This window comes from Chrysemys picta, chromosome 1 (assembly GCF_011386835.1).
Source record: "Chrysemys picta bellii isolate R12L10 chromosome 1, ASM1138683v2, whole genome shotgun sequence".
NCBI classification, from domain to species: Eukaryota; Metazoa; Chordata; order Testudines; family Emydidae; genus Chrysemys; species Chrysemys picta.
Window position 1 is genome coordinate 136,425,576 of NC_088791.1, and position 142,300 is coordinate 136,567,875.

The 142,300-nt window shown below is 47.9% G+C and overlaps 6 protein-coding genes across 12 annotated transcripts; 3 read left to right on the plus strand and 3 right to left on the minus strand.

Annotated features, from left to right (window-relative positions):
* Positions 1 to 15,131: 15,131 nt before the first annotated feature.
* Positions 15,132 to 23,788, minus strand: NECAP1 (NECAP endocytosis associated 1). Of its 2 annotated transcripts, XM_065571409.1 has the most exons (9): positions 23,455 to 23,656; positions 21,578 to 21,609; positions 21,043 to 21,143; positions 20,783 to 20,887; positions 20,381 to 20,462; positions 19,818 to 19,926; positions 19,524 to 19,710; positions 18,783 to 18,888; positions 15,132 to 17,689 (listed from the first exon to the last, which is right to left on the minus strand). In XM_065571409.1, the coding sequence occupies exons 2-9, from the start codon at positions 21,580 to 21,582 to the stop codon at positions 17,641 to 17,643; spliced, it is 744 nt and encodes a 247-aa protein (XP_065427481.1). In that variant the 5' UTR covers positions 21,583 to 21,609; positions 23,455 to 23,656; the 3' UTR covers positions 15,132 to 17,640. The 2 variants fall into 2 exon arrangements, with proteins under 2 accessions (XP_065427481.1, XP_065427470.1); XM_065571398.1 differs by lacking the exon at positions 21,578 to 21,609 and having other exon boundaries at positions 23,455 to 23,788.
* A 19,848-nt stretch (positions 23,789 to 43,636) lies between these two features.
* Positions 43,637 to 44,987, plus strand: LOC112060313 (C3a anaphylatoxin chemotactic receptor-like). Its single transcript, XM_024110005.3, has one exon. It carries the CDS (start codon positions 43,992 to 43,994, stop codon positions 44,931 to 44,933), a length of 942 nt encoding a protein of 313 aa, XP_023965773.3. The 5' UTR covers positions 43,637 to 43,991; the 3' UTR covers positions 44,934 to 44,987.
* A 9,309-nt stretch (positions 44,988 to 54,296) lies between these two features.
* On the minus strand, positions 54,297 to 59,805 carry LOC135976337 (chromatin assembly factor 1 subunit A-like). Its single transcript, XM_065571478.1, has 2 exons — positions 56,041 to 59,805; positions 54,297 to 54,889 (listed from the first exon to the last, which is right to left on the minus strand). The coding sequence occupies exons 1-2, from the start codon at positions 56,600 to 56,602 to the stop codon at positions 54,297 to 54,299; spliced, it is 1,155 nt and encodes a 384-aa protein (XP_065427550.1). The 5' UTR covers positions 56,603 to 59,805.
* A 146-nt stretch (positions 59,806 to 59,951) lies between these two features.
* On the minus strand, positions 59,952 to 116,631 carry FOXJ2 (forkhead box J2). 6 transcript variants are annotated; one of them, XM_065571434.1, is made up of 12 exons: positions 115,192 to 116,630; positions 103,104 to 103,155; positions 96,393 to 96,745; positions 95,889 to 95,963; positions 94,034 to 94,102; positions 93,519 to 93,659; positions 92,846 to 93,044; positions 88,989 to 89,309; positions 87,325 to 87,426; positions 86,570 to 86,770; positions 85,627 to 85,725; positions 82,503 to 85,063 (listed from the first exon to the last, which is right to left on the minus strand). In XM_065571434.1, the coding sequence occupies exons 3-12, from the start codon at positions 96,723 to 96,725 to the stop codon at positions 84,975 to 84,977; spliced, it is 1,629 nt and encodes a 542-aa protein (XP_065427506.1). In that variant the 5' UTR covers positions 96,726 to 96,745; positions 103,104 to 103,155; positions 115,192 to 116,630; the 3' UTR covers positions 82,503 to 84,974. The 6 variants fall into 6 exon arrangements, with proteins under 6 accessions (XP_042696729.1, XP_065427506.1, XP_065427515.1 ...); XM_042840795.2 differs by lacking the exons at positions 82,503 to 85,063; positions 85,627 to 85,725; positions 103,104 to 103,155 and adding exons at positions 59,952 to 60,171; positions 60,772 to 60,870 and having other exon boundaries at positions 96,393 to 96,748; positions 115,192 to 116,631; XM_065571443.1 differs by lacking the exon at positions 103,104 to 103,155 and having other exon boundaries at positions 92,846 to 93,041; positions 96,393 to 96,748.
* Positions 62,670 to 68,579, plus strand: LOC101953854 (C3a anaphylatoxin chemotactic receptor-like). Its single transcript, XM_005307863.4, has 2 exons — positions 62,670 to 62,863; positions 65,571 to 68,579. The coding sequence occupies exon 2, from the start codon at positions 65,583 to 65,585 to the stop codon at positions 66,858 to 66,860; it is 1,278 nt and encodes a 425-aa protein (XP_005307920.1). The 5' UTR covers positions 62,670 to 62,863; positions 65,571 to 65,582; the 3' UTR covers positions 66,861 to 68,579.
* On the plus strand, positions 73,576 to 83,244 carry LOC101949699 (C3a anaphylatoxin chemotactic receptor-like). Its single transcript, XM_005307850.5, has 2 exons — positions 73,576 to 73,988; positions 76,914 to 83,244. The coding sequence occupies exon 2, from the start codon at positions 76,926 to 76,928 to the stop codon at positions 78,102 to 78,104; it is 1,179 nt and encodes a 392-aa protein (XP_005307907.1). The 5' UTR covers positions 73,576 to 73,988; positions 76,914 to 76,925; the 3' UTR covers positions 78,105 to 83,244.
* Positions 116,632 to 142,300: the final 25,669 nt, after the last annotated feature.

Consider the following 142,300-nt stretch of genomic DNA (forward strand, 5'->3'; position numbering starts at 1 on the left):
CTATGCTGGAGTGGAGCATAGTTTTGCAGGAGTATATAGAGATTAAACATATTGTGGGATTGGAGAACAAGGTAGCTGATGCCCTATCCAGAAAAGAGGGCACAGAGGTGAAGTTTACACCATGGCCAGTGGCCAAAACTCCAGCATCAAACTCACAGGGTGAGGGAGGTTGTGACAATAAGGATCCAGACACCCCAAGGGGAGAACAAGAGGTCTGAACCCCCCAAAATAAGCACTAGAATCAACTGGCAGCATACAATGTTATTGTGTATAAACATATGTCAGGCAAAGCCTTTTATGAATGTTTGTAATATTCTGAATTTGATGGTCATGTGGAGATATGTAGACAGGTTATGGTTATGAATGTATGCCTATACAATTGTAATTGTAACTGTGGTGCAACTACAGCAACAACTCACAACAGGGAGTGAAATAATTAGGCAGGGCTTACAGGAAACCAAATTCAAATACCCACCCTCCCCTTTGTCCTGCCAGGAAGACACAGTGGTGGATTATTAAAGTTAATGGAAAGACATTGAAACTGAAAAGGAAAGAAACTCCTAAAGCTGGTATATGCTGAAAACATTGGCCTAGCTATGTCTCTCAGGGGAGAGACGTAGCTATGGTGACTTAACTCCTGGTTAAGACAGCACTACGACTATGCTGTCTACACTACCACTTATGCCAGCAAAACTTGTGAAAGGGAAAGAACACTCATTTCCTTTCCAAGTACACACACACCAACTGTGGCTTTCATAAGTCAGCATATATGAAGCTGTGAATGTCTTTAATGTCCCCCAAGTGGAGTGGTGGGGGCAGTGCACCAACCCCTGATGCCACATGGAATGCTGAGGGGGGTATAGGGACGTCCCGATATTGAGTTCTCTCTGGGCAGCAGAGGGAGGCAAGCATGGGATTGTTGAACCTGCAGATCTACCAGAGTCTGCAGCATTTCTGTTTGCTGTTGAGAAGCACAAGCATCTCCTGTTGGGTGTGCTTCTCCTTTTCCTGCGCCTTTCTCCTCTCCACTTTATCCTTCTCATGCTGTCTGCAAGGGTCATCCTCCAGGCCTTGTGCCCATTCTCTGAGGCAGCAGAACACATCATTCCGAGTCCTCTTCTTTCCTCTCCTTGTCTGGTTCAGGCATTCTGCGGATGTGGAGGGGGACACCCTGAAGGCCACAATACCAGCAGCTGAAGATACAGCATGCAGAGGTACCATTGTCAGTGTATTCATGACGGAAAGCAAAACTTAAGATACTGAACTCACTCCCCTTGATCCTCCAAAGTTGTAATAACGACATTCTCATTTCTGGTAGGGACTGATGGAGCACAGCGCCAGTCACAGCACCAACCATGGTGAGTATGGTCCTGGGGGAGGAGGTTGGGGAAATGAGTGGGGAATAGCTAGCTGGCATGAGTCTAGTTGTATAGGGCAATGGAATTGAATACTGGCACCATTTTCCACAGACAGTGGTTATTTTAGCTGATAACTCACTGCTGAAGGTAACAGGAGCAGAGATAGCACAGCTGCTGTTGGCGTCCTGGTGCCGCTCAGGTCTGTTTGCTACTAGCCTGTGTACTGCAATGTACTGCTGAAGTAATCGCTGAGTAGCATGGGAAAATGCCCTACCGTGGTGGAAGAAATAAAGACGCCTGCCCCAGAACCCTTCAGCAAAGGATTGCAGAGTACCTCCATGAAAGTTTCATCGAGATCTCTAAGGAAGATTCACAGGACATCCTAGTGCACATAAACATACTGCTCCGTGCAGCCCCCTCTGCCTAACTCTAGAGGGGAATGAAAAGCAGATAGCAACTCTACCTCTCTTGGTTGTTCCACTCCCTCTTCTAGCATAAGTACAAAAGAGTAAATCAACTCATGTGTCCTGCTACTTTGGGGGTTCCATCCCTCTAATCTCAAAACAAACTGCATATTTACCAGAGGTTCCTTCCCCTGCCTCATGCTCTACTGTCATGACTGGCTGGACTCCTCTTCTTCCTCGTCCACCTCCTCCTCGCTGTTCATGGCAGGGGCCTGTGACTCAGTGTGACAGTCTGTACCCCCATGTTCACCCCTCTCATAGAATTGGTACAAATTCTTATGAGGTATCATTTGAAAATTTGTGATTTGCTGATCATCATTGTCCTGGTAAAATATGTGTGGCACCATTATATGTACAGTTATGACATTCCACTGTGTGATGTTCCCCAGACATGTTACAACATGTTCTGGAGGGCAGCCACAAACCAGTTCCCCAGAGACAAAAGGCTAGCCAATGCCTCAGTCAGGTGTCAACGGTATCAAGTGGACTATCAGCTGGTTCAGTGGCCACTCTTCAGCAGGAGAGAGGGGGTGGGCAAAAATCTACATCTTGGACAAAGAAACAGATTGAAGTTCTTGTCCACGCAGACTTTTTGTCTCCTGGACGTCAGCTTCAGATGATTCTAGCACAAGAGAAAGGGCTATAAGAGGAGAGGGCAGATGTCTCAAATTATCTCTCCCTTTCTCTCTCCCAACGGCATCAACAACACTTGAAGAAGAAAGGAAGCAGCATTGAACTGGGGAGAGATCCCGACTGAAGGATTAAGCCAGTAGACTGTTGGAACTTGTGGGGAGCGAGACCTTTGCTTTGAATTCACTTAGCTTGTTAACGCAGGGATTACCTCTGTTTTACCTTTTATTTTCTTGTAACCAATTCTGATTTTGTATGATATTACTTGTAATCACTTAAGATCTATCGTTCTACAGTTAATAAATTCGTTTTATCTATACCAGTGTGTTGGGATTGAAGTGTTTGGGAAACTTCATTTGGGATAACAAGAGACATGCATATAATTTTTTATTAATAAAATAACAGACTTTATGTGAGTGTGTATTCTCCAGAAGGGAGCTGGGCAGTATGAGATGCACATTTATGGGAGAAAGCCTGGGACTGGTGTCACTCTGCAGTGTAATTCATGAATGGATGGCTATTGCACTTATACAGTATAAGTGGGAGTGATTTACATGCTGTAGGCTGAAGATACAGCGTGCATGTGTGAGCAGGCCAAGAGTGGTTGCTCTCACAGTAAAGAAGTGTAAAAGGCACCCCAGGCTGGAGAATTGAGGGGACACGGCTGTCCAACAGTCTAGATTGTACCCTTGGGAAAGTCAAACTCGGGCTCCTTGGAAGTATCCAGGGTTCTCTTGGGGGGCGGAGGGGTCTCCACCAAGGATGGCACATAGCTCTTTGAAAACACAGCAGGCCTGCGGTTCAACACTAGATCGACTGTTGGCCTCCCTGGCCTTCTGGTACTCCTGCTGCAGCTCCTTGGCTTTCATGCAGCACTGCCGATGGTCCTTGTTGTACTCCTTCTCCTGCATCCCCCGAGCAGTCTGCTTGTAGATGTCCACATTTCTATGGCTGGTTCAGAGCTGTTCCTGCACAGCCACTTCTCTCCACAGGCCCAAGAGATCCACCACCTCCTGTCTATTCCAGGCTGGAGCACATCTGCAGCGTGTAGCCATCATGATCATCATGCACACAACAATGGAGAGCCCCACCCCAGATCCCACACCCCTAGCCGGAGCCCTCACCCCCCCCATTCCCCAACCCCCTGCCCTGGCCCTGATCCCCCTCCAAACCCCTCGGTCCCAGCCTAGAGCAACTTCCTGCACCCCAACCCCCTCATCCCCAGCCCCACCCCAGAGTCCACACCCCCAGCCGCAGCTCTCACCCCCTTCCCGCACCCCATCCCCCTGTCCCAGATCAGTGAAAATGAGCGAGTGAGTAAGGGTGGGGAGAGTGTGCAACAGAGGGAGGGGGAATGCAGTGAGCGGGGGCAGGGCCTCAGAGAAGGGGTGGGGGCAGAGCCTCGGGGGAGGAGTGGGTGTGGTAAGGGTGTTTGGTTTTGTGCAAGTAGAAAGTTGGCACAGTTCAGCTGATCAGCTCCACCATCTCCTCCTGCTGTGCTGGGACAGTGCAACTGATGGGGACAGGGACCAAGGCTGCATGTCCACAGGCTCCTAGCAATATCAGGGAAGGATGCAGGAGGAGAGTGCCTTTATGGGAGCAGCCATGCCAAGAGTGGACAACCCCATGGCATGGCAGCAGAGCGGCTGCCAGACCTGACTACAAGCACCACAGACTTGGTGGTGAACAGAAGGAGACATCAGGGTACAAAAATAAGCATTCCTGGGTGAAGGGAGAGAGGAAAGCGAGACTTGGAGGGAAAAGGGGAATGGGCAGGAAAGGAATAAATGCTAAGGGAGAAATTGAATGGAGAGGGAGAAAGAAGGGTTAGAGCAAAGGGTGGGAGGGAGAGAAAGGGCCTTTTATTCTAGGCTGGCTTCAGTGAGTCATGACCCAGACTCCTCAGGGGCAGATGTCTCACTGCAGCCAGTTTGGAATTAGACCCAGTGCTCACTGTTCTTACCACAGCCACCCAGAACTATATTCTTGATCCTCTGCCCTGACCAACAGCATACATGGTGCACTCCTGGGTGTTATGTTCCCAGCGTTCACAGAGAAGTTAGATAAAAACACACCCTTGTCAGAAGGTTTCAAAGTAACTATTAGTCTATAGGCCTGTTTTTTGGCTTGAGATAGAATTTGGGGTTTGATTTTTGATACTTTTACATCCTTACTAATATGTGTGAACAAAAAGAAAGACACTGGGTGTTACAGCTGCCCACAAGCAGATCGGGTGAAAAGAGATAAGAGATAGAGCTAAAGTATTGCTGGGTAGAGTGGGAGTTTAATATATGAGAGCATACTTGAAGGACAGTCCTGCCTCAGCTCCTCTCCCGAGATAAGGTCAAGCAACCAGTCGAGAGGGGCAAGGGGGATTGGGGAAGGTATAAGAAACATAGGCGCCGACTCCGTGGAAAAATTGGTGGGGGCAGAGCAGCCAAGCTCCCCGCCCCGCCCCCCCTGCCCCAGCTCACCTCCACCTCCTCCCCTGAGCGCGCTGCGTTCCCGCTTCTCCTCTCAGCACTTGCCACCGCAAAACAGTTGTTTCGTGGCGTAACAAGCTGTGGGAGGGAGCGGAGAGGAGCAGGAACGTGGCGTGTTCAGGGGAGGAGGCGGGAAAGAGGCGGGGCCGGGGTGGAGATTTGGGGAAGGAGTCCAATAGGGGTAGGGAGGGGGCGGAGTTGGGGCAGGAACTTTGGGGAAGGGGTTGGAATGGGGGCGGGAGGAGGCGGGGCAGGGGTGGAGTCAGGCTGGGGGTCAGGGGGGTTGAGCACCCACCGGTGCCAGGAGAAGTTGGCGCCTATGATAAGAAACACTAAGGCCAAAGAAATGCCTGTCCCTGACCGAAGCATAACCTCACTCCTTACCCCTCCCATGGGATACAGATGCCCCCAGATTCACAACCCTCCAAAACAGAAGATAACCATAAATTGTAAGGGGTGGGATCAAGGGTGTGCTAAGCTAATTATGCCTGCTAAGGAAGGGAAACGAGGACACTGGGAAGGCTATGGGAGGGGGGGTCAGAGCTATGGATATGCTTGCTTGATTAACCCCAATAAATATTGCATTGCCTGCACTTTGGACTTCTGGTCTTCTGCTTTCTGTCTGCATGACAAGAACCAGGGGAGGGAGAAGGGAAACCCCTTAACAGTTACACTACTTCATTTCTTAGGATTCAGAACAATAACACACAAGAACCAAAAACAGAGAGAGACAAAGCAGGCTGCTCCCTAAAATAGGTAGCCACAACTCCATCCACCTTACTCTAAGTTGACTGGCTGCAGTTTGACTCTGATCACTTGCTTCCCTGCAGAGCCCCCTAGCTTGCAAGCCGGACCAGGAAAACCCCAGTGAATTTAAAGTTTAAAATTTAGCAGTTTCGGCAAAGCCTTTGTAGTATAGACTAGCCTTATGTCACAAAGCCTAGTGAGCTACAAGTTGCACAGAAACCAACCTGCCAGTGTACAAGGTGGAGCTAAGAGTGTGTGGGGTTCAAACTTGTTCTTTGCATGGTGGAGCTCAAATAATGTGACCATCTGTGGGGACAGGGCCCTTAAAATCCACAAGGCACAAAGAACTGCAGAAAGGCAGCTGGGCTTGAGGAAAGAAGGAGAGAGGAGGAAGGAGAAGAGGTCCAAATAGTCCAGGGAAAACTTCAAACTAATAGGGGAAGGAAGGTTGTAAACCGCAGCTCTGTCCATTTATCTCATCTGTTTACTAGGGACTATTTTCCACAGAAGCAGGCTACATTTCATTAACCTTCCCAATCATAATTAAATTATACCCCAAAGTCAATAGTCCGCACTATAGGGTGCACTAGTCAGTCATTGTTTGCCTTCAGTCCAAACGTCACAGCTCACCCCCCTGTCTAATGGCCAGAAACTCCCACCTTGCCAAAGGTCCGTTCCAACCATCATGGTTGCCCGCCCCCCACCCCTCCTTCCTTGAGCCAAATCCATACCCTGGCTCAGAGCTTTCAGTCAGTTACAGTGACAGGGGCAGGCTGCGAAGTTTGGATCTATAGAGGAAAAATGTGACATTTGTGGAAGTGAGTTGGGGGGATGCAGTTCACGGAAGCCCAAATTAAACAATGTCCTGCTAGAGCTATAATCCTTGGCATTTCATCAGCACTTCCCATCCAAGGATTGTACAATGCTTTATAAATGTTAATTCATTTAGACTCAGTCTCCCCCCTGTGAGGGAAGTAAGTATCATTACCCCATTTTATAGGTAGGAAAAGGGAGAGAGGGGAAGTGACTAAACCAAGCAAGTTAATGGTAGATCTAGGAATAGAAGCCAGATCTCTGGATTCCCAGTCCTGGGTTCTGACCACACAGCCACTCCTCCTCTTTATGGGCTTATAGGAGTTCAAACTGCACTAGTAAGTGTTCTCCTGTCTTCAGGGCATTCTCTGTTGCTACCAGGCTGAATACAGGCACAGTGGCCCAGATCCTCAAAAGTATTTAAGCACCTAACTCCCATTGCTTTTTAGGCACCTTAAATACCTTTGAGGATCTGGGCCAGCAATACCAAGGGATTAATATTTGTAGGCAAGCTGCACCTGTTATAGTTACCCACCAGATGGCACTGCAAGAACAACATCTCAGAGGCTTTATGTGCATTTACTTGGCACTGGTATTAAATGGTTCACTGTTGCCAAGATTAATCACAATGATTATAAATGTTCTGCACCGATCCTTCTCTTCTGCCCCAGCTGTATAGCTGAGTAGGCTGTATGCACATTCACTCTTTCCCTTCTGAATCCTCCTGTATTTTCCCCCTATACTCTGGGCAGAGCATGTGCCACTATCCCCAGTTGCCGATTTTCTTAGGCAAATGTAGCTGCCTCCACGTGTTACAGCTGACAGTGGTGCTACACAACAGTTCAGGACAGGAAGTGAAGAAGAAAGCCATCTCCAGTTACAATGGAAATGGGGGACTGAAGTAAACTAAAGTCTGGAATTTCCCATGCAGCCAAGGTTAACACCCCACCTTTTATTAAACACGCTGTGGGACTTTTCATGACAAGGGGTCAGCTCCCCAGTTTTAGATTTCATCCAGAATATGTCACCTCCAAACCACAGTGCCCCCCATGCCACACTGGGGCACTGAGGTTAGTATTGACACAAAGGGAAACGCACACCCCTCACTACAGCATAGCCCCCCTCCTGCCATGCTTGAACGTTGGGCTCAGTACTGGCACAGAGAGCAGAACATCAAACCCTGCAGAACAGCGCTCCCTGGCACCAGCCCTAGGCATTGGGGGTCAGTGCTGACACAGCCAGAAGAGCACCTTCTCCTGAGTCATCCTCACCACGCCCTGCAGCCCAGCCCTTCCTGACATTGACCTTGGGCATCGGGGGCAGTGATGACTCAGAGGGTAAAGTGCCCCCTTGTGAGTCACTCACACCACTCCCTGCAGCACGTAGGCTTATTTGTATTAGACTAGGCCTCCAATGACACTTTAATTTGTTTTTAAAGTAACAGCAGGCTGTCCCCTTCCACTCTGCTGGTTAGTTCCTAGCAGAAGGGTAGAATCAGCAGAGACACTGGTAGAAACTGTTTCTCTGTTGAATATATTGCTTGTTACATTTCTCTAGCTGGCTTTATTTCCCCTTTTGCCTACAGAAAGTCTCTCTTGGGCAGGTGCCTATCAACTTCTAGCCTCTTGGCAGGGGGTTAGACTAGGTGACCATGCGGCCCCTTCTAGCTCTATGGTTCGGTGATTCTAAGGTTTTCAGAAACACTCAAGTTCCATTTCCAGACATGACTAAGGCCTGGTCAGCACCCACATTTTACACCAGCATAAGTATTTCAGTTCAGGGTGCAATTTTGTAACCTCAATAGTTTAGTTTAGTTTAGCCTAGCCTTAACCGCATTAGCTTTCAAGGATACTTAAGTATCTAAGGGCTTGTCTACAGCCAAGAGTTATACTGCCTTAACTATACCAATCTAGTTAAGGTGATACAACTGTGCTACCACTAGGGGGGGTTGTATCAGTATCATTTATGCCCTTTCCAACATGGGAATTAGGCTTACGGATATAAACACCTTTCTATTGCTCCAACTGGGGGTGTTTGTAGTGCTTTAACTATACCACTATAGCTAAAGCACTGCAACTTGAGTATAAACAGGTACTAAGGAGTCCAAGCATCACTGACTCATCAGTGGGAATTACGCAGGTTAGGTACCTGGGCACTTTTTTTTTTGTAAACCCTGATAGGTACCTATTTGCACCTTTAGGCACCTAAATACCTTTGAAAATCTGGCCCTAAATCAATTCTATCATTTAGGCTCTTGGTCAGTTAAGCATTTTGGCAATTACCCTTATTGCAGTCATCAGATTGTTGGAAGATAGTGTGGAGGTGTGGCACTCGGTACCTCAAAGTAGCACTCTGGAACCCCTATAGTCACCACTGTGATATCATGATATGTTTTGTACAAAGTATGCCTTGTGAGGTATCATTTTAAAAGTCTTGAGCTGTTGAACATTAATATTCTCCTGGATTGGATATGCTATCATTGTATGGGAAGTTATGAAGTATTGTTATGTGTGTGTGTTACTGAAATATGTTGTGAGGTTGGGAAAGGGGATGGGATAGCTCAGTGGTTTGAGCATTGGCCTGCTAAACCCAAGGTTGTGAGCCCCCTCCTTGAGGGGGCCATTTAGGGATCTGGGGGAAAAATCTGTCTGGGGATTGGTCCTGCTTTGAGCAGGGGGTTGGACTAGATGACCTCTTGAGTTCCCTTCCAACCCTGATATTCTATGATATGCCCACAGCTGGCCTTTCAGTAGGGACAAAAGAGCAGCTGTCACTGGCCAGAAAGGCATTGATGGCTGATCCAGCAGAATCCCATCTCCCAGAGACTCCTTAGAGAGGGCATGTATGCAATGGGGACTGCCTGACCCCCAAGTCAGGGCAAGGATCTTTCTACTAGCTGGAAGAAAGTATAAATGAGGAACTGTGACATCATCACTTGGCCTCTTTCTCCTCCCCGCTGCCAACACATTTCAACACCTGGAAGATCCTCTGGAAGACAAAGACTTTGAACTGGGGAGATTGGTCCCAGGCTGGAAGGAAGTTCCGTTTGAATATTGAGAACTATGAACTGCCTTCCTCTTCTCGTCCTTCAGAAATTCTATTCGGTGCAGGCCCAAGACCTTGTCCTGCACCAGAAAATTCATGCCTGTAATTCACAGCCGATGCCACACTATTAATGGCATCAACCACAGAAGCTGTGGTGGAACCAGGGCTTGGGTATTTTTGCTCAGCCTGCCCAAAGCAGGGTTAGATGACATAATGGGAAAAATGCCCAGCTACACTACAGTTACCATCAGCGGAGCTGAACCATTTTCAGATTATAGGTCCTAGTTTTGCCCAGGTGTCAAACTTTCCCCCACCATCTTTCAGACCCTATGTTCGTGGTGGTAGCGTTCTCTTCTCATTCAGCCAACGCAACGGCTCACCTCCCACCCAGCTTCTCCACTCACTGCTATGGGCCTAGAAGCAGCTATTCCCAGCAGACCAAGTAAGCCTGCTGGTTCATTCTGCAGTACAAAATAAATACCGTTACTTGGGAGATGATCAGGAGATCAAATCACAGACTTATACTCAAAGGCCTAGCCTTAATCCTTCATCTGGAGAGAGCTGTTGTGTATAACATCATGTGTAGGAGGAGGTCTTAACAGCCAGCCCTTTGCTTAGGCTGGGTTAGAAGAAAGCATTTGCAATGCAAGGTGTGGGAGAGGAGGAATGGGAGGTGCGGACATAGGGTCACTGCACCAATAACCTAATGCCAGAACCAAACCCTCTTCACTGCAAACAGAGAAGAGGAGCTGTCTCCCTGTCTTGCTCATAATGTGTGTGTGTGGGGGGGCAGATTTATAGGATGTTATCAAGATGATGCAATTCAAACCTGTTCCCTTACTAGTTCCTACTAGACACATCATGCTGCTGTATATGCAAAGCCAAGATCAAAGCTACCAAAGCAGTAGGATCTCCCTTCCTCTTCCCTACACTCCTCCTTCTTACACATTCCCATACTGCTCTGTCCAGCCCTCTTCTTTCTCCCCCTTTCTAGTACCTCCCCACATTGTTACTTCCATGCGGATTTGACTCTGGTGGAAGGAGCTGCTGCACATAATCCTCCATTTACTCAGAGAACAGGCAGGACTACATTACCAGCCACCTAATACCATGCTTCACACCAAGACTGTAGGAGTGCTTAGCCTCCAGGGCCAATCCTTAGCCTCTCTGCTATGCCTAACACTAGGAAAATAAGCATTTTGTGGTATGGGACACATCTCCCCCCCGGTAACCGAAAGCTATCAAATACCTTTCACATCAGCCACCACAGAAAATTGTTCCCAGCCGCTCCTATCTATACTGATCTGGGTTGAAGTTACTGGTGACTAAGGCCTGGTCTACACTACGACTTTAATTCGGATTTAGCAGCTTTAATTCGAATTAACCCTGCACCCGTCCACACAACGACGCCATTTAATTAGAAATAAAGGGCTCTTTAAATCGATTTCTGTACTCCACCCAGACGAGCGGAGTAGCGCCAAAATCGATTTTAGCATTTCGAATTAGGGTTAGCGTGGCCGCAATTCGATGGTATTGGCCTCTGGGAGCTATCCCACAGTGCACCATTGTGACCGCTCTGGACAGCAATCTGAACTCTGATGCACTGGCCAGGTAGACAGGAAAAGCCCAGGGAATATTTGAATTTCATTTCCTGTTTGCCCAGCGTGGAGAGCACAGGTGACCACAGATAGCTCATCAGCACAGGTAACCATGCAGGCCGATAATCGACAAAGAGCACCAGTATGGACCGTACGGGAGGTACTGGATCTGATCGCTATATGGGGAGAGGATTCAGTGCTAGCAGAATTCATTCTAAAAGATGAAATGCCAAAACTTTTGAAAAAATCTCCAAGGGCATGATGGAGAGAGGCCACAATAGGGACTCAGATCAGTGCTGCGTGAAAGTCAAGGAGCTCAGACAAGCCTATCAAAAAACAAAAGAGGCAAACGGTCGCTCCGGGTCAGAGCCGCGGACATGCCGCTTCTACGCCGAGCTGCATTCAATTCTAGGTGGGGCCGCCACCACTACCCCACCTGTGACCGTGGATTCTGGGTCGGGTATAGTCTCATCAGCTACACCTGAGGATTCTGCGGATGGGGAAGAGGAGGAGGAGGAGGAAGAGGACGAGCTTGCAGAGAGCACCCAGCACTCCGCTCTCCCCAACAGCCAGGATCTTTTTCTCAGCCTGACTGAAGTACCCTCCCAAGCCAGTATCCAAGACCATGACCCCATGGAAGGGACCTCAGGTGAGTTTACCTTTTAAAATATAAAACTTGTTTTAAAAGCAAGCGTCTTTTAATGATTACTTTGCCCTGAGGACTTGGGATGCATTCGCGGCCAGTTCAGCTACTGGAAAAGTCTGTTAACGTGTCTGGGGATGGAGCGGAAATCCTCCAGGGACATCTCCATGAAGCTCTCCTGGAGGTACCCCAAAAGCCTTGCCACAAGGTTTCTGGGCAGTGCAGCCTTATTCCGTCCTCCATGGTAGGACACTTGACCACGCCATGCTTGCAGCAAGTAATCTGGTATCATTGCCTGACAAAGCCTGGCAGCGTATGGTCCCGGTGTTTGCTGGCATTCAAGCAACATCCGTTCTTTATCTTGCTGTGTAATCCTCAGGAGAGTGATATCGCTCATGGTAACCTGGTTGAAATACGGGAACTTAATTAAGGGGACAGAGGTGGCCGTTCCTACTGGGCTGTTTGCCTGTGGCTGAAAAGAAATCCTTCCCTGCAGTTAGCCAAGCGCAGGGGGGGAAATTGGCCCTGAACTTTTCGCGTTTGGCTAGCAGGGATCTTCCCTGTTACCAGCCATGCGGTGGGGGGAGGGGTACAGCGATCATCCCAGAGAATTCATGGCAGGAGGGGGGAAGGCGGGGGGGTTAGTTTGGTTCCTGCAGGGATCTTCCCTGATACCAGCCACGCAGTGGGGGGAGGGGTACAGCGATTATCCCAGAGAATTCATGGCGGGAGGGGGGGCGGGGGGGGTTAGTTTGGTTCCTGCAGGGATCTTCCCTGATACCAGCCACGCGGTGGGGGGAGGGATAAAGCGATCATCCAGAGAATTGGATGGGGGGGGGGGTTAGTTTGTTTTCTGCTGCTGCTGAATGTTAACAGAAAAACCACAGCACTCAACGGGCTTTGCTTGGTATGTGGGAAAGGAGGGCGCAGAAGCCGAAAGACAATGGCTTATCATGGCCGCATGCAAGCCGAATTCTGTTGCCCGGACCTGTGATCACTAGCAGCAAAGCCACAGGCACTCAGTATTAAGAGGCAAAATGTGACCTTGCACAGAAATCACATGTGCTATGTAATGTGAATAGTGTTGGCTGTGTGAAATTGGCTGGCAGGCGAGTTGCCTCAACCTCATCCCCCGCCATAAACGTCTCCCCCTTCCTCTCTCAGATATTGTGGAGCACACAGCAAGCAGCAATTACAATTGGGAATATTGGTTGTGCTGAGATCTAACCGAGTCAGTAAACTGCACCAGTGCCCTTTCAAACGTGCAAAAGCACATTCTACCACCATTCTGCACTTGCTCAGCCTATAGTTGAATTGCTCCTTACTACTGTCCAGGATGTCTGTGTATGGCTTCATGAGCCATGGCATTAAGGGGTAGGCTGGGTACCTGAGGATAACTATAGGCATTTCAACATCCCCAACAGTAATTTTCTGGTCTGGGAAGTAAGTCCCTTCCTGCAGCTGTTCAAACAGATCAGAGTTCCTGAAGATGCGAGCGTCATGCACCTTTCCCGGCCATCCCACGTTGATGTCGGTGAAACATCCCTTGTGATCCACCAGTGCTTGCAGCACCATGGAAAAGTACCCCTTGCAGTTTATGTACTAGCCGTCCCGGTGTGCCAGGGCCAAGATAGGGATATGGGTCCCATCTATCGCCCCATCACAGTTTGGGAATCCCATTGCAGCAAAGCCATCCACTATGACCTGCACGTTTCCCAGAGTCACTACCCTTGATATCAGCAGGTCTTTGATTGCGTTGGCTACTTGGATCACAGCAGCCCCCACAGTAGATTTGCCCACTCCAAACTGATTCCCGACTGACCGGTAGCTGTTTGGCGTTGCAAGCTTCCACATGCTATGGCCACTCGCTTCTCAACTGTGAGGGATGCTGTCATTTTGGTGTCTTTGCGCTTCAGGGCAGGGGACAGCAAGTCACAAAGTTCCATGAAAGTGGCCTTACGCATACGAAAGTTTCGCAGCCACTGGGAATTGTCCCACACCTGCAACTCTATGCGGTCCCACCAGTCTGTGCTTGTTTCCTGGGCCCAGAATCGGCGTTCCATGGCATGAACCTGGCCCAATGCCACCATGATCTCCCAATTGCCATATGCTGTGCTTCTAGGAACATCTGTGTCCATGTCCTCATCAGTATAGTAATTGCACTGTCGTCGCTTCCTCACCTGGTTTTGCAGGTACTGCACATACTACTGGATAATGCGCGAGGTATTTACAATGGTCAAAACTGCAGCGGAGATCTGAGTGGGCTCCATGCTTGCCGCGCTATGGCGCCTGCACGGTTAATCCTGGAAAAAGGGCGCGAAACGTAGGAGAGCTGTTCGGTTCAAGATGGCTGATAAAAGGTGGTAAATGGTTGTCTTCTGTAGCTTTCACGGAGTCGGGAAGCTCGCTAGAGCTGCAAGAGCGGGAGAGCAGAGTTTGCAGCGGAAGCGTGAGCAGAATTCGCGGTGGAAGCTGTGCTGCTTGGTTCACGGTAGCCGCAAAAAGGCGGGAAATGGTTAGATAAAAGAGTAGAGAGAAAGATGAGAGGACATGTGAGGTGGATTCATAGTACCAGGAGACAGGGGGTGCACCATACTGCACCGTCTGCTGGCAGTATGGTGTCTGCCATAGCTTTCACGGAGGGAGGAGCAGCGAGTGACGGCACACACCCAGAAACACCCACGAGAATGTTTTTGCCCCATCATGCACTGGGAGCTTAACCCACAATTCCAATGGGTGGCAGAGACTGCAGGAACTGTGGGATAGCTACCACAGTGCAACGCTCCGCCATTTGATGCTAGCCTCTGTACTGTGGATGCACTCCGCCGAATTCACACGCTTTAGTGGGGACACACAACACCAAATGTATAAAATCGCTTCCAAAAATTCGAGTAGAATAAGTTTGAATTAATTTCGTACTGTAGACGTACCCTTAAACACAACGCACAATTAACCTGTGAAACTCATTGCCAGGGGACGTTGTGATGACCAAAGGTATAATCAGATTCAAAAAAGAACTTCATGAATTCATGGAAGATAGGTCCGTCAATGCTTATTAGGCAAGATACTGAGAGAGACAACCCCATGCTTGGATGACCCCAAACTTCTGACAGCCAGAAGGCCTGTATGGGGGGGGGGGAGGGGAGAGGAGGCAGGGTATGAGGTGGATCACCCAACTGCCCTGCTCTGTACACTCCCCATAAAGCTCTGGTACTGTCCATTGTCAGAGACAGGATGCTGGACTTGATGAACCATTAGTGTGACGCAGTATGGCAGTTCTTAGGTACAAACAGAGGCCTTTAGTCAATAGGGCAGCTGCCCCAGCACAAAATTCACTTAATTTAAGAGAGTTCATTTTCCCAATTTTTTCTTGTTTTTAATTACCATTATTGCACCAGTACATTTTATGCTTTATATACATACATCTTTAATTTTTGCTTCTTCAGCTTTGCAAATACATAATATATTATCTCCAGAATACTAGCTAAGAGACATTACACAGAGGGAGAGGCTCCTGGTTAGTTGCTAATTGATGCTGTGAACTTCCTTAGTTTTGGAAACTGATATATAATTGAAATGACTGGACCTGCCACTGATATGGAAGATTTGAGCCAACAGCCAGGGCATATGGCCTGGTGTAGAGAACACCAGGAGAGGAAGGGGTTAATGATTTACACCCATCCATGTAACACATTCATAGGAGAAAGGGAAGCCTCGGAGACAGGGAGCTAAACCAACAGTGAGATTCAGGAGCAAATATCAAGAGGGGAAAATACATCTGGGGATCAGGAATAGGTGGCTATTTAAAATACATCTATCCATCCAAGCCTGCAATCTGGTCCCCACTTCCACAAGTGGAACTGCAGCAGCTTTACAGAGACATGGCACTCCCACAAGTCTCTTCAAAATAGTTTTTGCTTCCTAGAGAGATGCTCCAAGTGCAAATTGGCCTCTCAATGCCCTCAGTACTAGCGAGCCTGCAGAGAGGTAGTCTACAATCGCAACAGTGGAGAAGAGAGAAAAAGGGTTGGAGACCAATTGGAAGGACAAAAGTGCCCAATTAGCTGCTCCCCTTTTAGAACTCTAGCCCTGCGATTTTAGAGGTGGAGGGCAGAAATTAAGTGAGCAAAGTTTTAATGATTCTACAGTACATCTGAGGATAAACGTGTTGCCACTAGTTGAGTGTCACAAACAAGAAGACACCTGCCTGCAAAGCCCATGTCTAGTGTTCTAGAAAGCAGATCCCAGCTACAGGAGGTTTGGGGAGACTGGCTGTTCTGCTAGGGACTCCACTGAAGCCAATAGGGTGGAAGTGGGTAGGAGGCCAGGCTTCCCTGTAAAATGACCCAGATTAGGAAGCGGACTTGCATGGCTATTTGGGAACAGGGTGGGGGGGAATGAAAAGCAAAGGGCTTTAAGAGTCTTCCCAACAGAACAAGGAATGAGGTACAAGACCTCTTTGCCTCAGAGACTTTGTATGCCCTTAAGAAGGGCTTGAGGGACAGGGGGATTCAGGCCCACAAGTGGAAAATGTGTGTGAGTGTGAGTGTGAAAGGAGAGGACACCCAGCTCCAAAATGGCCTGTCATAGCCCACATGTCATGCAAGACCAGACCCTAGTCAGGGTTCAGCCACCTTCCCACCTGCAATCAATCCCTCCCCAAATAGAGTCGGTGTGGGGGGTGTCCTATGGGATCTGTCCCTTCCTCACCCTCCCTCAGAGCAGCTTGAGCTATCTATGGGCACAGGGAAACTGTTGTAATGCAAGTGATTTCGGCATAGCACTGCCCAGATGCAGGTGTCTCACCAGGACGTATCCCAGCAGAGGCTAGGGAGATGAAGTGCTGATGGAGGTGGGATAATCCAGTCACTAACCAGCCACACCACTAGCATGGCTGTTCAATTATAAAAACAGGCATTTTTACACACTTCCAGTTAAAACAGCTCAATGGCATGTTGAGATCTCAGTGGGGGAGGAGGGAAACAGGAGAGTGCTTTGGAAGGGCAGGGAGGGAAGCAGCACCAAGATCAGCTTCTAAAAGAACAAACCAAGTAAGAGAAAGTCATGATCATGAAGTGCCAGGTCTGTGGCCTGGAGACAGGTCGGTCTATACATGGACCTGTGTCTCCTCCCGCAAAGCCACAGGGAACACCCATCACAGGGAAGATCTGCATATCAGACCAAGGAGAGAGAACAAGGGGGTGGTTATGGCTCAGTCTGGACAGACATGCCATGATTAAGGATTAATGCACAAGATCATGTTCCATAGGAGAGAGAAGGCAGACTGCTCCAATCTCCTAGCTGTTCCTATGTTAGGGCCATAGCTAATCCATCAATACAAACTAGTGCCCCAAACACGGCTGCATGAAACCCTAACAGCCCTCAGACCTGCAAGCCAAGCTGTAGTGATTTGGGTCTTTACTGTAGAATACCTGTGAAAGGTTTTTTAACAGTGGGAGGGAGCTGGCCCTCGCCAGACGGAGAGCTTAAAAACACAAAAGCCTCAGACAACTTCAAACCCTCTTCATGGGCCTCACATTACGGATTCTTGATTTCCCTGTATGGATAGCTCAGAAACAAGAAACAGGATGCATCTCTCAATAGCCAGGTGGATAGTGGAGATACAACTCCCTTCCTCTCCCTGGCTATCATATGGCGGAATTTTGAGATGTTCCCTCAGGGTTTGGCAGTTTTACTGTGAGATCAAAAATCAGTCTCAATTGAAGTGGAAACTTTAGAAGGAAAGATTGTCCAGAATTTTTGATTGAAGTCTTGAGAGGTTTGGATCCCTCCCATCCCACTTGATGCCCCTAGAGCCTCTTGGTCATCGGTCTGTTCCCACTCCACTGCCTTTGCCATTCAGAACTGGACCCAGTTAGACTGCTGAGGACCCTGATTGGGAACAGCGCTGAAAGGACAAAAAGACTGTCAGAGGGCCCAGTTCCAGTCTTGGGATTGCTGTCCCACCTATACAGCTCTGCCAATGCCACTTAGTCCTGCTCTGCAGCCCCCCCCCCCTCCCCCCCCCGCCATTCCAGTGCTGGGCTCCCCACAGAGCCCAGCCAATGCCCTACAAACCTGCCCTGCAGCCCCCCCATTCCAGTCCTGGGCTCCCCACACAGCCCTGCCAATGCCCCTCAATCCTGCCCTGCAGTGCTCCCTTTCTTCTCATAGACTTTAAGGTCAGAAGGGACCATTATGATAATCTAGTCTGACCTCCTGCACAACGCAGGCCACAGAATCTCACCCACCCACTCCTGTAACAAACCCCTAACCAATGCCTGAGTTATTGAAGTCCTCAAATTGTGGTTTAAAGACCTCAAGATGCAGAGAATCCTCCAGCAAGTGACCCATGCCCCACGCTGCAGAGGAAGGCGAAAAACCTCCAGGGCCTCTGCAGCGGTCTGCCCTGGAGGAAAATTCCTTCCCGACCCCAAATATGGCGATCAGTTAAACTCTGAGCATGTGGGCGAGATTCACCAGCCAGACTCCTAGGAAAGAATTCTCTGTAGTAACTCAGATCCCAACCCATCTAACATCCCATCACAGACCATTGGGCATATTTACCTGCTAATAATCAAAGATCAATTAATTGCTAAAATTAGGCTATCCCATCATACCATCCCCTCCATAAACTTATCAAGCTTAGTCTTGAAGCCAGATATGTCTTTTGCCTCCACTACTCCCCTTGGAATGCTGTTCCAGAACTTCACTCCTCTAATGGTTAGAAACCTTCATCTAATTTCAAGTCTAAACTTCCTAATGTCCAGTTTATATCCATTTGTTCTTGTCTCCACATTGGTACTAAGCTTAAATAATTCCTGCCCCTCCCTGATATTTATCCCTCTGATATATTTATAAAGAGCAATCAATCATCTCCCCTCAGCCTTCTTTTGGTTAAGCTAAACAAGCCAAGCTCTTTGAGTCTCCTTTCATAAAACAGGTTTTCCATTCCTCAGATCATGTAGTCTCTGTCTTCTGTCCCCTTCCCTGCTAGTTACCTGGATGCAGTGCTGAAGTCTCCCCAGAGGTCTGTGGTGGCTGGAACAGCAGCAAGTGCTGGTGCCTTAGAGATGGATGCAGGAGAGTCCAAATCCAACAGGATATCTGAGGGAAGGAAGAAATACATACACACTCAAAATTGTCGATAAAACGGACTCACAGCCCTGGAGTGTTTAAATACCATCATCCTACAGGATATTTCCTCCCTGCAAGGTCACTGCTATTGAAATACACTGATCACCTGTAGAGACAACCCTGCCTTCAGGAGAAGTGATGTGAAGGTTCCAGGACTATATCACTAGCTCTTCTTGGCTATTCTTGCTGGGTCTCCACCATGCTTCCAGCTGTTTTGCTGCAACCACCTCAGGGATGCGCAACATCCTCATGACCCAATCAATCCTTTTCCACCATTACAACTAGCAGCCTCATAATTTGCGTCATGAACACTAGCTCCAAAAAGACAGAGGACTGAGACCACCAACTCATTTCACACAAGCCACTGAACAGATAGGAACTACTTTAGATTAGTACTGATCAGGGCTGAACGCAAATGAGTGACCAAACGGGCAATTGATAGGGCTTGAGAGATTCACAGATTTCAAGGTCAGAATGGAGCACAGATCATCTAGCCCGCCCTCCTATCTAACAAAGGCCACAGAACTTCCCCCAAATAATTCCAGTTTGAACTACAATAAGTTGCCCTGTGCTGGTGACCCCTCCCATCCATACTCAGCACTTACCAGCATTGCCCATGTTGCTGGATTTCAGCACTGGTGGCGGCGTCACATGGTTGGAAATGGCTGTTGAAGATGGGGGAGGGATTGGAGGGGCTGTGATTTTGCCACCTGGAGGGGGTGGGAGCAGGTTCAGCCCCCCCAATCCAGCTGCACGGGGTTTGGGTGCCCCTCCTTTCTTTGTTGGCATGTTCTGTAAAGACACCGAAATGGATTTGAAGAGGATTCTCTAGTGGAATACAGCTGTGAGCCTGGAAATGGCACTTGGCTCAGAGTTGGCTAGGCTGGGGAGATCCTTACCCCAATGTTTAGTTTGATGGTCTGTCCTTCCTTGAACCCTAGGTCCAGTTTGGGGCGTGTGTCAGTTTCCTGTGACTCCTTGGAGATTTCGGTCTCCTGTTTCACCCACCTGGATTCAAAGAAGGAAGAAAGGGAGAAGCAGTTGAGAGCTCTTGACAAATGGAGGCCCCAAAGGGACCATTTTCTCCTGGGGAGCACATTGTCTGGCTTTATTCCTAGTACTTGCAGGGTCAGCACTAGCGACAGACAGCAGAGAGTTCAAGCTACCATGTCCCCAGAAGGACAGTCCCTTTAACATTACAATACATTCCAACCACCCCATCCTGCCCTGCAGTGGCACCAATTGGGAGACTGCCACGTCAGAGGCAAGAGCAACTCCGTGACCCAGGTTAACTTTGAGCCCATACCTTGGGTGACAGTGTCCTCAAGTGCTACTGCTGAAACTGCACAGCTGGGCTGCACCAGGGCCCAAAGGAATCCTGCCCCCATGGTGCCATGGGTGAGCACCCACCATATGCTGCATACCGGCAGAGGAACAATGCCCTAGGGGAGATGGGACTCACTTGAAGTGATCCTGCAGGGAGACATTGAAGTCAAAGGCGTCACCCCGATCTGAAAAGCCGATGCCAATGAAAGCGCTTCGCCCTGGTGGGAAACAGATGTCAGCATGGGAGGGGAAGCCTTGCAGATTCCTTATCAGCCCAATGTATCAACCCACTCCTCGCCCAGATGTCACATACACTCACTCGCCAATCCACCAGCCCTGCTCAGCCTACTGCAATCCCCCCCAGCAGTCCCAGCCACCTCACCATTCCAAACATACACCAGCACTCAAGAGGGCAGCTAGCATCTATGTAACTCAGCCAACAAGCTATGGCCGGATCTCCTTTGCCCTGGCCTGAATGCACCTCATTTCCATGGCACACTCCCTGCTGCACCACATAGCATCTTCCCTTTCTACTCACCATTCCCATCCTGAATTCGGAGGACAAAGTACCGGCTGGAATCTGTCACAGTCTCCACTGCAAGGCCAGGGAACTGGTCTATGGGAGCCTGAGCAAAGAGCTCTCCTGGGGGATAAAGGGCAGGGAGTTAAGGAAAGGAATCCCATGCATTCTTTCCCACAAAGAAAACTGCTACACTGAGCTATTAACTAGGGTGTCCCCCCTAGGGTGAGTCAGAGGTAGCAGCCATAAAACAACCTTACACCCTCACCCTGCCTTACCTGAAACTTTATCCTCTAGCTTTATATATGCAATTTTGCCTTTTGACGTGACACGGAGACGCCCTGTCCAGTCCGGCTGGTCCAGTTTCCAGTCAGATGCCCTGGGCGGGGAAATGAACAGCAAGGTATGTTCACTGACAGCACCTCAGGCCTGCCCTGCAGCCTCTTCCTGTCCTGCGCTTCCCACACAGCTCAGCTAATGCATCTCAGTTCTGACCTGCAGCACCCACTGCTCCCTTATTTCACATCTCTTCTGAAATTAAGTACAAGTCTCAGAATCTCAACCCTCTCTCAGCTGTTACCAGCTCCACACAGGAGACTCTGATGGCCCATCTTTCTGTATTTACTCCCCTGTGCAGGCAGAAATAGAAATAACCCCGAGAAAGGCATCCAAAGTTATTAGAGATACAGACAGGGGAAAAGGCTTCAGTCCAGGGAAATGTTCAGAGTACAAGGCTGCTGAGTTGAAACAGGGAAGGCCTGTAAAAATGATTAATGGCCTAGAGAAGGAAACCACACTGTTATTGCTATTTACCCCATTCTGTTCCAGGAAAACAATGAGATGCTCTGAAATTAAACAGAGTGTGTTTAAAATGGATTAAAAAGGAAGTTACACTTTCACACATCCACATGCCATATCATTAACCACGGAACTCTCTGTTGCAGGATGTTACTTAAGCAAAGCAATTAAGGGATTTCGGAGACCAGATTATATATGTATATGACCGGGAATAGTATCTGCAGTGACACTTCAGATAAAAATTACTAGGGCTAGCGACACTTGCACTTCAAGGTGTAAGTCAGTCACACCAGCGACTTTGTAAGGATGGCATTGTAGAGTTTGATAATCATGTCCTGCAATTCCAGATGACATATGGTCCATCTATAGGCAAGGAGAAAGATTTGCTAACTGCTGGCCCTGCAAACTCATCCCGGGATTTGAGGGTCAAGATGAATTCCTTCTGGCTCATACATCACTATGAAGTGATGTTGTATAAGGTAAGCTCAACTTTTAGTTAAGCCCATTCACTCTTGGTGTCTGACAAAGTAGACAGGTGTAACTGAGGACATAAGTTAGCCTTGGAATTTGGCTAAATATTTTATTTTTATAATCAAAACAATTGCTATAAGATCAACTAGTTAATCCCCAAACCTCTGCAACATGGAAAGAATGTTTTCCATCCATAAAATGAAGAGCATGAGACTGATTTTGTTTCTGATTTTCAAAAGAGCTGAGCAACCACTACTTCAGCTGAAGCCAGTGAAGTTGCAGATGCTCAACACCTCAAAGTCAGGCCCCAGTTGACTTGCTCAAGGCCAGAGAGGATCAGTGGTAGGCCAGGTATTAGTAAGAAAAAGCATCTGCCCTCCAACCCTCTGCTTATTCATGCAGAACAAGTCCTGCTGACTCCAGTCAAATCTGTGACTGTGCAAGAGCCAGAACAGAATCCAGCTCACTCTTCCGTAGCTGTCCTGGATCTGCAGGGATAATGGGAGGTAAAACATATTTGTCACTGAAGAGAGCAGGTATTGTATGACTCAGAGCACACACAGGGAGCAGAACTGTTGAGTAAGGTGCCATTTTTATAGAGAGTCATTTTTCCTTCCCTTGCAGTGTCAGAAAATCGAACACCACACCGCCTATGACACAAGCATTAGGAAGTGAAACCGATTGGCATTAGGACAGTGAAACTAACCAGTCAGATGGGGGAAAATAAACATCTACAAATGGCAAAGAGGTAGTTGGCTTTATTTGTATCCCTCATTTTAACAATCGGGGAGGGGGGAGAGAAATAGCTCGGAGGATTCCCCCTCCCTACTAGTCTGCCTGTGCATTTTAGCACTGCTGAAGACTGCCAGACAGGCAACCGCTGGAGACAAGAAGGCTCCATTTATCCGGAGAACAAGTGCAGCAAACACAGGGGCAGCACAAGCGTCTCTCAAAGGCGACCCCCCTGCCCGTGCGCCCCAGCCCTGCCCCGGGGAGAGCCCGCTGGGGGGGAGAGAGCTCACTTGCCCCGGCGCTGCCAGCAGAGGGGCCTGAGCAGCCCAGTCCTGGGGGGCTGAGCGACCCCAGACCGAGTGCCCCCCTCCGTGCCCGCAGCCGGACCGGCCCAAGGCTCCGCAGCCCAGTCTCCTGGCTCCCCACCCCGGGCTTTCGGGGAGCGGAGCCCCCGGGACGAGACAAGCGCGGGACAGTCCCGCTGGGCGCCGGCGGGCAGAGCGGGGGGCACGGCCGGGGGTCGGCAGCGCGACGCCGGGACCACGGGCCGGGCCGGGCCTTGCCCCCGCGACGGGGGGCAGCAAGCGGGCCAGGGGAGGAGGGTGAAGCTGCCCCCGGGGGCAGGACGGGACACGCCGGCCCCGCTCACCCGGGGCGGGGCGGGGCAGGGCAGGATGCGGCCCCGCTACCTGTATCCCCGGTTGGAGGCCCGCGGCGGGATGCGGTAGACGCTGACATCGGGCTTCACACACAGGATGGACTCGTACTCCGCCTCGGCCGCCGCCATCTCGGATCTGAGACCCCAGCGGGAGGGGCGGGGGGTCCTAGTAACCGGGGATGCTTCCGACCGCCATTTTTGTTAAGGGCAAAGGCTGCTCCGTGGGAGATGGCGGCCATGTTGAAATCAGGCCCGTTGAAGTTGTGGTGAGAGCCATTTTGGATCCTGGTAGCTTCACACTGGCAGAGGGCAGCCATATTGGCAGTCGGTCATGTCAAGCGGTGACGGGCGCCATTTTGGATCCTGGCAGCTTTGTCGCTGCTTTGGGTGGCCATGGTGGAAGCGGACTGATGAAGGTATGGCGGTCGCCATCTTTAATCCTGGCACCTTCTCGGCCTTTCGTTTTCAGTCGCCATTTTGGAAACGGGCAGCGTGAAGCAACCATAGAAGGCCATCTTGGTTCCTGGCAGATCAGGCCCTGGCCCTGTGGTTCCCCAGAGGGGCATCCCAAGTGTGATGGTGGTGGCTTGTGCTGGCTCAGGGGCTAAAGGGCCCTGGGAGATTTTGAGGGGGCAGGTGTTGAGGTGGGGTGTGTCGATAGAGATGAGGGGTGCAGGGCAGCATAGGGGCATGTTTCAAGGCTGTGGTGGTTCAGGAGGGAGGCTGAACTGCCAGTGCCCTAACGTGGCATGGGCAATTGGCTCCCACAGGGCATCAGCGGCTCCTTGCCCCAGTGCCCAGGGTAGGGCTAAAATGAGCACCGTTAAACCATGGACATACCGACAAGAAGAGCGCAGCGCAACCACTGCTGACCCGAGCGTTCCAAAAATTGAATCAGGCCCCAGAAATCAGGAGATTTTTCTTTTTTAAAATGATCCTTATGGGATTCTTTGTCTGCTGGTTTCTGCACCGTTAGCGTGCACTTGCTTCCTGTTTCCAAGCTTTTTTCTGTAACCGCAAGGGCTAGAAACGGTTGTTTTAAATTAAAGCTAGAATTCTACTGTAATCACATTAATCTAGGAGCTGAGTCTTTAAGAAAAACACCAAGTACTGCAAGACTCATGGTAAAAATTGAAAGATTTAGCAACACTGACCAATCACAAAGTACCTGAGGGGAAATGGCCCACTTCTCCTCCTTGCCACCTGTCACTATGATGAAGACGATGCCCCCCAAAATGAACAACAAATCCAAACCATTCCTGCCACACAAATCTCTGCTAAAAAAACCACCCCGATACCTCCATACAATGTGACTAACAGCTGCAAATGCAAATGAGGGGCAACTGAATATGCAAACAAGGCAAATGAATATGCAAGTGAGGAACACTTGACTATGCAAAGGAGCCATCTTGGTTTGTTTTCAGGGTTCTCTGAAAGGCCAAGCGGCCTTCTAAACAACTTCCACGGGCCCAGCTCTTGGGAACATCCCCTGCAAAGCACTGAGTGGCATCCGTAGGGAGGTCATCTCTGCTGCTGTGTGCCACAGAAACCCAACTGAACATGGCTTCCTGGTCTTAGCATTCCCATCCTGGGCAGCAGACAGAAATGCTGGTTAACTCCATGCTGAAGTCGGCTCTGGGATTCCCCACTCTTCTTGGGAATGCTCAATGATGACCACCCCCACTTAAAAAAATTACAACAACAAAAACCAGTACCCCCCGTCCCTCAAATCCGAGATTGTCCATCTTCCTGACAAAGATCCAATTGGTTTATCTCAACAGCAAATTATATAGCGATGCTAAATTATCTCCCCCACCCTTGGGATGTTGAGTCCCCATGATGGTTTGCTTCCAACTTGGTTCCCCTCACCGATAAACAGGGGGTAGGGGGTTATAAAACAGAAAGAGGAAACATGAGGTTTGACAGAACAGAACCACGCTAGAAACAGGGGGACAACTGGGGGACACAGCTGGGGGAAGGGCAGCTCAACACTCATTCCTGCTTCAACAGCTCTTCTTCCTGCTTTGCAAGTGCTCACACGGTATGTCTACACTACGAAATTAGGTCGAATTTATAGAAGCCGGTTTTATAGAAATCGGTTTTATACAGTCGATTGTGTGTGTCCCCACATAAAATGCTCTAAGTGCATTAAGTCGGCGGACCGCGTCCACAGTACCGAGGCTAGCGTCGACTTCCGGAGCATTGCACTGTGGGTAGCTATCCCACAGTTCCCGCAGTCTCCGCCGCCCATTGGAATTCTGGGTTGAGATCCCAATGCCTGATGATGCAAAAACAGTGTCGCGGGGGGTTCTGGGTACATGTCGTCAGGCCCCTCCCCCTCCGTCAGAGCAACGGCAGACAATCGATTCGCACCTTTTTACCTGGGTTACCTGTGCAGACAACATACCACGGCAAGCATGGAGCCCGCTCAGCTCAGCTCACCGTCACCATATGTCATCTGGGTGCCGGCAGACGTGGTACTGCATTGCTACACAGCAGCAGCTAATTGCCTTTTGGCAGTAGACGGTGCAGTATGACTGGTAGCCATCATTGGCTATCTGGGTGCTGGCAGACGTGGGGCTGCATTGCTATACAGCAGCAGCTCCTTGCCTTTTGGCAGTGGATGGTGTATTACGACTGGTATCCATCGTCGTTGTACTCCTCAGTGAGTTCGGTCAGAGGCACCTGGGCAGACATGTTTTGTCTCCTGGAGACTCAGTCCTGCCGGCAGTCCTATTGAACCGTCTTGACAATGATGGCTAGCAGTCGTAATACAGCATTTTCTGCCAAGAACCCAGAAGATGCTGATGGCTATCAGTCATGCTGCACTGTCTGCTGCCAGCTTAAGATGTAAAAAATAGATGGACCAGATTTGTTCTGTATTCATTTGCTTCCCCCACCCTCCGTGAAATCAACGGCCTGCTAAACCCAGGGTTTTGAGTTCAATCTTTAGGGGGCCCATTCTGTGTGACAGTTGTTTGTGTTTCTCCCTGATGCACAGCCACCTTTGTTGATTTTAATTCCCTGTAAGCCATGTCGTCACTCGCCCCTCCCTCCCTCCTTCCCTCCCTCCGTCAGACAATAGTTTTGCGCCTTTTTTCAGCCCAGACGCCATAGCACTGGGATCGTGGAGCCCGCTCCGATCACCGCGGCAATTATGAGCACTATGAATAGGGTGACCAGACAGCAAGTGTGAAAAATCGGGACGGGGGTGGGGGGTAATAGGAGCCTATATAAGGAAAAGACCCAAAAATCGGGACTGTCCCTATAAAATCGGGACATCTGGTCACCCTAACTATGAACACCACGCGCATTGTCCTGAAGTATATGCAGAGCCAGAACATGCCAAAGCAAAACCAGGCGAGGAGCCGATTACAGCGATTGCAGCGCGGCGACGAGACCGATGAGGAAATTGACATGGACATAGATCTCTCACAAAGTACAAGCCCCAGCAATGTGCAAATCATGGTGTTACTGGGGCAAGTTCATGGCGTGGAACGCCAATTCTGGGCCTGGGAAACAAGCACAGACTGGTGGGACTGCATCATGTTGCAGGTGTGGGATGATTCCCAGTGGCTGAGAAACTTTTGCATGCGTAAGGGCACTTTCATGGAACTTTGTGACTTGCTTTTCCCTGCCCTGAAGCACCAGAATACCAGGATGAGAGCAGCCCTCACAGTTGAGAAGCGAGTGGCGATAGCCCTGTGGAATCTTGCAATGCCAGACAGCTACCGGTCAGTCGGGAATCAATTTGGAGTGAGCAAATCTACTGTGGGGGCTGCTGTGATCCAAGTAGCCAACGCAATCAAAGACCTGCTGATATCAAGGATAGTGACTCTGGGAAACGTGCAGGTCATAGTGGATGGCTTTGCTGCAGTGGGATTCCCAAACTGTGGTGGGGCGATAGACGGAACCCATATCTCTATCTTGGCACCGGAGCACCAAGCCACCGAGTACATAAACCGCAAGGAGTACTTTTCAATGCTGCTGCAAGCCCTGGTGGATCACAAGGGATGTTTCACTAACATCAACGTGGGATGGCCGGGAAAAGTACATGATGCTCGCGTCTTCAGGAACTCTGGTCTGTTTCAAAAGCTGGAGGAAGGGACTTTCTTCCAGGACCAGAAAATAACCGTTGGGGATGTTGAAATGCCTATCGTTATCCTTGGGGACCCAGCCTACCCCTTAATGCCATGGCTCATGAAGCCGTACACAGGCAGCCTGGACAGTAGTCAGGACCTGTTCAACTATAGGCTGAGCAAGTGCCGAATGGTGGTAGAATGTACATTTGGATGTTTAAAAGCACGCTGGCGCAGTTTACTGACTCGGATAGACCTCAGCGAAGCCAATATTCCAATTGTTATTGCTGCTTGCTGTGCGCTCCACAATATCTGTGAGAGTAAGGGGGAGACATTTATGGCAGGGTGGGAGGTTGAGGAAAATCACCTGGCCGCTGATTACGCGCAGCCAGACACCAGGGCGGTTAGAAGAGTACAACAGAGTGCGGTGCGCATCAAAGAAGCTTTGAAAACAAGTTTTGTGACTGGCCAGGCTACGGTGTGAAACCTCTGTTTGTTTCTCCTTGATGAACCCTTCCTCCTCCCCACGGTTCACTCTACTTCCCTATAAACTAACCACCCTCCCCTCCCCTCCCCACTTCTAGCACCGCTTGCAGAGGCAATAAAGTCATTGTTACTTCACATTCATGCATTCTTTATTAATTAATCACACAACTAGGGGGATAACTGCCAAGGTAGCCCGGGAGGGGTGGGGAAGGAGGGAAGGAAAAGGACACACTGCAGTTTAAAACTTTAACACTTATTGAAGGCCAGCCTTCTGATGCTTGGGCAATCATCTGGGGTGGACTGGCTGGGTGGACGGAGGCTCCCACACTGTATTCTTGGGCGTCTGGGTGAGGAGGCTATGGAACTTGGGGAGGAGGGCTGTTGGTTACACAGGGGCTGTAGCGGCGGTCTCTGCTCCTGCTGCCTTTCCTGCAGCTCAACCATACGCTGGAGCATTTCAGTTTGATGCTCCAGCAGCCGGAGCATCGACTCTTGCCTTCTGTCAGCAAGCTGACGCCACCTATCATCTTCAGCCCACCACTTGCTCTCTTCAGCCTGCGATTCAGCCCGCCACCTCTCCTCTCGTTCATATTGTGCTTTTTTGCACTCTGACATTGACTGCCTCCACGCATTCTGCTGTGCTCTGTCAGCGTGGGAGGACATCTGGCGCTCTGAGAACATATAATCCTGAGTCCGCCGTTTTCTCCTTCTAATCTTCACTGACCTCTGCAAAGGAGAAACATTTGCAGCTGGTGGAGGAGAAGGGAGAGGTGGGTAAAAAAGACACATTTTAGAGAACAATGGGTACACTCTTTCAAGTTAAATTTTGCTGTTCACATTACACAGCACATGTGCTTTCGTTACAAGGTCGCATTTTTCCTCTTATATTGAGGGCCTGCCGGTTTGGTGTGAGAGATCACTCACTCAGTGCCAGGCAACAGAATTCGGCTTGCAGGCAGCCATGGTAAGCCACAGTCTTTTGGCTTTTTTAACCTTCATAACATGTGGGAATGGTTTCAAAGAGCAGCGCCCTCATTTCCCATATCAAGCACCCGTTGGGTAAGCCATTTAAAATGGGTTTGCAATGCAAAAGGAGGGGCTGCGGTTTCTGGGTTAACATGCAGCACAAACCCAACTACCCCCCCCACACACACACCCAATTCTCTGGGATGATCACTTCACCTCTCCCCCCGCAACGCGTGGCTAACAGCGGGGAACATTTCTGTTCAGCCGAGCAGGAACGGGCACCTCTGAATGTCCCCTTAATAAAATCACCCCATTTCAATCAGGTGACCGTGAATGATATCACTCTCCTGAGGATAACAAAGAGAGATAAGGAATGGATGTTGTCTGCATGCCAGCAAACACCGGGACCATACGCTGCCATGCTTTGTTATGCAATGATTCCAGACTACGTGCTACTGGCCTGGCGTGGTAAAGTGTCCTACCATGGCAGACGGGATAAGGCAGCCCTCCCCAGAAACCTTTTGCAAAGGCTTTGGGAGTACATGAAGGCGAGCTTTCTGGAGATGTCCCTGGAGGATTTCCGCTCCATCCCCATACACGTTAACAGACTTTTCCAGTAGCTGTACTGGCCGCGATTGCCAGGGCAAATTAATCATTAAACATGCTTGCTTTTAGACCATGTGTGATATTTACAAAGGTACACTCACCAGAGGTCCCTTGTGTGCCCTCGGGGTCTGGGAGCACGCCTTGGGTGAGTTCGGGGGTTACTGGTTCCAGGTCCAGGGTGATAAACATATGCTGGCTGTTGGGGAAACCGGTTTCTCCGCTTCCTTGCTGTGAGCTATCTTCATTGTCTTCATCATCATCTTCCTCGTACCCCGAACCCGCTTCCCTGTTGTGTGATTCTCCATTGATGGAGTCAAAGCACACAGTTGGGGTAGTGGTGGTTGCACCCCCTAGTATGGCATGCAGCTCCGTGTAGAAGCGGCATGTTTGCGGCTCTGCCCCAGACCTTCCGTTTGCCTCTCTGGCTTTGTGGTAGGCTTGCCTTAGCTCCTTAATTTTCACGTGGCACTGCTGTGCGTCCCTGTTATGGCCTCTGTCCTTCATGACCTTTGAGACTTTTTCTAATATTTTGCCATTTCGTTTACTGCTACGGAGTTCAGCTAGCACTGATTCGTCTCCCCATATGGCGAGCAGATCCCATACCTCCCGTTCAGTCCATGCTGGAGCTCTTTTGCGATCCTGGGACTCCATCATGGTTACCTGTGCTGATGAGCTCTGCGTGGTCACCTGTGCGCTCCACGCTGGGCAAACAGGAAATGAAATTCAAAAGTTCACGGGGCTTTTCCTGTCTACCTGCTCAGTGCATCTGAGTTGAGAGTGCTGTCCAGAACAGTCACAATGAAGCACTGTGGGATAGCTCCCGGAGGCCAATAACGTCGAATTCCATCCACACGACCCGCAAAGGCCGATTTCAGCGCTAATCCCCTTGTTGGAGGTGGAGTAAAGAAACTGGTTTAAAGGGCCCTTTAAGTCGAAAAAAGGGCTTCGTCGTGTGGACTTGTCCAGGCTTAATTCGATTTAACGCTGCTAAATTCCACCTAAACTCATAGTGTAGACCAGGCCATAGAGTCTGGATTTTGGGCTGTGCCAACTCTTTACCCTCTCTCTCCAGCTGACTTGTGAGGGGTCTGACCCATCCTCCCCATTCCTCCCTTTGGCTGTGCAGTTTAAATATCTGCCCCATACCTCCTGTCCTGTCATCGGTGTTTCTGAAACATAACAACTGCGAAGCCTCACACCTCTTCAACTGGGGGGAGGGGGACGGGATTCCAATCTCTAACCTACAAGTTCCCAAATCTCCCTCAACTCTGAGCAGTGGCTTCTTCTTTCCATCCTTGGTTCACTCCCCAAATGGGAACCACTGACTGGGTATTTATTCAGACAAGGCTCCCTTTGCTTGCATCCTTACACCACAGGCAAGGACAGTCTCCAAAGAAATTAATGGGGGAAATAACTAACTGAACAAGAACTGAGGGGTTGGGGGAGTGCTTCCTAATTTGCATGTGTCTTCTTTGGAGATGCAAATAAAAGCCTCACTGCATATTTGTAGGGACGGTGATGGGGGGAAAAATGGTGACGCTAAAAGGGAATTCTATTTGATGCGCTATTCCCAATCCCCCCAATGCTGGTGCAAAATACACCTTCTGAGCTTCCCCTACTTGACGGGTGGGCTTCACATTCCCAGAGACTGCAAAACAGGTCGTGCAAGGGGAGGAGTAGCACTATATGTGAAAGAAAATGTAGAATCAAATGAAGTAAAAATCTTAAGTGAATCCACATGTTCCATAGAATCTCTATGGATAGAAATTTCATGCTCTAATAAGAATATAACATTAGGGATCTATTATAGACCACCTGACCAGGACAGTGATAGTGATGATGAAATGCTAAGGGAAATTAGAGAGGCTATCAAAATTAAGAACCCAATAATAGTGGGGGATTTCAATTATCCCCATATTGACTGGGAACATTTCACTTCAGGATGAAATGCAGAGATAAAATTTCTCTATACTTTAAATGACTGCTTCATGGAGCAGCTGGTACGGGAACCCACAAGTGGAGAGGCAACTCTAGATTTAGTCCTGAGTGGAGCGCAGGAGCTGATCCAAGAGGTAACTATAACAGGACCGCTTGGAAATAATGACCATAATACAATAGCATTCAACATCCCTGTGATGGGAAGAACATCTCAACAGCCCAACACTGTGGCATTTAATTTCAAAAGGGGGAACTATGCAAAAATGAGGGGGTTAGTTAAACAGAAGTTAAAAAGTACAGTGACTAAAGTGAAATCCTTGCAAGCTGCATGGGTGCTTTTTAAAGACACCATAATAGAGGCCCAACTTCAATGTATACCCCAAATTAAGAAACACAGTAAAAGAACTAAAAAAGAGCCACTGTGGCTTAACAACCATGTAAAAGAAGCAGTGAGAGATAAAAAGTCTTCCTTTAAAAAGTGGAAGTTAAATCCTAGTGAGGCAAATAGAAAGGAGCATAAACGCTGCCAGATTAAGTGCAAGGATGTAATAAGAAAGGCCAAAGACGAGTTTGAAGAATGGCTAGCCAAACACTCCAAAGGTAATAACAAAATGTTTTTAAGTACATCAGAAGCAGGAAGCCTGCTAAACAACCAGTGGGGCCCCTTGATGATCGAGATACAAAAGGAGCACTTAAAGACAATAAAGTCATTGCGGAGAAACTAAATGGATTCTTTGCTTCAGTCTTCACGGCTGAGGATGTTAGGGAGATTCCCAAACCTGAGCCGGATTTTTTAGGTGACAAATCTGAGGAACTGTCACAGATTGAAGTGTCACTAGAGGAGGTTTTGGAATTAATTGATAAATTTAACATTAACAAGTCACCGGGACCAGATGGCATTCACCCAAGAGTTCTGAAAGAACTCAAATGTGAAGTTGCGGAACTATTAACTAAGGTTTGTAACCTGTCCTTTAAATTGGCTTCTGTACCCAATGACTGGAAGTTAGCTAATGTAACGCCAATATTTAAAAAGGGCTCTAGAGGTGATCCCGGCAATTACAGACCAGTAAGTCTAACGTCGGTACCGGGCAAATTAGTCGAAACAATAGTTAAGAATAAAATTGTCAGACACATAGAAAAACATAAACTGTTGAGCAATAGTCAACGTGGTTTCTGTAAAGGGAAATCGTGTCTTACTAATCTATTAGAGTTCTTTGAAGGGGTCAACAAACATGTGGACAAGGGGGATCCAGAGGACATAGTGTACTTAGATTTCCAGAAAGCCTTTGACAAGGTCCCTCACCAAAGGCTCTTATGTAAATTAAGTTGTCAAGGGATAAAAGGGAAGGTCCTTTCATGGATTGGGAACTGGTTAAAAGACCGGGAACAAAGGATAGGAATGAATGGTAAATTCTCAGAATGGAGAGGGGTAACTAGTGGTGTTCCCCAAGGGTCAGTCCTCGGACCAATCCTATTCAATTTATTTACAAATGATCTGGAGAAAGGGGTAAACAGTGAGGTGGCAAAGTTTGCAGATGATACTAAACTGCTCAAGATAGTTAAGACCAAAGCAGACTGTGATGAACTTCAAAAAGATCTCACAAAACTAAGTGATTGGGCAACAAAATGGAAAATGAAATTTAATGTGGATATATGTAAAGTAATGCACATTGGAAAAAATAACCCCAACTATACATACAATATGATGGGGGCTAATTTAGCTACAATGAGCCGAGGCCTGCTGCGGGGACCCAGCAGCGCCCACGCTGCGCCCAGCCCCTGGCCAGTCGCGTCTGGGCTGCTGCCCAGCTGGTACTATCCCGCGGCGGCCCCGGGGCGGAGGCATCGGCAGCCCAGCCCCGTTCGTTCCCCTGCGGGACCCGAGCGGGACGGGGGGCCTGGGGCCAGCTGCCCCCACTCCGGGGCCGCCGCGGGATTGCACCAGCTGGGCAGCAGCCCAGACGCGACTGGCCAGGGGCTGGGCGCGCGCAGCATGCGCGCTGCTGGGTTCCTGCAGCAGGCCCCGGCTCGGGGGGTTCGGGGGCGCCAGAGCCGCAGCCGCCAAGCGCCATGGCCGCTTCCTCCCCCGCGGCAGTGGGAGCTGCAGCAGCGGCTGCTCCCGAGTCCCGCTGCCCAGGGGGAGAACAACAGCCGCCGCCCGGCCCCGCGGGCCGCCCCCCTCCTCTCCCAACCACCCAACTGAGTCCTGCCTGCTCGGGGCCAGGCCGGACTCTTACTCACCCTGGCCCCGTGCTCCCTCTGAGTCTCCCGGGCCTCCCTCCAGCGCTTGCGGAGGAAGGTTTTTGGTTTTTTTGCCCCCCCCCCCCCCCCCAGCGTCCCGATATTTGACTTGGGTGATCTGGTCACTCTAGGCGCCTGGAGGAGAGACTGGAGGCCGGGGGATTAGATAGTGAGCTGAGTGGAGGAGGAAGAGGGAGAGAAGGGGAAAGAGATGGTTAGAGGAGAAGTCAAGCTCTGTCCTACTGGGTTCTTGGGAACAATAAAAGGGGAAGGACTCAGGTGGCATGAACTTCCCCACAGCAGTGACCTGCCGGGACACATTCCCCCTCAGGCAGCAGACATTGCCACCCCAAGGCAATGTCCTATCGTTGTCCCGATTGGCAGCAGGGGGTCAGGTGGTCTAAGGGTAACTGCAGCAATGGGAGCTTCCCCATGAGCTGCCCTCAACAGTGTTCAGTCAGCATCTAACTAAGGCCTAAGGAGTCTGTCAACATGAGCTCCCTCACAGCAGTGCCCAGGGAGAACCCAGCTATGGGAAAGTGGTGTGAATTGGCAACGAGGTGCGGGGGGGGGGTCAGAGGAGTCGGGCAACAGAATTTGCTCTCCTCAATGCTGTGGCAGTGTCCTGCTGGGGGACCTCCTGCAGTCTAGGCTCCCTCAGCCCTACTCCCACTCTCTGACAGCAGAGGGGAAAGGCTCTGCCAGCATGTGCTGCTGGACAGCTGAGACAGCTGGGGTCGGAGTCGTAATAACATGTCATCGTTTCACCCCTTACCTGGGCGATTATACCCTGGATTGTCCTGGGTGGAAATCTGGTACATAGGAGATGGCCCGGAGAAGAGATGGGGAGGCTGAGGCTGACCATAAAAGTTCACTGCCAAACGAAAGGGAAAAGAACCATGAGTGATCCCCTCACCCAGCTCGCCTGGCACTGACTGGGCGTCGCAGCTCAGCCACAGAACAGACTGACTGACACTCGCCAGGGAGAATCAGGAAGTGTTCAATGGACAGGCCCTGACAGTGCATTACAGCTCAGCCACGGTACCAAAACTATCTTGTTATTCTACTGGGTTAAAGTGGGGAATTTTGGCCCATTGCCCCCTTCCTAGACATATCCCAAGTCAGGTCAAAATCAAGCTGCTGCAAGGCCACGATCTCTCCGCACTGCCTTTGTCTGCTCCTCATAGAGCATCATCCAAACCACAGAGCTTTGTAAAGGGTACAGAGCTTTGTAAAGCTCATTATATTTTTCTTTTCTCTTTTAGGTAATTTATTTATGGTGATGAGGAGGGAGCTGTTACGAAACAGCACATTTATATCCACAAAGGGGGAAATGAAGGGGCAGTGTGGTGATATGGGGAGACCCCCTCATTTTCCCCAAGATATGCGCTGAGGCATGTGTTTCACTTCCGCTTGGCTGCAAATCAGGGATCTGGTCTGGCTTGAGTGAAAGTCACTGGAAGGTACTAAAGGTATTTTTCATGTGCTGGCCATTGTCATTAGAATCTCATATTCCATCGAGTTACAGACAGACAGAGAAACAGAAATGGCACTTAGTTGAGTGTAAGGTTTTAAACAGACAAACAGAAATACTGTCGAGTTGAATGTAAGGCCCCACTGTGCTTGGCCAATTAATCTGTGTAACTTCTCACTGCATGATATTATTGAGGTAAAAAGTGGAGTAAAAGTAACAAGATTTGACACCTACATGAATCGAAAGCTGTAGTATTGTCAGTGATGCTACCTATGGTAAAAATGGCTGAGGCTAATAGTCCTCATGCTTCAGAGTGAAATCTGATCATCAGCTGGTGGTTGGGAAGAAATTTCCTTGAGGTGCATTATAGGGTTTTGTGTCTTCTTTTTGAGGCATCTGGCATTAGCCTCTGTTGGACATGGTATTCCAGATTAGATGGACCAGGTTAACAGGAGTTGGGATATAAGATTAGATGGATCCAATATACAGGAGACAGGATACACGACCAGATGGATCAATGTTCTGATCTGGTACACCAGACAAAATAGACCAGTAATGTGATGTGGTCCAGCAGGCTCTGGGATGCTGAACTAGATGGAGCAATGATCTATGTTAGCTTGGCAAGAGGCAAGAGACAAAATCTATTGCTTTGACCTCATGCGGTGAGTCCAATTTTCTTATGAAAACTTTGATTTCCTATAGGTATATCTATGCTCCCTAATAACTTCTAGGTCTGCTTACTCTTCCATTCCTTCTTGTCGTAAGCACCATACTTGCCCACATGCCACTGTTGCATTAGCTCAACAGCATCAGGCCAGATGTTTTGCAGCTCATGTTTTCTGATTACAAAAGTGACTCATTCTTGCCCTTCTGCTTGGGTCCAAAACATTTTAAGATAACCGGCTTAAAAAAAAAGTCAGTTCCTAAACTGACCATAGAAGTTGTTCTCTGGTGACTCCAGAGCCAGTGCTTAAGACAAGAGCTACGATCAGAGTGGTTCTTGCTCTCCAGTGAATTGAGGAGTTGGCTGTACCAGGGTATGTACAGAAGACAGACAGCATTCTGATCTATAATTTCTCCGTATTGCTCTTTCCCTCCATCTGTCACTCTTAAAGCATCTCTCTCTCCCTATCTTTGTAGTCGTTTCTTTCTTCCTCCATTCCTTCTTAAAGCATCTCTCTTGGGGGGGGGGCGGGGGGGGAGGAAGAGGAGGGATAGCTCAGTGGGTTGAGCATTGGCCTGCTAAACCCAGGGTTGTGCATTCAGTCTTTGAGGGGACCATTTAGGGATCTGGGAAAAAATCTGTCAGGGACAGTACTTGGTCCTGTTGTGAAGGCAGGGGCCTGGACTCAATGACCTTTCAAGGTCCCTTACAGTTCTATGAGATAGGTGTATTTCTCTCTCCCTTTTAGGGATCTAGAAAACATTGCTCTTTCCCTCCATCTGTCACTCTTAAAGTGTCTCTCTCTCCCTATCTTTGTAGTCATTTGTTACTTCCTCCATGCCTCTCTCTTTTAGGGATCTAGAAAACATTGGGTGGGAGCATGTGACAAGACCCTCTAGATGGATTCATCCAGCTCCCTGTCTTGGAGCAGGATTGATTTCAGTTTGTATAAAGCATCTTCTTTTGACTAGCAACTGTATGCAGTCTGAGAGGCAGCTTGGTGCAGTGGCCAGGGCACTGTTCTGTCTTGGCTCTGTGTGTGTATCAGCAAAGGAGGTTCTCCATAGCAGCACCCCCTCAGGAAGGATAAGGGACCTGCTAGTACAATAAACAGGACAGGGGTGATCTTTAGCTGGAATAATAATGGCCTGTGATTTGGAGTTGAAGGAGCAGGCGTTTAGCCTCAGCCCTCCAAGGGGTGTGTGGTTTATACAGTAACTTTGCCTCCTGCCTGCAGAACTGGGATTTATTACACTTGATGAGGGATAGTGAGACCTGGATTCTAGTCCACCTGTGTCAATGACTCCATGAGAGATCCTGGGGATGTCATTTAAAGTACATTTCTGCTCTGAAAAGCAGCATTGTGAGTCCCATATTGACCATCTCTCTAAAGGATTTATGTATGTACGTATCAAATGCAATCTGGTAACAAGTAAAACAATGTCCTTTTGCTCTAACTCCCAGCCCAAGAAACTTGGGGCTTGTCTTCACATACAGTGCTAAAGGGACGCAGTAGCACTGGTGCAGCTGTGCCACTGCAGTGCTTATTGAGGATGCTCCTATGCCAACGGGAGAGCTTCTCCCACCTGCGTAGTAAATCCATCTCCCCAGGAGGCAGCAGGTGTGTTGGTGGGAGAAGCTCTCCTATCGATGTAGCGCAGTCCACATGGGCGACTAGGTCAATGTAACTACGTCGCTCAGGCTGTGGATTTTTCACACCCCGGAGCGATGCAGTTATACAGATATAGGTCTGTAGCGTAGACCTGGCCTTGTTCTGGGATCTTGGAATGCACACCTCAAATCAATTCCAAATGCTACTCTTCCTCAGTGGTCTCTCTGAGCACGTCACCCCCACACCCACCACCCCTTTGTTTCCCTCATTGGCTCTCCCATCTTCGCTGTATCGAATACAAACTACTAATCTTTACTTTGAAGGCAGCTTAGCCCTCCCTTACCAAGCCTTTATTGGCCATTTTCCTCAAGCACCTTCATGCTTTCAGCTATGCTGCCCCCTAACTTGGGAGCAGCTCCCGCATCACAATCCATACTTCTGCAACCTGATTCTCTTTATGGGTCTGGCATCAGTCTAACTGCCTGGAACTTGTAAATAATTCTGTTAATGCACAGGAAGAACTAGAATCAAGCTCCCTCTCACTGAGCTATCTTGGCTCTGCTAGGGGAACATGAATAAAAAGCAGTCAAAATTATTTTAATCATTCAAGTGAGTAAATCTGGCTCTGAACACATCCAAGGGCTGAGGGAGAGGTGTTGTTTTTACATTGCCGCTTTTCAGAGTAAAACTGTACTTTCATCTCTCCATGCCTCTTTCTTCATCTGGAGATAATCATAGGGCATGTCTACACTACGAGAGTAGTTCTATTTTACTTAAATCAAATTTGTGGAACCAATATTAAAAAGTCGAACGTGTGTATCCACACTAAGGACAGTAATTCGACTTTGTGAGTCCACACTAACGGGGCAAGCGTCGACATTGGAAGCGGTGCACTGTGGGCAGCTATCCCACAGTTCCCGCAGTCCCCGCTGCCCATTGGAATTCTGGGTCGAGCCCCCAATGCCTGCTGGGGCAAAAAATGTGTCGAGGGTGGTTTTGGGTAACTGTCGACATTCAACCGTCACTCCCGCCCTCCCTCCCTGAAAACGCCGGCGGGAAATCACTTCGCGCACTTTTCTGGTGAGTGACAGCACGGACGCCACAGCACTGGGAGCATGGAGCCCGCTGCGACCATCGCTGCAGTTATGGCCGTTGTCAACACCTCGCACCTTATCATCCACCTTTTTCAGAGTCAGATGCTGAGAAATCGGACGAGGAGGCTACAGCAGTGCGGTGAGGACATTAAATCTGAGAGGGGCACAGATCTCTCACAAAGCACGGGACCCCGCACCATGAACATCATGGTGGCAATGGGTCATGTTGATGCTGTGGAACGGTGATTCTGGGCCTGGGAAACAAGCACGGACTGGTGGGACTGCATTGTGCTGCAGGTCTGGGATGAATCACAGTGGCTGTGAAACTTTCGCATGCGGAAGGGAACTTTCCTGGAACTTTGTGAGTTGCTGTCCCCTGCCCTGAAGCGCAAGGACACCCGGATGCGAGCAGCCCTGACTGTCCAGAAGCGAGTGCTCATAGCCCTCTGGAAGCTTGCAACGCCAGACAGCTACCGGTCAGTCGCGAACCACTTTGGCGTAGGCAAATCTACCGTGGGGGTTGCTGTGATGCAAGTAGCCAACGCAATCGTTGAGCTACTGCTGTCAAAGGTAGTGACCCTGGGAAACGTGCAGGTCATCATAGATGGCTTCACTGCGATGGGATTCCCAAACTGCGGTGGGGCTATAGATGGAACTCACATCCCTATCCTGGGACCGGACCACCAGGCCAGCCAGTACATTAACAGAAAGGACTACTTTTCAATGGTGCTGCAAGCACTGGTGGACCATAGGGGACGTTTTACAAACATCAACGTTGGATGGCCGGGCAAGGTTCATGACGCTCGTGTTTTCAGGAACTCTGGTCTGTTTAGACGGCTGCAGGAAGGTATTTACTTCCTGGACCACAAAATAACTGTTGGGGATGTGGAGATGCCTATAGTGATCCTCGGGGACCCTGCCTACCCGCTAATGCCCTGGCTCATGAAGCCCTATACAAGTGCCCTGGACACTGAAAAAGAACTCTTCAACTACCGTCTGAGCAAGTGCAGAATGGTGGTGAAGTGTGCTTTTGGACGTCTCAAAGGGAGATGGAGAAGCTTACTGACTTGCTCTGATCTCAGCGAAACCAATATCCCCATTGTTATTGCAGCTTGCTGTGTGCTCCACAATCTCTGTGAGAGCAAGGGGGAGACCTTTATGGCGGGATGGAAGGTTGAGGCAAATAGCCTGGCTGCTGATTACGCCCAGCCAGACAGCCGTGCAATTAGAAGAGCCCAGCGGGACACGCTGTGCATCCGGGAGGCTTTGAAAGCTAGATTCCACAGTGAGCAGGGTAACCTGTGACTATTAAGTTTGTTTAAAGAGAAGCTGAACCTGCACCCGTTTCTTTACCCACTTAATGTTGACTATCCTCTCCAGTTACATACCCCCTTCACCCCGTTCCCCCCCCTTCCAACACACGTTCAAAAATAAAATAAATGGAACTTTGTTCATTAACACTGTTTTCTTTATTACGGATTTCACGGTAAAATGTTGAAACTGGGACGCAGACTGTGGTGGGGAGCGGGCGTAGTGATGGAAAGAACGCTTCTAAACTTGAGGAATGACAGGCTCCTGCTCCTAGAGCAGTCCGCAGTGGTGGACTGGTTGTTTCAACGGACCCTGCCACCCCTCCTTTTCGGGACTCTGTGTGTAGGGGCTATGTGACTTTGTGCCGGGGGAGGACGGTTACAGATCCCTGCTGCGTGGCTCTGTGATCCAGGCTAAGGACCACTGCATAAGATCTCTAACTGCCCTCCCCCGCCACAAAGTCACATAGCGCCCCCCCCACACACACACAGAACATGAAAACCACCTCCCAGACTGACCAGGGTGCCTAGTGACTGTAATGTGTGTGTGACCTTCTGCTAAACCTGCCCCCGTGTCTGTATGCTGGTAAAGGTGACTGTCCTCTCGAATGACCAAACCCCTTCCCCCCCTTCAAACACACTCTCCTCTAAAAGAACATGACGGAAACAGTAATTAACAGAAACGTATTTTTTATTAGCAACTACACAGTTAGGGGATGAAACTGGGACGGGGGCTTGGGTGAGGCGGGAAGGAAAGGACTTTTCAAATTTTGGGGAATGAGAACCTTCTGGTACTTGAGCGGTCTGCAGGGGTCGAGTGACAGTTTTCACGGACTCTGCCGCCCCTCCTTCTTGGGACTTTGGGTGAGGGGGGTATGGGACTTTGTGGCGGGGGACGGCGTTTAGAGATAGACTGCAGCGGGGCTCTGTCCTCCTGCCTCCGGTCCTGCAGAACATCCACAAGGTGCCGGAGCGTGTCCGTTTGCTCCCTCATTAGTGCAAGCAGCGTTTGAGTCGCCTGCTGGTCTTCCTGCTGCCACCTCTCCTCCTGTTCGCTGTGTGATCACTGGTATTGCGACATGTTCTCCCTCCACTGGATCTGCTGGACCGCCTCGGCTCGGGATCAGCCCATAAGTTCTGAGAACATGTCGTCCTGTGTCCTTTTCTTTCTCCACCTAATCTGCGCCTGCCTCTGGGAGGGGATGCCGGGGTAGGTCGGGAGACATTCGAAGCTGTGGGATGAGAAAAAGGGAGTGAATTCCTCATAAAGATACATTTTTGTGAACAATGATCATAGTCTTTCTCTGTGAACAAGACCATGCACAGCACCTATCACATGCGCACTCAGGACAAGGTCGAATTTTTGGCCTTCGCATTCATTGCCTGGGGTCTTGCAGTGGAGATCAGACAAGCAGAGCAGGACAGCGGAATTCAGGTAGCAGGCTGACATGGTAAGCCGTAGACTTTTGGCTGCTTAAAACTTAATTTATAGCAGTGCCCTCCTTTCATGTTCAAAGCAATGCTCCTAGCGTTGGCCAGTTCCTGCTGCCTGCAATCCGGCAAGCATGAACTCTGCCCCTGTCCCACCCCGTCACGGCTGTCCCCGGGAAAGATCCCTGTATGCTGCCCCTCTTCCGCCTCCACCGCGTGGCTGTAAACCGCCGGTTACAGTTATGTAAAGGAACAGGCAAGCAGTCCTAATACTAACATTCCCCTAATTCAAAGCAGGTGACCATGAGCGACATCACTCTGCTGAGAGTTCCGGAGACAGAGAAAGACCGCATGCTGCGTGAAAGCCAGCAAAAACCAGGGCCGTATGCCGCCATGCTCTGCAAGGCAATGATCCCAGAGTACTTGATGATAGCCTGGCGCGGAAAAGTTTCCTACCACGGAGGACACAATAAGGCCGCTCTCCCCAGGAACCTCATGCAAAGGCTTTCCAATTACCTCCAGGAGAGCTTCGTGGAGATGTCCCATGAGGATTTCAGCTCTATCCCCGGACATATAGACCTTCTTTTCCAGTAGCTGCACTGGCAGGGTCTAAAAAGTGGAGCGCATAGGGCAAACTAATCATGATAAACCGGACATTGTTAGATTCTTTTGCAGTAGTTGCACTGCCAAGGACTAAAACGTTAAGCGCCTAGGGCAAACTAATCATGAAAAACCCATTGTTAATATTCCTCTTCTGTTCAAAATAAATGTTTACATGTTTAAAACACTTACCGACTGATCTTTCCCCTGATTCAGGGTCCGGGTTAATGCCTGGGGAGGGTTGGTAGGGGATCTGCGTGAGGGTGATGAAGAGATCCTGGCTGTCGGGGAAATCAGCGTTGTAAGCGCTGTCGACTGCCTCGTCCTCCTCATCTCCTTCCTCATCTTCCCCATCCGCTAACATCTCCGAGGAAGCGGCCGTCGACAATATCCCATCCTCAGAGTCCACGGTCAGTGGTGGGGTAGTGGTGGCGGCCACACCTAGAATGCAATGCAGTGCCTCATAGAAACAGGGCTGGGATCCGGAGCGTCCGTTTGACTCTTTGGTCTTCTGGTTCGCTTGTCTCAGCTCCTTGATTTTCACGCGGCACTGCGTTGCATCCCGGCTGTATCTTCTCTCCGTCATGGCTTTGGAGATCTTCTCGTAGATCTTCGCATTCCGTTTTTTCGATCGCAGCTCCAAAAGCACGGACTCATCTCCCCACACAGCGATCAGATCCAAGACTTCCCGATCAGTACATGCTGGGGCCCTCTTTCTATTCTGAGATTGCATGGTCACCTCTGCTGGAGAGCTCTGCATCGTTGCCAGTGCTGCTGAGCTTGCCACGATGTCCAAACAGGAAATGAGATTGAAACTGGCCAGACAGGAAAAGGAATTCAAATTTTCCCGGTGCTTTTCCTGTGTTGCTGGTCAGAGCATCCAAGCTCGGACTGCTGTCCAGAGCGTCAACAGAGTAGTGCACTGTGGGATAGCTCCCGGAGCTACTAGCGTCGATTTCCATCCACACCTACCCTAATTCGACATGGCCATGTCGAATGTAGCGCTACTCCCCTCGTTGGGGAGGAGTACAGAAATTGATTTAAAGAGACCTCTATGTCCAACTAAATAGCTTCGTTGTGTGGACGGGTGCAGGGTTTATTCAATTTAACGCTGCTAAATTCGACATAACCTCCTAGTGTAGACCAGGCCATAGAGTCATAGGACTGGAAGGGACTTCGAGAGGTCATCTAGTCCAGTCCCCTACAATCACAGCAGGACTAAGTGCTTTCTAATGACACTTTCTGACTTACATAGAGGTCTTTGAGATAAGAAGTACCAAGTATTGTTATTACTCCATATTCCAATTTCTCTTCTTCTCTCAATAGACCTCTTTATTTACCTTTCATTTTTCTATTCATCTATTTCTTACTCTTCATCCTGTGTCGCTCCTTCCTTGGAATAGTGGGGGTTGGGGAATGCTCAGGATTAAGCTTCATTGGGTAGGAAAGCAGGGGAGAAGGAAGGTTTACACAAGACTTTTGCTGGAAATGTCCCCTTCTGTATGGAATCGCTGACTCCACCGTTCTAGTTGTTACATCATGGAAACAGTTGCAAATCAGAGGCTCATGGAATACAAAAATTGCTTTCAAGGCATAAACCTCACCACCCAAGAGAGAGGAAACCACTTCTATTTTAAAAGAACTAAGACTGAGTTTTTGCAGAAATGAGAGAATTATATATATTTTATAGAGAGTTAAAAGGAGATGAGGAGGAACAGCTGGAATTAGGGTAACCGAGAGTGTAAATAAAGGATAATCTCTACTAAGGATAGTGCTGGCATTAAAGGTGATTTTGGACATAGGAGAACCTGAGTACACCAACACTTACACTGTGGCACTATGACCACTTCTAGTGGCTAGACCACATAGAGATGTATGATTTTGCTACAGCCTTTGCACTAGTACAGCCAGGTCTTCCTGCTCAGGCAGTAGGGGGGACTTGTGCTTTCATATTGATAGCTTCTAGGTTCAATCCCGACTGCTGACAACGCACACAAGGATGTTCTGATACATACAGAAAGTGTAATCTTGGGGTTGGGCACATACAGCTGGCAGTGGGGTGTGTTAATGGGGTTAATAGCAAATGATCTTCTATTTTTTTCCCACCAGTATCTAAAGACTATGTCTCTGCTCCTGAGGAGTAACAGCACATACAAGCCAGATGATGGTGCCACACTACATTATGAGCCAGAAATCATTGGTTCCTTAATTATCTTCATTCTCACTGTTATCCTGGGCCTCCTGGGCAATTGCTTGGTGATCTGGGTGGCTGGCCTGAAAATGAAGCGGACCGTGAACACTGTGTTGTTCCTGCACCTTGCCATTGCTGACTTCCTGTGCTGCATGTCTCTGCCATTCTCCATCATTCACCTGATCCTCCAAGAGTACTGGCCATATGGCCGCTTCCTCTGCAAGGTTATCCCATCAGCCATCATCCTCAACATGTTTGCCAGCATCTTCCTCCTCACTTCCATCAGCATTGACCGGTGCCTGATGGTGATGAAGCCAGTTTGGTGTCAGAACCACCGTACCATGAAACTTGCATCAGTGATGTGCGGTTGTATCTGGCTCGTGGCTTTCATTATGTGTTGTCCTGCCTTCCTCTACTGTGAGACCTTCAAAGGCAAAACTGTTTGTAGTTATCAATTTGGAGATGATAGGGATTATGGAGATTATATGGATTATGGGAATGATTCAGCCATGAGTTCTGGCATATCCCCAGATGAATATCCTGGTGGTTTCTCCAGCGCTGATATTCCTGGCAGCCTTGACAATGATATTATCTTACTGGGGAACTTTAATGATTACTTCTCCAACAGCAGTCAGCCAACCACCCCACTGACCATCAGTATTACCAGGATTGTCTTTGGCTTCCTCCTTCCCTTTATCATAATGGCAGCTTGCTACATCCTTATAGTCGTCAAGATGCATGGAGCCCAATTTACCAAACCCTGTGGTAAGACCATGCGAGTGATCCTGGTTGTGGTGGTAGCATTCTTTATATTTTGAGCTCTGTTCCATGCAGTTGGGGCACTGTCTCTCCTAGCTATGCGAGCAGCGGCACCGGAGGCAGCAAACAGGGCGGCTAACAGGGGAGTTTGAGAGGGAGTTTGCAGGGGGAGGTAAGGGGGGAGGCAGGAGGGCGCGGTGTGGTGTGTGCTCTGAGTCCACAGGTGCGGTGGGCAGAGATTGCAGCAGCCATGAGCCAAGCAGCAGCAGCAGACAGAATGCAGATGGCTGCATGTGGAAGCTGTGGTATGTATATGGTCCTAGCAGGGGAGCTGGAACACAGGTATGTGTGTATGAAGTGTCGCCTGATAGTGTTACTGGAGGAAAAGATTAAGGGGCTGGAGATGCAGGTAGATACCCTGGTGGAGTTTAGGCGGGGGTTTGAGAAGCTGATGGAGGACAGGCAAGGGGAGGCTGAAGGAGAATGCCCTGTGGTGCAGGTAGAGGCAGAGGTAGAGGACGGTGAGAGGGGAATGGAAGGGAGAGAACATGGGAGGTGGAAGCATGTGACTGTGAGAAGTAGGCCAAGGAAAAGAAGGGCCAGTGAGGGGGGAATAGAACTCAGGAATAGGTTCGAGTGTTTGGATAGCGAGGTGGAGGGGCAGCAGGTGGCGACTGAAGGTGGGAGGGTGAGAAAGAAGAGAAGAACAGCTAGTCCAAGAGAGAGAGGGGAGGAGTTGATGGAGATAGCACCAATTCTGGGCCCCGGGAGGATTCAGGAAGGCATAAGGGGGAGCATAAGGGAAGATAGGAACAGGCACAGGTCAGGACTAGAGGGATCAGAGACTAGATTACTAGATCGCACTGTTGCCAGGCAACGGCAGGTGTATGTAATTGGAGACTCTTTACTGAGGAGATTGGACAGGCCTGTGACCAGGGCAGACCCGGAGAACAGAAGGGTGTGCTGTCTACTGGGCGCAAAGATACGCGATGTGGACCTGCGGTTGAAAAGGATCCTAAAAGGAGCAGGTAAGAACCCCTTGATAATCCTTCATGTAGGAACGAATGACACGGCTAGGTTCTCGTTAGAGAGGATCAAGGGAGATTATGCCAGGCTGGGGAAGACGCTCAAGGAGATAGAGGCTCAGATTATCTTTAGTGGGATTCTGCCCGTTCCGAGGGAAGGGCAGCAAAGGGCTGATAGAATTGTGAGAATAAATAGTTGGCTAAGGGAGTGGTGCTATAAGGAGGGCTTTGGGATGTATGGCCACTGGGAGGCTTTCGGGGACAGACACCTGTTCTCGCGGGATGGGCTTCACCTGAGTAGGGAAGGAAATAGACTTCTGGGAGGGAGGCTGGCTCATCTTATCAAAAGAGCTTTAAACTAGGAAGTTTGGGGAGACGGTTGGGAGATGCACAGTTAATCTCCACGCCAGATTCCAGTATGGAAAAGGTGAGTAAAATGAGAGGAGACATAGCCGGGGAGATGAGATTGGACATAGGAAGGACAGGGGAGACGGACACAAGGAGGCCCACAACATATAGTGCTACTAATGGGAGACAGGCTAAACAACATACATTAGGGTGTTTATACACCAATGCCAGAAGCCTAGGTAATAAAATGGAGGAATTGGAGCTCTTGGTCCAAGAGCTGAAACCAGATATCGTAGGAATAACGGAAACGTGGTGGAATGGCAGTCACGACTGGAACACAGGTATGGAGGGGTATGCGCTGTTTAGGAAAGACCGGAACAAAGGTAAAGGTGGGGGGGTGGCATTGTATGTCAATAGTGAAATAAGCTGTAAAGAAATAATAGTTGATGGATTAGATAACACAGAGTCCATCTGGGCAATACTCACACTGGGTAATAGGACTACTAGAGCCTCTCCGGGGATAGTGCTTGGAGTGTGCTATAGACCGCCGGGATCGACCCAGGATATGGATAAGGAACTATTTAATGTGTTTAGAGAAGTAATTACTAATAGAAACTGTGTAATTATGGGGGACTTTAACTTCCCGGATATAGATTGGGGAACAAACGCTAGTAGCAATAATAGGGCTCAGATGTTCCTAGATGTGCTTGCTGATCAATTCCTCCATCAAGTGGTAGCTGAACCGACGAGGGGGGAGGCCATTTTAGATTTGATTCTGGTAAGTAGTGAGGACCTCGTTGAGGAAGTAGTAGTAGGGGACAATTTGGGCTCCAGTGATCATGAGCTAATTCGGTTTAAAATACATGGAAGGAGTAACAGAATTAAGTCAAAGACTAGGGTTTATAATTTTAAAAAGGCCAATTTTAACAAATTAAGGGGACTGGTAAGGGAAGTGGATTGGGCAAACATATTAATGGACTTAAAGGCAGAAGAAGCCTGGGATTACTTTAAGTTAAAGATGCATGAGCTGTCAGAGGCCTGTATTCCAAAAAAGGGAAAAAGATTACTAAGCAAGAGATTTAGACCGAGCTGGATGAGCGACTGACTCAAAGGGGCGATTAGGAAAAAACAGAAAGCGTACAAAGAGTGGAAGAGGGGAGGGATCAGTAAGGAAATGTACCTAAGTGAAGTCAGAGAATGTAGAGATAGAGTGAGAAAGGCCAAAGGCCGTGTAGAGTTGGACCTAGCGAGGGGAATTAAAAGCAATAGTAAGAGGTTTTACAGCCACATAAATAGGAAGAAAGCAAAGAAAGAAGAAGTGGGACCGCTGAAGACTATTGCCGGAGAGGAGATTAAAGACAATCTAGGCATGGCGCAATATCTCAATGAATATTTTGCATCAGTGTTTAATGAGGCCAATGAAGGTATTAGGGATACTAGCACCACTACAGAGGGGCATTCAGGATGGGGGATTACCGTATCCGAGGTAGAAACAAAACTTGAACACCTTAATGGGGCTAAGTCGGGAGGACCGGACGATCTTCATCCGAGAATATTGAAGGAATTGGTGCGGGAAATAGCAGGCCCGTTAGCGATAATATTTAATGAATCTGTAAACTCGGGGGTGGTCCCGTTAGACTGGAGAATGGCTAATGTGGTTCCTATTTTCAAGAAAGGGAAAAAAAGTGATCCGGGTAACTACAGGCCTGTTAGTTTAACATCTGTAGTGTGCAAGGTGTTGGAGAAAATTCTGAAAGAGAAACTAGTTGAGGACCTGGAGATTAGTGGCAATTGCGATAAATTACAACATGGTTTTACGAAGGGCAGATCGTGCCAAACGAATCTGATCTCCTTCTTTGAGAAAGTAACGGATTTATTAGATAAGGGAAATGCGGTGGACCTAATATACCTGGATTTCAGTAAAGCGTTTGATACTGTACCCCATGAGGAATTATTGGTTAAACTGAAAAACATGGGGATCGATATGAAAATCCAGAGGTGGATAATGAATTGGTTAATGGGGAGAATGCAGCGGGTCGTATTAAAGGGTGAACTGTCAGGTTGGAGGGAGGTTACTAGTGGAGTGCCTCAAGGTTCGGTTTTGGGACCCATTTTATTTAATCTATTTATAACTGACCTCGGAACCGATTGCAGGAGTGGGCTGATAAAGTTTGCGGATGATACGAAGATGGGAGGCGTTGTAAATTCGGAAGAGGATAGGGATATCCTGCAGGGAGACTTGAATGAGCTTGTGAATTGGAGTATCAGAAATAGGATGAAATTTAATAGTGAAAAGTGTAAGGTGATGCATTTGGGGATGACTAATAACAATTTTAGTTACAAGATGGGGACGCATTGGTTAGAAGTAACGGAAGAGGAGAAGGACCTAGGGGTTCTTGTAGACCGCAGGATGACTATGAGTCGACAATGTGACGTGGCGGTGAAAAAAGCCAATGCTGTCTTGGGATGCATTAGGCGAGGTATATCTAGTAGGGATAAGGAGGTCCTGCTTCCGTTGTACAAGGCGCTGGTGAGACCTCATTTGGAGTACTGTGTGCAGTTCTGGTCTCCCATGTTTAAAAAAGATGAACTCAAACTGGAACGGGTGCAGAGAAGGGCCACTAGGATGATCAGAGGAATGGAAAACCTGTCGTATGAAAGGAGACTAGAGGAGCTTGGGTTGTTTAGTCTGACAAAGCGAAGGCTGAGAGGGGATATGATTGCTATCTTTAAATATATTAGAGGGATTAATACAAGGGAGGGAGAAGAATTATTCCAGCTTAGTACTAACGTGGATACAAGAACGAATGGATATAAACTGGCCGGGGGGAAGTTCAGGCTTGAAATTAGACGAAGGTTTCTGACCGTCAGAGGGGTGAAATATTGGAACGGCCTTCCGAGGGAAACGGTGGGGGCGAGGGACCTGTCTGGTTTTAAGATTAAGTTAGATAAGTTTATGGAGGGAATGGTTTAATGGTAAAACATAGTAGTCAAGGAAAACCAAGCAATGGTAGGTAAATAGTATAATGGCTAACAGGGGTCAGGATGGAGACTCTTGCCTATATGCTCGGGGTCTTACTGATTGCCATATTTGGGGTCGGGAAGGAATTTTCCTCCAGGGCAGATTGGCTGAGCCTCTGGAGGTTTTTCGCCTTCCTCCGCAGCATGGGGCAGGGATCTCTAGCAGGAGGGTCTCTGCCGATTGAAGTCACTAATAACAGGATTGGGGACTTCAGCAGCAGAGTCCAGGGAAGGGGTAGGGACGGTTTTATGGCCTGCAGCATGCAGGGGGTCAGACCAGATGATCATAATGGTCCCTTCTGACCTTAAAGTCTATGAGTCTATGAGTCTATGAGTCTATATTTTGAGCTCTGTTCCATGCAGTTGGGGCACTGTCTCTCCTAGCTATGCCGGGCACTGGATTTAGGGAGGCAGTAGCACTGTGGGACCATCTCTCTATAGCACTAGCTATGCCAACAGCTGCATCAACCCTTTGCTCTATGTATTTGTGGGGTGGGACTTCAGGCAGAAGGCACGCCAATCGGTGCAGGGCATCTTGGAGGGTGCCTTCAGCGAGGAAGTTACACGCTCCACTTCCTACTCACAGGACAGAACCAAGACTTCAGCATACAGGGATATCAGCAGCAACACCCTCTAAAATGGGGCTTCCAGACAGCATTGCCAGGGCGGAGGGGGACGGGGTGGGGGGGGGGACGGACGACACATTTGCACTTTCCATGGCTGTGACTTTTTGCTTTAGGACAGCAGAGCCAGAACAATGAGTTTGACAATAATCTGTATGGGATGCCCTTGGGTAGGGTTACCATCCGTCCGTATTTCCCCGGACATGTCCGGCTTTTGCGTCTCTAAATAGCCGTCCGGGAGGAATTGGTAACAAGGTTAAAATGTCCGGGGTTTTTTTCTCCCTCGCCTCCCTCCCTCCCTTCCATGCAGAGTGTGGCTGCTGATTGGGCGGCTAGGCCGATTGACCCACTCCCATTGGCCTCCAGCAGCCAGAGCCCTCCCCTGCTTCCCCCTCCCTCTCTCTGTAGTCCTCTGTAACACACAAACGGACCCACGTGGAGCCAGAATGGTAAGAGGAGTGGGGGGGGCAGTCAGGGAGTGGGGGAGTGTTGGATGGGTCCCCAGCCTCCACCTGCCACCCCCCCTCCGTGCATCCCCCCCTCGGTGGGTCCCCCATTCCTGTCTGCCTCTCCCTTGTCTACATGTGCTGGCTCTGACAGTACACGCAGACAACTGCTGTCTGCTGCCCCCGGGTCCTAGTGCCCCCATCCACTAATGGGAAGACAGGCTGCCCTTACCCTGCCCTTCCACCCTAGCCCTGAGCCTCTCCAACACCCCAAACCCCCCAGCCTTCATCCCCACACACCCTAATCCTCTGCTCCATCCCTGAGCCCCCTCCTGCATCATGAACCCCTCATCCCCAGACCCACAGCCCTCACCCCTGCATCCCCTCCTATCCCCAAACTCCCTCCCAATCCCCCTCCCTCTTCCCACACACCCCCTCCTGCCCTCAAACTTCCTCCTAAAGCCTGCACCCCCTCCCTTTGCACCGCCTCTCACCCCCAAACTCCATCCCAGAGCCTGCACCCCTCACCCCCTCCTGCACACCCACCCCCTGCCCCAGCCCGGAGCCTGCACCCAGCACCCAAACTCTATCCCAGAACCTGCACCCCTCCTGCACCCTAATCCCCAGCCCAGGACCTGCACCCCAGACCTCCTCCCCCCACCCAACCCCCCTCCCAGAGCCTTAGGCAGGTGGGGTGGGGGGTTCTGGGAACCACCAAAATTTCTACAACCCTGCCACCCATGCGAGTGGATAAGGGTCAGGGCAGTCAGGGGACAGGTAGGGTCCTGGGGGGGGGGCAGTTAGGGTAGGGGGTTCTCAGCAGGGGACAGTCAGGGGACAAGAAGCAGGGGGGGTTGGGGTTCTGAGGGGAGCAGTCAGGGGGTGGGAAGTGGGAGGGAGTGGATGGGGCGGGGCTAGGGCGGGGCTTCCCCCCCCCCCAGTGTCCTCTTTTTTGTTTGTGGAAATATGGTAACCCTACCCTTGGGGACTGAGGCAGTTCAGAACAGGCCAACCTCCCCTTTAATAGCCTCCTGAAGAGAGGGGAGGTGGACATGCCAGATAAGGAATCTTCTGATGAGACACACAAGGGAGGCAGAAAGACCCCTATTTGAGAGAGAGAAATGCACTTGCTAGAAGATGTGTGGTGGGATTATGTATTTACTCCTTGACATTTAGTATAAAATGTTAGTAATGCCCCTCAAGTGAAAATGATTGCAAAAGTATAGGTTGTGTATAAAAGACTTGGTCCCTATTACATTGTAAACACTAAATTATTCTCTATATTAAATTTGGGTTACTAAAAACAAGAGAAATGTGAAAATGAACAAAAACTTTATTATATTAACTAACTTAAGAACAAAGACACCAGAAGATATCACACCACCAAGACACCAGAAGATGATATCTGTATACAGTGAAGAAACCCCCAAGCATCAAGAAAAGAAAAATGAAGTGCTGTATAAATAAGAGACTGGTCAAATACACCTCTATCTACCATATATGGACAATATCCAAAATATCCAAAAGGTGAGACTTGGTAGCAATGGGGGATTTTAACTACCCAGATATTTGTTAGGAAAGTGACACAGCAAACCACAAAATTCCCGTGAGTCTTGGAATGTATTGGGGCATCTTTTCGTTTCAGAAGGTGGAACAAGTAACAAGTGGGGCAGCTATTTTAGCCTTGATTCTGACGAACAGGGAGGAAATTGTTGCAAATCTGAAGGTAGAAGGCAAACTGGGTGAAAGTGATCATGATACGCGAGATTTAATGATTCAAAGGAAAGGAAGGAGTGAAGCAATGGACTTCCAAAAAGCAGCCTTTAACTAACTCAGAGAACTGGTAGGTAGGGTCGCCTGGGAAGAAAATCTAAGGGAAAAAGGAGTTCAGCAGAGTTGGCAATTTCTTAGAGAGACAATATTAAAGATACAACTGCAAATTATCCTGACGGAAGGAAATATAGGAAGAATAGTAAGAGGCCAATATAGCTCCATCAGGAGCTCTTTAATGATGTGGAAACCAAAAAAGAATCCTACAAAGAGTGGAAATGTGGATAAATAGCTAAGGATGAATGCAAAAGAATAGCACAAGCATGTAGGAACCAAATCAAAAAAGCTAAGGCACAAAATTAATTACTCCCAGGGTATGTCTACACTACGGGATTAATCCGAATTTAGATAATTCGGATTTGAAAAACAGGTTGTATAAAGTCGAAATGAATGCGGCCACACTAAGCACATTACTTCGGTGGTGTGCGTCCAAGTACCGGGGCTAGCGTCGATTTCTGCACCGTTGCACTGTGGGTAGCAATTCCATAGCTATCCCATAGTTCCCGCAGTCTCCCGCGCCCATTGGGATTGTGGGTTAAGATCCCAGTGCCTGATGGGACAAAAAACATCGTCGCAGGTGGTTCTGGGTACAGCCTCACCTCCTCCCTCCCTCCCTGCATGAAAGCAACGGACGGCAGACAACCATTTTCGCGCCTTTTTTCCTGGGTGGGTGAACACTGCAGACTCCATACCACGGCAAGCATGGAGCCCGCTGAGCTCAAGACAGCAGTCATGAATATTGTAAACACCTCGCGCGTTCTCGTGGAGTTTATGCTCAGCCAGGACCAGAAAAACGAGGCGAGGAGGCAGCGGCGGCGGCAGCGCAGCGACAAGCATGATGAGGACATGGACACGGACACGGATACAGAATTCAGTGAAACCACAGGCGCCGGTGCTTTGGAGATCATGTTGTTAATGGGGCAGATTCTATCCATGGAACGCCGATTCTGGGCAAGGGAAACAAGCACAGACTGGTGGGACCGCATAGTGTTGCAGGTCTGGGACGATTCCCAGTGGCTGCGGAACTTTCGCATGCGTAAGGGCACTTTCATGGAACTTTGTGACTTGCTGTCCCCTGCCCTGAAACGCCAGAATACCAAGATGAGAGCAGCCCTCACAGTTGAGAAGCGCGTGGCGATAGCCCTGTGGAAGCTTGCAACGCCAGACAGCTACCGGTCAGTCGGGAATCAATTTGGAGTGGGAAAATCTACTGTGGGGGCTGCTGTGATGCAAGTAGCCAAAGCAATCACTCAGGTGCTGCTACGAAAGTTTGTGACTCTGGGAAATGTGCAGGCTATAGTGGATGGTTTTGCTGCAATGGGATTCCCTAACTGTGGTGGGGCGATAGACGGAACCCATATCCCTATCTTGGCACCGGAGCACCAAGCCACCGAGTACATAAACCGCAAGGGGTACTTTTCAATGGTGCTGCAAGCACTTATGGATCACAAGGGACGTTTCACCAACATCAACACGGGCTGGGCGGGAAGGGTTCATGACGCTCGCGTCTTCAGGAACACTACTCTGTTTAAAGGGCTGCAGCAAGGGACTTACTTTCCGGACCAGAAAATAACCGTTGGGGATGTTGAAATGCCAATAGTTATTCTTGGGGACCCAGCCTACCCCTTAATGCCATGGCTTATGAAGCCATACACAGGCAGCCTGGACAGGAGTCAAGAGCTGTTTAACTACAGGCTAAGCAAGTGCAGAATGGTGGTAGAATGTGCATTTGGCCGTTTAAAAGGTCGCTGGAGATCATTATTGACTCGCTCTGACCTCAGCCAAAGAAATCTCCCCATTGTTATTTCTGCTTGCTGTGTGCTCCACAATCTCTGTGAAAGTAAGGGGGAGACCTTTATGGCGGGGTGGGAGGCTGAGGCAAATCGCCTGGCTGCTGATTATGCGCAGCCAGACACCAGGGCGATTAGAAGAGCACACCAGGAAGCGCTGTGCATCAGAGAAGCTTTAAAAACCAGTTTCATGGCTGGCCAGGCTACAGTGTGAAATATCTGTTTGTTTCTCCTTCATGAAAACCCGCCCCCTTTATTGACTGATTTTCTGTAAGGAACCCACCCTGCCCCTTCCCCCAGCTTTCTTTCAAACCAAATAAAGTCACTATCATTTAAAAATCATTTATTCTTTATTAATAGATTAGAAAAAGAGGGAGGGAACCCGGGTGGTATTTGGGAGGAGGATTGCTGGGAAGGAAAAAGCCACAAAGAAAAGGTTAAAAAAATGACAGCCTTTTGCTTGGGCTGTCTACTGGGGTGGAATGGGAAGGAGTACGGAGCCTCCCCCCCCCGCGTTCTTACACGTCTGGGTGAGGAGGATACGGAACATGGGGAGGGGGGAGGGTGGAACAGGGGCTGAAGCGGCAGTCTGTTTTCCAGCAGCCGTTCCTGAACCTCCACCAGACGCCGGAGCAGCCCCAGCGTTGCATCCTTCATCCTCTGGTCTTCCTGCCGCCACCTCTCATCTCGAGCGTCTCTCCTCTCCTCACGTTGGTCCCTCCTCTCCTCACGTTGGTCCCTCCTGTCCTCACGTTCACTGACTTCTTTCCTATACTTTGAAACTGTTTCCTTCCACTCATTCACATGAGCTCTGTCACTGCGGCTGGATTCCATAATTTCCGAAAACATCTCGTCTCGCGTTCTCTTCTTACGACGCCTTATCTGTGATAACCTTTGGGATGGAGGAGGGAGGCTTGAGGAATTTGCAGCTGCTGTAGGGAGGGGAAAAAAGAGAGAATTGTTTTAAAAGCTACATTTTGCAGAACAATGCTTATACTCTTTCACGGTGACCAACACTGTTCACATTACATAGCACATGTGATTTCTGTGCAAGGTCGCATTTTGCCTCTTAATGCTGAGTGCCTGTGGCTTTGCTGCTAGAGATCACAGGTCTGGGCAACAGAATTCGGCTTGCATGCGGCCATGGTAAGCTTCTGCGCCCTCCTTTCCCACATACCAAGCATAGCTTGTAGAGTGCTGCAGAAGCCTGGCCAATCTCAGCCAGTTGGGGGGGGGGGGCAGTGGGGAGGGGCTTGTCTGGGCCCCTTCTGGCAAGTAGAGTGCTGCGGTTTTTCTGTTAACATTCAGCAGCACCAGAAAACAAACTAACCACCCCCCCCTCTCACCATGAATTCTCTGGGATGATCGCTGTACCCCTCCCCCCCACCGCGTGGCTGGTATCAGGGAAGATCCCTGCAGGCACCAAACTAACCCCCCACCCCCGCCGCCGCCCCCCTCCCGCCATGAATTCTCTGGGATGATCACGGTACCCCTCCCCCCACCGCGTGGCTGGTAACAGGGAAGATCCCTGCTAGCCAAACGCGAAAAACTCAGGGCCAATTTCCCATCTGCGCTTGGCTAACTGCAGGGAAGGATTTATTTTCCGCCACAGGCAAACAGCCCAGTAGGAACGGCCACCTCTGTCCCCTTAATTAAGTTCCCGTATTTCAACCAGGTTACCAGGAGTGATATCACTCTCCTGAGGATTACACAACAAGATAAAGAACGGATGTTGCTTGAATGCCAGCAAACACTGGGACCATACGCTGCCAGGCTTTGTCAGGCAATGATACCAGATTACTTGCTGCAAGCATGGCGTGGTCAAGTGTCCTACCATGGAGGAGGGAATAAGGATGCACTGACCAGAAACCTTCTGGCAAGGCTTTCGGAGTACCTCCAGGAGAGCTTCATGGAGATGTCCCTGGAGGATTTCCGCTCCATCCCCATACACGTTAACAGACTTTTCCAGTAGCCACAGACTTTTCCAGTAGCTGAACTGACCACGAATGCAAAGTCAGGCAAAGTAATCATTAAAAACCGTTTGCTTTTAAAACAAGTTTTATATTTTAAAAGGTAAACTCACCTGAGGTCCCTTCCATGGGGTCAGAGTCTTGGGTACTGGCTTGGGAGGCTTGGGAGGGTACTTCAGTCAGGGTGATAAAAAGATCCTGGCTGTTGGGGAGAATGGAGTGCTGTGTGCTCTCTGCAAGCTCATCCTCCTCCTCCTCCTCCTCCTCCTCCTCCTCCTCCTCTACCCCATCGGCAGAATCCTCAGGCGTCGCTGATGAGACTATCCCCGACCCAGAATCCACGAACACAGGTGGGGTAGTGGTGGCAGCCCCCCCTAGAATTGCATGCAGCTTGGCGTAGAAGCGGCATGTCCGCGGCTCTGACCCGGAGCGACCGTTTGCCTCCTTTGTTTTTTGATAGGCTTGTCTGAGCTCCTTGACTTTCACGCGGCACTGATCTGAGTCCCTATTGTGGCCTCTCTCCATCATGCCCTTGGAGATTTTTTCAAAAGTTTTTGCATTTCGTCTTTTAGAACGAAGTTCTGCAAGCACTGAATCCTCTCCCCATACAGCGATCAGATCCAGTACCTCCCTCACGGTCCATGCTGGTGCTCTTTTTCGATTATCAGCCTGCATGGTTACCTGTGCTGATGAGCTATCTGTGGTCACCTGTGCTCTCCACGCTGGGCAAACAGGAAATGGAATTCAAATGTTCGCGGGGCTTTTCCTGTCTACCTGGCCAGTGCATCTGAGTTTAGATTGCTGTCCAGAGCGGTCACAATGATGCACTGTGGGATAGCTCCCGGAGGCCAATACCATCGAATTGCGGCCACACTAACCCTAATTCGAATTGCTAAAATCGATTTTGGCACTACTCCGCTCGTCGTGGTGGAGTACAGAAATCGATTTAAAGGGCCCTTTACATCGAAATAAATAGCGTCGTTGTGTGGACGGTTGCAGGGTTAATTCGAATTAAAGCTGATAAATCCGAATTAAAGTCGTAGTGTAGACCAGGCCCCAGCAAGGGACATAAAAGGCAATAAGAAAAGGAACCAGAAATGTATTAGGAGCAAGGGAAAGGAGAAGGAAAATGTAAGGCCACTACTTAGTGGAGAAGGTGAGCTAATAACTGAGACATAGAGAAGGGCAGAGGTGTTCAATGCCTATTTTACTTCAATCTTCACTAATAAGGTTAATCGTAAGACAATGTTTAAGACAATTAATATTAACAACAAGGGGCAAAGAACACAAGACAGAATAGGGAAGAACACATTAAAGATTATTTAGGTAAGTTAGCTGTATTCAAGTCAGAAGGGCCTCACAAAATTCAAGTTAGGATATTTAAGGAACTAGTTGAGGTAATCTCTGAACTGCTAGCAATTATCTTTGAGAACTCATGGAGGGCAGGTGAGGTCCCAGAGAGCTGGAGAAGGGCAAACTTAGTACTTATATTTAAAAAGAGGAACAAAAAGGACTCAGGAGATTATAGACCAGTTAGCCTAACTTCAATATCTGGAAAGATACTGAAACAGATTATTAAACAATAAATTTGTAAGCATCTAGTGAATAATAGAGTGGTAAGTAACAACCAACATGGATTTGCCAAGAACAAATTATGCCAAACCAACCTAGTTTCCTTCTTTGACACTGTTGCTAGCGTAGTGAATGGGGAGCAAGGGAGGGATAGCAGTAGACGTGCTATATCTTGACTTTAGTATGGTTTTGACACGTGTCATATGACATTCTCATTAGCAAACTAGGGAAATGTGGTCTAGATTAAGTTACTATAAAATGGATGCACAAGTGGTTGAAACACTGTACTCACTCAAGGAATTATCAATGGTTTGCTGTCAAAATGGTGAAGCGGGGGAGAATATCTCATGGGTACCCACTGGAGTCAGTCTTGGGTCTGGTACTATTCAATATTTTCATTAATGGCTTGGATAATAGAGTGAAGAGTGTGCTTATGAATTTTGCAGATGACATCATGCTGGGAGGGGTTGCAAAGACTTTAGAGGACAGGAGTAGAATCTAAAATGAGCGTAACAAATTGTAAAATTGGTCTGAATTCAAAAAATGAAATTCAATCAGCCAAATGCAAAGTACTTAATTTAAGAAAGAAAAATCCAATGCACACCTACAAAAATGGCAATAACTGGCTACATGGTAGTACTGTAGAAAAGGATCTGGGGTTATACTGGATCACAAACTGAATACAAGCCAACAATGTGAAGGTTAATGTTCTAGCGTGTATTAACATGAGTGTCGTATTTAAGACACAGGAGGTAACTGTCCCATTCTACTCAGCCCTAGTAAGGTCTCACGTGGAGTACTGTGTTCAGTTTGGGGCACCACGGTTTAACTACTAACTGTGGTATGTAACCTACTGCTTAAATCAGCCTCTGTACCAGATAACTGGAGGAAATCTAATATGATGCCAATTTTTTAAAAAGGCCTTAAGAGGTGATCCTGAACATTACAGGCCGGTAAGCCTAACTTCAGTACCAGGCAAACTGGTTGAAACGATAGTAAAGAACAGAATTATCAAACACAGAGATGAACGTGATATGTTGGGGAAGAGCCCACATGGCGTTTGCAAAGAGAAATCATGCCTCACCAATCTACTAGAATTCTTGGAGGTGTCAACAAGAACATGGTCAAGGTTGATCCAGTGGCTATAGTTTACGTGGGCTTTTAGAAAGCCTTTGATAAAGTCCCACACCAAAGTCTCTTAAGCAAAGTAAGTAGTCATGGGATAAGAGGGAAGGTCCTCTCATGGATCAGTAACTGGTTAAAAGACAGGAAACAGTGTAGGAATAAATGATCAGTTTTCACAGTGGAGAAAGGTAAATAGTGGACTCCCCCCAGCATCTCTGGTGGGACCAGTTCTGTTCAACATATTCATAAATGGTCTGGAAAAGGAGTAAACAGTAAGATGGCAAAGTTTGCAGGCAATACAAAAATCATTCAAGATAGTTAATTCCAAAGCTGACTGCAAAGGGTTACAAAGGGGTCTCATAAAACTGGGTGACTGGGCAACAAAAGGGCCCAGTGTTGAAATTCAGTGTTAATAAATTCAAAGTTATGCACTGTAGTGACAGGCATATAATTAAAAACACAAACATTTCCCATTACATTTGGGGTAGTTCCATGCTGCCTTTCTGCTGTGCATCATGCAATGGACAGAATGAACAGGCTAAAAGACTGACTGATCTATATGAAGTGAAAAGGTTCAACGGTGCAGCTCTTTCACTAGCTCCTAGGGCTGTCTTCCCTACAGAGGGTCTTGATTTCATAACTGACTTTGGTGCAGGCAGCTCCTCCTCTCTCTCCAGGTTACGCAGGTAGGAGCCAAACCCTAACAATAAAGTTGAAAAATCTTGTGTTTCACCTGAGCAGCTGCCACTGAAAAATAACTCAACACCAGCACCAAAAGGGTTAAACCATAAACATTCACTTTTTGTTTTCATTAAGAAAGCATGCACAAAAATAAACTTGTGAGGCCACACCCCCTCTCCTATCTTCTTGACACAAAACATCATGGGCCACACCACTGTGGAAGCAGAGAAAGAACTGACAGGAAGGAAATGCAATGCATGACAGTTCGTTAGCAAGAGTCAGGCTAACTGTAACCCTAATAATGCGAGATTTGTAGAAGCGAGAATTGTGTGAGGCGAGTGGGAAAGAACTGTGTGAGAAATTGTTGCGACCTTGTGTAGATAATGTGTAGAAAATATTGTATGTAGACGAGAGTCAAAACAAGTGAGAAAAATAAGATATCAAGATGGCCTATGTACAAACAAAATGCAGCTGTTGCTTATTATTGTCTGTAATGAAAGGTATAAAGGTTTGCTGTAATTGTTTACCTGTAGAGAGACCTGTTTAGCTCTCTCTGTCTACGCAATTGTTAGAGAAAATAAAGTATCTGACTTGCTGTACCCAAACAAAAACTGAGAACTGTTATTCTCCAACACCACAGTGCAATGGTGTGCAAGGGACTCCTCTCACTTGCAGGAAGGCAGGGAGGCATGGGCAGCTGGACCTGCGACCTTTCACCCCATCCCCCCTTCCCTCCCAAGTCCCTCACAAGGGACGGGCTCTCGAGTCTGTAACACGCTAGGTGATCAAGTCCCAGTCGAAATCGTCGGGGATTTCCTCATTGGCACCTGGAGGAGAGACTGGAGGCCGGGGAACCAGATGGTGAGCTGAGAGGAGGGGTTAGAGGGAGAGAAGGGGAAAGAGATGTTAGAGGAGAAGTCAAGCTCTGTCCTATTTAGTTCTTGGGAACAATAAAAGGGGAAGGACTCAGGCGGTGTGAACTTCCCCACAGCAGTGACCTGCTGGGACACATTTCCCCTGAGGCAGCACATGTTGCCACCCCAAGGCAATGTCCTATCAGTGTCCAGATTGGTAGCAGGGGGTCAGGTGGTCTAAGGGTAACTGCAGCAATGGGAGCTTCCCCATGAACTGCCCTCAACAGTGTTCAATCAGCATCTAACTATGGCCCAATAAGTCTGTCAACATGAGCTCCCTCACAGCAGTGCCCAGGGAGAACCCAGCTATGGGAAAGTGGTGTGAATGGGCAACGAGGTGGGGGGGGAGGGTGAGAAGAGTCGGGCAACAGAATTTGCTCTCCTCAATGCTGTGGCAGTGTCCTGCTGGGGGACCTCCTGCAGTCTAGGCTCCCTCAGCCCTACTCCCACTCTCTGACAGCAGAGGGGAAAGGCCCTGCCAGCATGTGCTGCTGGACGGCTGAGACAGCTGGGGTGGGAGTCGTAATAACACGTCATCGTTTCACCCCTTACCTGGGCGATTATACCCTGGATTGTCCTGGGTGGAAATCTGGTACATAGGAGATGGCCCGGAGAAGAGATGGGGAGGCTGAGGCTGACCATAAGAATTCACTGCCAAACGAAAGGGAAAAGAACCATGAGTGATCCCCTCACTCAGCTCGCCTGGCACTGACTGGGCGTCGCAGCTCAGCCACAGAACAGACTGACTGACACTCGCCAGGGAGAATCAGGAAGTGTTCAATGGACAGGCCCTGACAGTGCATTACAGCTCAGCCACGGTACCAAAACTATCTTGTTATTCTACTGGGTTAAAGTGGGGAATTTTGGCCCATCGCCCCCTTCCTAGACATGTCCAAAGTCGGGTCAAAATCAAGCTGCTGCAAGGCCATGATCTCTCCGCGCTGCCCTTGTCCGCTCCTCATAGAACATCATCCAAACCATTCCTGCCCCACCAATCTCTGCTACAAAAATCACCCCAACACCTCCACACAATGTGACTAACAGCTGCCTCTCATACTACAATCCTCCTCTTCCTCACCCGCACCCTCAGTCAGGGCTCATCTAATGCCCCTTAGTCCTTCCCTGTAATCCCCCTGCTATTCCAGTCCTGGGCTCCCCACCTAGCTCTGCCAATGCCCCTCAGTCCTGCCCTGCAGCCCCTCTGCTTCTTCATGACTGGCCCCCTCACATGTAAGGAAATAAAGAGTTCAAATCCATTTCCTCTGATTGCTTCAGAACAGAAAACAACATCACTGAAAAGAGATGCAAATTCATTTCCTTACAGTTCTGCTGGGGAAAGGGTACAGAGTTTTGTGAAGCTCATTATATTTTTCTTTCCTCTTTTATGTAATTTATTTATGGTGATGAGGAGGGAGCTGTTACGAAACAGCACATTTATATCCACAAAGGGGGAAATGAGGGTGCAGTGTGGTGATATGCGGAGACCCCTCTCATTTTTCCCACGATATGCACTAAGGCATGTGTTTCACTTCCGCTTGGCTGCAAATCAAGGATCTGGTCTGGCTTGAGTGAAAGTCACTGGAAGGTACTAAAGGTATTTTTCATGTGCTGGCCATTGTCATTAGAATCTCATATTCCATCGAGTTACAGACAGACAGAGAAACAGAAATGGCACTTAGTTGAGTGTAAGGTTTTAAACAGACAAACAGAAATACTGTCGAGTTGAATGTAAGGCCCCACTGTGCTTGGCCAATTAATCTGTGTAACTTCTCACTGCATGATATTATTGAGGTAAAAAGTGGAGTAAAAGTAACAAGATTTGACACCTACATGAATCGAAAGCTGTAGTATTTTCAGTGATGCTACCTACGGTAAAAATGGCTGAGGCTAATAGTCCTCATGCTTCAGAGTGAAATCTGATCATCAGCTGGTGGTTGGGAAGAAATTTCCTTGCAGTGAGGTGCATTATAGGGTTTTGTGTCTTCTTTTTGAGGCAGCTGGCATTGGCCTCTGTTGAACATGGTATTCCAAATTAGATGGACCAGGTTAACAGGAGTTGGGATATAAGATTAGATGGATCCAATATACAGGAGACAGGATACATGACCAGATGGATCAATGTTCTGATCGGGTACACCAGGAAGTGGGATACTAGACAAAATAGACCAGTAATGTGATGTGGTCCAGCAGGCTATCGAATGCTGAACTAGATGGAGCAATAATATGTGTTAGCTTGGCAAGAGACAAGAGACAAAATCTACTGCTTTAATCTCATGCGGTGAGTCCAATTTTCTTATGAAAACTTTGATTTCCAATCTATGCTCCCTAATAACTTCTAGGTCTGCTTACTTTTCCATTCCTTCTTATTGTAAGCACCATACTTGCCCACATGCCACTGTTGCATTATCTCAGCAGCATCAGGCCAGATGTTTTGCAGCTCATGTTTTCTGATTACAGAAGTGACTCATTCTTGCCGTTCCGCTTGGGTGCAAAAAATTTTAAGATAACCGGCTTAAAAAAAAGTCAGTTCCTAAACTTACCATATAAGTTGTTCTCTGGTGACTCCAGAGCCAGTGCTTAAGACAAGAGCTATGATCAGAGTGGTTCTTGCTCTCCAGTGAATTGAGGAGTCGGCTGTACCAGGGTATGTACAGAAGACAGACAGCATTCTGTCTTTCTGTTCTGCAATTTCTCCGTATTGCTCTTTCCCTCCATCTGTCACTCTTAAAGCGTCTCTCTTTCCCTACCTTTGTAGTCATTTGTTACTTCCTCCATGCATCTCTCTTTTAGAGATCTAGAAAACATTGGGTGGGAGAGTGTGACAGGACCTCTAGATAGATTCATCCAGCTCCCTGTCTTGGAGCAGAATTGATTTCAGTTTGTATAAAGCATCTTCTTTTGACTATTCACTGTATATAGTCTGAGAGGCAGCTTGGTGCAGTGGCGAAGGCAGCGTTCTGTCTTGGCTCTGTGTGTGTATCAGCAAAGGGGGTTCTCCATAGCAGCATTTCTGCTCTGAAAAGTGGCATTGACCATCTCTCTCAAGGATTTATGTATGTACGTATCAAATGCAATCTGGTGACAAGTAAAACAATGTCCTTTTGCTCTAACTCCCAGCCCAACATACTTGGGGCTTGTCTTCACATACGGTGATACAGGGCCGCAGTAGCACCAGTGCAGTGTTTATTGAGGATGCTCCTATGCCAACGGGAGAGCTTCTCCCACCTGAGTAGTAAATCCATCTCCCCGGGAGGCAGCAGGTGTGTTGGTGGGAGAAGCTCTCCTATCGATGTAGTGCAGTCCAGACAGGGGACTAGGTCGATGTAACTACGTCACTCAGGCCTGTGGATTTTCCACACCCCTGAATGATGCAGTTATACAGATATACGTCTGTAGCGTAGACCTGGCCTTGTTCTGGGATCTTGGAATGCACACCTCAAATCAATTCAAAATGCTACTCTTCCTCAGTAGTCTCTCTGAGCACGTCACCCCCACACCCACCACCCCTTTGTTTCCCTCATTGGCTCTCCCATCTTCACTGTATCGAATACAAACTACTAGTCTTTACTTTGAAGGCAGCTTAGCCCTCCCTTACCAAGCCTTTATTGGCCATTTTCCTCAAGCACCTTCATGCTTTCAGCTATGCTGCCCCCTAACTGGGGAGCAGCTCCCGCATCACAATCCATAGTGTCCCTTCTTAAAACTCACCTCTGCTGTGATGCCTAAATCTCTTGACAATGGGTAGGCAGCTGATGTGGTAAGACTGCTGCTGATTATGTTAATCATTATTGTTTCATTGTTTACCTTGTCCTCCCCTCCTTTGTGTCTCATCCATCTTTTGTCTCATCGTATGTTACAGACTGTAAACTCTTTGGGGCAGGGCCTGTTTCATTTTTATTATGTGTGTTCAGTGCCTGATTGGAGCCTAGTTGCTAGTGTAACAGAAATTTATAATAATAAATAATAATAATAATAATAACAGAATCACGCTGGGTTCTGTCCTTCTCATGCTTCACCAGCAATAATGAAGATGTTGCATGCTGAATTAGACCCTTGGTGACCCCTGTGCAATTTCACTATATTCCTATCATGCCCTGAGTGATACTTCTGCAACCTGATTCTCTTTATGGGTCTGGCATCGGTCTACCTGCCTGGAACTTGTAAATAATTCTGTTAATGCACAGGACTAAATAGAATCAAGCTCCCTCTCACTGAGCTATCTTGGCTCTGCTAGGGGAACACGAGTGAAAAGCAGTCAAAACTATTTTAGTCATTCACGTGAGTAAATCTGGCTCTGAACACATCCAAGGGCTGAGGGAGAGGTGTTGTTTTTACATTGCCTCTTTTCAGAGTAAAACTGTACTTTCATCTTTCCGTGCCTGTTTCTTCATCTGGAGATAATCACAGATTCATAGGACTGGAAGGGTCCTCGAGAGGTCATCTAATCCAGTCCCCTGCACTCATGGCAGGACTAAGTGCTACATAATCACACTTTCTTACGTATGTAGAGGTCTTTGAGATCTATTAAGTACTGTTATTACGCCATATTCCAATTTCTCTTCTTCTCTCAATAGACCTCTTTATTTACCTTTCCTTTTTCGATCCATCTATTTCTTACGCTTCATACTGTGTCGCTCCTTCCTTGGAATAGTGGGGGTTGGGGAATGCTCAGGATTAAGCTGCATTGGGTAGGAAAGCAGGGGAGAAGGAAGGTTTACACAAGACTTTTGCTGGAAATGTCCCCTTCTGTATGGAATCGCTGACTCCACCGTTCTAGTTGTTACATCATGGAAACAGTTGCAAATCAGAGGCTCCTGGGAATAAAAAAATTGCTTTCAAGGCATAAACCTCACCACCCAAGAGAGAGGAAACCACTTCTATTTTAAAGGAACTAAGACTGAGTTCTTGCAGAAAAGGAGAGAATTATATATCTTTTATAGAGAGTTAAAAGGAGATGAGGAGGGACAGCTGGAATTAGGGTAACCGGGAGTGTAAATAAAGGATAATCTCTACTAAGGATAGTGCTGGCATTAAAGGCGATTTTGGACATAGGAGAACACCAACCCTTACACTGTGGCACTATGACCACTTCTAGTGGCTAGACCACATAGAGATGTATGATTTTGCTACAGCCTTTGCACTAGTACAGCCAGGTCTTCCTGCTCAGGCAGTAGGGGGGACTTGTGCTCTCATATTGATAGCTTCTAGGTTCAATCCTGACTGCTGACAACCCACACAAGGTTGTTCTGATACATACAGACAGTGTGATCTTGGGGTTGGGCACATACAGCTAGCAGTGGGGTGTGTTAATGGTGTTAATAGCAAATGATCTTCTATTTTTTCCCCACCAGTATCTAAAGACTATGTCTCTGCTCCTGAGTAGTAACAGCACATACAAGCCAGATGATGGTGCCACACTACATTACGAGCCAGAAATCATTGGTTCCTTAATTATCTTCATTCTCACCTTTATCCTGGGCCTCCTGGGCAATGGCTTAGTGATCTGGGTGGCTGGCCTGAAAATGAAGCGGACCGTGAACACTGTGTGGTTCCTGCACCTTGCCATCGCTGACTTCCTGTGCTGCATGTCTCTGCCATTCTCCATCATTCACCTGATCCTCCAAGAGTACTGGCCATATGGCCGCTTCCTCTGCAAGGTTATCCCATCAGCCATCATCCTCAACATGTTTGCCAGCGTCTTCCTCCTCACTGCCATCAGCATTGACCGGTGCCTGATGGTGAGGAAGCCAGTTTGGTGTCAAAACCACCGTACTGTGAGGCTTGCAACAGTGATGTGTGGTTGCATATGGCTCCTGGCCTCCTTTATGTGTAGTCCTGCCTTCCTCTACCGTGAGACCGTCAAAGATGAATTTGGGAAAACTGTGTGCTGTTATCAGTTTGGAGATTATAGGGATTATGGAGATTCTATGGATTATGGCAACGATTCAGCCATGAGCTCTGGCTTATCCCAAGATGAATATCCTGCGGAAGACACAACTGATTCTGAGTTAACCGAGTCTGCTGCCAGCTCGCCTAATGGTGGCATATTTCGAAAGTCCAGTGTTCTCCCTTCAGAGTTATCTGACACTCCTGGTGGTTTCTCCAGTGCTAATATTCCTGGCAGCCTTTACCATGATACTGACTTACTGGGGAACTTCTGTAGTCAGGCAACCACCCCACTGACCATCAGTATTACCAGGATTGTCTTTGGCTTCCTCCTTCCCTTTATCATAATGGCAGCTTGCTACATCCTTATAGTCGTCAAGATGCATGGAGCCCAATTTACCAAACCCCGTGGTAAGACCCTGCGAGTGATCCTGGTTGTGGTGGTTGCATTCTTTATCTCTTGGGCTCCGTTCCATGCAGTTGGGGCACTGTCTCTCCTAGCTATGCCGGGCACTGGATTTAGGGAGGCAGTAGCACTGTGGGACCATCTCTCTATAGCACTAGCCTATGCCAACAGCTGCATCAACCCTTTGCTCTATGTATTTGTGGGGCAGGACTTCAGGCAGAAGGCACGCCAATCGGTGCAGGGCATCTTGGAGGGCGCCTTCAGCGAGGAAGTTACACGCTCCACTTCCTACTCACGGGACAGGACCAAGACTTCAGCATACAGGGATATCAGCAGCAACACCCTCTAAAATGGGGCTTCCAGACAGCACTGCCAGGGCAGGGGGAAGACATTTGCACCTTCCATGGCTGTGACTTTTTGCTTTAGGACAGCAGAGCCAGAACAATGAGTTTGACAATGATCTGTATGGGATGCCCATGGGGACTGGGGCAATTCAGAACAGGCCAACCTCCTCTTTAATAGCCTCCTGAAGAGACGGAGAGTTAGACATGCCAAAAAAAGGAATCTTCTGATGAGACATACGAGGGAGGCAGAGAGCCCCCATTTGAGAGAGAGAAATGCACTTGTGGGAAGATGTGTGGTGGGATTATGTAGTTACTCCTTGACATTACTAAATAAGAATGTGGTTGCAGAATATCTATGTTCTACATTTATTAAGCATGTATCACATCATCTGTACCTGCAAAATTACAGGCAGAAGTTACTTCGACATTTCTCCTTGGAATTTGTCATTATACCTTTCCCCACCCTTAACTTTCCCCACCTTTAACTCTGCTTCAGCTGGGACCCTGAACTTTTTTCACAGCAGTGCCCAGCAGGAGTGTACTCTGGGAATTCTCACAACAGTGCGCTCTAGCCAGGGCCGGCGCAACCCATTAGGCGACCTAGGCGATTGCCTAGGGTGCTACAATTTGGGGGGCGGCGACCGCGGCGGTATTTTGGCGGTGGGACCTACTTGCTCATCAGCATCGGAAGCTGCCTTTCAGGCCAGTATTCCTAGGGTCTTTCAGTTTCAGTTAACCATGGCCATCCACCCTACTATTCCTGTCCCCAAAGGGCCATTTCTCTTATTTTCATGGCAGCTCAAGGAGAGTTTCTACATCGCAGCTAATACATCACTGCACAGAATCAGTAACTGGGGCATAAGGGGCAATTTTCTGAAAAACAAGCCTCATGCTGTGGACATGGGTTCATTAGAAATAGGACCCTCCTTTATGGCTTTAGAAGGTTCCCTTGATATTACAGCCTGAGATACAGTGATGATGCAATTGAGGTAGGTCCCACCAATCATGTAGATGTCCCTACTGCATCTAAAGCAGCTGGATACCCAAGTAATCAGAGCAGCGACTGCCATCCAGCAAGTAACCCTGAGCAGGCTGGAGCTGAGTGACCCCTTCTGTAAAATTTCAGAAGTGAGATGGCTCGGAAGGTGGTGTGCCTGAATTCAAACTGTATGCTTCTATTAGACACGAGAAAGGACTGAGAGATATGGAAGGAAGTGGCAACACAAAAACACACAGAGCTGTAAATACTCATGCATACAAACAGCCTGTTGTTTCCTTCAGTGCAAAATCTTAGAGATAGGCCAAAGCCACAGTTCTGATCAGATATAAACTTCCCCAATGCTTTGAGTATTCCAAATCTAAAATTTGGAAATCATGGCTTCCTGGTCTTATCTAATATTCAAGCGTGTATTAACAGTGTGGGAATAAGTGGCTACATGGTAGTACTGTAGAAAAGGATCTGGGGTTATAGTGGATCACAAATTGAATACGAGCCAACAATGTGAAGGCTAATGTTCTAGTGTGTATTAACATGAGTGTTGTATTTAACACACAGGAAGTAACTGTCCCATTCTACTTAGCCCTAGTAAGGTCTCACGTGGAGTACTGTGTTCAGTTTTGGGCACCACAGTTTAACTACTAACTGTGGTATGTAACCTATTGCTTAAATCAGTCTCTGTACCAGATAACTGGAGGAAATCTAATATGATGCCAATTTTTTAAAAGGGCTTAAGAGGTGATCCTGAACATTACGGGCCGGTAAGCCTAACTTCAGTACCAGGAAAACTTGTTGAAACGATAGTAAAGAACAGAATTATCAAACACACAGATGAACGTGATATGTTGGGGAAGAGCCCACATGGCGTTTGCACAGAGAAATCATGCCTCATCAATCTACTAGAATTCTTGGAGGTGTGAACAAGCACATGGACAAGGGTGATCCAGTGGCTATAGTTTACTTGGACATTCAGAAAGCCTTTGATAAAGTCCCACACCAAAGTCTCTTAAGCAAAGTAAGTAGTCATGGGATAAGAGGGAAGGTCCTCTCATGGATCAGTAACTGGTTAAAAGACAGGAAACAGTGTAGGAATAAATGATCAGTTTTCACAGTGGAGAGAGGTAAATAGTGGGGTCCCCCCAGCATCTCTGGTCGGACTAGTTCTGTTCAACATATTCATAAATGATCTGGAAAAAGGAGTAAACAGTAAGATGGCAAAGTTTGCAGGCGATACAAAAATCACTCAAGACAGTTAATTCCAAAGCTGACTGCAAAGGGTTACAAAGGGATCTCATAAAACTGGGTGACTTGGCAACAAAAGGTGAAATTCAGTGTTAATAAATGCAAAGTTATGCACTGCAGTGACAGGCAGATAATTAAAAACACAAACATTTCCCATTACATTTGGGGTAGTTACATGCTGCCTTTCTGCTGTGCATCATGCAATGGACAGAATGAAGAGGCTGAAAGACTGACTGATCTATATGAAGTGAAAAGGTTCAACAGTGCAGCTCTTTCACTAGCTCCTAGGGCTGTCTTCCCTACAGAGGGTCTTGATTTCATATCTGACTTTCGTGCAGGCAGCTCCTCCTCTCTCTCCAGGCTATACAGGTAGGAGCCAAACCCTACCAATAAAGTTGATAAATCTTGTGTTTCACCTGAGCAGCTGCCACTGAAAAATAACTCAACACCAGCACCAAAAGGGTTAAACCATAAACATTCACTTTTTGTTTTTATTAAGAAAGCATGAACAAAAATAAACTCGTGAGGCCACACCCCCTCTCCTCTCTCTTTGACACAAAGCATCATGGGCCACACCACAGTGCAAGGGTGTGCAAGGGACTCCTCTCACTTGCAGGCTGATCTCCATTGACTGCATCCCTTCACTCCTGACAGTCTATGTCACCAGCTTGCAGTGCAGTTCCAGTGCGAAGCCCTTTGACCCCATGTGTCCAATCCGATGCCATCTTGCCCACAAATGATGCACGGTATTTCAGGGGTGGGGGGTGAGGCTAATTTGCACACTGACCGGCATATATTTACATATGCAAATGAGGTGCAACTGAATATGCAAACAAGGCAAATGAATATGCAAGTGAGGAGCACTTGACTACACAAAGGAGCCATCTTGGTTTGTTTTCAGGGTTTGTTTTCAGGGTTCGCTGAAAGGCCAAGCGGCCTTCTGAACAACTTCCATGGGCCCGGCTCTTGGGAACATCCCCTGCAAAGCACTGAGTGGCACCTGGAGCGAGGTCATCTCTGCTGCTGTGTGCCACAGAAACCCAACTGAACATGGCTTCGTGGTCTTATCAGTCGCATCCTGGGCAGCAGACAGAACCGCTGGCTAACTCTATGCTGAAGTCGGCTCTGGAATTCCCCACTCCTCTTGGGAATGCTCAATGATGACCACCCCCACTTAAAAAAATTACAACAACAAAAACCAGTACCCCCTACCGTCCCTCAAATCCGAGATTGTCCATCTTCATGACAAAGATCCGGTTGGTTTATCTCAACAGCAAATTCTAAAGCGATGCTAAATTATCTCCCCCACCCTTGGGATGTTGAGTCCCCATGATGGTTTGCTTCCAACTTGGTTGCCCTCACCGAGGGGCTAGGAGGTTACAAAACAGAAAGAGGAAACATGAGGTTTGACAGAACAGAACCACGCTAGAAACAGGGGGACAGCCGGGAGACACAGCTGGGGGAAGCGCAACTCAACCCTCATTCCTGCTTCAACAGCTCTTCTTCCTGCTTTGAAAGTGCTCACACAGAGTCTGGATTTTGGGATGTGCCAACTCTTCACCCTCTCTCTCCAGTGACCTGTGAGGGGTCTGAACCATCCTCCCCATTCCTCCCTTTGGCTGTGCAGTTTAAATATCTGCCCCACACCTCCTGTCCTGTCATCGGTGCTTCTCAAACATAACAACTGTGAAGGCTCACACCTCTTCAACTGGGGGGAGGGGGACGACTCCAATCTCTAACCTACAAGTCCCCAAATCTCCCTCAACTCTGAGCAGTGGCTTCTTCTTTCCATTCTTGGTTCACTCCCCAAATGGGACCCACCGACCGGGTATTTATTCAGACAAGACTCCCTTTGCTTGCATCCTTACACCACAGGCAAGGACAGTCTCCAAAGAAATTAATGGGGGGAATAACTAACTGAACAAGAAGTGAGGGGGTAGGGGGAGTGCTTCCTAATTTGCATGTGTCTTCTTTGGAGATGCAAATAAAAGCCTCACTGCATATTTGTAGGGACGGTGATGGGGGGAGAAATGGTGACGTTAAAAGCCCCAGGGAATTCTATTTGATGTGCTGTACCCGATCCCCCCCAAATGCTTGTGCAAAATACACCTGCTGAATTTCCCCTACTTGACAGGTGGGCTTCACATTCCCAGAGACTGCAAAAGTCAGCATAGAAAACAGGTCAGGATTCCCTCTGATCGCCTTACAAATGGCAGTGTTCTCTGAATCCCAAATGCATCTGTGCTAGAAATTCTCCTTTTTCTGCACTCAGGGCCTCCCTCTCCCAGCTCTGCCCAAATCCCAGCTGTATCTCACCCCCGCAGAGATTCTGCTTTCTTTATCTTCAGGGTCTTCCCTCCTCCTCTTGCCATCCCTTGCTGGCGTGAGAACGATCACAAAGCTCAAATCACCCCTCCAATGTCCCTTTGAGCCCCTGACCTTTACAACATTTACGAAACAACATAATTACAAGCTCCCAGGGTCCACTAGGCTCTCTCACTCCGGTAGCCAATACAACAGATTCACTGGAAAAGAGGGATTGTTAAACACAAAATGAGGGAGGCAGAGAAAGATGCTCTTGAGGTTTCGGCCTTCCGAGGTCTTGTCATGGCACCAGGGAGCCATCTCTCCACCCTCCGCCCCACGCAGGGCACCACGCAATGTGGGGGAGCCGATCTGATGTGTCCGAGGCCAGTGGGGGAGGGCCGTGCTCGATTACTGATAATAATAATGAACAAAAGAAAAAAAGAAGGTAAAACAGGACGCAAGGAAGGATTATCTTCGGCAGCATCTTGCGGTGTCTTCTCTGGCGCAGAGAGAGAATATATATCTATATACAGGCAAGGCAGGGAGGCATGGGCAGCTGGACCTGCGACCTTTCACCCCATGCCCCCCTTCCCTCCCAAGTCCCTCACAAGGGACGGGCTCTCGAGTGTGTAACCCGCTAGGTGATCAAGTCCCAGTCGAAATCGTCGGGGATTTCCTTATTGGCGCCTGGAGGAGGGACTGGAGGCCAGGGGACCAGATGGTGAGTTGAGTGGAGGGGGAAGAGGGAGAGAAGGGGAAAGAGATGGTTAGAGGAGAAGTCAAGCTCTGTCCTACTTGGTTCTTACAAACAATAAAAGGGGAAGGACTAAGGTGGTGTGAACTTCCCCACAAGTGACCTGCTGGGACACATTCCCCCTCAGGCAGCACACGTTGCCACCCCAAGGCAATGTCCTATCAGTGTCCAGATTGGGAGTAGGGGGTCAGGTGGTCTAAGGGTAACTGCAGCAATGGGAGCTTCCCCATGAGCTGCCCTCAACAGTGTTCAGTCAGCATGTAACTAAGGCCTAAGGAGTCTGTCAACATGAGCTTCCTCACAGCAGTGCCCAGGGAGCACCCAACTATGGGAAAGTGGTGTGAAAGGGCAATGAGATGCGGGGGGGTGAGAGGAGTCGGGCAACAGAACTTGCTCTCCCCAGTGCTGTGGCAGTGTCCTGCTGGGGGACCTTCTGCAGTCTAGGCTCCCAAAGCCCTACTCCTGCTCTCTAACAGCAGTTCTGGGCTCTCCACACAGTTCTGCCAATGGCCCTCAGACCTGCCCTGCAGCCCCCCTGCTTCTTCATGACTGGCCCCCTGCCATATAAGGAAATAAAGAGTTCAAATCCATTTCCTCTGTTTGCTTCAGAACAGAAAACAACATCACTGAAAAGAGATGCAAATTCATTTCCTTACAGTTCTGCTGGGGAAAGGGTACAGAGCTTTGTGAAGCTCATTATATTTTTCTTTCCTCTTTTATGTAATTTATTTATGGTGATGTGGTCTGGCTTGAGTGAAAGTCACTGGAAGGTACTAAAGGTATTTTTCATGTGCTGGCCATTGTCATTAGAACCTCATCTACCATTGAGTTACAGACAGACAGAGAAACAGAAATGGCACTTTAGTTGAGTGTAAGGTTTTACACAGACAAATAGAAACACTGTCGAGTTGAATGTAAGGCCCCACTGTGCTTGGCCAATTAATCTGTGTAACTTCTCACTGCATGATATTATTGAGGTAAAAAGTGGAGTAAAAGTAACAAGATTTGACACCTACATGAATCGAAAGCTGTAGTATTTTCAGTGATGCTACCTACGGTAAAAAATGGCTGAGGCTAATAGTCCTCATGCTTCAGAGTAAAATCTGATCATCAGCTGGTGGTTGGGAAGAAATTTCCTTGCAGTGAGGTGCATTATAGGGTTTTGTGTCTTCTTTTTGAGGCATCTGGCACTCGCCTCTGTTGGACATGATATTCCAAATTAGATGGACCAGGTTAACAGGAGTTAGAATATAAGATTAGATGGATCCAATATACAGGAGACAGGATACACGACCAGATGGATCAATGTTCTGATCTGGTACACCAAGAAGTGGGATACTAGACAAAATAGACCAGTAATGTGATGTGGTCCAGCAGGCTAGTTCAGGGATACTGAACTAGATGGAGCAATGATCTGTGTTAGCTTGGCAAGAGGCAAGAGACAAAATCTACAGCTTTGACCTCATGTGGTGAGTCCAATTTTCTTATGAAAACTTTGATTTCCTATAGGTATATCTATGCTCCCTAATAATTTCTAGGTCTGCTTACTCTTCCATTCCTTCTTGTCGTAAGCACCATACTTGCCCACATGCCACTGTTTCAGCATCAGGCCAGATATTTCGCAGCTCATGTTATTTGATTACAGAAGTGACTCATTCTTGTCCTTCCGCTTGGGTGCAAAAAATCTTAAGATAACGGGCTTAAAAAAAAAGTCAGTTCCTAAACTGACCATATATGTTGTTCTCTGATGACTCCAGAGCCAGTGCTTAAGACAAGACCTATGATCACAGTGGTTCTTGCTCCCCAGTCCATTGAGGAATCTGCTCTACCGGGGTATGTACAAAAGACAGACAGCATTCTGTCTTTCTGTTCTGCAATTTCTCTATCACTCTTAAAGCATCTCTCTCTCCCTATGCCTCTCTCTTTTAGGGATCTAGAAAACATTGGGTGGGAGAGTGTGACAGGACCCTCTAGATGGATTCATCCAGCTCCCTGTCTTGGAACAGGATTGATTTCAGTTGGTATAAAGCATCTTCTTTTGACTAGCCACTATATATATTCTGAGAGGCAGCTTGGTCCAGTGGCCAGGGCAGCGTTCTCTCTTGGCTCTGTGTGTGTATCAGCGAAGGAGGTTCTCCAGAGCAGCACCCCCACAGGAAGGATAAGGGACCTGCTAGTACAGTAGCAGGACAGGGGTGATCTCTAGCTGGAATAATAATGGCCTGTGATTTGGAGTTGAAGGAGCAGGCGTTTAGCCTCAGCCCTCCAAGGGGTGTGTGGTTTATACAGTAACTTTGCCTCCTGCCTGCAGAACTGGGATTTATTACACTTGATGAGGAATAGTGAGACCTGGGTTCAAGTCCATCTGTGTCACTGACTCCATGAGGGGATATCATTTAAAGTGCATTTCTGCTCTGAAAAGCAGCATTGACCATCTCTCTCAAGGATTTATGTCTGTACGTATCAAATGCAATCTGGTGACAAGTAAAACAATGTCCTTTTGGTCTAACTCCCAGCCCAACAAACTTGGGGCTTGTCTTCACAAACGGTGATACAGGGCCGCAGTAGCACCAGTGCAGTGCTTATTGAGGAAGCTCCTATGCCAACGGGAGAGCTTCTCCCACCTGAGTAGTAAATCCATCTCCCCGGGAGGCAGCAGGTGTGTTGGTGGGAGAAGCTCTCCTATTGATGTAGCGCAGTCCAGACAGGGGACTAGGTCAATGTAACTATGTCGCTCAGGCCTGTGGATTTTTCACACCCTGGAGCGATGCAGTTATACAGATATAGGTCTGTAGCGTAGACTTGGCCTTGTTCTGGGATCTTGGAATGCACACCTCAAATAAATTCCAAATGCTACTTTTCCTCAGTGGTCTCTATGACCACGTCACCCCCTCACCCACCACCCCTTTGTTTCCCTCATTGGGTCTCCCATCTTCACTGTATCGAATACAAACTACTAGTCTTTACTTTGAAGGCAGCTTAGCCCTCCCTTACCAAGCCTTTATCGGCCATTTTCCTCAAGCACCTTCATGCTTTCAGCTATGCTGCCCCTTATCTTGGGAGCAGCTCCCGCATCACAATCCATAGCGTCCCTACTTAAAACTCACCTCTGCTGTGATGCCTAAATCTCTTGACAATGGGTAGGCAGCTGATGTGGTAAGACTGCTGCTTATTATGTTAATCATTATTGTTTCATTGTTTACCTTGTCCTCCCCTCCTTTCTGTTTCATCCATCTTCTGTCTCATCGTATGTTACAGACTGTAAACTCTTTGGGGCAGGGCCTGTTTGATTTTTATTGTATATGTTCAGTGCCTGATTGGAGCCCAGTTGCTAGTGTAACAGAAATGTATAATGATGATAATAATCATAACAGAATCACGCTGGGTTCTGTCCTTCTAATGCTTCACCAGCAATACTGAAGATGTTGCATGCTGAATTAGACCCTTGGTGACCCCTGTGCAACTTCACTTTATTCCTATCATACCCTGAGTGATACTTCTGCAACCTGATTCTCTTTATGGGTCTGGCATCGGTCTACCTGCCTGGAACTTGTAAACAATTCTGTTAATGCACAGGAAGAAATAGAATCAAGCTCCCTCTCACTGAGCTATCTTGGCTCTGCTAGGGGAACACGAGTGGAAAGCAGTCAAAACTATTTTAGTCAATCACGTGAGTAAATCTGGCTCTGAACACATCCAAGGGCTGAGGGAGAGGTGTTGTTTTTACACTGCCACTTTTCAGAGTAAAACTGTACTTTAATCTCTCTGTGCCTCTTTCTTCATCTGGAGATAATCACAGACTCATAGGACTGGAAGGGACCTCGAGAAGTCATCTAGTCCAGTCCCCTGCACTCATGGCAGGACTAAGTGCTACATAATCACACTTTCTGATTTATGTAGATGTCTTTGAGATCTATTAAGTACTGTTATTACTCCATATTCCAATTTCTCCTCTTCTCTCAATAGACCTCTTTATTTACCTTTCCTTTTTCGATCCATCTATTTCTTACTCTTCATGCTGTGTCGCTCCTTCCTTGGAATAGTGGGGGTTGGGAGATGCTCAGGTTTAAGCTGCATTGGGTAGGAAAGCAGGGGAGAAGGAAGGTTTCACAAGACTTTTGCTGGAAATGTCCCCTTCTGTATGGAATCGCTGACTCCACCGTTCTAGTTGTTACATCATGGAAACAGTTGCAAATCAGAGGCTCCTGGGAATAAAAAAATTGCTTTCAAGGCATAAACCTCACCACCCAAGAGAGAGGGAACCACTTCTATTTTAAAGGAAAGCGGAACTAAGACTGAGTTTTTGCAGTAAAAGAGAGAATTATATATATCTTTTATAGAGAGTTAAAAGGAGATGAGGAGGGACAGCTGGAATTAGGGTAACTGAGAGTGTAAATAAAGGATAATCTCTACTAAGGATAGTACTGGCATTAAAGGTGATTTTGGACATAGGAGAACCTGAGTACACCAACACTTACACTGTGGCACTATGACCACTTCTAGTGGCTAGACCACATAGAGACGTAGGATTTTGCTACAGCCTTTGCACTAGTACAGCCAGGTCTTCCTGCTCAGGCAGTAGGTGGGACTTGTGCTTTCATATTGATAGCTTCTAGGTTCAATCCCGACTGCTGACAACCCACACAAGGATGTTCTGATACATACAGAAAGTGTAATCTTGGGGATGGGCACATACAGCTGGCAGTGGGGTGTGTTAATGGGGTTAATAGCAAATGATCTTCTATTTTTTCCCACCAGTATCTAAAGACTATGTCTCTGCTCCTGAGGAGTAACAGCACATACAAGCCAGATGATGGTGCCACACTACAGTACACGCCAGAAATCATTGGTTCCTTAATTATCTTCATTCTCACCTTTATCCTGGGCCTCCTGGGCAATGGCTTGGTGATCTGGGTGGCTGGCCTGAAAATGAAGCGGACCGTGAACACTGTGTGGTTCCTGCACCTTGCCATCGCTGACTTCCTGTGCTGCTTGTCTCTGCCATTCTCCATCATTCACCTGATCCTCCATGAGTACTGGCCATATGGCCGCTTCCTCTGCAAGGTTATCCCATCAGCCATCATCCTCAACATGTTTGCCAGCGTCTTCCTCCTCACTGCCATCAGCATTGACCGGTGCCTGATGGTGATGAAGCCAGTTTGGTGTCAGAACCACCGTAACGTGAGGCTTGCATCAGTGATGTGCGGCTGTATCTGGCTCTTGGCTTTCGTTATGTGTTGTCCTGCCTTCCTCTACCGTGAGACCTTCGAAGATGTATTCGGCAAAACTGTTTGTAGTTATCAATTTGGAGATGATAGGGATTTCATGGATTATGGGAATGATTCAGCCATGAGCTCTGGCATATCCCCAGATGAATATTCTGTTTTTTTCTCCAGCGGTGATATTCCTGGCAGCCTTTACAATGATACTGACTTCCTGGGAAACTTAAATGATGACTTCTCCAACAGCAGTCGGCCAATCACCCCACTGATCATCGGTATTACCAGGATTGTCTTTGGCTTCCTCCTTCCCTTTATCATAATGACAGCTTGCTACATCCTTATAGTCGTCAAGATGCATGGAGCCCAATTTACCAAACCCCGTGGTAAGACACTGCGAGTGATCCTGGTTGTGGTGGTTGCCTTCTTTGTCTGTTGGGCTCCATTCCATGTAGTTGGGGCATTGTCTCTCCTAGCTATGCCAGGCACTGGATTTAGGGAGGCAGTAGCACTGTGGGACCACCTCTCTACAGCACTAGCCTATGCCAACAGCTGCATCAACCCTTTGCTCTACGTATTTGTGGGGCGGGACTTCAGGCAGAAGGCACGCCAATCGGTGCAGGGCATCTTGGAGGGCGCCTTCAGCGAGGAAGTTACACGCTCCACTTCCTACTCACGGGACAGGACCAAGACTTCAGCATACAGGGATATCAGCAGCAACACCCTCTAAAACGGGGCTTCCAGACAGCATTACCGGGGCAGGGGGGACATTTGCACTTTCCATGGCAGTGACTTTTTGCTTTAGGACAGCAGAGCCAGAACAGTGAGTTTGACAATTATCTGTATGGGATGCCCATGGTGACTGGGGCAGTTCCAAGCAAGCCAACCTCCCCTTTAATAGCCTCCTGAAGAGAGGAGAGTTAGACATGCCAAAAAAAAAAAAAAAGACATACAAGGGAGGCAGAGAGCCCACAATTTGAGAGAGAGAGAAGTGCACTTGTGAGAAGATTATGTAGTTACTCCTTGACATTACTAAATAAGAATGTGGTTGCAGAATATCTATGTACTACATTTATTGAGCATGTATCACATCATCTCTACCTGCTAAATTACAGGGAGAAGTTATTTCGACATTTCTCCTTGGAATTTGTCATTGTACCTTCCCCCACCCTTAACTGTGCTTCAGCTGGGACCCTGACCTTTTTTCACAGCAGTGCCCAGAAGGAGTGTACTCTGGGAATTCTAGTTTTCCTCACAACAGTACATTGTAGCAGACATCCCCTACCTGCTCATCAGCATTGGAAGCTGCCTTTCAGGCCAGTATTCCTAGGGCCTTTCAGTTTCAGTTAACCATGGCCATCCACCCTACTATTCCTGTCCCCAAAGGGCCACTTCTCTTATTTTCATGGCAGCTCAAGGAGAGTTTCTACATCCAGCTAATACATCACTGCACAGAATCAGTAACTGGGGCATAAGGGGCAATTTTCTGAAAAACAAACCTCATGCTGTGGACATGGGTTCATTAGAAATAGGACCCTCCTTTATGGCTTTAGAAGGTCCCCTTGATATTACAGCCTGAGATACAGTGATGATGCAATTGAGGTAAGTCCCACCAATCATGAAGATGTCCCTACTGCATCTAAAGCAGCTGGATACCCAAGTAATCAGAGCACCGACTGCCATCCAGCAAGTAACCCTGAGCAGGCTGGAACTGAGTCACCCCTTCTGTAAAATTTCAGAAGTGAGATGGCTCGGAAGGTGGTGTGCCTGAATTCAAACTGTATGCTTCTATTAGACACGAGAAAGGACTGAGAGATATGGAAGGAAGTGACCACACAAAAACACACAGTGCTGTAAATACTCATGCACACAAACAGCCTGTTGTTTCCTTCAGTGCAAAATCTTAGAGATGCGCCAAACCCGCAGTTCTGATCAGATATAAACTTCCCCAATGCTTAGAGTATTCCAAATGTAGAATTCGACTAGATGTGCAAAGTAAAAGATGCATATGGAAAAGTTTTAAAGCAAGGGAGCGCTATCTATACACATGGACACTACCATGACTCCCAAGTCTCTGAGTGTAAATAAATGCTGCACCAAACAGTGGTGACATCATGGTAAGGGTCTACTCTGCACCACAAAGCAGGAAGTGGGGTGGCTGAGGCATTTTTAGAACCAATAACAGAAATATCCAAAACATGAGACTTGGTAGCAATGGGGGATTTTAACTACCCAGATATTTGTTAGGAAAGTGACACAGCAAACCACAAAATTCCCGTGAGTCTTGGAATGTATTGGGGCATCTTTTTGTTTCAGAAGGTGGAACAAGTAACAAGTGGGGCAGCTATTTTAGCCTTGATTCTGACGAACAGGGAGGAAATTGTTGCAGATCTGAAGGTAGAAGGCAAACTGGGTGAAAGTGATCATGATACGCGAGATTTAATGATTCAAAGGAAAGGAAGGAGTGAAGTAATGGACTTCCAAAAAGCAGCCTTTAACTAACTCAGAGAACTGGTAGGTAGGGTCGCCTGGGAAGAAAATCTAAGGGAAAAAGGAGTTCAGCAGAGTTGGCAATTTCTTAGAGAGACAATATTAAAGGTACAACTGCAAATTATCCTGACGGAAGGAAATATAGGAAGAATAGTAAGAGGCCAATATAGCTCCATCAGGAGCTCTTTAATGATGTGGAAACCAAAAAAGAATCCTACAAAGAGTGGAAATGTGGATAAATAGCTAAGGATGAATGCAAAAGAATAGCACAAGCATGTAGGAACCAAATCAAAAAAGCTAAGGCACAAAATTAATTACACCCAGCAAGGGACATAAAAGGCAATAAGAAAAGGAACTACAAATGTATTAGGAGCAAGGGAAAGGAGAAGGAAAGTGTAAGGCCACTACTTAGTGGAGAAGGAGAGCTAATAACTGAGACATAGAGAAGGCAGAGGTGTTCAATGCCTATTTTACTTCAATCTTCACTAATAAGGTTAATCGTAAGACAATGTTTAAGACAATTAATATTAACAACAAGGGGCAAGGAACACAAGACAGAATAGGAAGAACACATTAAAGATTATTTAGGTAAGTTAGCTGTATTCAAGTCAGAAGGGCCTCACAAAATTCAAGTTAGGATATTTAAGGAACTAGTTGAAGCAATCTCTGAACTGCTAGCAATTATCTTTGAGAACTCATGGAGGGCAGGTGAGGTCCCAGAAAGCTGGAGAAGGGCAAACTTAGTACTTATATTTAAAAAGAGGAACAAAAAGGACTCAGGAGATTATAGACCAGTTAGCCTAACTTCAATATCTGGAAAGATACTGAAACAGATTATTAAACAATAAATTTGTGAGCACCTAGTGGATAATAGAGTGGTAAGTAACAACCAACATGGATTTGCCAAGAACAAATCATGCCAAACCAACCTAGTTTCCTTCTTTGACACTGTTGCTAGCGTAGTGAATGGGGAGCAAGGGAGGGATAGCAGTAGACGTGATATATCTTGACTTTAGTACGGTTTTGACACGTGTCATATGACATTCTCATAAGCAAACTAGGGAAATGTGGTCTAGATTAAGTTACTATAAGACAGATGCACAAGTGGTTGAAACACTGTACTCACTCAAGGAATTATCAATGGTTTGCTGTCAAAATGGGGAAGGCGGGGGAAGAATATCTCATGGATACGCACTGGGGTCAGTCTTGGGTCTGGTGCTATTCAATATTTTCATTAATGGCTTGGATAATAGAGAGTGTACTTGTGAATTTTGCAGATGACATCATGCTGGGAGGGGTTGCAAAGGTTTTAGAGGACAGGATTAGAATCCAAAATGACCTTAATAAATTGTAGAATTGGTCTGAATTCAACAAAATGAAATTCAATCACCCAAATGCAAAGTACTTCATTTAAGAAAGAAAAATCCAATGCACACCTACAAAAATGGCAATAAGTGGCTACAGGGAGTACTGTAGAAAAGTATCTGGGGTTATACTGGATCACAAATTGAATACGAGCCAACACTGTGAAGGCTAATGTTCTAGCGTGTATTAATATGAGTGTTGTATTTAAGACATAGGAAGTAACTGTCCCATTCTACTCAGCCCTAGTAAGGTCTCACGTGGAGTACTGTGTTCAGTTTTGGGCACCACAGTTTAACTACTAACTGTGGTTTGTAACCTATTGCTGTACAAAATGACTGGAGGTAAGCCTAACTTCAGTACCAGACAAACTGGTTGAAACAATAGTAAAGAACAGATTATCAAACACAGAGATGAACGTGATATGTTGGGGAAGAGCCCACATGGCGTTTGCAAAGAGAAATCATGCCTCACCAATCTACTAGAATTCTTGGAGGTGTCAACAAGCACATGGACAAGGGTGATCCAGTGGCTATAGTTTACTTGGAGATTCAGAAAGCCTTTGATAAAGTCCCACACCAAAGTCTCTTAAGCAAAGTAAGTAGTCATGGGATAAGAGAGAAAGTCCTCTCGTGGATCAGTAACTGGTTAAAAGACAGGAAACAGTGTAGGAATAAATGATCAGTTTTCACAATGGAGAGAGGTAAATAGTGGGGTCCTCCCAGCATCTCTGGTGGGACTAGTTCTGTTCAACATATTCATAAATGATCTGGAAAAAGGAGTAAACAGTAAGAAGGCAAGGTTTGCATGCAATACAAAAATCACTCAAGACAGTTAATTCCAAAGCTGACTGCAAAGGGATCTCATAAAACTGGGTGACTTGGCAACAAAAGGTGAAATTCAGTGTTAATAAATGCAAAGTTATGCACTGCAGCGACAGGCAAATAATTAAAAACACAAACATTTCCCATTACATTTGGGGTAGTTCCATGCTGCCTTTCTGCTGTGCATCATGCAATGGACAGAATGAACAGGCGAAAGACTGACTGATCTATATGAAGTGAAAAGGTTCAACGGTGCAGCTCTTTCACTAGCTCCTAGGGCTGTCTTCCCTACAGAGGGTCTTGATTTCATATCTGACTTCGGTGCAGGCAGCTCCTCCTCTCTCTCCAGGCTATACAGGTAGGAGCCAAACCCTACCAATAAAGTTGATAAATCTTGTGTTTCACCTGAGCAGCCGCCACTGAAAAATAACTCAACACCAGAACCAAAAGGGTTAAACCATAAACATTCACTTTTTGTTTTTATTAAGAAAGCATGCACAAAAATAAACTCGTGAGGCCACACCCCCTCTCCTCTCTCTTTGACACAAAGCATCATGGGCCACACCACAGTGCAAGGGTGTGCAAGGGACTCCTCTCACTTGCAGGCTGATCTCCGTTGACTGCATCCCTTCACTCCTGACAGTCTATGTCACCAGCTTGCAGTGCAGTTCCAGTGCGAAGCCCTTTGACTCCATGCGTCCAATCCAACGCCATCTTGCCCACAAATGATGCACGGTATTTCAGGGGTGGGGGGCGAGGCTAATTTGCACACTGACCGGCATATATTTACATATGCAAATGAGGCGCAACTGAATATGCAAACAAGGCAAATGAATATGCAAGTGAGGAGCACTTGACTACACAAAGGAGCCATCTTGGTTTGTTTTCAGGGTTCTCTGAAAGGCCAAGCAGCCTTCTGAACAACTTCCACAGGCCCGGCTCTTGGGAACATCCCCTGCAAAGCACTGAGTGGCATCTGTAGGGAGGTCATCTCTGCTGCTGTGTGCCACAGAAACCCAACTGAACATGGCTTCCTGGTCTTGGCATTCCCGTCCTGGGCAGCAGACAGAACCGCTGGCTAACTCCATGCTGAAGTCGGCTCTGGAATTCCCCACTCCTCTTGGGAATGCTCAATGATGACCACCCCCACTTAAAAAAACCAACAACAACAAAAAACAGTGCCCCCCACCCCCCGTCAAATCCAAGAATGTCCATCTTCCCGACAAAGATCCAATTGGTTTATCTCAACAGCAAATTATATAGCGATGCTAAATTATCTCCCCCACCCTTGGGATGTTGAGTCCCCATGATGGTTTGCTTCCAACTTGGTTCCCCTCACCGATAAACGGGGGCTAGGGGGTTACAAAACAGAAAGAGGAAACATGAGGTTTGACAGAACAGAGCCACGCTAGAAACAGGGGGACAGCTGGGGGAAGGGCAACTCAACCCTCATTCCTGCTTCAACAGCTCTTCTTCCTGCTTTGCAAGTGCTCACACAGAGTCTGGATTTTGGGATGTACCAACTCTTCACCCTCTCTCCAGTGATGTGTGAGGGGTCTGACCCATCCTCCCCATTCGTCCCTTTGGCTGCGAAGTTTAAATATCTGCCCCACACCTCCTGTCCTGTCATCGGTGCTTCTCAAATATAACAATTGTGAAGCCTCACACCTCTTCAACTGGGGAGAGGGGGACGGGACTCCAATCTCTAACCTACAAGTCCCCAAATCTCCCTCAACTCTGAGCAGTGGCTTCTTCTTTCCATCCTTGGTTCACTCCCCAAATGGGACCCACCGACCGGGTATTTATTCAGACAAGACTCCCTTTGCTTGCATCCTTACACCACAGGCAAGGACAGTCTCCAAAGAAATTAATGGGGGAAATAACTAACTGAATAAGAACTCAGGGGGTGTCTTCTTTGGAGATGCAATTTGCATGTGTCTTCTTTGGAGATGCAAATAAAAACCTCACTGCATATTTGTAGGGACGGAGATGGGGGGGAGGGGAAATGGTGACGTTAAAAGCCCCGGGGAATTCTATTTGATGTGCTGTACCCAATCCCCCCAATGCTTGTGCAAAATACACCTGCTGAGCTTCCCCTACTTGACAGGTGGGCTTCACATTCCCAGAGACTGCAAAAGTCAGCATAGAAAACAGGTCAGGATTCCCTCTGATCTCCTTACAAATGGCAGTGTTCTCTGAATCCCAAATGCATCTGTGCTAGAAATTCTCCTTTTTCTGCACTCAGGGCTTCCCTCTCCCAGCTCGGCCCAAATCCCAGCTGTATCTCACCCCCGCAGAGATTCTGCTTTCTTTATCTTCAGGGTCTTCCCTCCTCCTCTTGCCGTCCCTTGCTGGTGTGAGAACGATCACAAAGCTAAAATCACCCCTCCAATGTCCCTTTGAGCCCCTGACCTTTACAACATTTACGAAACAACATAATTACAGGCTCCCAGGGTCCACTAGGCTCTCTCACTCCGGTAGCCAATACAACACATTCACCGGCAAAGAGGGATTGTAAAACGCAAAATGAGGGAGGCAGAGAAAGATGCTCTTGAGGTTTCGGCCTTCCGAGGTCTTGTCATGGCACCAGGGAGCCATCTCTCCACCCTCCGCCCCACGCAGGGCACCACGCAATGTGGGGAAGCTGATCTGATGTGTCCGAGGCCAGTGGGGGAGGGCTGTGCTCGATTACTGATAATAATAATAATAATGAACAAAAGAAAAAAAGAAGGTAAAACAGGACGCAAGGAAGGATTATCTTCGGCAGCATCTTGCGGTGTCTTCTCTGGCGCAGAGAGAGAATATATATCTATATACAGGCAAGGCAGGGAGGCATGGGCAGCTGGACCTGCGACCTTTCACCCCATGCCCCCCTTCCCTCCCAAGTCCCTCACAAGGGACGGGCTCTCGAGTCTGTTAACATGCTAGGTGATCAAGTCCCAGTCGAAATCGTCGGGGATTTCCTCATTGGCGCCTGGAGGAGGGACTGGAGGCCGGGGGACCAGATGGTGAGCTGAGTGGAGGGGAAAGAGGGAGAAAAGGGGAAAGAGATGTTAGAGGAGAAGTCAAGCTCTGTCCTACTAGGTTCTTGGGAACAATAAAAGGGGAAGGACTCAGGTGGCGTGAACTTCCCCACAGCAGTGACCTGCCAGGACACATTCCCCCTCAGGCAGCACACGTTGCCACCCCAAGGCAATGTCCTATCAGTGTCCAGATTGGGAGTAGGGGGTCAGGTGGTCTAAGGGTAACTGCAGCAATGGGAGCTTCCCCATGAGCTGCCCTCAACAGTGTTCAATCAGCATCTAACTATGGCCTAAGGAGTCTGTCAACATGAGCTTCCTCACAGCAGTGCCCAGGGAGCACCCAGCTATGGGAAAGTGGTGTGAATGGGCAACGAGATGGGGGTGGTGAGAGGAGTCGGGCAACAGAACTTGCTGTCCCCTGCAGTCTAGGCTCCCTCAGCCCTACTTCCACTCTCTGACAGCAGAGGGGAAAGGCCCTGCCAGCATGTGCTGCTGGACGGCTGAGATAGCTGGGGTGGGAGTTGTAATAACATGTCATCATTTCACCCCTTACCTGGGCGATTATACCCTGGATTGTCCTGGGTGGAAATCTGGTACATAGGAGATGGCCCGGAGAAGAGATGGGGAGGCTGAGGCTGACCATAAGAGTTCACTGCCAAATGAAAGGGAAAAGAACCATAAATAAATAAATAAATTAATGGAGATATCCCATCTCCTAGAACTGGAAGGGACCTTGAAAGGTCATCGAGTCCAGCCCCCTGCCTTCACAAGCAGGACCAACTACTGATTTTGCCCCTGATCCCCAAGTGGCCCCCGCAAGGATTGAACTCACAACCCTGGGTTTAGCAGGCCAATGCTCAAACCACTGAGCTATCCCTCCCCCATGAGTGATCCCCTCACCCAGCTCGCCTGGCACTGACTGGGCGTCGCAGCTCAGCCGCAGAACAGACTGACTGACACTCGCCAGGGAGAATCAGGAAGTGTTCAATGGACAGGCCCTGACAGTGCATTACAGCTCAGCCATGGTACCAAAACTATCTTGTTATTCTACTGGGTTAAAGTGGGGAATTTTGGCCCATCGCCCCCTCCCTAGACATGTCCAAAGTCGGGTCAAAATCAAGCTGCTGCAAGGCCATGATCTCTCCGCGCTGCCCTTGTCTGCTCCCCATAGTGCATCATCCTACTCTCAATCCTACCACAGGATCTTCAATACAGGGGAGACCGTCTTCTTCTCTCCAGTGCTTAATTTGTGCCAATGCTGGTCAGGGCTGAGCCCCGGCACCTCTTTCATTACAAATTAAGTACTGGATGGGACACAGTCTGTATGAAAGACACTGACAAAGACGGAGTGTTTTTGAGCAGCGTAGCACTGGGCTGTTCAGTGCCATGGTGCTTAGCATGGTGACAAGGTGTCCACCACCTCTACACAACTGGGAATCTGCTTCACCCATTTGCACGGCATCCTGGGTCCCCCTCCTGCCCACCCTCCTGTGTACCTTGGTTCATGGACTGCTCCTGCTTGCCACTATTCAGGGCGCAAGAATCAGAGATTCGGGGGGGCTGCTGAGGGCCCCCCAGGTGAGGGAGCTGACCAGTCTGGGTGAGAAAGTGATTGAGGGAGTCACAGAGGTTGGCAATGTGGTGCTGATCCAGGGTCCAGTTCTTCCGCTCAGCCTGGCGCAGGCTCTCCATCAGCTCTGCGAGGGCAATGGGGGGGGGGGGATGAAATCCAGTTACTTCATGCATATTGCTCCCTCCCCTTGGCTAATCCCTAACCCTATGGGTACTCCCCTGGGAATCCTCCTTTCCTCACACTCAGGGGCTCACCCTTTCCTTTCTCACGGCTGTATCCCCTCATAAAGTCCCTTTCTCCCCACTCAGGGCTTCCCCACCCCATGCGCGCCTCTAATCTCCGCTGTGCACTCTCTGGGGACCTCCCTTTTTCTAGTCGCAGCGTGTTATCTCTGACACATGAGTGGGACAAGCAGCAGCAGGGACTGGGAAGCCATCCATCTATCTTCTAGTTGCCCCCATCAACGCTGTATCTGAGGGCCCCAAAATCTTGAATGGATTTCTCCTCCCCACAATCCATGAGGCAGGGCAATGCTATTATCTCCATTGTACAGATGGGAACTGAGGCCCAGAGAGGCTGAGTGACTTGCCCAAGGTCACACAGGAAGTGTGTGGCACAGCAGGAAACTGAACCTGGGTCTCCCACTGGGCCAAGCAAGAGGTGGGATCTCCCACTGACCTGAGAATTGGGAGTGTTCAATGCTAGACCAGTTCAGCCGGTTCACCATCTTGAAGCTTTCCTTCAGGGAGTCAATGTTGGAGCACCACTCAGGGGGGAATGCTGGAAAGCCAGGCAGACAAGACAGTTACAAGGGAGTAACACCCCTCTTCTCCCACCAGTACCGGGTTTACAATCGCGACAGTGGTGCCGGGCCCATCCACAAAAAGGGGCCTTGACCCAGCCCACTCCCCTTGCGCTGCACCCTCAGCTGCTGGCTCCTATCCACCTCTGGCCACTGCTCACTCCTCTCGGCTGGCCAACCGGCTGAGTGCCCCTCTCCAGCCCCGGTGACTGCCTGCCAGTTACAGGGGCAGAGAGGAGCCCTCAGCCTCTCTCCACCGCTCTGCAAAAGCAGTGGGCTGGGGAAGCCAGCAGCTCCTCCCCCTCTCGCCACTGCAAGGAAACGCCTCCTCCACTGCAGGCACCAGCCCCAGGCAGACAGAGCCGGGTGGGGCCCCAGGGGACGGGACTGCTCTGTGCTCCCAAGCTTCAGCGGTCCTGCTCCCTAGCACTGTGATGGGAGGGGAGATCCCTGCTCTGCGCTGGCTCAGCAGGGCCAGTGAGTGTGCCCAGGGGGCAGGGCGTGAGACAGTGGGTCTGTCGGGGGGTGCTGGGCAATCCGGGAGGCTTGTGTGTTTGGAGTGCTAGGCAGTGGGGGGGCTCTGTTGGGGGGACACTGGGCAGTGGGGGGAGGTCTGTGTGTGTTGGGGTGCGGGGCATTGGGGGGGTCTGTGGCGGGTACTGTGTAGTTGTGGTGAGGGGCTGTGGGGAAGGACACTGGGCAGTGGTGGGTGGGGGAGATCTGTGTGTGTTGGGGCACTAGGGAGTGGGGGTTCTGTGTGGGGTGGTGGGCAGTTGTGGTGGGGCTGTGGACGGTGGAGAGGCACTAGCAGGGGTGGTGGTGTGCAGGGTGCTGTGTATTTGTGGTGGGGGATGGTGTTGGGCATAGTGGGTCTGGGGGGGCGCTGGGCATAGGGAGTCAGGGGGTGTTGGGCGGTGGGGCTGTGTGGCGCAGCATGGGCCCGCCCCTGAGGGGAAGGGGCAGGCTGGCACCACAGGGTCGGGCAGGCCAGTGTGCACCTGGCGACTGCTGGTGTGTAAACAGTGCCCTCGCACTGGGATGGGCAGAGCAGGACCACCTCTGCCATTCCATGCCCCATTTCCCTGGGCCAGACCCTTGCTCCAGGACCAACCTCCCCTCACCATGCTCCATTGCGGCCCACAAATATGTTTGGCGCCGGGCCCACAAAAAGTTAATCCGACCCTGTCTCCCCCCATGTAATACAAAATAAACAGAACCTGGCCCTGTCCATTACTTGCCAAAAGACCCTAAATCTGCACTGGACAGGAATTCAGCTTCCCTGGTCATTCAGTACTCAACTCCCCCCTCATTTCTGCACCCCATGCCTTGTGGGGCTGGATCCCCCTCTGCTGGAGGCGAAAGGGGAATGCAGTTTCCAAGTTCACTCAGACCTCTCCCCCCGGTTTGTATCTCATCTTCTGTAGTGCATGGGCACTGCTGTGAGGGAGCTCACCACTGGAGCCCTGGGCACCCTACTGAACCCCAACACTATCCCAGTCCCCTCTGCCCCCAGCAGCTCCCTTCATTGCCTGCAGCTCACCAAAGCCAGCGTTGTTGATTGAAGCCTGTGACTGCTGGTGCTGCTGGTGTTGGTGCTGCTGTTGCTGTGGGTGGGTGTGCGGGTGGTGCTGCTGGTGCTGGTGGTACCCTCCATGCTGCATTGGGGGTGGGTGCATGGACATCACAGGTGGGGGGCCATAGCCATCGCCACCCTGCTGCTTGCCCCCCTGGGGTGGACAGCCCTCTGGGCTTGGGGTGTGGAGTGGGGGAGCAGCCCCCACTGACGAGGGGCCCTGCTGCTGCTGGTACATGTAGTAGTTGTGATTGGAGGGCTGCATGTCGCCAAGGAGAGAAGAGAAACCTGCAGGGAGAGAGTAACAAGAGTTAAGAAATGTGGGTAAGGTGGCTGCCAAGCTCAAACATCTGCCTGTGTGTGACCTCATCCTACTTACCCTAATAATGCACTCAGTCATTAGAGTGCCCTCTAGAGGCTCAAACAGATAGCACATGACGCAGGCCTTTCCATAGTCTAAGGGTAGGTCCACACTACCCGCCCAATTCGGCGGGTAGAGATCGATCTTCTGGGATCAATTTATCGCGTCTCATCTGGACGCGATCAATCGATCCCAGAAGCGCTCTCCCATCGACTGCAGAACTCCTGCTCGCCAAGAGAAGGAAGCGCTGTCGACGGGGGAGCTGGCCTGCGCCGCGTGGACCCGCAGTAAGTAAACTTAGTTCGATCTAGTCGACTTCAGCTATGCTATTCTCGTAGCTGAAGTTGTGTTTCCTAGATTGATCCCCCGCCCCAGTGTGGACCAGCCCCAAGTCAGTGGTTCTCAAACTGTTGTACGGCTGACCCCTTTCACATAGCAAGCCTCTGAGTGCGACCTCCTCCTTATAAATTAAAAACACTTTTTTATATATTTAACACCATTATAAATGCTGGAGGCAAAGTGGGATTTGGGGTGGAGGTTGACAGCTCATCACCCTCCATGTAATAACCTTGTGACCCCCTGAGGGGTCCCGACCCCCAGTTTGAGAACCACTGGGCTAAGTAATGGCCACGTTTTTATTTAACGCAGTTTTACCAAAATTGAACTAATTCTCCTGAAATATCACATACGTGTGGTTCTGCTAGAGGAGACTGTGTTGCACAAAGCTGAAGTTAGACAAGACGTTTAGATGACGTGAGTGTTGACATGTGAGATTTGGTTCCTTCCTCCCCCACCCCACCCCCGAGTTTCCTTTTGTGGGTATGATATGGTTTTTGTTGTTGTTGTTGCGTTTGTAGTTCAAAAGCACTTGGGCTAGAAACTTTGCCACTTCTCTAATGTAAATAACTAGAGGGCTGCACACTTTGTTGTTTCTGTTGGCTGAGTGCATTGCACACATCAGAGGCTCCTTGCCTTCCTCTATGCCCTCCATAAACTCCTGTGCACCACCCTTCCATCCCCTCTATTTCAGGACTCTGCAACCCTTCCATACCATTCCCCATGCCAGGGGGGTCTGTGTACCCTCATGTCTCCTCCCCCCAATATCACTGTTCCCCATCCCCTCCCCCCATGCTAGGGGCTCTGTATTTCTCCCGTGGCCCTCGGTTCTCCCCCACACTAGAGTCCCCCATCCCCGCCATGCCAAGAATTCTGTGTGAACCCTCATTTCCCCCCTCCTCCCACACCCTCCAACCCCTTCTCATTTCTTTTCTTTCTGTCTGGGACATGTCATTCAAGGTGTCAACATTTTAAAACTGTATTGGAAAGAAGGGAAGAGCTGAGGTGGGGATATTGTTTTGCAGGAAGGTATTAATAATTGTCATCAATTTGTCCTTTGATCTCTAGACAATTACAGAGGTGGCTGAAACTGCTGGATCTGCTAACCAGATACCAGGGGCTCTATGTGCCTGCCATTTTCTCCTTTTGGTTTTCCAGTCTTCACCAAAATCTACAGGGTTCTGCCCATTAATGCCCAGAACATTCCTTGAAATCTTGCAATTGATCAGATGCAGCATTCAAATGTATTGTGCTACTGACAAACATCCTAACACAGAAATGCCTGCCATCAAGCTGAATGTGAGATATTGCTTTGGTTGGCCAACAAGCAAAAAACTCCCAACCCAATCTCAATTTCTCAGGCTTCTTTAGGACACTGTAAAAGTAGCAATAAAAGGGCACATGCACACTTGGTTTTGCCTTCAGAGGTCACCTTTAAATCACTGTTACGAATGAATAATCTCCATTTTTTTGATCTGGGCTTTCTAATACCACTGATTTCAAAAACCTTAACTTGAGGGAAAGGGAGCTTAGTCTCCCTGGCTGGTTCAACCCTTTGGCTCTCAGCTAAGATTGCTAGGGAGGGATTAGCTAGTTTTGGTGATGATGGGAACAAAACGGAGAACAGCCAGACAAGTCACATGCACCACAATTGTTTTCAGTATCAACAGGACCTGAATTTGAGCAATCTAAATGACAGGCCCAGTATACCACTGCCAAATCCCCAAGCTATCCATTCCCTGCAATGGGGCTCCTGAATCGATCATCAAAAGTAGGCTTTGGTTTTACATCTTAACCAACAGCAGCAGCAATATGAGCACAGCACCCCTAGCGCTGTGGTCAGTGCTGACTCAGAGGGGAAAGCACGCCAGCTGAGTCACCAGCACCACTTCTTGCAGCACCGTGAGTTTCCCTTTGGTGTCCAAGTACTGACAAAACCTGACGCTGCTTAGCTTATGAGAGCTGCTGGGCTCCCAACAGTTTAGAGGTTGGACTTTTTGTACAGCACCTAGCACAATGGGGCCTTCCTCTATGACTAGGGCTTGTCGGTGTTAGGGTAATACAAATAATAAATCATTATTATTGTTGTCACAGAAGAGCTGTGACCCACTGGAGTCCTTCTGCTTGTAGGTTTGTTTGATCCTGCTAGAGTAGCAGTTTGCCTGCAGTGTGGAAAGACTGACTGACTGAAAGTTGAGTGATTATTGATATATGGTAGGTCCTGGTTTAATAATATTGCCCTACCCATACCAGATTGATCTTTTCAAGGATGTCTCTCTTTAAATATAGGGACAGCAAGCTGAAATTGTTCAAGGTTTTCTGCATCCCCTATTCTTGTCGCAAGTGTGACACTGCCCTCTAGTGGCTGATCCCTGAATCACAGAATCCAGAGGAATTCAAGATGAGACTGGATTAGTAGGTTATATCTTGTCCACTCCACCCTATCCCTTCCTCTACAGTTGTTCTCTGGGGCTTTGTCCAGTCCTACTTTTAAGTGACCCAAGTGATGGGAACTTGCACTCCTTCCTTTGAAGAGACCCTTCCACAGCCTAATTTCATCCCACTACTTCTAGTTTATGCCAAATAACTGTTGGTCTCCTGCGATTTACAACCTGACAATACTTGCACCTTTAGATGGTAATTCATGACCTCAGACCTCCACATATTTATCTTTTCAAGCCTTTCTTCACAAGCTGATTCCTCTAGCCCTTTAGGAATTTTTCTTGCTCCTTTTGATTCAACATCAGATATTTTTAAAAATCATTGTTAGTTCTACAGAAAGAGAGAGAAGGGCTGACAGTAGGGTGACCAGATGTCCTGATTTTATAAGGAAAGTCCTGATTTTTGGGTCTTTTTCTTATATAGGCTCCTATATTACCCCCCATCCCCATCCCGATTTTTCACACTTGCTGTCTGGTCACCCTAGCTGACAGCCTGAGAAAGGAGAATTTCTGGACTACACATTGTGTGTGTGCAGGGAGGAGCTAGAGCATTTGAAAGCAGGGGAACCCTCTTTTCACATGCTGCTAGAAAGAGGAAGTGACTCAGATATGCCAGGAGGGGCATCACTAGGGGATATCACAGGGTCACACATGCAATGCGCCATGCATCTAGGTCTGATACTCACCGTGCTGGGAAGAGGACGATTTCTCCAGCATGGATTTGTAGAGGTTTCGGAAAGACCAGCTCAGGTCCTGGAAATTGATCTCAGAGTAGGAGAACTTGAAGTCGTGGTTAGTACTGTAGAGCGGGGGTGGCACATCTGCCCCTTCACGGCCCTGCCCTCCCGCCACAGTGGCTGCCACATCCACGGGCCCTGTGCCCTGCTAAAGACCAGACAATAGTATGGAAAAAAATATCTATATAGATTGTTGGCTTTGTAACTTCAGGAATTTGAGGGGGAAGACAGGGGGTTGCTCCCAGAAAAAGAACACCCAGCAAATCCCATATCACCTGTCTGTCTCACCCTCAAAATCCTCGCAACTCTCCTACCAGAATGGGGGACTCCATCCTCCTCTTCCTCCTAAGGACATACTAGCTCCAGCCCATCCTCAAGCCACTTCACACCCTAATGGCTTTATCCCTGCCCCGTCTGCTCCTTTCCCCTGTTCCACTTCCTCCCTACTTCCCTGCTGGTCACTGATCTCCCCTCTTCAGCCCCTCTTTTGCCCATTGTTTCCATTCTTCCCTATGGCCCTCCCCATCACTGATTTACTCTTCCATCTCTGCCACCCTGTCCCCCTTTATCCCTTACCACGTCTCCCACTTCGCCCATCTCCGCCCCCTACTCTGCCACTCACCTGACTGTAGTTGGCAATGGGTGTGGTGCTCTGCAGTGATAGCTGAGGGGTAGCCTCAGGGGGCAGAGAGGCTTCTGTGCTGACTGGGACAGCCCCCCGTGGGCTCTTACTCGCCTCTTGTTCTGGGGAGTCCTGTGATAACTGTGAGCAGGGGGAGAAAAGAAGAGGAGAGGAAATCAGAAACAGACAGAGAAGGGAAGCTGCAGATGAGAAGCCAGCTCCACATTGTACAAGCTTCTGCCCTAGGAAAGCGAGGTACTGGCTGTAGTGGAAGAACATTCAAGAGGACAAAGCCGCTCTTCAGACAGGACTAGATGGCGCTATTGGGTGACGGCAATGGAAGCCATATGGTGGGGACAAGAGGAGAATTCAGACTCCATGTTCACCTCCCTACAGACACCTCCTGTTCCCCCACCAGGACCCCAAGCTGGCCCTGGAAAGACTCCCTTCTGGAGTAAGACCGGAGTTCAGCCCGCCCCCAGCCCCATCCGCTCCCAGAAAAGAATCACACTCACATCATCGTCTGGAGGGTGCCGCCTTTTGCGGGAGATATCTGGACAGGAATCTATTGTCCAGTAAGAACCCTGGAAAGAAAACCCAATGGTGAGAGGAACTCCCTGCTGCAGGATGTTACTGAGACCCACCGCGCACAACATCAACTAATACATCAATTGTCAGGGCCATCAATGTCCATGCTACAGCACATGAACTAATGCCAGCTGGGCATCAGGAAGATGTTTTCCTCCTGTAGTATAGGACTGCACAGTGAAGCACATTGCTATTGTGGGAGTTTCATGCCTTCCTCTGAAGCTCCAGGTGCCAGCTACCTTGAGAGACAGGTCAAGAGAAAACATAAACAAAGGGTCTGATCCAGCATGGAAGGAGATGGCCTGGCTTAGCACATCCTTTATGCCTGCCCACCCCATCAATGTCCTCTGCCTTTCATGGAATGTCATTGTTAGTAATAAGAGTATAGACCAATTAAGCTATAATGATCAGAGTGGGCAAGGTGACCTAAAAGCATGTTTGCTAGGAAATTTCTGAAGACCCAGTTCCAGATTGTGCTTTGGTGCTTGGCTGGCTGGCTCTTGCTCATGGTCTAACTGATAATATATGTAGGGTTGGGAAGGAATCTTCCCCCAGGTCAGATTGGGAGTGACCTTGGGGGTTTTTCACCTTCCTCTGCAGCATGTGGGTACATGTCACTTGCAAGGATTATCTGGGTATATCTCACTCATTTCAATGCCACTGCAGGGCCATGGGGCTCTTGTGCACCTCAGTCCCTTCTATTCTCTGCCTGTGGTGCACACCGGTTTGGTCTCATTTTGATTGTTGGATTTAGCACGCAGGTGTTAGTGGCCTGTGATACACAGGTGGTCAGACTAGCTGAGCTGGAGGCCCCTTCTGGCCTTAAACTCAAGGACTGTTACTAACCTCTGATTGTGATTTAGATTGATCATTACAGAGGCAGGACATGGTGGCCTTAGAAGTGAAGGCCAACCCCCACACTAGCAGACAGTCAGTTAGGGTTTACTGAAACAGGGCATTCTAACTAACTGAGCCTTACGAGTTGTGATCTCCAAAATGATGATTCTGTATTACCTAGATACCTAAGTGATGTCAACTGAGCACCCAGTCCTTTAAAGGTGATCTGTAAAGAAAAAAAGAATCTGGGCTTGGGCCCTTTTCTGAAGCATTATGATATAGAAAAAAGACTCATGATGTTCCTGTCAATATATTTACATCAGTAATATCAGAATATTTTTTTTCTTGGTAGTCTCCCTTGGGAACTCAGAGATGCAGCTTGGGCGTTTCCTCTTTAGCCCTTACTGGAGGTGCAGAGATGCTGAATTTTTAGCAAAGCGAGCTTTTCTTACAACTGTTTTGGGGTATGTGAGTTCAGTGGGTGATAATTGTTTTAAAAACCCGAAGTTATAAAACAGCTTTAAACAAATATTAGTTCTGCTCTCTGGTGCTTGGATTTCATTTCCCCGGTACCCATGATGTAATAATCCTACCAGTTCTTTAGTCACCCATGACGTTTTTCAGGCAGAACAGGTTATACAAGATCTGCATTTCTAATATTAAAAAAAAAAGAAAAAGGGCAGAAAAAAAAAATCTTTGAAAAAAATATTTCAATCTAATTAAAGATCACAAGGCAGGGTGAAAAAAGTGGGCTGAAAGCCATTTTCATTTCTTTGCAGGTCCTTTAAGTGTATGTTTCTGGAGTCATCGAATACAGCAGTACATCTGATTGCTTTAACATATATACTACATATTTCAAAGTTTTAACCACCTGGGCAGAAAGGGCAACACTGGCTTATTCCCTGTGGTTTAAGTGACTCACCCGGGAACACATCAATTTCTTACCTTCCCAGGATCGTCCCTCGGTCGAGGCACCTTTCGAAAACATTTATTCAGAGACAGGTTGTGGCGAATGGAGTTCTGCAGAGGGACAGAGAGAAGTAAATAAATGCTACGTAGGAAGGATAAGGGCTGCAGAGGAAACTGAAGACTACTGTGTATGCCCAGGATGGGGTGAGAGATCACTCAAGGCCAAAGCTGTCTGTGTACATGCAGGATAGGCCAGGACAGAGGCTAAGGAAAGGAGAGGGAGGGACAGTTCTGGAGGCCAAGGCTTTCTCTGTACGCCCACAGAAGGTACAGTGAGGATGGTATTTGGGCCAGGAAGAGATTGGCAAAGAATACTTTTGTGAAGGGTTATCTGGCTCTGCACTTCCTCCAGCTGGTAACTAGACCTTTGCCTTTACACCTGGCTCTTTTCTTTGCTTAGTGGGAACGTTTTGTATTGAAAAAAGAACGAGCGCTCTCTTAAGGTGGTGGAGACTTTGCTCCAGCCACAGCGTTCCTCACCTTCCATCCGATGCCAGCATTCTTGTAGTAGGGGAAGTTGTCGCAGATCCAACGGTAGATCTCGCTAAGTGTCATCTTCTTGGCAGGCGACGAGTTGATGGCATAGGTAATCAGAGTGGCATAGCTGTAGCGCGGTTTCCCATCCTGGTGCACTGCAGCCTCATCCTTACTCAGGGTGGCGTTGGGGTCAGTGGGGGAGCCTGGGGGGCATTTCCGGGCAGCCCCTGGGGGCCCCGCCTGCGAGGAACCCCCTAGTTTCTCAATAGTAGCTCGCAGGGTGAGCTGGGGGAGCCAGTCTATGGAAGTGAGACTGCTTTCCAGGTCAGAGGCCATGATGCCGGAAGCGGGACTGTCTGCTGGGAAGACAGGAACAAACAGGACTGCTGAGATACAAGCAAACTGTACCTTGATAATGGAGGGAAAGATGTACTCCCCCACATCAGCGTACCTTGCTCACTGGTCACAGCTAGGGAAGGTTGTGTCACTACAGACCTGGGATTGTATCCCTGGGAGGACAATCCTGCTTTCTGATAACGTTACACAGTTTGTCCTGGAATAGTAACCTAGTCCTGCTCTGTGTATCCCAGTCAAACTCAGGTAAGCTAACTAGGAGAGAAGAGGGATCTATCCCGGGGAGTGGGGCCATTCCACTTGCCCAGGCATGCACACCATGATAGCATCACCTCAGCAAGCCAAGACTGGTATGGAATCCAGGGGGACCATCCCTCTCACCATCGCCCAGCTGTAGCCCCATAAAGTCACCTCCTCGGCTCAGGAGTGGGATCATAGCTAGGGAGGAATGTCCCTCATGTTGTATCCAAGTCACACCTACATAAGATCACCTGTATGGGTCAGGACTGGCAATATATTCATTGGGGGTGGGGGGAGGAATTTCTTCCCCATGGCCCGAGGTAATCTCTCCCTACATGATATCACATTGTATCCAACCCAGTTTGTAAGCTCCTTGGGGCAGGGATCATAAAAAATCCCCCCCAAGGACACACCTATAGTGGTATATACACATAATTATATCAAGCACATCAAGGAAGGACTGAAACTGGACTGAAAACAGAATCATTATAATTAAGACTTTGCTCTTCTTTAGCCCTTTTTCCCTAAGGATCTCAAAGCATTTGACTGAATTAAGCCTCATGAAATGTAGGTAAGTATTATTATCCCCAAGTTGAGAAATCTGAGGTACGTAGAGAAGTGACATGTCCAATGTTACGCAATGTCAGGGATGATCTAGATAAATATAATTCTGCCATGAGTGCAGGGGACTGGACTAGATGACCTCTCAAGGTCCCTTCCAGTCCTATGATACAGTGAATCTGTAGTAGGGTAGAGAACTGAACTGGGGTCGAACTGAACTGCGGTCTCTTGACTCTGATCCTTGCCTTAGTCACAAGACCATATTTTCCCTCATGAAAATAAAGCAGCCCTGCACAGTGAGAGCAGTAATTATACCCAAGCATTCAATTCAAGATGCCACATTTTTACAATAAAACAATATATTTGGTAACCTATGTGAAATGGGCAGGTATATCACCATCCAGGTTCTAGGGGGTCAGGTCATAAGTAAAAAACATCACCACAACTGTCACTAATTGGCTGCACCAAGGACTGAATTTCCCTCTCATCCCTACGAGTGATGGTCCCTTTGAATCTGAGCTGAGACAGTTAGTTTGCATGACTGCAGCCTGCACTGTACCTGTTCTGGAGATAAAGAGGGGAATTAAGTCTTTAGGGGCTGCAAGTTCTGCACCTTTCTCCAATATGAAATTTACTTTTAAAAAGATCACTGTATAGAGATGCATGTCAGCACACATAAAGGCAACAGTCGAACACAAACAACACACTCCGGTAACAGATCTCTCTCTCTCTCTCTCTCTCTCACACACACACACACACACACACACACCCTACTCAGGAAAAACCATCAGGTGGCGCCTCCTACTAAGTGCATCACCCACACTGACTGGATCAGCTGAGGCGCGGAGTGTAACCAGTAGATATCCTTTCTAAATATAGATACTCCAAGACGACACAATGTGCACGCATAGATCCAGACATGTATGCACCCAGCACCTTTGTACACAGACACAATTCCCAGCTTCTTTCACACAACACCCTGTACTCACACGCCACAGTGTTCTCACAACACAAAAGCACACAAGGTTCTACACCCAGCCTTCACTCCCAACACACACACAACCCAGGGTTTTCACATACACACACACACAGGGCTTGCATTTTCATACACACACTCACTCACTACATAGAATATTCAGGGCTCAAACACCCATGCACCCAAACAATCGGACATTATCTAGCGCTCAAAGACAACAACCAACACTGTCTCAAACACCCAGCACTCAGACAACACCTCTCTAATCACACAGCCAGCACATACACACAAAAGTGAAACTATGCCATCACCCTATCTGTAGCTGGTGGAAACATTATTCTGCTTCTGGAGTAGAAGGAATGAGGAAAGGAAAGGCCCAACTGCAACTTACTTATCTTCCCAGCATCAGCCATTCCATCAGCTACAATAGTGATGAGCTAGAGCAGGGGTGGGCAGACTTTTTGGCCCGAGGGGCACATCTGGGTGGGGAAATTGTATGCAGGGCCATGAATGTAGGGCTGGGGCATTGGGTTGGGGTGTGGGAGGGAGTGCGGTGTGCAGGAAGGGGCTCAGGGCAAGGGGTTGGGGTGCGGGGTGCAGGAGGGGGCTCAGAGCAGGGGGTGAAGGAGGGGGTATGGAGTGTGGGAGAGGGCTCAGGGCAGGGAGTTGGGATGAAGTAGGGGACTCAAGGCAGAGGGTTGGGATACAGGAGGGGTGTGGCAGGGAGCTCAGGCAGGGGTGCAGTAGGGGTGCAGCAGGAGGCTCAAGGCAGGAGGTTAGGGGGCTCAGGTCAGGGGGTTGGGGTGTGGGGTGCAAGCTCTGGCCCGGCGCCACTTATCTCGAGTGGCTCTGGGGTGGTAGCGGCACACAGCAGGACTAAGGCAGGCTCCACTCCCGGAAGTGAATAGCATGTCCGGCAGTGGCTCCTGGGGGTGGGGTGGGGTGGGGTTCCGCCATGTGCTTCCCTTGCCTGCAGGTACCACCCCTGAAGCTCCCATTGGCCGTGGTTCCCCGTTCTCGGCCAATGGGAGCAAGGGGGGCGGTGCCTGCAGCTGAGGTTAGCGTATGGAGCCCTTCCCCCCCCCCCCCCCCCCCCGCTCCCTCAGGAGCCGCAGGGACATGGTGCTGGCCGCTTCCGGGAGCAGCACGGGGCCAAGGCAGGCAGGGAGTCTGCCTTAGCCCCGCTGCACTACGGGGCTGGCAATCCCGCGGGCCGGACTGAAAGTGCTGACGGGCCGAATCCGGCCCGTGGGCCATAGATTGCCCTCCCCTGAGCTAGAGTAATACAGCAATCTTGACAGGTAGTGTTGCATCAGGCCTTCCATTGCAAGCCCATTTTCAGCTGCACATATCTTATTGAAAATATCTCTTCTCAGGCTGAAGACTGAAACTGGTCTCATCCCAAAGATTTTTTTTTTTTTTTATTTAAAGCTTAAGCAGAATCCATCCACCCTTTTTAGGAATTATACAAGGGTGAAATAACTATAAATTTTCCCAGTGTAAAAAAACCAAGCAAACAAACAAAAAACGTTCTTAGTGTCTATATAACTTAAAAACAGCAGAACTTCAATAGCATGCAACTTTCCACATAGTCTGGCCTCATTAAGGACTAGACTCAAGGCCAACTCGGGAGAAAAGAAACAAAATAAATAGCAACTAAATATTCCATTTTGTAAGTGTGCATTACAAAACCTCAGTCATGTTAATATGTACAGGACTATAGAATAACAAAACTAATATGGAGCTGTGATTTCATGCTGCTATTTCATTATGGAAATGAATATTTGTGTAAGATTTTAACTATGCATCCCTGGAATTATGAAGTAAAATAAAAACAGAGCTTAAAAAATTCTCTCTCTCTTTTTCAATGTTATGCTACTTTAAGATTCAAATTTGAAACATTCGAAATTCAGCAAATGCAAAAGTTACAGTTTTCACAGGACTTTTAATTTGTTTATGTTGCATAGATGGAGCATTCTGGATTATTATGTATGTAGTTAAATATAAGGTTAATATACAGTAGTGTTATAAATGCAAGCCCAACACCCCTGCCTTCATGGGGGACTCATGCCAGGGTAAATTTGGATTATATGTACACTGCATACACAGGTTAAGTATCTTAACTTTTTCATTTCCTAACTTTTGAGAGTTTTTTTTTTAAATATAACTTTCATATTACCCTCAAGCTTGCATTAGTGACTCCTAAATTATCTCCATAAGTAATGCAAGTTTTGCATTTATACATACACAAGGATCATGTACTGCTTAACACAGCTGCCTCTGGGGTGAAACACAGCAATTGTTTAACAGTACACAGCCACACTAAATAACAGTTTAGGATGGGAAGTGAAGAAGAATCCTGTATCCAATAGAAACTGTATGGAAAATTTGGGGGAAAGAGTATAATTTCCTAAGATGAAGTTTGGCCACAATGTTGGATTTATTGTTCTGTCTCTTATGAGAGGTGCTATGGGATATTTAATGACCATGAACAGTCAGGCTGGTCAGGTTCTCAGTTTGACAACTTATCTTAAGATCGTACCTCCAGCAGCATGGTAACTCTAGAAAAGGGGTGGGCAAACTTTTTGGATTAAGGGCCACATTGGGTATGGAAATTGTATGGCGGGCCATGAATTCTCATGAAATTGGGGGTAGGGGTGTGGGAGGGGGGAAGGGCTCCGGCTGAGGCGCAGGCTCTGGGGTGGGGCTAGGAATGAGGGGTTTCGGGTGCAGGAAGATCCTCTGGGCTGGGATCGAGGGGTTCGGAGGGCAGGAGGGAGATCGGGGCTGTGGCATGGGATTGGGTCACGGGACGAGGCTCAGGGTGGCGCTTACTGCAAGCAGTTCCTGGAAGCATGTCCCCCCTCTAGCTCTGAGGCGCAGCCAGGTGGCTCTGCGCGCCGCCCTGTCTGCAGGCGCCGCCCCTGCAGCTCCCATTGGCCTACGTAGGAGCCAGAGGAGAGTCATGCCGGCTGCTTCCTGGGAGCCGCATAGAGTGGGGCAAGCCCCTGACCCCGCTCCCCGGCTGGAGCTGAGGACCGGATTAAATGGTCTGATGGGCTGGATGTGGCCCGTACTTTGCATGCCCCTGCTCTAGAATCAATCTGTACAATTAAGTCACTGCTGACTTGTAGGGAAGAGTGCCCTCACTCTACTTTGGGCAGCACACTGGGTTTTCCTTAGATGTCTCCTATTCAACTAGTGAACCAGCTCAACACTGCATAGTATGTAACTTCTGGCATCACAGGGTAAACCAGAACAACTACTACACTCATGGTTCTTTCAACTTCCACTACCCACTCAGGCCTTTGTACTGTCTGGCAAATCTTCCTTCTACCACCTCTCTTATTCTCTCTCTCTCTCTCTCTCGCTCGACTACAGAAAAATCTGCTACCACAGAATGAACTGGATGAATCCAAATCAATGTGTTTTTGTAGGCCCTACTACATTATCTAGCCAGCTAGAATTAACTGTACACATCCATTTTACAGTCAGTCAAATACCTACACTAACACTATTCACATCGCCTATGGGCATAAATGTAAAGATGTACAATCATAATATCAGACAGGATTGAAAATGGGATAGAGCCTTTCACCTCTTGGTCACTAGTTTCAACATAACCCCAGCTCAGGAAGAGTCAGAGAGACGGGGTCTAGAGCCTTTAACTTCTAGAGCACTCATCCAAATCTGTACTTAAGCAAACAGTGGTTTGCGTGGTTCAGAGAGAGAGAAAATGACTAAGAAAAATCCCATAATCAGTTGACATTGAATAACCACAAATTCACTCAGGACAAGTGATACTTTAAGGCAAGTCAACAGCTTGTTCAGTGAGCAGTAATAAACATCCTGGGTGCGGTGACTGACCAGCATGTTCGACCTGAGGCTGAAAATGGAAGCTGGCCTCCCCCATCTCAGGTTCCCTGTACTGTACATGCCACTGACTAGCTGGCAGAAGAAATTATTATTTTGCCTGACCAGCTAATTTGCAAAGTTCTTCCACTCAGTCAGTCATGCCCCTCCTTGCACCACTGCTAACTTCACATGGCAGGGCTGAAAATGTATTAGAGGTGGTGTATGTAGCTTTAAGAACTGTGCAAATGTGTGGTTACTGCCCCTTTATGGTCTGGAATACTCTTTGAGGCAGGACTCAAAAGACTTGTCAGTTTAGAATCAGGTGCAGCTGGAGTGAAACTATGAATGAAATGAGGCTGGGTGTAGCTTTTAAAGGACCCCAAAACTGTACCAATTAGATACTTCAGTTTCATTTTGATCCCCTGAAAATCAGTGGCCAAAATACTCAATCCTAGGAACCTAAAGTTAGGCTGCTAAACCTATATTTTAGGCACCTAAATGGAAGTGACCTGATTTTTACAGGTGCTGAGCACTGCAGCTCATACTGAAATCAATGGAGCTAAGGTTGCACAGCACCTCTGAAAATCAGGCCACTTCTACTTAGGTGCCTAAAATATAGATACAGAAGCCTAACTTTGGGCTCCCTGGTTTGAAAAGTTTTGGCTCAGGCAGTAAAAAGATACAGTCGGCTTTTGGGAGAAAATCACTGTTGACAATGCCAGGGTCACCTTATCTTTGAAAGAGCAAGATGATCAGAGTGACAGCAGTGAAGGAGGCGGCCTAGAAAAAGAAAGGAAGAAAAAGAAAAGATAAAACTAGCCATGTATGGAAATATGGATAACTTCTACTCCGATGAAAGAAACGAGGATTTTGAAGTTTATGTGCAAAGGTTGTGCAATATTTTTATACCAATAACACTGAAGGGAATAACACGGGGGGGAAATCAATTTTCTTAAGTTTGTCTGTGAGAAACATTTGCAGTTTTGAGAGATTTTTGTTTTCCCTCAAGAACCACGAGATATGAATGAGGGAGACTAGAATGAAGTGCTTAAAAATGTTATCTGCCCCAAACAAACTTCCTCACTGAGAGAGATACATTTCACTTAAGAAACCAGAAAGGAAAAAGCATATCTGATTTCCTGGCTAGTCTCAAATCACCATCTATAACCTGCCATACTGGTAACTATCTGTGAGACTCAGGAAATTGCTTTGTTTCTGGAACTAGAAATCCAGAATGAAGAGAGAGGCTGCTCTGTATTATTCACAAATGAAACTTATCTTGGAAGGAGTGGTGGACACGCTATTCGTATCTGAGTCAGCCAAAAGAAAGCACTGCAGTTTGAGAGTGCACTTCTGCCTACATGCCGCATGGAAAAAGGAAAGCCCAGCCCACAGGGCACGGAGCTGACAGGAGTCACTGTACCCAGGAGTCGGTGGTTCCATTGTTTAGGACTAACCCAGCAAGCAGAGTAATATATTTTCCAACAAGCTGAAGTGCTGGAGATGTGGTTACAGAGGACATGTAGCTTGTGTTGGCCATAAACCACAGAGAAGAAAGGAATTCAACAAAAGGAAATTATTGTCACCTACAAGAATGAAGTACAACAACTAGCGAATATAGAGGGGCCTGTTACAAACTCTGAGCCTGTCCATAACAAGATGGCTACTCAGAACTATTTGCAGTGCAAGATAGAAGGGATTCAAATGTTTTATTCTGTGTTCATGTAAATGGATAAAAGTAATGCAGTAGTTTTGATTTTTTGAACGGGAAATTTGCTAATGTTACACTAAGAGAAACTAACATTGCACTTTAAAGCTATAATCAAGGGACAATCAAAGTTTTAGGATGTCTGCAAATAAATGTAAACTACTGGGGCACTTGTTTGCTGTTATTATTGTTGTTGTATTAGGATACGGACCTTCTCTAATTGGCACAAACTGGCTCAAGAACATAAAGTATACCACAAGTTAGGTCTGGTGGCGAAAGAAAAAGAAAAAGAAAAATCTATTTTTGGTACAGTCACGGGTTTAGTGAAAAGCATAACAGAATATATATTTAAAAGCCAAACCAACATTTCTTAAGGCTCATCCGGTGCCTTATGTTTTGTGAGAACCTGCAGAAAGGCATTTAGAAGAATTGCAGGAGTAGGGAATAATTTCATCCGCTGAGTTTAGTGAATGGGCTGCACTGCCTGTGTGTGTTCCTGAAACTGATGAAGTGTGAGGATTTGTGAGGACTATAAAGTCACCATAAGCCCCAGGTGGCAAGCAGATCAGAATCCAATTCCAAAACCACAGGATTTATGTGCTAAACTGTCAAGAAGCGTAAAGTTTACAAAGCTTGACCTGCCTCAAACATATCATGAGGTCATGTTAGAGCCAGATTCTAAAATATCCTTACTATGGAGATAGGCACAAAAGGCTACCATTCAGTGTAAACAGTGACCTGCAGATTTTTTTTAAAAATGGATAGATCAAGTTCACCAAGGTTTTTATTTTCTTGTCAGCTGTTTAGACATATGGTAGAAATGTAGAGGAACACTTGAGAAATGTTGAAGGGATTCTGAAAACTTTGCAAAAAATGTGGTTTTAAAGTTAAGAAAAATAACCAAGTTGCTTATTTACGGCCTAGCACAGGTGCAGGGGAAGACAACACAACCCTTACAAGAAACTACAAAAGGTATTGAGAACATGGCTCTACCTAAAAATGCTTAACAGCTGAGGTCATTTTTAACTTTGTTAAAACTACTATAAAAGATTTATACCAAATATATATACAATAAGCCTAATGTTTACACTGTTACAGAAAAAAATGTAAAATGGTTTGAAGCAAAGGACAAAATAAGGCTTTTGAAGATGCACATTGAGGAGTTCTACTGTGCTGGTACATTTTAATCCAGAGCTTTTCTCACTATTACTAAGTGATGCTTCACCAGTAGAGGTAGGAGCTGTAATTTCATACATATGCAAAGATGAGCAAGATAAATCCACCACATTTTCTTCAAGAACATTAACAGAACAATTACTTTTATACTGTGAAAAGGCATTGGGTATTATTTTTGGAGTAACTCAATTTTATGAGTACTTATTTGGAATGAAATTCACTTTGGAAACCAATTACAAACCTCTGATAGGAAAACTAATTCCAAAAGAAGGTATTCCGGGCCTGGAAGCATCCAGGATGCGGAGATGGGTTTTAATCTTAGCTGCATATCAGTATAATATCCAGTGCAAACCTTCGGTACAGCACACGCTAACACTGATACGCTATCGAGATTGCCTCTGAAATTAGAGACAGACTCAGAAGTAGATCACTGTTCAGAATCACCCACTCAGAAGATCTTCCCATTACTACAAAAAAGATAGCCACAGAAATGAAAAGACCTATTGGGTTAAAATAATGTGCTATACTCTTTCTGCAGGACTGTTCATATAGGAGAAATTTAGTTCTAATTCCTGTAACAAACATGGATTCATCAGTGAAAAATGACTGTTCACTATGGGGTATAACAACAGTAATACAAGGTTTACACAGTAGGAGCCCGGCTGAGTTACATGAATTTCACCCCTGCATAGTGAAAATGAAAAACTGACTAGAAGTTGATTTTGGTGGCCAGGCTTTGAACAAAACACTGAAAAAGATTAGTCAATGTGAACTCTGAAGTAGTCACCAACACATGTCACAAACCGTTCCACACCGTCCATAGAAATTGGTTACTACGGCTATACTGGAAAGTTTACAGTGGTGCAGCTGTGCCTCTGTAAGCTCTCTAGTGTAGCCGCTCTAAGTTGACAGGAAAGAGCTTTCCCCCTGACAGTGCTATCCAAACCGGTGCTTAGGTTGGTGTAACTTATGTCGCTCGGGGGGAGAGGGGGAGGGCCGAGCGACATAAGTTATACCAACCTAAGTGGTAGCGTAGACATAGCCTAAGACTTGGCAAAGATTCCACGTTCATTTTGCACATAATAAGCAAATGGACTTCTATGTAGTTGATGCTTATTCCAGGTGGACAGAAGGACATATAACAAACACTTCCACCGATAAGATTACTGAGACATTTATGGAATGTGTTCACTGCATGTGGTTGCCCAAGGAGTTTGGAAGCAGATGCGCTGGAGCTGAAGTTGGAGACTGAACGTAGGAATGAAGGGATGCTAGATGTAGCTTGTAAATAAGGACTCTCTGTCTTTTTATTTTTGTTATTATTATGAGCCAGTTAAAGTCACTCCCTTAATTAAAAGAAGCATATTTGATACATGAGATTTTGGGAGGCATAACACCCAACACCCATCAGTCAGACTTCCTAGCCAAAAGTTTATATGAAATCTATGAGGAGGATGGCCAACAGCAAGGCCAAGAAGCAATGTTCTAGTGGAAAGCCTACACCCTCTAACAACTCTCTATGGCTGGGAAGCTAGAATCTCTACTGGGAATTCTGCATCCTGCAGTTTTGGACTCCTAAGGGGATACATTTTTCATACCATCCTCTGAATAGTAGCTACCTGATAAGATCTTAAATCCCCCTTCCAGTCCCCTCTAGATGCTGGAAGGAGCCTTTTCTCTCTTCCCCACCCCAGACCCTCCTGACCACTGTGACAGGGATTCTCTGTTACTCTAACCCATCCCTCATCTTCCTGGTTGCTTTGGGGAGTGGGGTAGCAGGGTGTCTCTACTTCTCCAGCCTCTTCTTTTTTATCCTCCTTCCCTATAAGGGAAACAGGGAGGGAGGACGAGGGTAACAAGCTGATAATCTGAACTTTATGTATAATTTTTAAATATATAAATACATAAATATATGATCCTCACTGGCCCCTGCTTGGCCATTACAGGTTGGCAGTTTCCTGTAGGTATCATGGTAGAATGACCTGAGGAGGGATTTGAAGGAGGATAAGGTAATGGGTTTATGGACTGGCTAGACTAGGGAAGGCATTCCACAAGTATGGTGTGGAAGTAAGTACATGGAATGTTTCTGGAAGAAGAGAACAAGCAGAAGGTCATACTGGTCATGTCGTATGTAACCTATCATTTAAATCGGCTTCTGTACCAGATGACTGGAGGATAGCTAATGTGACGCCAATTTTTAAAAAAGGCCCCATGGGCAATCCCAGCAATTACAGGCTGGTAAGCCTAACTTCAGTACCCGGCAAATTGGTTGAGCTATAGTAAAGAACAGAATGATCAGACACATAGATGAACATGTTTTGTTGGGGGAACATCAACATGTTTTTTTAAAGGGAAATCATGCCTCACCAATCTACTAGAATTCTTTGAGGGGGGGTGAACAAGCATGTGGACAAGGGGGATCCAGTGGATATAGTGTACTTAGATTTTCAGAAAGCCTTTCACATGGTCCCTCACCAAAGGCTCTTAAGCAAAGTAAGCTGTCATGGGATAAGAGGGAAGGTCCTCCCATGAATCAATAACTGGTTAAAAGATAGGAAACAAAGAGTAGGAATAAATGGTCAGTTTTCAGAATGGAGAGAGGTAAATACTGGTGTCCTCCAGGGGTCTGTACTGGGACCAGTACTGTTCAACATATTCATAAATGATCTAGAAAAAGTGGTAAACAGTGAGATGGCAAAATTTGCAGATATAAAGCTATTAAATATAGTTAGGTCCAAAGCAGACTGCGAAGAGTTACAAAGGGATCTCACAAAACTGGGTGACTGGGCAACAAAATGGTACATGAAATTCAATGTTGATAAATGCAAAGTAATGCACATTAGAAAACATAATCCCAACTATACATATAAAATGATACGGTCTAAATTAGCTGTTACCACTCAAGAAAGAGATCTCGGAGTCATTATGGATAGTTCTCTGAAAACATCCACTCAATGTGCAGTGGAAATCAAAAAGCTAACAGAATGTTGGGAATCTTTAGAAAAGGGATCAGGGCCGCCCAGAGGATTCAGGGGGCCTGGGGTCTTCGGCGGCAGGGGTCCCTGCCGCCAAATTGCCGCCGAAGACCCGGCACTTCGGTGGCGGGTCCCGGGGCGGAAGGACCCCCTGCCGCGGGTCTTCAGGGCACTTCAGCAGCAGGTCCTGGAGCAGAAGGACCCCCCCGCTGCCGAACTGCTGCCGAAGACCTGGAGCGGAAGAAGCTCTGGGGGCCCGGGCCCCGCGAGAGTTTTCCGGGGCCCCCGAAGCGAGTGAAGGACCCCGCTCCAGGGGCTCCGAAAAACTCTCATGGGGGCCCCTGCGGGGCCCGGGGCAAATTGCCCCACTTGCGCCCCCCCCCCCCCCCCCTGGGAGGCCCTGAAAGGGATAGATAATAAGATAGAAAATATCATATTGCTTCTATATAAATCCATGGTACACCCACAGCTTGAATACTGTGTGCAGTTCTGGTTGTCCTATCCCAAAAAAGATATACTGGATTTGGAAAAGGTACGGAAAAGGACAATAAAAATTATTAGGGGTATGGAACATCATCCATATGAGGAGAGATTAATAAGACTGTGACTTTTCAGCTTGGAAGAGAGACAGTTAAGGGGGGGATTTGACAGAGGTCTATAAAATCATGACTGGTATGGAAAAAGTAAATAAGGAAGTGTTATTTACTCCTCATAACACAAGAACTAGGAGCCACCAAATGAAATTAATAGGTAGCAGGTTTAAAACAAACAAAAGGAAGTATTTCTTCACACAATGCACAGTCAATCTGTGGAAGTCCTTGACAAAGGATGTTGTGAAGGCCAAGCCTATAACAGTGTTTAAAAAAGAACTAGATAAGTTTGTGGAGGATAGGTCCGTAATGGGCAGGGATACAAAACCATGCTCTGAAGTGTCCCTAGCCTCTGTTTGCCAGAAGCTGGGAATGGGCAACAAGAGATGGATCACTCAATGACTGCCTGTTTTCTTCATTCCCTCTAAAGTACCTGGCATTGGCCACTGTCGGAAGACAGGATATTGGGCTAGATGAACCATTGATCTGACCCAATATGGCCGTTCTTATGTTGGCACTGACGCAATAGAAGACAAGGGCAGATAAGAAGGGAGACACAGAATTGTGAAGGGCATTAAGTGAGGACAAGAAGCTTGATGTGATGGGGTGGACAATGGAGAACCAACAGATGGATCTGAAGAGGGGGATGACATGGCAAGAGCAACAAGCCAGGAAGATGATTTTAACAGCTGTGTTATGCAGGGACTGATGTTGTTTCAAGGAGGGCAGTGAGGAAGTGGCTGCAGCAGTCAACATGGGAGATGATGAGGGCCTGGACAGGAATTTTAGCTGTGTGGATAGAGAGAAATGGTTGATCTTAGGTTATGGAGGAAGAAACAGCAGGCTATGGACACAACCTCCATTTGTGGGGCAAGAGTGGGAGTGGTCAGAAAGGATACATAGACTGTGAGTCTGGGTGATAGAAGTGTGGTGGTGTTGTAAAAAAAGGACAGAGAAAGGGGGTGGGGGGGAGACAATGGGCATGGTTTCAGAAGGAAGTTCAAAGTTCCGTATTGGCCATGTTGAGTTGGTACTGAGTCATCCAAGGGAAGATGTCCAAGAGATAAGCTAAGATGTACGACTGTATGGAGGAAGACTGGTCAGGAATGGAGAGGTAGATTTGCAAGTCATTGGCATAAAGATGGTAGTGAAGCCAACTGAATAGATGAGATCACCAAAAGAGTGTGTACAGAAGAGTGAGGAGGAGTGAGCCAAAGATGGAGCCCTGTGGTATCCTTATGGAAAAGGGGAGAAAGGAAGAGGTCAGCCTAGTGAAAAAGACACTGAACGAATGACCAGAGCAATTAGGAGGGGAACTAGGAGATGACACACACACAAAAGTCAAGAGAGGACAAGATGAGGATGGAATAGAGACCCTTAACCCTTGGCCAAGAAAAAGTGACTGGAGATTTTAAGGAGAAAGGTTTCAGGAGACCCAGAATGTCTTTGCTTAAGTTAATTTAAAACATATTTAAACAACTTAAAACTAGTTTAGTTTTAGTTTACTTTAGTTTAAAACAACTTAAAACTACACTGACAAGCTATGGGGTCTTTCAGCTTACAGATGACCTGCAAAGGAAAAAAATTGCCCTCTATTTGCTCCTTCATGATGCATAAACAAGGTCTGAAAGGCTTTTTGTTTAATTTCATAAGGTTTTTCCTAATATTCATTACCTTAGATAGCTCTGGAATAATAATCCCCCCTAGCTCTTAGATAGCACTTTTCAGCCTTAAATTTTGAAGTGTTTTATAAAGGATCAGTTTCATTCCTCACATTTTACTGGTGGGGAAACCGAGGCACAGAAAGGCAAAGTGATTTGCCCAAGGTCTCCCAGCAGACCAGTGGCAGAGCTTAGAAGAGACTCCAGATATCCTAAGTCCCAATCAGGTGCTCTATACACTAGGCTTATCTTTTCTGGGGAGTGTTTTGGAGGTCAAGAGACCTCCCTGCCCCCATAAGCATATGATCTAACAAAGGTAAAGGCAAGACAGGGTCACAACACCAGTGTGGAAGACCACTGATGAGGGGCCCAGTGCACTGCAGCTAGGAAAGATTCCTGGAAAAATGGGTTTTAAGGAGGAGATGGAGGATGCTTGGCACATGAGGACAGGGAGAGTGTCCTAGGCATATAGGGCAGCAGGATAGAAGACCCAAAGAAGAGTGGAAAAAAAGAGATGCAAAGATCAGTAAAGAGAGAACTGGGAGGAGTGCAGGAGAGTAGGAGGAAATCAGAGCAGAGACGTAGGTGGGGTGAAAATGCGCAGGGCCTTAAAGGTGCAGAAGCTGAACTTAAATTTGATGCAATAACAGATAGGAAGCCACTGAAGGGATTTGAGGAGAGTGCTGACATGGAGTGAGAATCAGCAGAAGAAAACAGATAACTAGTTGCAGCAATGGGATTCTGAGTCTTTCACCTCTAGGGCACCAATCCCAATCAGGCCCCACGTTGTGATGGGGAAATGGATAATGAGCCTTTCACATTTCAATAAAGCCCCAAGAAATTCCTTAACCAGATGGCCCTGAACTCTGCTACAAGGTCTCTGGATTGAGCCCTTCTGGATATTCTGCACCAGCTTCATTTACATTTTAAAATGGAGGTTTTAAAATGAGTTAAATATGAAAATGAATAATGCATTCAGTACAGTCTCCCTTGTGTTATTCATTTGTACATTAAATGCAATTTATTTTAAACTGTCTCCACATTTTCACTTTTTTAATATGCCACAGATTTTTGTACTTACAGTGCATAACTGTATCACAGACATTTTCATAGCGCAAGCTGAAGATTTTGAGAGCAGGATAGGGAACAGTTGGGGCTATTGGTACGTAGGGAGGTGTAGGAGGCAGTTTGGGAATGGAAAGAGCACATTAGCTGGATGTTTCTCTTAAATAATCAGCAGTGAAATAGTTAGTGATTATTGACATTTAAATGGTTATCTTTAGATTTCCAAGTTAACATCCAATAGAGATGAATGGGCAGTTCACACTTCTTAGAGCCTGAATGAGTAGCTTCTGCAGACTCAAATACCTGATTCATGTTTTCAAGGTTATCTTCAAAACCATCAGGCCTAGAAATATAATTTATTTTAAAATGAAAGCTGAGATTCTGAAGCACTATTCTGCAGCTGTAGAACTCACAGGGCTCTGCCTGTAAGGTAATGGTTACAATCTGGCCTTAGGTTAGGGGGACTAGTTGATTGCTGGGGAGAATTGGGGAAATGAATTACTTGTCTTAGTGCAGTTCTTCATGGGCAGATGCTCACATCACAGATGGCATTAATAGGTCTCCCTGCTGACATTCTCAGCAGAGGCCAAAGGTCTGAACAGGTCATGGAGACTGAACTCCCTGCTACAGGAGGCTACACAAGGCCAGGGCTGAGGTCCATTGGTGGGGGTAGTGTATGGAAGATGCCTGCATTGCTGTGGCCCCTGGGGTTAAAAAGAGAACCAAGGAACAGAATTCTAGCATTCAAGGTCAGTAACATTTCATAAAGCAAAAAAATTGAATTTACAAGTGTCCCACCTCCCTGAATTCAATAATTTTCACAAGAATCCGGGGTCACAATCAGATTCCAAATTGGGTACTAACATTCAGCCTCCTTAAATTGCTCCTGCTATTTCAGTTCAATATGGTATTGCCTGACCCCTTATCCTGATCCCAGGTACTGTCCATAAAACCATGGATTTTGAAACAAAATCCAAGGAACCAACAAGACGTGATGAGACTAATGTTATATGTTATCATTCATTTAGGTAACCCTTGTCCTGCCCCTTTAATCTCTCTCATCTGATGTGAAATCTTATTTAGGGCCTGAACCTGAAAGGTACTGTGTACCCTCAACTCTCATTGACTTCCTTGGAAATTGAGGACACTCAGCATCTCAAAGGATCATATTGCTTATACTGTAAAGATGAAATTTTCAAGCCTGAGTGCCTGAAGTTAGGCTTCTAAATCTATATTCAGGCAATTAAATAAGTAGCCTCATTTTCAAACTGCTGAGCACCTAGCAGCTCTCACTGAAGTCAACTGTGGGCTGATGGACACTTATGACAATCAGGTCACTTATTTAGGTGGATTTAGAAGCCTGACTGGTACCCAGGTTTGAACGTCTTCATTACACTTCTAAGTAAAGCACCTTGCACATTTATGGAGATAAATAATGTTCATCCCTTCCCCTCCCACCTTACACCTTTATGTAACATCTTTGGTGCAGGATGGCTGCAGCATTCCACCCCAGAGGCAGCAGCATTTCAGCCTTGGGTTAACAATCACAGAATTGTAGAATCATATAACTGGAAGGGACCTCGAGAGGTTATCTAGTCCAGTGTCCTTCACTCATAGGCAGGAGTAAGTATTAATACCATCCCTGACCCAATCCAGGTAAATAAGTATCAACAACAACAAAAACCAGCAAACCATACACCTCTCAAGTTATTCCCTCCCCTGGATTTACCAGCATGTCCTGGCTTCTGCATATCTGTCTTTCAGACTGCAAGCTTTTCAGGGCAGAGATTGTCCTAATTTGTGTGTCTAGAACAGCACTGAGTACTCTGTCAGCAATTAATGAATAAATAACAAACAATTATGCACAGGCCCCACACAGCATTCCGCCTTGCAAAATTGTCATATTGACCAGTTCAGCCACAAAATCTAAACACTCATCCTTTATCACAATGACAGAGAAGAATGAAAATACAAATCTTTTATACGCCCTTCAAAATATTACTTGCTGTGGACAAGCAGAATTTTGCAAGGCTGGCATACACATTCAGTAAAATGCTGTGGCATCCGACTGAACCAAAGGCACTAGAAAAATGTCAAGTCATTATTGTAAGAGCTGGGGCAGAGGAAGGTAAATTAACCCCAAGAGCAGGAAGAGTCAGTAAATCCCTTTGAGTGTACGAAGGCCAAAATGTCTGTTATTACCTTCCTTGCACTGGACAACATATTCTACTCAAAGCAGATGGATTTCAAAACTGGAGAGCAACAAGTGGGAAGGCATCTTATAGCACCCCCAGAACACAAACATTATGATTTCAGTCTCCCTCTATAAAATCCACTGTGCCACCCTAAGAATCACAGAGAGGTCAAAATGCAATGGCAAAGATGGGGTGTCACCTGGGGGTGACCTCACACTCTTTTGTCTGAGTTTACTGTCCAATTACACCAAGAAATCCCTCTTGATAATCATTCTTGGATTTCCCTGTTACTATGTATTTTCCTACTGGAGTCTGAGTTGGTATCTGTCACAGCAAGGGATCCTTTGGCCTTGGATTTCCTTGCGACTGTCTCAGGAGAATGAACTTATGCCAGTATCTTGAACAGGGAAAGGGATACCTCAGACTGGGATTTTTATGGGATTGTCTTTGGGGTGCTGCATCTGCTAAAGGAATCTGAATTTGTCTCTTCTGAGGTGATGTCTCTTTTGGACTTGATTTCCCAGTGAATGACCCAGGGTAACTGTGTTTTCTGGGGAAGGAGAGGGAGCACTGTGGTAGTGTCAGAGGGCTCCCTTGGTGTGGGATTTAACTATCCCATTTTCACAAGGCAGCAGGGCCTGTACCCCATGACACAAGCATCAGCATTCACATTCCCAGACCCTAAATAGAGCAGGATCCACATGTGAAGGGTAGTAGCAATGGAATGGCTCCTCTTAGTTTTGAAAGTGGGTTCCACCAGAACTACCACTGAGATTTTCATTCCTAGACCCTGGGTACAATGGGATTCACACCAACGGGCTCATTCCCAGAGCCCCTGCGTACAGTGGGATCTACATCCCAGAGTACTAATACTGATATTCACACAACTCCCAGTCCCAAGCACAGTGGGTTTCTGCAACCCCTAGGTTACTAGCAGCAAGATTCACACACATAGCCTCATGAGCATTACATGAGACACACCCCTAGAGCACCAGTGCTAGGATTCACCCTCCCCCTCCACAGTCTTTTCAATCAACATGATCCTACGTATTACCCCCTGGATGAGAGAAATGTATTTCATTTCAGTGATGATGAAGGCTGAGTCCACAATAAAGTCAATACACTAATGACTGATGGCGGATGGGGAATGCCAGAGGGACTTGGATACAATACCCTGAGGCTAGGGTCTCCAAAAAGCAATGCACTGGAAAGAAAATCAGGCTGGTTCTTTATAATGAATAAAAGGAGACAATTAATTCCAGAAATAAAAATGGAGAAAGGCACACCGAGAAAGAAGGGTGGGGAGTATTCAGAAATGGGAAGATGGAGAGAGCTACAGAGAGGTATAGACAGAAGAGAAAATTGATGGGAAGTGAGAAGGATAGAGAGGAATAGACAGAAGGAGAACTGAGGGGAAAAGAGGGGTGATGTAATGTGGTCACTTACTCTGTCTGGAAGATTTTCTGTAGGGAGGGGGGGCGTTATCTCCAGCACTGGTTTTTGGGGTGCTGCCCTTCACACTCCTCCCCTGGACTCCATCCTCAGAGCATTGCTGCCAGCTATTCCAAGATCTTCTTCAGATTTTGAGAGGGAGGGGATTGTGGATGAAGTCGGGATCCTGAGAGGTAGAATGATCTGCTTGGGGTTGTCTGCCCCCTAAATTGCTGGTGGTATCCTAGGATAGGGAACTCCTCCTTTGTCTCTTCTTTAATAGCTAACTATTTAAGGGGTGTCACTCCAGGGAGATACTGTTTTCTTCTCCCCACTGGCTCTCTGGTTATATGGGAGATCAATTCCCTCTTCCCTCCCTAGCTGGGGAGCCCTCTTCTCTTCCCTATAGGTTCACGTCCCCTTTTGGGGCAGGCAAATCTCCAACTTCTCTGGGGGAGTTCCTCTTGCTAACTGTGGATATTTCAGGGAAGTCTCTTTTCTCTTCCCTGGTGGCTGGCTGGCAGGTGTTTCTCCCCCACCTTACATGGGATATTTGGGACAGTCTCTTTATAGGAGTGTGAGGATATTTCCTCTTTCAGGAGGGAGTGCCCCTTGCCAGGTTGGTATCTAGAACTGTGTTCTAGGCACTGCCAGTCGGTGAGAGGTGTCTCTTCCCCAGGCCTTACTTTCTTGTTGGGTACTGAATGGGTGTTAATCAATTACTGGGTAACTACTATTTGGTGTTTTGCTTCTTTCTGGCTAAGTATTTGAGGGGTTGCTCTGTCCCCGATGGACATAAGGGGTCTCTCTCCTGGAGGTTCCCCACTGACTGTCTGGCTGGGCTTGGGAAAAATGGGGGAGGGGGTGTCTCCTTGTCTATTTTAGATCTGGAGGGATGGGGGAGGGTGTCTCTCTGCGCCCTCTGACGAGGTACTGGGGAGCTAAGGGTGGCTCCACCCCGGATGGGTAGGGGGCTGCAGAGGGTCTCGCCCCGGTCAGTGGGCTGAGTCCGCCGCTTGGCAGATATTTGGGGCTGGGGATCGGGGTCTCTCCCCCGTGGCTGGGGATCACGGAGCTGCCTATGAGGCTCTCGCCCCACGGCTGGGATTTGGGGTCTCTCCCGCGGCGGGGGACGGGGCTGTCACCCCGGGCTAGCTGGGGGCTCTCCCTGGCTTCCCCCTCCCCAGGCCCCGGCTCCTCTCGCCCGGGCCCGGCTGCCACTGGAGGCCGCGGCGGCTCTTGGGCCTGAGCGGGGCTGGGCGGCCGACTCCGCCACCTCCCGCCGGGCCTCGGGCTCGTTCCTGGGGGGCTCCCCGGGCTCCTTGCGGGGGGCCCCGTCCGGGCGGCGCTGAGTCTTCCCGGGCCCCGCCGCTCCCACGGCTGCTGCGGCTGCGGCTCCGGCTGCTCCGGGCTGCGGCTCCACTGCAGGCCCCGGCTCCTCCCCGGCCTCCGCTCCGCCTCCCCCGGCTCCCCCCGGCCGCGGCCGCCCCCGCCTCCCCGGGTTAAGGAGGCTCCTAGAGAGGGGGATACCCAGCCTACCCCGGGAATAACCCCCCCCCCGCAACACGCCTAGAGAATAACCCCCCTAAACCCACCCCAAGGAATAACTTCCTAAACCCACCTGGAAAATCCCCCACCCCCCCAATCCGTTTGGGGAATAACGCCCCGATCCATAATCCCAACCCATGTAATATTCCCCCTACACGATCATCTTCTCAATAACACTAACACACACATCAGTATCCCTATGACAAATCAGGCAATAATCAGGCTTGGAAAGATTAGATTTTTATCAGTAAATGTTGGTAAATGTCAATTTCACAGTATACACACACACAAACCAACGAAAAAAATATTTCCATCAATAATCAAAATGTACAGCTAGGCAAAGTAAAACAAATGCTAGTTGCGAATTTATTAGAGTTTGATTTAATGATATTTGTATATGTTGACATGTGATGTTGACAATTAGTTGTTAATGGTTATAAAGCTTTAACTTCTTGAATCTCAGCATCTACTGTCATTAAATATCTATTACCCCCCCCTAATTTCCCACAGCTGTAAATTTTTAAATACAAATCTAAAAAATGCTTTAAAGTGAATATTGCTATTATCCATCAATATATAACAACTTTCCTGCAATCCCACATGTAATAATGTCCCTCCAACCCAGATAATTTTATCTCAGTGAGATAATTCAGATATGCGTGATAACCTCACCCAACCCATGTAATGTCCAAGTTCATAATGATCTCTTACTATCCCTGAGCCTATGTGACTGTAGCTCCGCTGGTGATATCCCCCCAATCTAAGATAATCTTTTAACCCTGCAATGTGATTATCTCCTCAAAACAATTCATCAAACCTGCTAAGAATCCCCACAATCTATTTGATAACCTACTCCCAACCTTCCACCTAGTGTCCCAGTTTGACAATCTCCTATGTCCTCATGGGGTCCTCAACTCATATGATAATCTCCCCACAACCCAGGTGATAAATTTCCTAACCCTCTAAATCTTGTGGTAATCCCCTCCATCAAATCCCAGCCAGTGTAATAATCTTCCTTCCTTCCCAGACCCTATTGTGCAAGGTACTGAACAAACACAGAACAAAGTGATGGTTGCTGCCCCCAGAGACAACAGATGGAGTCAGAAAAAAAATAGAGTTGTCCTTGTGTAATTTATTTTTATATTAAATTCAATTTATGATGCCCCTATATTTTCAAGTTTTCACAGATTTTTATGTAGAAAACACTTGACTGAATGGTGAATATATCCGGGAAAGCTGGAGATTTTGACAGATGGATGGTCAGCACTTGTGGTTTCTGGTATCCAGAGAGGTGAGAAAGGTGGCTTTGTTTTTGGCAGTCAGGACCCCACAGCTTTTGATAGTGGGATAGTGGTAAATTTCTACATCCTGGCTAATAAAGGCCTGTTTTCTCATTCACAATTAACAGTAGTGGTAAACAGATACCTTTGTAATCTAATGTGACCTGAAGATACTCTAATATTTTTATTTCCCCCAACAATAGTTTTTCAAAACCACGTTTCTTTGGGTTTTACTTTACTATTCCTGAAAAAATGTACAAATGAAAATTTCCTAAATACCATGTTCCCCAGTCTTATTCTTCCTTGTTAAAATCTCATACTACCATGTGGAAATACATACTGTATATCCCTATGTAATATATTAGCTAGTGCCATCTATTCTTCGTGTGATAATCTTGATCAAGATTTTCAGAAATAGGAGCTTAAAATTGGGCACTTTAAATCCGTGTTTAGGTACTTGCCTGATTTGCAAAAATGCTGAGCACCCAATGGGTCACACTGAGGTCAATGCCTAAACATGCATTTACAAACCTAATTTTAGACCCCTATTTCTTCAAGTGCCATCTCTTACCTGTATAGTTTCTTGTGTCTCAACACATAAAGTTTCATGTGACAAACTCCTATCTCCCCATATGCTAAATTCTTTTCCTTTGGTGCAATACATCCTCCCATGTGGTAATCTTATGCCCTGCACTGTTATAGCCACGTATCCTGAGTAATAATTTCACAAACACAATATGATAATTGTATACCTTTCTGGCATGATATATCCTACATGTTAATTTCATACTTTTGTATTTGATAATCTAATATACCCCTTTAAGATAACAGAAATAATCTCATACTCCCTTAGAATAATTCATGACCCCTGTGATTATCTCCTATTTCCCTGTGGGATAATTTAATCTTCCAATGATAATCCCTACCTGAAATAATCTATGCCCTTCACTGAATATAATAAAAGATAACCATTTAATAGCATAAATAATCATGAAAGAATATCTCCTCCAAACAATAGATTTTTTCTGCAGCTCCCCTCACCCACCCCCCAGCTCCACTCCAAATGCCTTATTCCATATAATAATTGTCCACCTCTCCACAATGTGATAAATTTACATTTTCCTGCTGTATATAACACACAGCTCTATATGACGCTCATATCTCCAGGATATAAAATACCTACCCTCTTAACCATCCACAGTTGCATAGACATATTTTCACCCATGGGGTGACAAATAAATATATCCTATCTCCTAGAACTGGAAGGGACCTTGAAAGGTCATTGAGTACACCCCACTGCCTTCACTAGGCAGGACCAAATACTGATTTTTGCCCTAGATCTGCTTCCACATGGCCCTCTCAAGGATTGAACTCACAACCCTGGGTTTAGCAGGCGAATGCTCAAACCACTGAGCTATCCCTCCCCACTAGGGAGGATAAGGGGGCTGCAGGGCCAAGGGACATTGGCCAGGCACTGTGGCGTGCCCAGGACTGGAATAGCAGGCGAGCTGCAGGGCAGGACAGAGGGACATTGGCAGAGCTATGTGGGGAGCCCAGGACTGGAATAGCAGGGCTAAGGTTCCTGGGGCTGGTTTTGTTTAACATCTTCATTATTGATCTGGATGATGGGATGGATTGCATCCTCAGCAAATTCGCGGATGACACTAAACTGACAGGAGAGGTAGATACGCTGGAAGGCAGGGATAGGGTCCAGAGTGACCTAAACAAATTGGAGGATTGGGCCAAAAGAAATCTGATGAGGTTCAACAAGGGCAAGTGCGGAGTCCTGCACTTAGGACAGAAGAATCCCATGCATTGCTACAGGCTGGGGACTGACTGACTGGCTAAGCGGCCGTTCTGCAGAAAAGGACCTGGGGATTACAGTGGACGAAAGGTGGATATGAGTCTGAAGTGTGCCCCTGTTGCCAAGAAGGCCAACGACATATTGGGCTGCATTAGTAGGAGCATCGTCAGCAGATCAACAGAAGTGATTATTCCCTTCTATTTGGCACTGTGAGGCCACATTTGGAGTATTGCATCCAGTTTTGGGCCCCCCATTACAGAAAGGATGTGGACAAATTGGAGAAAGTCCAGCAGAGGGCAGCGAAAATGATCGGGGGCTGAGGCACATGACTTACGAGGAGAGGCTGACTGAACTGGGCTTGCTTAATCTGCAGAAGAGAAGAGTGAGGGGGGATTTGACAGCAGCCTTCAACTACCTGAAGGGGGGTTCCAAAGAGGATGGAGCTCGGCTGTTCTCAGTGGTGGCAGATGACAGAACAAGGAGCAATGGTCTCAAGTTGCAGTGGGGGAGGTCTAGGCTGGATATTAGGAAACACTATTTCACTAGGAGGGTGGTGAAGCACTGGAATGCGTTACCTAGGGAGGTGGTGGAATCTCCTTCCTTAGAGGTTTTTTAAGGCCCGGCTTGACAAAGCCCTGGCTGGGATGATTTAGTTGGGGTGGGTCCTGCTTTGAGCAGTGGATTGGACTAGATGACCTCCTGAGGTCTCTTCCAACCCTAATATTCTATGACATTGGCCAGGCTGTGTGAGGAGCCCACCACTGGAATAACCGGGGGCTGCAGGACCGGACTGAGGGACATTGACCAGGCTGTATGGGGAGCTCAGAGCGGAGAGAGACTGGCAGGGTTGAGGCTCATTGGCAGGGCTGTGTGAGGAGCCAGGGCGGGAGAGCGTAGCTGGGCGGACTGCGGGGATGTGCGAGGACTTTCTGGCCAATTGCGCGGATCCACCTTAAGGAGCTGACGAAGCCCCACACGCAGAGCCCAAGCGGCTCCACCCAGGCCCGTGTCGAACCCAGCTTGGGAACGTGTGGTTGAGGCGAAGAGCCGCAGGGGGAGCCACCCGGGAAGCGCCGCGGGGCGGCGCGTTATCAGGGCTCCAGGCGGCTGCTCCCCGCCCCGGGGTTGGGGCCCGAACCCTCCATTCCCGGGGGCGGGGGGAGCGCTGGACAAACGCTGCCGCCCGGCCCCGCCCCCTGCGCGGGCGCCCAGTCGGGCTACGGGAGCACCGCGCTCTGGGCAGGGGCCCTGCCGCGCGCACTCTCCGCCCCTCCCCCCTTATCAGTGGTTCCAAGGGGGATTGGCACCCCCCCTTCAGGCCCGTTCCCGCTACCTCCCTCATTCCTCAATGCTAATTGGAGGGGGATGAAAATCCAACCTCCGTCGCTGATTGGCTGGTGATCCCATCCATCAGATAGCGGATGGAGGGTAATTTGCCCCTTCGATTGGTCAAGGACGGGGAGGAGGCGGTCCAGAGCGCGAGTAAGAAGGAGCTCCCATTGGTTGCCAACGACATGTCAATCAAGTGGCGGGTTGAGCGTGTCCGTGCGGTTTGGTTGCGGCTCAGGGAGCAAGGACCGGAGACGAAGAAGGGGGTGGGGAGCGGTTGTTGCTTGTAAAACGGGGGCACTTCCTGTCCAGCGTGACAACTTCCTGAACGGTTAGGGGTGGGGGGCGATACAGACGGTGCATGTCCTATGGTCGCGCGGGCTGCGGGTTGGGGTGTTCTCAGGCTGGAGCTCGGGTGTCCACGTCAGTCCCGCTCTCGGCAGTGGCCCGTCCCCTGGCACCGCCCGCGGCAGGCTCCGCTGGGGCCGGGGCCACGTGGGCGGGCAGAAGCCCCTTGACCCCCTTAGAAGGGGTCAGGACTGGCTTGTTCTGCTGTGACTGTGCGCGGGGCTGAGCAGAGCCTGTTGCTGCCCTGGCCCTTACCTCAGTATTCAAGACACGTTTCTGTTTGGCTTAAAGGTGCCACAGGACCCTCTTGCTTTTTACAGATTCAGACTAACACGGCTACCCCTCTGATACAAGACACGTTTGTAAGTGTGTTTCCCTAAGCGACTGTTTCTGTGCAGCCCTTGCTATGCTGCCCCAGTGTTTCCTGCCGTGGCGTTGTAGCCAGGTTGGTCCCAGGCTATTAGAGAGACGGAGTGATTGCTTTGTGAAAAATACTCACCCACAAAGTGATCTCTGTATCTGACCTGTCAGTCCTCAGCTCCAAAGGAAACCTGCACAGCACTTTCAAAAGACTTACCTGGAAGCTTAAATTCATAACTTTGCTATATACTATGGTTACCATATTTCAACACTGAAAAAAGAGGACACTCCATGGGGGCTCTGGCCCTGCCCCAACTCCACCCCTTCCCCACCCCCATTCCAACCCCTTTCCCAGCTCTGCCCCCTCTTGTGAGCACCCTGCATTCCCCCTTCCTGCTCTGATCTTGGTTTGGGGGGTTTTAAATTAAATTAATGGAGATATCCTATCTCCTAGAACTGGAAGGGACCTTGAAAGGACTATCGAGTCCAGCCCCGTGCCTTCACTAGCAGGACCAAGTACTGATTTTGCCCCAAATTCCTAAGTGACCCCCTCAAGGGCTGAACTCACAACCCTGGGTTTAGCAGGCCAATGCTCAAACCACTGAGCTATCCCTCCCCTGCAGCTAAGTGCTTCCCTGCTCTCCACTCACCCTGCAGCCACTGCACCCCCCCTTGCCCTGCAGCCTCTGTGACATCTGTTCCCCACTCACCCTGCAGCCCCTGCACCCCCCCACCCCTGCGGCCTCTGTGATCCCTGCTCCCCACTCACCACCCCCCCCCCCGCAGCCTCTGCACCCCCTGCCCCTGCCTCTGCATTATCTATGCCCCTACCTGCCCTGCTCCTCCTCGCCCTGCACCCCCCCATCTGCCCTGCTCCCCCACTCACCTGGCAGCCTCTGCCTGGCGGAGGCTTCAGAGGCTCAGCGGCGACTGGGGCGGCGCGGGTCCCTGCAGCCCCGGTACACGCCGCACTCCCCGCCCCGTGCTGCAGCCTCCTTCCTGCCGCCGCCAAGCACTTTCCCCAGCCTGTCTGTCCCCGCTGGAACAGCTCCCGCGGCACCGGGGCGCAGGAAGGGTCCCCCAGTGGCCGGGGGGTCTCCGCCCGCGAGGGAAGGCCGAGCCGCTGGCTGGGCCCGGCCTCCCCGTGGTCCTGTGGGCTTGGCTGGGGCACGCGGTCTGCCCGGCCTGTGGGGGCAGCAGCGGCCCCTCTGCCGCCTTCTGCGGCTGCACCCTCCCCTCCCCCGCCTGAGCTCGCTATAATGTAGCCGGGGCGACTGGGCTGCGCTGCGGACCCGGCAGATCGTGCTGGGGCCGGACGGACCCTGGCTTATGCCTCCCTATTTCCCCGGACATGTCCAGCTTTTTGAAAATTCCCCCCGGACGGGGATTTGAGTACCAAAAAGCCGGACATGTCCGGGGAAATCCGGACATATGGTAACCCTTTATATACTAAAAATCATGGACTGAATGGAGACATTGGATTTATGACTTATTCCAACAGTCTATATCCCATTAACAATCCCAGCTGTTTTCCTCTTCCTTCCCTCCCTCCCTCCCTATGACTGGAGGGGTGTTAACAGGACACTTCACCTTGAATGGTCCCTTGGAATATGTTTTAACTACTTATGCTAAATAATCTGTTCCACCTTGTATTTAGCTGTGACACTGTGAGGGCAAGTATGCACTAAATGTTGGCATACAGCTGCCCAAGTAATTACATCGCTTGTATGTGTCTACACTTTGTTCCTTGTGTCTCTGGTGCATGTCCTGACCAGGTGCGCTTGTACCGATTGGATTGTCAGTGTGGGATGGTTTCTGAAAGCCAATAACCATTTATGTAAGCCAGGGATTCTCAACCTTTTTCTTTCTGAGGCCCCCTAACATGCTATAAAAACCTCCACTGCCCACCTGTGCCACAATAACTGGTTTTCTGCATATAAAAGCCAGGGCCAGCATTAGAGGGTAGCAAACAGGGCAATTGCTTGGGGGCCCATGCCAGAGGGGCCCACGCAAAGCTGCATTACTTCAGCCCTGGGTGATGGGGCTCAAGGCCCTGGGCTTCAGCCCCATGTGGTGGGGCTTTTGGCTTTCAATGTAATAATGTCATTCTGGGCCCCAGCTAGTCTAACGCTGACTGTGCTTGGAGGACCCCGTGGAACCTGCTCGTGCCCTCCCAGGGGGCCCTGAAACCCTGCTTAGGAACCACTGATGTAAGAAACACAGTGTTTACACTGGCACTATCGACCTAACTACATTTACATTGATTCTACACCTCTTGTGAAGGTGGCATTATTAAGTTGGCATAGCACAAGAACAAATGGGTGTACTCTGGCCACGAAAAAATTCAGGCTGGAACAAGAAGGTTTCTAACTATCAGAAGAGTGAAGTTCTGGAAAAGCCTGCCAATAGGAGCTTTGGGGGCAAACCGTTTTAAGAGACAACTGGACAAATTTATGAGTGGGATTGTATGATAGGATTGCTTGTGCTGATGGCGGATAGGTCTCGGCAGCCTTGGAGGTCCATTTCGGTTTATGTTGTATGCTCCTAAAATCTCATGCTTCATGGCTTCAGCTACTTGCTTGCAGGGGTCAGGAAGGGATTTCTTCCGTGCATCACCCCCCTAATGTATTCTGAGGGTTTTTGTGGTGTGTGGGTTTTTTTCTCCCTCCTTTCTTTGAAGCATCAGATAGCCACAGCTGGAGATGGGACACTGGACAGGGTGAGCAGGTGCTCTGAGGTGGCATCTCTCTCTCTCTCTCTCTCTCTCTCTCTCTCTCTCTCTCTCTCTCTCTCTAGTATGTGGCTAGCTGGGTCTTGCTCACATGCTCAGGGTTTAACTGATGGCCATATGTGGGGTCGAGAAGGAATTTTCCCTCAGGTCAGATTGGCAGTGACCAGGGCGGGGTGTGAAGGGGGGGTGTTCACCTTCATCTACAGCTTGGGGTGTGAGTCACTTGCTGGGAACATTTGGGTATATTTCACCACCTAAGTCACTTTGTGAATTCAGACCTTAATCTGGATCAGACTTGGAAACTTTTTTCCAGGAGGAACAATGTTAGCCTACCCTCTAGCTTTGTTATTAAGTATGGCCTGTGTGAAGGTTTGGTTTTGTATTGCTCCCTATAGGTGCTTACTAAGTTTGGACTTCTGGAGTCTGGTGGTAGCACAGTTGAAGACTCCCCACTGAGAGTGCTCTGTTCCTGGCTCCCATGAAGATTCTAGCTGACCACATTACTGCAGTGGGGTGCAAAGAGAGGGTCTTTGAGAGAATACGGATCTTGCTCATTAATAGTTTTAACGAGAAGAGAGCTGGATCTGACATGGATTTAGAAGAGAAATTCTACAAGCTAATAATTAATAACGTGAGACTTTCTGTTATGCGCAAATCCCCATCTCCAACCCATTCAGGACTGCACAACAAAATAAAACCCAAGTGCGGTATCAATAACACATTATGAAATGCCACTGTCTAATAATACAAACACCACAAGACAAAGAAAGGGATTCAAAACAAGGGAAGGTTAAGGATCATAGGGGAAAGGAATTAATATAATGCCATCAGTGGTTCTCCTAAAAAACACCTTTGTAAGGAAAAAAATCCTTTCAAGTGAGTATTGCCACTAAACATGGAATCATGAGGCTCCATGCTGTTGTCTCATCAATCCCCACTTTAGATCTGTTCTGTTTACTAGTAAAACGGTGTTTTCTCTAATGGCTGGTCCTGCAAACACAAGATAGGATCTGACAGTTGGGCTTGGTTCTTCTGGTTCATGCATCACAAACAATAAACATTTTGCATTCAGAACTCAGTTAAAAGTTCTTCTGTTGATGCATGAGTCAGAATAGTATCCCAGTCATTATCCCTTAGCTGTGTGAACTCTGCAGGGTAGACAGGAGTAAAATAGCAGTTAAAATCTTGTTTCATTCACTGAAGTTAGCAGATATGACTGAAATCACATAGGGTGAAATCCATCTCTTCATAGAGGGGTAGCACAAGGCCTATGCCTACTTAAGTTCCACTCATGCCCTCTGCACAGGGATACATTTCACCCATAGTGAGGAGCAGACCTGAGTAAGAAGTCATTTTAATACAGTCACTTCAAGGTAGAGCTGCCCTTTAAGGTGTTGGTAAACCTTAAGAAGACGGGGAGAAATGAAAGGGCAGAGTGAGGAACGATGGTGGAGTGTGGTTAGGGCACTAAAGCTTGATACTTGTGTGACGCAAGTTTAAGTCCTTGCTGTGCCACAGGCTTCCTGTGTGACAGTCATACACTTCACAGGGTTCTAAACTAACTGTCACCTGGGCCTTATTGTAGACAGTTCAATAAAACTTCTGCTCAATGTGCACATGCAGTCAGAAAAATGTATGATGATAAGATACATAAGGAATGGCATGGAGGTTGGTACAGAGAATTTTATAATGCCTTTATATATCAGTGGTGTGTCCTGATCTGGATACTGTGTGCAGTATTAGTCACACCATCTCCAAAAGGATATTGCAGAACTAAAGGGTGTTCAGAGAAGAGCAACGAGAATGATCTAGGACTTGGGAAATCTCTCATATGAAGAGAGACGATTAGTATTGTTACTTTAGAAAGGAAACGGATATGAGGGGATGTGATAAAAGTATTTAAAATAATGAAGGGCTTAGAGAAGGTAGATCAGGAACTTCTGTTCTCCTTGTCTCATAACCCAAGAACAAGGAGACATTTGGTTAAATTAAAAGGTGGGAAATTTCAAACTGATAAAAGGAAATACTTTTTCACACAATGTGTGATTAAACTGTGGAACTCATTGCCACAGGAAGTAATTGAAGCCAAGAACTTAACAGGATTCCAAAAGGTACTGGACATTTATTTGGATATCAAGAATATCCAGAGTTATAATTAATGGTAACAAATTTTGAAGGGATATTAAACCTTGTGCTTCAGGGTTTCAGTCAGTCTCTAACTATTAGGGACCAGGGTGAGATATATGTGGGGGAGGGCAGATTAGCTCCCATCTGCCTACTACAGGATACTGACATCTCCCTCTGAAGCATCTGGTATTAGCCACTGTCAGAGGCAGAATGCTGGACTAGATGGACCTTACATTTTCCACTATGGCAATTCCTGTGTTCCTATATGTCCTTGGGCAAGTCACTTAGGGCCAGATTTTAAAAAAGATTTAGGTGTTGCTCGGCTGAGCGGAGTAATGTCTACAATCCAATTGGAATTTTCAGCCCTGTGTGAGGTGGCTTTGCCTAGGTTCCCTATAGAATGCATGAGGATAGTTAAATGCCTTAAGAAAGGTGTTCTCAGGAGCCAGATAGCGGTGTGTGGAGCTGCCTAACTTAGCCAAGAATGAAATGTTAAAGAGAGGGAAGATGGGGTCGGGGGGAGGCTTAGTTGCCTAAGCAGCTGACCTGGTGTGCCTGGCTGATCTACTCAAGATCCTCAGCTGTGAATGCTCTCCTAGAGTCCGGCACCTAAACCAGGTCAGCTGCTTAGGTAGCCCATGCCCTAGTAGCCACAGTCATCTCTCTCCCTCTCTGTCTCCAGCTCATGCTTGATACCTCTCTCACCCAGCTGTCTTCCATCCACCTCCCTCTGTGGGGTCTGATGAATTTTAGGCAATCTCAGAGTACACCTACAGGATTGGGCCCTTTTGGCAAAATAGGCGTTCCCTCACCTAGTTTAAAAATCCTGCTTTGGGTTTTTGGCTTGAGCTAGGGCTCTGAGCAGCTCATTCGCTTTGGGGCAGCAGCAGCCCTTATGTCAGTGGTTCTCAACCTATTTACCATTGTGGGCCGCATATGCAGCTCTCTATGCATGGGCTGCGGGTCCCATAGGCTGGGGGAGGCTGTGCCTCCCCAAACAGCCAGGCATGGGGCCCTGCCCCCCTGCTCCCTGCATGCAGCGGCTCTAGTCCTGCTTCAGCCCCCCAGTGCTCCGGCTGGGGCCGCATGCTGCCTGCGCTCCAGAGCTGGGGAGGCTGGGGCCACCTGCCTCCCGGCGCTCCAGGGCTGAGAGGACTGCGGCCGCACGCTACCCAACCTCCCTCCCACGCTCCGGGGCTGGGGAGGCTGGAGCCACCCGCCCTCCCACACACCGGAGCTGGGGAGGCTGGGGCTGCATGCCGGCCGCTCTCCCGGCACTTCGGGGCTGGGGGGCTAGCCTGTGGCAGGACCGGGCTGGTGGCCACAATGTGGCAGGGGGCTCTGGGCTCCAGTGGGGGTGGAAGGGGCGGAGCCTTGGGCGGAAGGGGTGGGGCTGGTGACCAGCCTCCCCAAGCCGGCGGTTCACGTGTTGCCCATTTCTCTATGTGTTATGTGGGCCACATCCACACAATATATATACTACCTGCATGGCCCTGAGGAAGTCACATGAGCTGCAGCTGTGTGCTGATTGGGTCACAAGCAGGCTGTGGGTTGAGAACCACTGACTTAGGCTATTTTAAAACTGTTGACTGCTAGAACCTTAAGCACCTACGGAGTGAGGCAGTGCCTGAGCGACAGTTTTGAAAATGTCATAGTACCTACATGGTGGATTTAGTCGACTATCTGCCTCTTTAGAAGTCTAATTCCCTTTAAAAATCTGATCCTTAGGGGCTGATCCAAAGCCCATTAGAGCTGACGGAAAGACTCCATTGGGCTTTAGATCAGGTCTATAGTTTATCTGTTCCGCAGTTCCCAATCTGTGAGATGCGGATAATAGCACTTTCCGACCTCACAGGGGTGTTATGAAGATAAATACCTTAATGATTAAAAAGAACAGGAGTACTTGTGGCACCTTAGAGACTAACAAATTTATTAGAGCATAAGCTTTCGTGGGCTACAACCCACTTCTTTGGATGCATAAGTGGGTTGTAGCCCACGAAAGCTTATGCTCTAATAAATTTGTTAGTCTCTAAGGTGCCACAAGTACTCCTGTTCTTTTTGAGGATACAGACTAAGACGGCTGCTACTCTGAAACCTTAATGATCGTGAGGCACACCGATACTATTGGGATGGGAGCCATGTAAGTATTTCAGATAGATAGTGAGCCTCAGATTGTAGGTCCCAGAAGTTTGCTGAGATACAGTTGTGTATGGTGTGTCATTACAGGCTCAAAGAGCAGACCTCAGATACAGCCCAGTCCTTTCAAAAGTTACTATATAAAAGAGGTGCCTTCTTACTCAGCAGATAGGTTCCCAGGATGTGCTCTGACTAATCTGCTGACTCGACTGATTAAAATAAGCTTTTACTGTTTTTATGCCCGTTCGCCCTGATGAGTCAAAATAGCTCAGCGAGCGGAAGCTGAATTCTATTCCTTCCTTTGCAACATCAACAGAATTGTGTGCTATGTTTCAATCAGTAATACCTGTGCAAACCCATTGAAGATCGTGCAGTAGTACAGGTGTCACTGAGGGCAGATTTTGGCCTGCAGAACCTTGTTATTGGCAATGATGCACAAGAAGGAAAGGTTGATTCTCGGATCTGAGGCTGAGGTGGTTGGTCTGGCAGTAGAAAAAACTTTTTTCTTTTTTTGCTTGAGCAGATCTGATTCAGGAGTGGCTATGAAACAATAAACACAGACTCACACAATGCCATGTTTCCAGTCGCTTTTCAGAGAAGAGCCACACCTCACAGACTCTAAAACCCAGCAGTACTCCTTTACAGTCAGTCTTCCACTTCGGAGGCGGCCAGTCTGAGAACATAGGCTGGACGTAACATTTGATCACAATAGCTCAAACTACTGAACAGTCATGCCATTTCATCCTGAATGAGAGGCAAGCATATCAAAAAGTAAAGGACGTGAAATCCATTGAGGTTGCACGTACGCTACTTTAAAAAAAAAAGAGTCTGAGAAGATATGCTGAGCACGACTGAGCAAAAAGGGAACCAGGAAGGTAAGGAGTGAGCCAGTATGGCTAAATGGCAATGTCTGAGAGAGGCTATTTGAGTCAGAAATCCTTCAAAATTTGGAAACCTGACCCTAGTTAAGCCAATAACCAGGAATGTAAATTAAAGCAGGCAATATGTAAAAGGGAAATTGTGTGCATGTGTGTGTGTGTGTGTGCATCCGTGACCAACTTGTCATTCCATGATGTTTCAATGGGCGGTGCTTTTATCTTGGCAGTGCCCATCTCCTCTCTGGGAAGTATCAAAATGGTGTTTGAAGAACAAATAGCTAAAAGTGTAAAAATGACTCTCTAAGTATATCAGAAGCAGAAAGACTGTGAAAGAATCAGTGGGTCTTCTGGATCACCAGAGGTTAAAGGGAGCAATTAAGGAAGATAAGGACATTGCTGAGAAGCTAAATGCTTTATTGGCACAGAGGATGTTGAGAAGATACCTACTCCTTCTTGCTCTTTTTTGGTAACCAAGCTGAGGTCTCAGAGGTCAAGGTGTCAGAAAAAGAGGTGCTGGAGCAAACTGATAATTTGTCAATCACAGTTAACTCACACGATTAACTCAAAAATTGTGATTAAAAAATGAATTGCAATTAATCACACTTATAACAATAGAATACCAATTAAAATTTATTAAATATTTTTGGTTGTTTTTCTACATTTTCAATATTGATTTCAATTACAACACAGAATACAAAGTGTACAGTGCTCACTTTGTAGTAGTATTTTTATTACAAATATTTGCACTGTAAAAATTATAAACAAAAGAAATAGTATTTTTCAATTCACCTCTTACAAGTTCTGAAGTCCAATCTCTTCATTGTGAAAGTGTAACTTACAAATGCAGATTTTTTTGGTTACATAACTGCACTCAAAAATAAAACAGTGTAAAACTTTAGAGCCTACAAGTCCACTCAGTCCTACTTCTTGTTCTGCCAATCGCTAATACAAACAAGTTTGTTTACATTGATGGGAGATACTGATGCCTGCTTCTTATTTACAATGGCACCTGAAAGTGAGAACAGGCGTTCGCATGGCACTTTTGTAGCCGGCGTTGCAAGGTATTTACGTGCCAGATATGCTAAACATTTGTATGCCCCTTCCATGCTTCGGACACCATTCCAGAGGACATGCTTCCATGCTGATGATCTCGTTAAAAAAATAATGCATCAATTAAATTTGTGACTGTACTCCTTGCGGAGAGAATTGTATGTCTCCTGCTCTGTTTTACCTGCATTCTGCCATATATTTCATGTTAGAGCAGTCTCGGATGATAACCCAGCACCTGTTTGTTTTAAGAAGACTTTCACAGCAGATTTGACAAAACGCAAAGAAGGTACCGATGTGAGATTTCTAAAAAGAGCTACAGCACTCGACCCAAGATTTAAGAATCTGAAGTGCCGTCCAAAATCTAAGAGGGACAAGGTGTGGAGCATGCTTTTAGATGTCTTAAAAGAGGAACATTCTGATGTGGAAACTACAGAACCCAAACCACAATAAAGAAAATGAACCTTCTGCTGGTGGCATCTAACTCAAATGATGAAAATGAACATGCATCAGTCCGCACTGCTTTGGATCGTTATCATCAGCATGGAAGCACGTCCTCTGGAATGGTGGTTGAAGCATGAAGAGACATATGAATCTTTAGTGCATCTGGCACGTAAATATCTTGCAATGCCGGCTACAACAGTGCCATGTGAATGCCTGTTCTCACTTTCAGGTGCAAATTGTAACCAACCTTGTTTGAGTGATTGACTGAACAAGAAGTAGGACTGAGTGAACTTGTAGGCTCTAAAGTTTTACATTGTTTTATTTTTGAATGCAGGTTTTTTTGTACATAATTCTACATTTGTAAGTTCAACTTTCATGATAAAGAGATTGCATTACAGTACTTGTATGAGGAGAATTGAAAAATATTTTTTGTTTTGTTTTTTACAGTGCAAATATTTGTAATCAAAAATAAATATAAAGTGAGCACTGTACACTTTGTATTCTGTGTTGTAATTGAAAATAATATATTTGAAAATGTAGTAAACATCCAAAAATATTTAAAATAAATGGTATTCTATTGTTGTTTAACAGTGTGATTAATTGCAATTAATTTTTTTATCGCACGATTAATTGCGATTAATTTTTTAAATAGCTGGACAGCCCTAATCATTTGAAAATCAATAAATCACAAAGCCAAGATGGGTTACATCCAAGAGTTCTGAAGGAGCCCAAGTATGAAGTAGTCGAGCAGCTGCTAGCAAAAATATGCCATCTCTCATAAAAAAAACTAACCATTGTTCCAGAGGATTGGAGGGTAGCAAATGTTGTTCCTGTATTTGAAAAAGGGTCTAGCAGTGATCTGGCAAATGATCGATCAGTAAGGCTTATAAACCTGTACCTAGAAAATTGGTTGAAAAGATAATTTAAAACAATAACAAAACACCTGGAAGGTGATGATGTGATAAGGTCTAACCTGTACAGATGCTGCAAAAGAAAATTGTGTTTCATAAATCTCTTATATTTCTTTGAATGTGTCAGTAAATTAGTAGTCAGTAGATAAAGGAGAACCAGTTCACAATTTATTTAGACTTTCAAAAAACATTTAACAAGGTCTTGACAAGAGGCTAACAAAGAAACTAAGTTGTCATGGGGTGAGAGGGAAAGTATTGACATGAATCAAAAACTGGCTATGAGACAGAAAGCAGAGAAGGAATAAAAGGTCAGTTTTCATTATGGCAAAAGATTAAGGTGTGGGTATCAAGGTTCTGTATTATGTCTCATGTTGTTTAATGTATTTATTAATTACATGGAAAGGTGGGGGGGTTGAGTAGTGAGGTAGCAAAATTTGCAGATGACCCAAATTTATGTAGGTCAGTCAGGAGCAGAAAAGACTGTGAGGAACTTCAGAGAGACCTAACATGCTAGGTGAAAGGGAAACATGATGACTGAGGGCAGGATGGCAGCCGTGGTATGAGCTGGGGTGACTAATGTGTTCTCTGAACATGGACTCCCAGTGTGACACTGTGGCCAAAACAGCTAATGCGATCCTGGGATGCATAAACAGGAGACTCTCGAGTAGGAGTAGAGAGGTTATTTTACCTCTGTATTTGGCACTGGTGTGGTTACTGCTGGAATACTGTGACCAGTTCCAGCAGTGTCAACAACTCAAGAAGGACATTGACAAATTGGAGAGGGTTCAGAGAAAAGCCATTAAAATGATTAAAGGATTAGAAAACATGCCTTATAGTGTTAGCCTCAAGGAGCTCAATCTATTTAGCTTAATAAAGAGAAGTTTAAAGGGTGATTTGATTACAGTCTATAAATATCTATATGGGAAACAAGTATTTAACAATGGGTTCTCGAAACTAACAGACAAAGGCGTAACATGACCCAATGGCTGGAAGTTGAAGCTAGATAGCTTTGCCAACTTTCTAATTACACAAAACTGAACACCCTTGCCCCCTCGCTTCTCCAAGGCCCCACCCCTGCTCACTCCATTCCCCCCCTACCTCTGGCACTCACTCTCCCCCACCCTCATTCACTCGCTCATTTTCATCGGACTGGGGAAGGGTGTTGGTGTGCGGGAGGGGGTGCCAGCATTGGAAGGGAGTTTGGGTGCAGGAGGGGGCTCAGGGCTGGGCAGGGTTTGGGGTGCAGGAGGGCTGCATATTCTAGGTGGCTCTTACCTCGGGGGCCTCCCTGGAAATGGGGACATCCCTGGGCTTCTAGGCGGAGGCGCGGCCAGGGGGCTTCGCACACTGCCTCCTCTCGCAGGTGCTGCTCCTGCAGCTCCCATTGGCCACGGTTCCTGGCCAATGAGAGTTGCAGAGCTGGCGCTCAGGGTGGGGGCAGTACGTGGAGCCCCCCTGGTTGCGCCTCCACTAGGAGGTGGAATGGAGGGACATGTCATTACTGCTGGGGAGCCACGTGGAGCCAGGTAGGGAGCCTGCCAGCCCTGCCAACTGGACTTTTAATGGCCTGGTCAGCAGTTCTGACCGGAGCTGCCAGGGTCCCTTTTCAACCAGGCATTCCGGTTGAAACTGGATACCTGGCAACCCTAACGGTAGACAAATTCAGACTGGAAATAAGGCATAAAGTTTTAAGAGTGAGGGTAATTAACCATTGGAACAATTTACTGAGGATTGTGTTGGATTCTCTGTTACTGACCATTTTAAAATCAAAATTGGATTTTTTTCTAAAAGATCAGCTCTAGAAAATTATTCTGGGGAAGTTCTATGGCTTGTGTTATACAGGAGGTCAAATGAGATGATCACAGTAGTCTCTTCTGGCCTTGGAATCTATGAATCTATGACTCTAACATTCCTAACCAATTTGATCCAAAATAAGAATAATGTGTAAACTTTATTCTTGGTGCAAATAAAGATGAGGGTCTGAGAAAGAACCTTATACACAGAATAAGGTTCCTGGAATGAAGGGAAAGAATGGAGCTTTTCTAAAGGAATGGATAGGAAAGTATAAGGAGAAAAATCTTTGTATTTATTCCAGCTATTCCTCAACTAACCACCAGATGGCAATACATATCTATGTGAACATATTCACTGGCAAGGCATATATTACTTCTGTATTTCAACCACTTTGCTGGCTGAAAGAGTGATGCTAACCAGATGGGCACCCAGACACAGGAAATCAGAAATAGCAAGGGGTTGTTTCAGGGCAGTACTGAAGTGTATCATCACTGCTTTGGGAGGCCCCCCCCGGACTGAAGTAGCAGGGGGGCTGCAGGCCAGGATTGAGGTGCATCTGCAAAGCTGTGTAGCGGGTCCCAAGACTGGATATCAGAGGCAGCTGCAGGGCAGGTGGTGATCCCAATGGCCTCCCTAGATTTTATCATCGGATTTAAACTAATTTGCTCCTGTATTGTCAATTGTCATTTTGACCTCCAACCAGTCAGATGACTTCAGCTGTTGCCATAGCAACCAGCTCGCCCTTCCCTCTCACCATTCACATCAAGCCCCTGGGAAGCAATCAGCTGTCAGTCAAGCTTTATGTGGGCCATCTATCTCCTCCTGGTGTCATTCCAGCCTCTGCTGCAACAGTCCCTGTTTTAGGTGCTTAACTCACTTTTGAAAATCCCACAAGGCACCAATCTGCCTTTTTAGATACTTCAATCACTTTGTAAATCTGGCCCTTAGGGATTTTCTACACAGGAAAGTCAGACCGATATAAGCAAAGATGTCAATTTAAACACCTTTATAGCTATACCAAAAAACTCTGTGTGTGGACGCTCTTTTTCCAGCATAAAAGTGCCTTTTTTCCAATTTAGCAGCTGTCGCTTTGGAAGGCACTCTGATACTGGAACAAGAGTGCCACATGGGGGTTATACTAGTGTAACTATTGTGGTTTAACTATACCAGTATAATTATACTAGTACAACTGGAAATACCTCCCATGTAGACAAGCCCTTAGGCTCTGTGTTCCTCAGTTCCTGAGCTGTAAAATGGGATAATAGTACTTCCGTACCACACGGTGGTATTATGGGGAGAAATACATTAAAGATTGTGAGGTGCTCAAATGCTACAGTAAGGGGGGGGGCATATACATACCTCCAGCATTAGATAAAGTTTAGCTCAGTAGAAGGAAGAGAAGCAACAGCATAAGGGAAAGGAAAGAAAATGGAGGGAGTAAATGAATAAAAGAGCCAAACTTGAAATTGGTGAAAGAGAAACTGGAGAGAGATTAAATCTGTAGTAACATGACAAGGAAGCTGGAGTGAATCAGAGAGAGAGACAACAGCTTAAAACGGGGTGACAGATTGTAGGGGAAAATGCAGAAGAAAAACTAATGTAGAAAAAGGAAAAGAGACCAGAAAAACCCAGAGCCAGACCTTTCTCAGTGATTTTCTGGAACATAGTTCGCTGACTATGTTAATAGAGGCTCCCATGTGAAAAGAATGTTTTACTCACATTGATTTGGACCTGACAATATGAGTTCGTTTTTCATGTCCCAGCAGAGGTTGGTTGATTGGAGAGAATCCTCCTTCTCACCCGCAGAGATTTGACTTTGGTTGACTTAACATTAAAGAAAGACATAGAAAAGCCTCACAAGGTGAAGAGAAGGGCTGTTTCTTTAGTGGTGTTTTTTTGTTTTTGTTTTTAATTTAGTTGGTCTAGAAAGCCTCTGAAAACTCAGAGTCCCAAACAGCAGCACAACTAACAAGAAGCATCACTGCTCCTCTGGTTTAAAGTATCCTTACAGATCCTGAGCACAAGCAGCAACAAGCCACAAAACTCTTTTCAGTCCGGGGAGAATGGAATCAGTAGTCTGCATGGCAGGAAGAGGGTTTTTGCTAAGGGGAGATCAGTCAGATGGGTGAATTCCAGTGGGCAAGTTAATAGCTTCTCCTGAAGAACCTTCAATCTATACAGTCCATCTTGTGCACCAAATGGGGCTCGAAGGGAATGGAAAAAATAGTTTGTGTCCATGTAACTAAAGATAGTATCATAATGCAGAAGCACAAGGGAGCAGAGTTAAAGTTGTCCTGATCCCTGCCCTCAAGAGCTGCTTCCTTGCCCCCCCCCAGATATCCCCCTCACTGGGTGCAGGCTGGTCCCTGCCCCCCATAGCTGCCTCCTCTGCCCCCTCCCTTCCCCGGATCCCCCTCACTGGATGCAGGCTGATCCCTTCTCCCCAGAGCTGCCTCCTCTGCCTCCTCCCTGCCCCACTGTGCATTACCCCACTGGGTAGAGAAGACCTTAGTGCATAGCAGGCTCATGTGAGATGGATTTACACCCTGGCTTTAGATGCAAGAAGTGTTGCTATAGACAAGGCCTTAGTCTAGTGCCTTATGTACCAGACCATACAGTCATTAATGAACATGAGTCATGCCCATCTGATGCTTATTGGCAAGGTCTGTGTGAAATGAGTTGGTGAGTCTCAGTCTGGTCTCCAGAGGGATAGACACACCCACATCATAAAATAACGGTTGGGTTTCATCATCATGCTCCTTCCAGTTAGCACTACTGAATCACTTGTCTCAGCTACAAAGACTAAGAGGCAAAGGACTGAATGAGCTATGGAGACTGAGCTCCCCTCTTAACTGCTCCAGGGCAGGATTGAAGCTAGGGTTGCCAGGCATCCAATTTTTTGACTGGAACGCCAGGTCGAAAAGGGACCCTGGAGTCTCTGGTGGGCACTGCCGATTGGGCCGTTAAAAGTCCAGTCGGTGGCACAGCAGGGGCCCAGGGCTAAGCCCTGCCCTAGCTCTGTGTGGCTCCCAGAAGCAGTCGCCAGGTCCTTGCGGCCCATAGGCGCCAGAGCGGCCAGAGAGGCTCTGTGCGCTGCCCCCGCCCCGAGTGCTAGCTCCACAACTCCCATTGGTCGGGACCCTGGGATTAATTGGAGCTGCAGGGGTGACACCTGCAGGCACGAGGCTGTGTGTGGAGCCGCCCTGGCTGCCTATGTGGCTAGGGGCTGCAGGAACCTGGAGGCTGCTTCCTGGAAGATGTGGTAAGCGCCGCCAGGACCCTGAACCTTCTGCCCCAGCCTGGAGTCCTCTCCTGCACCCAAACTCCCTCCCGGAGCCCGCACCCCCAACACCTCAACTCCCTGCCCCAGCCCGGAGCCCCCTCCTGCACCCCAAACCCCTCATCCCTAGCCCCACCCCAGAGCCCGCACCCCCAGCCGGAGCCCTCACCCCCCTCCTACACCCCAACCACCTGCCCCAGCCTAGTGAATGTGAGTGAGGAGAGTGAGCGATGGAGGGAGGAGGGATGGAGCGAGCAGGGGGCAGGGCCTTGGAGAAGGGGCAGGGGAGGGGGCGGAACAGGGGTGTTCGGTTTTGTGCGATTAGAGAAGTTGGAACCCTAACTGAAGCATGCTGGTGGGGGTAAGGGAGAGATTGCTTTGTTGCTGCCCATTCTGTACCTATCTGGTAGTTAAGAGACGATTCAGTGTCTGGGGGCTTCTTATCTGTCACCTTTTGGCAGGAACTAATTCACTTTAAAGAAGAAAAAGGGAGAGAAAGAGATGAAGGAGGGAGACAGGAGGAAGGATAGAGAAACAGATGGGAGAGAATAGGGGAACTCAAGAAAGAGAACAGTGGAGGGGACAGAGAGAGATGAAGGAGGGACACTAGGAGACAGAGAAGGAGGAAGATAAGAGAGAGGGGGAGTTGGGGCAGGCTGAAAAGTACAGAGACAAAGTGGGTGAGAATGTCTTTTACTAGATCAGTGGTTTCAAACTGTGGGTCACGATCCAGTACTGGGTAGCAGAATGGAAGGGACTGGGTCGCAGCGGCTCTGGCCAGCACCACCGACCAGGCCGTTAAAAGTCCCGTCAGTGGTGCTGCCCACCTAAGGCAGGCTAGTTCCTACCTGTTCTGATACTTTGCTGCGCCCCGGAAGTGGCCAGCTCCTAGGTGGGGGGACCACGGGGCTCCGCACACTGCCCCCACTCTGAGCACCAGCTCTGCACTCCCATTGGCTGGGAACCAGCCAATGGGAGCTGGGGGAGGGGGGTTGGTTCCTGTAGATGAGAGCTATGTGGAGCAACTAGCGTACCTCCGCTGAGGAGCCGGACCTGCTGTTGGCCGCTTCTGGGGTGCAGTGGGGTCCGCAGTGCCAGGACAGGCAGGAAGCCTGCCTCTGCACCCCTGCTGCACCATTGACCAGGAGCCGCCCGAGGTAAGCCCGTGGCCCAATCCCCTACCCAAGCCCTGAGCCCCCCCCAAACCCGGAGCTCCTTCCTGCACCCCAACCCACTGCCCCAGCCCAGAGCCCTCTCCCACATCCCAAACCTCTCATCCCCAGCTCCGTTGGGTCACGGGTATTAACAATTTTCTTCAACTGGGTCACCAGAAAAAAAGTTTGAAAACCACTGACTGTGCTAGACCAACTTCTGCTGATGGAAGATACAAGCTTTTGGCCACACAGAGCTCTTCTTCAACAACTGGGAAAAGTACAGAGGTAGTCACATGAATGACATGATGCGGCTGGAAGAGTGAGCAAGAGGGATGCAGCGATTGGAATTTACTCTCATCCAGACATGCCTGGAATGTTCCCCTCCCATTCCCCACTACACTTGCAGGCCTGGCTCACCAACTTCCTTTTCCCCTTAGGTTTTTACTCTATGTTTTCTAATGCTGTGAAGAAGTTCATCTGAACACACCAGAGCTGCTTCCACATACCTCTCAGGGGGCCCCTGATTTCTAGCCAGAGGAGAAGAGGATTAAAATTGTGACTGTACAAGATCTCCAGATGAAGGTGTATCTGTGTGGGGAGCCCAGCACTGGAATAGCAGGGGGCTGCAGGGCAGGACTGAGGGACATTGGTAGAGCTGTGGGGGGAACCCAGGACTGGGATAGCAGGGGGTTGCAGGACAGGATTGAGGGGCATTTGGCAGAGCTGGGTGGGTCAAGAAGAGATCATCAGATTTTCTTTAGCTTATAAAAAAAAAAAAGTGTACATTTGATTATTCCTTCCTTATATGTAGTACATTGCATTTATCTTTACTGAATTTTATCTTGTTGATTTAAAACCAATTCTCCAATTTATAAAGATAATTTTGAATTCTAATCCAGTTCTGCAAAGTACTTGCATCGCTTCCCAGCTTGACGTCACTTGCAAAATTTATAAGCTTATTCTCCACACCATCACCTGAATACCAGACCCCAGACAGACACCTACAGAACCCCAGTTGATATGTCCTCCGAGTTTGATATGAACCATTGATAACTACTCTTGTAGAATGTTTTTTCAACCACTTGTGCATCCACCTTATAGTAATTTCATCTTGAATGTATTTCCCTAGTTTGCTTATGAAAATGGCATGTGGGATTGTGTCAAAACCTTACTAAATTCCAGATATATCATGTCTGCAGTTTCCCCAGTATCCACTAGGCCAGTTGTCCAGTCAAAGAAGGAAATTATGTTGGTTTGGCATGCTTTGTTCCTGACAAATCACATCTTATTATCCTCTAGGTTTGAACAAATTTATTGTTTAATCATTTGTTTCAATATCTTTCCAGGTATCAAAGTTAGGCTGACTGGTCTCTAATTCCCTGGGTTTTCCTTCCCATCCCCCATCCCCACCCCATTTAGAAGATAAGTACTATATTTGCCCTCTGGGACCTCACCTGTCCTCCATGAGTTCTCAAAGACAGTTGCTAATAGTTCAGAGATTGCTTTTGCTAGTTCCTTAAATACTGTACTCTATGATGAATTTCATCGGACCTTGCCAATTTAAATACACCTATCTTATTTAAGTATTCTTTAACATGTTCTTCCCTATTTTGGCCTGAGATCCTTCCCCTCTGTTAATATTCATTGTGTTAAACATCTAGTCACAATTAACCTTTTTAGTGAAGACTGAAGCAAAAAAGGCATTAAGCACTTCAGCCTTCTCTGTTATATGTTAATTGCTCTCCTTCCCCATTAAGTAATGGATCTACCCTTTCCTTCAGCTTTCTCTGTACGCACACTCTGTCTTCATTGTTATTTACCACTCTACCAATTTTTGTGTCATCTGCAAATTTTATCAGCAGCTATTTTATATTTACTTCCAGATCATTGATGAAAATGTTGAATAGTGTTGGGCCTAGTACTGGAACCTCACTAGAAACACCCCCCTTCGAGGATGATTCTCCATTGGCAACTACTTTTTGAGACAATGTTGGGAGTTCTGTCTGTACCAGTTCTGAACTGTGGATGATTTTATGAAATTGTTTTATGAAGTTACTGTGTCATGGAATGTCTATATGGATGTGGATCCCATGAGTTAGGAGGGTTGTGTCATATCTCTGCCAGACCAGCGACAATGGTGAATGATCAGCACTCAACAATGGTCTATTCAAAATAAAACACCTTAGGACAATGATTTGGCTCTAGCTGGGAGAAAACACTTCCTCCTCTTGTCTGAGGGTTTGAGAGTAATGGGAAGTGACCAGAAGGGGAACAAAAGAAGCAAGGGATCCCAGCAGGAGTCTATAAAGGGACTCACAGGGAGAGACATGTTTTGCACCAGATTAAGATGAGGGAGGCTGCTGCAGGGGTGGCGTAGACAAGGGGATGGAAGACCCTGCCTGCCTGATGGAACACCCCAAGAACTCCCAAGGGACAGGTGAGCTAATGAGGGACATTGTGTTTAAGATGTTTTATTGTTCAGTATGATCTGTACTCTCTTGTGCCTTACATGATTAAATAGAAAAGAGCATAGAGATGTTAGACAGGGCAATGGGTGTGCGAGTGTTGATTGCTTTACAACATCTGTGTGTCCCTGAGAGAGTTAAATTGTAAACCAGAAGCTTCACACCTTTGGGTGGAGGTCTGGGAGAGAGTGTGATTAAGTATAGAGGAGTCTAAAGGGTCAGCACTGTGCCCAGAAGGCTAGGTGGTTGGACTAGGGTTACCATATTTCAGCGAGCAAAAAAGAGGACGGGAGGAGCCCCGCCCTAGCCCCGCCCTAGCCCCGCCCCTGCCCCTCCCACTTCCCGCCCCCCCTGACCTCCCAACCCTCCCCCCGTTCCTTGTCCCCTGACTACCCCCTCCTGGGACCCCTGCCCCTAACTGCCCCCCAGGACTATCTAAGCCTCCCTGCCTCTTGTCCCCTGACTGCCCCAACCTTTATCCACACCCCCACCCCCAGACAGACCCCTGGGACTCCCACGCCCCATCCAACCACTCCCCACCCCCTGACAGCCCCCCCCAGAACTCCCAGCCCATCTAAACCCCTCTGCTCCCTGTCCCCTGACTGCTCCGATCCCTCTCCGCACTCCTGCCCCCTGACAGCCCCCCCCAGAACTCCCAACCCATCTAAACCCCTCTGCTCCCTGTCCCCTGACTGCTCCGATCCCTCTCCCCACCCCTGCCCCCTGACAGCTCCCCCCCAGAACTCCCAGCCCCCTACCCCCCCCGCTCCTTGTCCCCTGACTGCCCCCTCCTGGGACCCCTGCTCCTAACTGCCCTCCAGAACCCCACCCCCTACCTAAGACTCCCTGTTCCTTGTCCCCTAACTGCCCCCTCCTAAGACCCCCCCCCAACTGCCCACCAGGACCCTACCCCCTACCTGTACCCTGACTGCCCAAAACTTTCTCCACTCCCCCCAAAAAGCCCCCCCCTGTTTCTTGACTGCCCCCTCCAGAACCTCCCTGCCCCTTCTCCTGCCCCCCCTTACCCTGCTGCTCAGAACAGGGTGTTGGGCTCTGTGCGAGCCGGACACGTGGCTAAGCTCCCCAGCACAACAAAACCCGGTCCCTGGCCCTGCACAACAAAACCCGGTCCCTGGTCCGGACCGGGTTGCAGGGGAGAGCTGCCCTTGTATCAGCACAAAGTGCTCTCGCTCCCGTTTTGCTACGCTGCATGGCAGAAACCGCTCCCAGTTGCAAAAGGGGAGGGCTGCACTTTGTGCTGAGACACTTGCTCAGAATGCAGGGCGGAGCTCCTCTCCAGCTGCTCCGGAGTCCAGCCCGGGACTTTCCTGCAGCCCTCCCAGCCGCTCGCTCTGCTGTGCCGGGGGAGGGGGAAATCCCGGACATTGTGAGTGCTTTACAAATTCCCCCCCGGACGCTATTTTTAGCACAAAAAGGAGGACATGTCCGGGTAAATCCGGACGAATGGTAACCCTAGGTTGGACAGTG

Coding starts and splice junctions, on each gene's coding strand:
- NECAP1 (XM_065571398.1), bottom strand. CDS start 23,552: ATGGCGGCGGCCGAGGCGGAGTACGAGTCCATCCTGTGTGTGAAGCCC. Junction 19,711..19,817: donor CCATCAAACTAAACATTGGG/GTAAGGATCTCC, acceptor GTGTCTTTACAG/AACATGCCAACAAAGAAAGG. Junction 18,889..19,523: donor CAGCAACATGGGCAATGCTG/GTAAGTGCTGAG, acceptor TCCTTCCCTCAG/ATATCCTGTTGGATTTGGAC.
- LOC101953854 (XM_005307863.4), top strand. CDS start 65,583: ATGTCTCTGCTCCTGAGTAGTAACAGCACATACAAGCCAGATGATGGT.
- LOC112060313 (XM_024110005.3), top strand. CDS start 43,992: ATGGGGTTAATAGCAAATGATCTTCTATTTTTTTCCCACCAGTATCTA.
- FOXJ2 (XM_042840795.2), bottom strand. CDS start 96,725: ATGGCCTCTGACCTGGAAAGCAGTCTCACTTCCATAGACTGGCTCCCC. Junction 95,964..96,392: donor ATGCTGGCATCGGATGGAAG/GTGAGGAACGCT, acceptor GTCCCTCTGCAG/AACTCCATTCGCCACAACCT. Junction 60,172..60,771: donor TCCAGGGTATAATCGCCCAG/GTAAGGGGTGAA, acceptor CCCTCCTCTCAG/CTCACCATCTGGTTCCCCGG.
- LOC101949699 (XM_005307850.5), top strand. CDS start 76,926: ATGTCTCTGCTCCTGAGGAGTAACAGCACATACAAGCCAGATGATGGT.
- LOC135976337 (XM_065571478.1), bottom strand. CDS start 56,602: ATGCAGGCTGATAATCGAAAAAGAGCACCAGCATGGACCGTGAGGGAG. Junction 54,890..56,040: donor CCCCATGGAAGGGACCTCAG/GTGAGTTTACCT, acceptor CCCTCCCTACAG/CAGCTGCAAATTCCTCAAGC.